The sequence below is a fragment of the Pituophis catenifer genome, unplaced genomic scaffold, assembly GCF_029215685.1.
Source record: "Pituophis catenifer annectens isolate HBS135680 unplaced genomic scaffold, rPitCat1.0.hap2 SCAF_1, whole genome shotgun sequence".
Classification (NCBI taxonomy): Eukaryota; Metazoa; Chordata; class Lepidosauria; order Squamata; family Colubridae; genus Pituophis; species Pituophis catenifer.
In genome coordinates this window covers 90867494-91011672 of record NW_027256881.1, presented here as the reverse complement: position 1 = coordinate 91011672, position 144179 = coordinate 90867494, and the positions used below count along the sequence as shown (strand labels likewise).

Sequence of the window (144179 nt, the reverse complement as noted above, 5' to 3'; positions counted from 1 at the left end):
TAATCCAAAATATTTTCCTTTCTCCTTTTTGAAGGATTGGTTTGAAATCAGAAGGCAGAAGTCTGAATGAAAGGATGGAAGGATTTGGGAATGTTCAGTCAGAAAGACCAACTGTATTTTACTGGGAAACAAACCAGGGTTTAACAATGAACATCTGTACCTGAATGGATCATAGTTTGGAGAATGTAGGAAAGAGAGGAGAGGTGACTTGCTTGCTGAAATTCGCCATGCCCTTCAGTTGCTGGATTCATGCAATTGATTTATACAATGCCTCGATATGACTATAAAACCTTGTTATTGTTCCTTCTGTGATCCAAGAGTATATTCTGTTAACCTACATTGCTTGAAACTTAGGGCCAAAGCAGGTGTACAGGGATGGGATGGGTTTTTAGATCCTTAATCCTGATATCCTGATCAATCAATTTATAAGCCTTAGGTAGATTCTCCATAAATCCTGATATTTCTCCATAACCTATGCTACATTTCCTACATTGACCAGTTCAGAATAAGATGAATCAGAACATTTTTTTTTATTTTAGATATATGCAAAGAGAGAGTATATGCTGTTTCCTGCAGTGTTAGATGTTATGTTCAAAACTCGAAATCTCCCCAAGAAAAGAACAGTAGTAAAAAGGCAGAATGGGAAGAGACAAGAGAAGAGAGAGAAACAAAGGCGTTGTTTGGATTTTACTGCAATAAAGCCCTTGATCAATAAATGGCAGCAACTGGGTTCTTGGTGTTCTTTCACATTAGCTGTTCTCCTGCTGATGTTTTTTTTACCTGACTAAGTAATATAATCAGTGCACAGGAGAGTGGAATTTGCTGATTGCTTATATATAGTAACCAGTCTTATCAGTCTTGGTTGGCAATGTAATTTTTCTCCTGATTATTTATCTGATACTATTTCCTGTTTACCTGAATGTTGGTTGGTAGGAAGGATGTGCTCTGGACTAGACTCTTGACCTTTGATTTCATATGGGTATGTAGATGAGATTTACCTCTACACAACTGTTGATGACTGATTGATCTGAATGCCATGTTTTTGAGAATTTTCTGATTTTTTAAACTTGGTTTAAAATGTCATTAGCTTTGAAATTGTGGTTGAATTTGTCTCTGTTCTGAGAATATAAATGATCAGAAATGATCATCATCATGTCTTCTTATTGCCATCAATGTTCATGGGTGCATTCTGCCAATCTTCTACCTGCTTCTACTATATATTGGCTGTAACCTAGCTCAGAGAATACCAATAACACAACAGTTCAGCTTTGAGGTGACCTGGGAGCAAGGTACATCTTTCTACAGGCCTGAAGTACTTACCCCAAGTAAGTAAAGACTGATTGAGAGGTTGCCAAGAAAGGATACATTTAGACAAGGAAAAAACAGGACTTCATTTTTATTTGAATCCAGAGAAAAAAACATCTGTTCCAAAGTAATACTGGTAGTTCTTACATACTCATGTTTAATCAAAAGGCATAATAATTCTTTATAAATAACCATATTTCTGGCAAAAAAACACCCCAATTCTTCATTTATACTGCACTGTTTCCTTAGTGGTATGGTGACAGAGCAAGAGAAACTGCTAGAAGCTGTACTCATTTTCATGTATAGGTTTCTATGGAGACAGTAAATTTTTTTGGTCATTCCAGCTTTTATTAGTGCCTTATTTTAGCTCAAAAATGGGACTAGTGGATTGTTTAATGTCACAGAGCCAAACCTATGCCACAAACTCACCATAGTTTATGCATTATGAAAGTTAGCTGTCCTAAATGTGCACAGTATATATATGAAGTAAACACCAATGAATTCAATGGAACAAGAGTGTATATGATTTTAGTCTGCTTGGTGTCAGGAAAATTTTTTGATGACAAGACAGAATGCAGGAATACTTGTCTCTTAAAACTATGATTTCCAGGGGAAGAGATAGTTGTTTAATAATTTAAGTTAGTAGTGTGAAAAGGTTCTGAATTCATAAACTTCCAGAATTTTGAAATTAGGATTTCTGTGGAAATTCCTGTTTTATGGTCACCCATCACCCCATCGCAATGGGTCTGATACGACTTCGCAACTAACAACAATCTTTCCTGCAGTCAAAAGCTTAGACTTTGATCAATCAACTGTGAAAGTGGTTTATAAGTGATGCTCAACACATATCAGAGAAATTTTAAAATGTTCCTTTGAGAAATGGGCAGTTATTTGCAGAAGAATGAATCAGTTTTTTTATTCCAGATTGACAGTGTCAGATTCATCTTTCTGCCACAATGTGAGTGCCAATGGATGAAAAAAAAATCACTTGGACACATTTTAAGCATTTATCTCTGGGAGAGAAAGATTTGGGAAAGAGGGAGAGTGCTATTTGTCCAGGTGCAATAGCTACAGGGAAGTACCTGGAAACTTTACAAACTGGTCTATTTAAGTTATAAATGGAACAGTTACTAGCTGAAATCTTCTCTAGCCACTGTCAGAACTAACAAAACTGTAGAATTAATGATTAAAAACAAATGTTAAATCATTGTAGGCTTCTCAGTTCCAATGTTCAATTTATTGTCAACATGTTATTATTTTTTGCTAGGAAAAGCAGCTATGTAATAGTTGATTTAAAGCAGGTGAGATTATGCCACAAGACATATTTCTTATCAATTTTTCTCTTTTTTACTAAGCTTTCTCTTTCCCCTTTGTCTACTAGGAAAGGCAAACACAAACATTCATGGGGAGCCAAAAAGATGTGATTGTTGTCAGAAGAAAAGTCAGTTTTTGAGAAAGAGAAAAGCATTTCAGTCACCCTTCCCCCACCTTTTACAAATCCTCCCTTCACACACACACACATGCAATAGGTGATAGAGAAAGATGATAAATGGATGATAGATAGATAGATAGATAGATAGATAGATAGATAGATAGATAGATAGATAGGTGTTCTAACTCTCAAACATACAGGCTCTTTTTAAAGGAAAATCTCAAAGGATTTTTTTTTAATAGGAACATTCATGAACAAGTAAATATCCTTTAAAATGGCATTTACAAAAACCCTGGGTTTATAGATTTTGGCAGCTATCATTTGTAAAAGATTTTTTTAGTGGAATCCTCAGTCAGTTGGAGCTCAAAAGATTTTGTGATCAGTGTGCTTTCCTGAAAGCAGTGTGTAGCTAGATCTTTTGTCACTTGGTACTCAGAAAATATATAAAGCAAATATTTAGTGTAAATCCTCAGGTATTAACTACATGAAATCCATTTGTAAAGCTAACTTTAGCCGTGCTGTACTTAACTGTATATAAACAAGCTTGCTTGAAATGAAATATTTGACAAAAAATAAGTTAGACTAGAGGAACAAAACCCAACAGTCTGTAAACAGTAAAATAATAATAATTTTTAAAAATTATCTGACTAAATGGGGAAGGGAGATAATTCATTTAAATCTAATTGCAGTTTCTGGAAATTCTCAATGTTACAATACTTGGAGGAAATTTGGAATGAAAAAGTAAAGAGCAGAGCTGGTCCTATCATTAGATAGTATGAAGCAGCCATCATAGACAACTCAGGATTAATGAATTGATAATGAATTGTTCATTATTCAATTTTCCATAATTGTAAGTACTAAAGAGAAAAAGGTTTCTGTCCAGAAAAAAATACTTTATATGGATGAAGATAATGAGTAAGGAGAAATATAGTAATTGAGAAAGGCCTCAATTACTGCAATACAGATCCAGTTTTCAATCTTCAGAGTCAGATACTAATATTTCAATGGGTGGAACAAAATTATGTTATTGGTTATGGCAATCATTTATCAATTTAAGTTACTTTACCCTGGTCGGGTACCCTTTAGACATGTTGGTTTGCAACATTTCCAATTTCTAGCTAGCGAGGCCAAGAATATTCATGGGGCTGCAGGGCAGAGGTCAGAATAATGCAAGTTGTGTCACCACAAAGCCCTGCTCCTTTTCTATTTGCATCACAACATTGTATACATACAACAAAAGAAATTAATTTGCAGTGCAACACTGCTTTTGTCATTTTGATGAAAGCAGTGTCACCTGAGGACCCAGCTACCACTAGACACCATACCCTTTTATAGTGATTGAAGTTCAAGAAGATAGAGCAGAGGAAACCCAAAGAATAATTGCAGTCATGGCCTATTTTTTTTTTCTATTTTAAAAAAATCCATGTTTTGATGAATCAGTTTGCCATGTACAGTCCTGTGAAAAGCAAAGCACTCAGATTAAGTCTTTATTTAAACTTCTTATTGCAAATACTGGAATCTGCAAAGTACAAATATGTTCTTATGCTAAGTTCAGAGCAGAATGTAATCATCTGCATGTATTCCTCCAGTAGTACATGACATTACATAGATTCTAAGTACTAGTCATTCTGTCCAGTGCTACAGAAGTAGATGTTTCTGTTTCCATTCTTCTGAATCCTTTCATCACTTGGATGGATATTCTGGAGGAACTTCAAGCTTCTGGAGAAGACTGGGGGCAGACATAGACTGCAGACAGGAGGGAAAATCCTTTCTGCCCAAATTGTCTATTTGTCTCAGTAATGGGACATTCCTCTGATATATATCCAAAGATGTACATTCACCAGTGGGACAAATCAGGCTTATACTAAAAATAATTAAAACTTATAGAAGAAAATTACAGGTAAATAAAATTTATGGAAAGTTATGCTTCTAGTGCCCATTAGTTTTAAAGCTATAGGCCACATACCTTATCCAAACAAAGACAAGGATGTCAAAGGTACAGAAGTTTAATTCAAAGCAAATTTTATAATTTGCTTGTTCTCTCTCACCAACCTCCAAATAAAGGAAATTATGAAGCCCAAACCAATACTATAGGAGCTATAGGAGCCATCTCTCTGTTATGACTTTGGCTGGCCTAACAGAGGCCTAGCTTTATTATGTTACAGAAGCTAGCTAAAGTTTCTTGGAAAGAGGACTTGATGAGATCAGAAGAGAATCTGCATACTTAAGGTCCTGCCCCTGATGTTATCTATATTGTTGAGGTTTTGCGGATCCTTGGATCCTCTTATTCTTGTTATAAGAGTAGAAACTAAACAAGGGCTTGGTTCTCACCAAGGATCTATATTCCTTATAAAAAGAAATGCATAGAATTATATGTGTTTATTTTATAAGAGGAGGAAAGAAAGTCATGAATTTATAGCTGAGTTCAGATCTTCCTTCCTCAAATAAATGATTCATAATTTATAATCCCTGGTACATTGATAGTATTTAATTGGAAAACAACCTTCATTTTTTTTTATTGGAAAAGTTTTACAAACAACAAATTTTTCCCCCATTTCCCCCCCATCCCTCCCCAACCCCCCCAAACCCTCCCTCCCCATGACTTCCCCAAGGTGAAATCCATCCATATTATATTATGTCATACTTTACCACCCCTCTATTCCCCTCCCTGTGCACTATAAATTTTTACATCACAATAAACTATTTCACCCCTTATAAACTATACATTTCTACACAACATTTAGCTAAAAACTATCTGGTACTTCCTGGTTTGGTATTTATTCTGCACATAATCTATCCAATTCTTCCACTCCCATACATAACTCTCTTGAGTCCGGTCTTTTAAGTATGCTGATATCTTCGCCATTTCTGCAAAACTGGCCATCTTCAAGGTCCATTCTTGAATTGTAGGCACATCAACCCTTTTCCAATATTGACCAATCAATAACCTGGCTGCTGTCACCATATACAATATCAGTTTTGTTTCACCCACTGAAAAACCCTTGACTATACCCAATAAGAACAAATGAGGAGAAAATTGAATTTTTTTCTTTAAAACATTTTGCATAACCCACCAAATTTTTATCCAAAAAGCCTTAACTTTCTTGCATGTCCACCATATATGATAATATGTAGCATCTAAACAATCGCATCTCCAACACTTCGGTTGAACATTAGGATACATACATGACAATTTCTTAGGATCTAAATGCCACCTATAAAACATTTTATAAAAATTTTCCCTTAAATTCTGCCACTGTGTAAACTTAACATTCTGAACCCATATTTTTCCCCATGTTTCCATCATAACTGGTTCTCCAAAATTTTGCGCCCATTTTATCATACAATCTTTAACCAATTCATCTTCTGAATCTCTCTCTAACAAAACATTATAAATCCTCTTAATATGCATTGGGCCTTTCTCTTTTATCTGTCTAACCAATTCTTCTTCATGCAGCATTAAACCAGTTTTTTGATCTTCTCTCCATCTCAATTGAAGTTGATTATACTGTAACCAAGTTAAATTAATCCCTTCTTCCAACAGTGTCTTCAGTGTCTTTAGTTGCCATCTGCCCCCATCATTAAAAAGTACTTCTTTATATGAAAACCCCCCGAGTGACTTTATATTTATATTCCGTATAATATGACCAAGATCCAACCACAACGGTATTTTATAATCCCATTTGAATCGGTGCTTCTTCCATACTCTCATCAAAGAGCTTCTAAGTATATGACTATTAAATACTTTATCAACCTTGTTTTCATAAAATAAATATGCGTGCCAACCAAATTCAAGATCGTGGCTTTCTATATTCAATATTCCAGTCTTTGTCCTTCCAAACCAATCACTTGCTTGTGTAAACACTGCAGCCTCATAATATAATCTCAGGTTTGGAAGTTTAAGACCGCCCCATTCACGAACATGAAAATAACCTTCATTGACTAAGTTTCAGGACTCTTGCAAAACAAGCAAAGAAATCCCAGACTCTAATTAATTAATTACATAAATTTGCAGTCCAGAATATTTTTTAAAAATCATAATATATATCTGAATTCACTTATTTTGCAGAATGCTGCTATTGCAGAGATAAAAAATTAATTTGGAAAGAAAGGCTTAGCAACAGATTTCGTTTACTCATGAGATTTAAGGGAACACTATGGTATTCCTCTGTTGACACTTCAATGAACTAAACAACACATATTATGCAAGCTGCACATAATGAGACCTTAAGAAAGTTGCCTTGAAAGAGCCTGATCCTGTCGTTTCACAGGCATTTGGATGTGCTGATTCTCTATTGACACATAAATTATACACTTTTTCTCATCAACATTATTCTGACACAACAGCTGAAATTTTAATCAGAAAAGGGCAGCCAAATCATAAACCTTGGGAGTTGATAGAAACGAGAATCTCTTGTTGGAACTCAGAATCATGACAACTTCACTGCTGATGCATTTTCCTGATTGACTACTTGAGGCTATCTTTACTGCAGTGGCACCTACTGTTTGTTTGTTTGATTGGTTGCCTGACTGATTGGTTGGTTGGTTGGTTGATTATTCATTCACTCCTTCCTTCCTTCCTTCCTTCCTTCCTTCCTTCCTTCCTTCCTTCATTCATTCATTCATTCAATTTATATATTTATTTTTTTTTAATTTGATTTATATGCCGCCCTTCTCCGGAGACTCAGGGCGGTTTACAATGCATTAAGCAATAGCCTTCATACTTTTGTATATTTATACAAAGTCAGCTTATTGCCCCCACAAACTGGGTCCTCATATTGATGCCCACCTCACTATCAAGCTGTGGTGGTGCAGTGGTTAGAATGAAGTACTACAGGCTATTTCTGCTGACTGCCAGCTGCCAGCAATTCAATTCTTACCTGCTCAAGGTTGACTCAGCCTTCCATCCTTCCGAGGTCAGTAAAATGAGGATCCAGATTGTTGGGGGCAATATGCTGACTCTGTCAACTGCTTAGAGTGGGCTGTAAAGCACTGTAAAGACTTTACAAGACTTACGCATATTCCGCCATGCCCTGAAAACATTTCTATTCCAACAAGCTGGTCTGGCCTAACTCTCCCTTTTTAATTGGCTTGTAAACTGGCTTTTAATTTGGGTTTTAAACCTCTTTAGATAAATTTGGATGTTTTTAATCTTTGAGCCTAAATTACTTAATCTGTTTCTTAATAGTTTTTAACTTCTATATGTATTTGTATTTATTATGGCTGTTCACCGCCCTGAGTCCTTCAGGAGTAGGGCGGTATACAAATATGAAAAATAAATAAATAAATAAATAAATAAATAAATAAATAAAAGTGGTATATAATCCTAAGTGCTATTGCTATCAAGCAACTCTAACACTGTTGTCCTGTGCAGTATAGGCAAAAGAAGAGTAGGAGACTCCTGCAGGCAAAGCTTCACATGATTCACTACCATGTGATCATCATCCGTCATGAGCAATATGGTCATTACTGGAAAAGAGCCTAATGCTGGGAAAAATTAAGGGCAAAAGAAGGGGACGACAGGTGGCTGGATGGAGTCACTGAATTTATTTATTGTTTATTATTTATTAATTCAATTTGTATGCCGCCCCTCTCCGAAGACTCAGGACGGCTCACAATGCATTTAAAATCATTATAAAAAACATTTAAAAATTAAAAACATTAAAAACATTAAAACTCATTCACACCATTCATGGCCGGATCTCGCCAGATCGCAAGAGCCAGGTCTTCACCGCTTTTCGGAAGGCCAATAGGGTGAGGATGGTCTGGACCTGAGGTGGTAACTGGTTCCAGAGAGCTGGGGCAGCCACAGAGAAGGCCCTCCCCCTTGGGCCCGCCAGCCGGCATTATTTAGCTGACGGGACCCGGAAGAGACCAACTCTGTGGGATCTTACCGGTCGTTGGGAGTTATGTGGTAAAAGGTGGTCTCAAAGATACCCTGGCACTGAAGCAGTAGGCGTGAACTTAAATGGACTCCAGAGGATGGTAGAGGACAGGCAGGCCTGGAGAAACGTTGTCCATGGGGTCGCGACACGACTTCGCAACTAACAACAACAACAACCTCCAGAATTTCCAAATGTCCATATATTGCCAAAGTCAGATAGGGCAATAATTGTCAACTCATATGAGTCTCCTCATATCCATTTCTCCTTCCTTGAAGCTTGCTTATAACAATCCCATTAATTGAAGAAAGTTGCCAGATATCCCCCAAGGAGTTAGCCCCAATTATTTTAGCAGCAAAAATAACTAATTCAGAAGTTCTCTCATTTTTGGAAGACCTAATAAGAAAAGCTCTACTTCGGCTTCTTTGCCTAGGAACTTCTTTCTTTTGTAGATCTGGAGAGCATTTCCATCTGTGATGGTACCCATGAAGTACAAATCTATTTTCCTATGCGATGTATATTTCAGTGCCATCTCCAACACCGGACCTTCTGTTTTGGAGACATCAGTTATAATAATGAAGAATAGAAGGCAGACCTGGTGGTAAATGTACTCTCAAAAGGCACCTTAAAGTGTCTTTCCATGTCAAAAACTGGCTCTCGGGTAGTTCATAATCTTTTAACTGAATGAGTAATTTAGGTCTATTTTCCAGGTAGGCTTGAACCATTCATTTCAATTTGTAACTAAAGTTGAGCATCTTAGGGCATTTCTGCATGGCAGCTTAAGTGCTTGGCTTCCATGCTGCTCCCAGATGTTATATAACCTCAGTCCAGACTGCGGTCACCACAAGACTGCCCACTATGCTTTTTGTCTTGATGGAAAGGCCAACCTTACTGACTGGCTTCCATGTGAGCCAATCTTCCAAGTTCCTATTTTTTGGTTTTAGGGATTGTTCCTTCTTTACCCTCTGCCTTTCTTCTAACTTCCCTATATGTTTACAAATTTCCTTCTTTCTTCCTTCTTATATCTTCTCCTTTGATACTAACATAAACCCTTCCCCCCATCCCATTTTGTAACTCTGATATTATAATAATATAAGCCAGGGGTGGGCTTCAAAAATTTTAGCAAGTGGTTCTCTGCCTGCTTGCTGGGTTGGCATGGCCGTGATGGGTGTGGCCTAGTTGGCCTCTTGCACCACAGTGGGGGGGGCATTTTTGCCCTCCCCAGGCTCCAGAGGCTTTTCTTGAGCCTCTGGGAGGGCAAAAATGGCCTCCCCAGGCTCTGGAGGCCCTCTGGAGGCCAAAAATGGGCTGTTTCCGGCCTTCCCAAACTTCCGGTAGGCCTGTTTTTGGCCCTCCCCAAGCCTCTGCGCACACCATGCAATTACCTGCATTCAAAATGGGCTGCGTGGGGACTCCTGGGAGGGGAGGGGCAGGGTGGGTGGAGCCAGCCAGGAGTAGGATTTGGGAGTTCTCCGAACTGCACAGAATCTTAGCTAGAGGTTCTCCCGAACCCCTGTTAACCCCCAGCAGCCCATCCCTGATCTAAGCAATACGGAAAAGGTTGGTCTTTTGTTCCTGAGGGCCTCTGCAGGTCAATGCAAACTTTGTAGCAATAGTTCAGCTTTATAGAAACAAAATACTAAGGTTTATACCTTGCAACTCAAAGAAGTTTTTAAAAAAACAGGGTGGGGAAAAAATGTTTTTGCAGTACTATGAGCAGTGGGTAGTACAGCAAGGACAACATGTTTCATCCAGCTTCTGCAGATATCAATAGTGTCCCCTGGGAGATCCAAGGACTAAACAGAGTTTGTGTTGAGGTAGTCTATTTACTATTTATAGGGCTCTCATCGAGTGGCTTGCAGGTATAAATATGCTATCTACTGTATCAGCATTTTTGAGTTATTCCTGATGTAGTGTAACCAATGCTCTGGAATCTGCTTTTAGTCCCAATTTGTTTGCCAATCTCTGTTTTTGTGTTAGTATTGCCACAAATAACAAAGCTTTTTCTCTGTTTTCTACTGTTTGCCACTCTGTGATTAAAAATAAATAGATAAATGTTTTCTCTAACAGTGAAGAAAACTGTCTTCTGTGATACTTCTTTGCAATGTAAAGCAACACTATTTGGGTATTTATTTAAGCAACAAGGAACATTCTTTAGATATAAGCCAACAGAGACAATTACTGGAAATCTTGGAGCCCACTGTGAGAAATTAGCACTGTATTTTATAGATAAATTTTTTTGCACCCATGCCAGCTTGGATAAAATGTTTATGAAGTCAAAGATTGATGCAGCCAGAATGACTGTCTAGTAATGTTACAGATTCTTTTCAGTTTTTGTAGCCCGAGGATATAGACAAGCTGCTTGTTCTATTCCAAATCAATGTAGTAGAAATATTTAATCTCCAGAATCTAAATAACTCATAAACTTTAGCATTCAATCCTCGGAATGAATAATTTTAAGCCTTTGGAGGGGGATTGGGAGAGAAAAAAAATAAGAATCCAGAAGGCAGACACCATTTATATTTATTTATTTAAATTTATTTATATTTCATGTTTCTGAACTGCCCATCTCCCTCAATATTAAATATGCCAATATTAAAGATTTCTGGTTTTTTTCCCCCCTTCTGGGCATGTGCACATGTAAATATTTGTGTGTATAATCTGTGTTATTCTTTCAGTGCATGTACATAATTCCAGTTGGATTTTATTTTTATTTTACCGAACTAGGGTTGCCAGGTCTGCTTCCAAAAAATAGTGGATAAGGGGGGTGGGGGTGGGGGTTAAGTAGTAAAAAAATAAAAAAAAATTACAATTAAATTATATATTTTCTTACAAACATTTTAACACGTATTAAAATAATCACTTCAAAACTTTACTTAAAATTCAAAACATCAAATATATTATAATAATATGTAAAATATTAAATTACATTTTACTTTGCTGTCATGTGTATTTTTTATTTGACTGCGCAGCTTTGATCAATTCTTTGTGTACAACAGGAATAATTCTTTAATTTCAGTACAATGTTGAGAAATATTTAAAAATATACAAAGTTCACTTCGAACTGATACAAGCAGTCGGTTACGTTCGTCAGTCCACAAATTTCCCATGATGCTGAAAATTCGTTCAACGTTTGTATTTGATACCGGAATTGATGCACAATACTGGAACAGTTTCAGTAAACTTGGAGCTGGCTCTTTCTTGAAAAAGTACGTCCACTTATCAAGGGATGAATCGCCCTGCAGATGTACATAAACTTCTTCTAAGGCAGAAATTTCATCGAAGAGAGTGTTGGGTGGAAGTTCTTCTCGCCATGGTGATAATAACCAGACGTTCGTCATTTCTTCTAAAGTTGGAGGATTATTGCGATCAATTAGATTGAAACAACTTAGCGTCTCATATACTGAATCGGTGAAGTTATACCACTTTTCTAGGTATGCAGTGGCTCTTTGATACACGTTGATAGCTTCTTTCTTGAACTTTTGCACGGCATTCTCAGGCAAATGTTTTTTACGTAAGGCAAATAAAATTTTCATTCCAAAAAACTGTTCATCGTATTTTTTTTGCAAAGAATCACGCAGCTTACACATGATAATGTGAAGATCACATGCAAGAATTTTCTTGCTTTCCAGCTTCAGTAGGGTGTCTTGCATTATTGACATGAAGAAGTGCGTGAAATATAAATACAATTCTGAAATTGTTGGTTCATCATCCTTTGCGAGTTCATTTTCCTGATCAGAAATAAGGTTCCAGATAACCTTATGGCACTCATCAGATCCAAGAAAAATAAAATACGATTTTAGAGGTATCCAGTTCAAAAGAAGTCTTTCGACTGCTTTAAACAAACTTAACCAACGTGTTGGAACATGGCGCAAAACTTCATGGAATTCTGACTCGCAAAACTCAAAAAATGATTTCAACTCTTCTCGTTTCTTCACAGAATTCGAAAATTCGGCAAAAACCTTCAGCACTACATTTTCGATATCAAAAGATAACTGCTTTAATGCCTTTTTTGCGCTGTTGTGTAAAATATGATTATTGCAATGAGCATTCGATCTTTGTCTCATTCTAACTTATGAAAAAAAAGACAAAACACGATTCTCCTATCCTTATTCTCTTAGACTGTACAGCTTTAGATTACATACCATTTCATAATAAAGCTTTTGAATAAAAAAAATGTCCACTATTTTGTGAAAAAAAATAGTGAACATAATGTGAAAAAAGTGGACTGTCCGCTCAAATAGCGGACACCTGGCAACCCTTTACTGAACTGATCTCAGGGGCCAAGGGAAGTATGTGTGGTGGATGGGAAGAAAGAGGATAAGATTGTAATAGCTTTGAAGTTTCTTTTCCATGAGTTGTCTTATCACGGGTCACATTGGTTTTATCATGTTCCCTCAGAGTGCATCAACGTTCAGAAAAACATGGCTGCCACGCTTTCTATGGTGCCTCCAACGTTGGGGGGTTTGTTATAGGAAGAATCAAAGATGTCTGCAAGATTTGGTCAGAAAAGTCAAAATAGCATCCATGCTGGTATGATCAAAATCTTAACATCTTAACTTTTGGACAAGCCAGATAAAAAATACTAAGTATAGCACTGGTGGGTTTCAAATTTTTTTACTACCAGTTCTGTGGGCATGGCTTGGTGGGTGTGGCAGGGGAAGAATACTGTAAAATCTCCATTCCCTCCCCAATCCAGGGGAAGGATACTGCAAAATCCCCATTTCTTCCTGATCAGCTGGGATTTGGGAGGGAAATAGATGGGGGCGGGGCCAGTCAGAGGTGGTATTTACCGGTTCTCTGAACTACTCAAAATTTCTGCTACCGCAGTGGTGAAATCTAAAATTTGTTACTACCGGTTCTGTGGGCATGGCTTGATGGGGGGTAATGTGACTGGGTGGGCGTGGCAAACTTTTTTTTTTTACTTTTAAAACCATTTTTTCTACAACCTCTTCAGCCAAAGAGGTTGTAAAAAAATTGCTTTTAAAAGCCTCTGACGATCCTAGCTGAGCCGCGCAATCGCCAGAGGCTTTTTTTTTTACTTTTAAAAGCATTTTTTCAGCCGAAGAGGTTGTAGAAAAAATGCTTTTAAAAATTAAAAAAAAGCCTCTGATGATTGCGTGGCTCAACTGTGCAAGTAGGGGGGCAGGGATTTTTGCTACCAGTTCTCCGAACCACCCGCCGCCATCACTACCGGATCAGGCGATCCGGTCTGAACCGGGAGCATTTCACCCCTGTGCTTACCGGTTCTCCAGAACTGGTCAGAACCTGCTGAATACCACCTCTGAAGTATAGAAGGAAGACCTGATGCAAATGGACACACAGCAGGTAGCAGCATTCAGCCACAGTTCTGTGAAAGCTTCTTTCAAGCACTCGGAGGCCCTGTTTACTCTTCATACTTCTACACATCACATTAAGGCAGCTAAAATTTGGCAGCAGCTTTGCTGGAATCCTTCCCATATTTTTTTCCTCTGTCATCTCATTGAGGACTTGGGGTATACTGTCATTAAAACTATCATTAAAAAGTGTGTGTCTGAGGGGCAAAAGCACAATGACAGTAAGGAACAACAAAAATCCCCTTAAGTGCTCATTAATGCTTACCATATGTACGGTACACCAAAGGTTCTTTGCTGCTTCACAGAACAAACAGCAACTAAAAGGAAGTTGCAGAGCTTCGTCTCATTTGGCTCATAGCCAACTGTTTTCAGGCTGCATCAACACAGTTTTCATTCACTTCAGTTGCCATCGGTAATTAAGTAAGCAAACCAGAGATTAAAACAAGCTTTAGTACTAGAAATTCTGAAATTGGAGCGAGAGGTAGGTGATGGCAGATGGGCAGGGTTCCCGTGCCCCCTCCTTGCTCCTTTCTTTCATGAGTGGGGAAGAGTGTTCCCCACAGATGTTGGCAAGCTGGAGTAGGTGGCTCAGTGGCTAAGAAACTGAGCTTGTCAATCAGAAAGGTCGGCAGTTCGGTGGTTCGAATCCCTAGTATAGGTCTCCTGCGTCAGCAGGGGTTTGGACTAGATGGCCTCCAAGGTCCCTTCCAACTTTGTTACTGTTAAATAAATAAGAGATAGCAGGAGACTATCCCTGTTATGCTTTGTGAGCATAACAAAGCTGTGAACTTCAGTATCTCATCCTCTACATGCAGTCTGTACACAGTTTGTTTGGTGATCGTTCGAAGTTACAGCAGCACTGAAAAAAGCGACTTAGGACCATTTTTCACACGTACGACTGTTGCAGCATTCCCATGGTCACATGTAAAAAAGATGCTTGGCAATTGACTCATATTTATGACCTGTTGTAGTTCGGGTCAAGTGATTCCCTTTTGTGACCTTCTGATAAGCAAAGTCAATGGGGAAGCCAGATTCACTTAACAACCGTGTTACTAACCTAACAACTACAGAGATTCACTTAACAACTGTGCAGTGGTGGGTTTCACAGTAATAATAATAACTTTATTGTCATTGTACGTGTATACACAGGATACCCAGACAACAAAATTCACTTAACACCCAAAGACCAGATCCAACACACATAACAATCCCCAAACACACTCCCACGCACCATAATTCCCCACCCCTAAACCATCCAAACATCCACACAACAGACCAAGTAATGCTGTCCAACAGCTCACTGATGGTGACTCACTGATGTTACTACCGGTTCACCGCACGTGCCTGCCTTCCACACATGCGCCCAGCCTTCCGTGCATGTGCTTTTCTCTCACTCGTGCCTTCTGTGCATGCGCCCGGCCTCAAAAACATGCCTAAATAGGATGGCATAGAGCCGGGGCAGACTCACATGAGATTTCCACTACCGGTTCGGGCAAACCAGTCTGAACCGGCTGAATACCACCTCTGCAACTATGGCAAGAAAGGTCATAGAGTGGAGCAAAACTCCACTCTATCTTAACAACTGTCTTGTTTAGCAAGAGAAATTTTGCTCAGTTGGGCCATAGATCAAGGACTATCTGTCTATGGCTATTGAAAACTGTAAACCTGTAATATGGGACCATCAAATGACGTACATGCCAACACGTCAAAGAGTTGTTTTCCCTAAAGTCTCACTTAAAGGTAGACTTGCATAAGTGCAGCCTCTCCAAATGTTCACCGACTAATCGAAAGGATCTTGTATGAATGGAAAAGGAAAGCCAAGAGAGACAGGAGGGATTGAATGAAACTTAAATTGTCAGTTTTTAATAGCAGCCATTCTTATGTTGCAGTTAAAGACAAATTGGAGGATAGATGATAATGAGAAATTACAGTACTTTTGGAAAGCAGGCCCCTCAATTCCCATACGGAAAATGTAGAATCCATATGAATCCATTGCTCCAGCTGGAAAGGGAATCATTTGACACAAAAGGAGAACAGCTTGCTTTCCCCCATCACTCCATAACATTTGGCAACAGCTGGTTGGAGTGTCAGGTCAAGGCCTTAATCACATTTTTTTCTGATCCTTGCAAAGGCAGATGGCAATGATTTTATCTGGGATCTCCTTCACGCAAAGTGTTTGATCCCCTGAAAGCTATAATCCTTGCAGGACGGCACTGCAGATGGTCTACATTTTTATCTATAGATACAGATTCTCTATATTTTTAAGCCATGATACTGCATGCAAGAAGGACTAAAAAGGTTAAGCATCATGATCAGAAATGCCCTTGGAGTAAATTGTGTGAAGAATATCCACTTCCTTAGCCAAATGCTCACAAGGCTAAATGGATGAGCTAACACAGGGGTCAGCAACCTTAAACACTCGAGCCACAAAGGTCCTAACCGGAAGCTCCCCATTTAATTCTGGAGCTGCCCAGAAGTCTGGTTCCTCCACCATAGAGTCTGCCCCTAGTGTGGTGTCCTTTTTCCTCTACCTATCCTAACCAAAAGCCCTATCAATTGTGGAGCCAACCAGAAAACCTGCCCCTTGCCATAGAGTGTCCTCCTATGGTGCGCTGTGCTTCCCCCCACCAACCAGAAGCTCCTCTCAAAATTGTGGCGCCGACCAGTGACAGGGAGCTGCAGCAGAGGAATGAAAGAGCCACATGCGGCTCCAGAGCCACAGGTTGCTGACCCTTGAACTAACACATTCTATGACGTGCAGTCCTAGATCTTTGCAGAAGGTGGCTCATGGTGCACTCACAGGCTGTTGCACTTAACTAATCACTCGATATGCAAGACGACTAAGAAACAGGGAATGCTGTATGGCAGTGATGGCTAACCTTTTTGCCGTCACGTGCCAAAAGCGGGGGGAACATGGGAGGTCGCGGGTGCGGGTGCCCACATTCATAATTCAATGCACCCCGCCCTCCCACACATGTGCACGTGACACCCCCCCACACACTTCTCCCTGCTTTTGGCACGTGATGGCACGGTTGGTATGTGATCTGTCCCCGTCCCCCCCCACACACACACAGCCAGTCGAGGGTTAAGGAAACACTTTGGAACACACCCAGTTCTTATCTCCGACTTGGCAGCGATAGACACACCGTCTGCCAAGTTACTTTATTTTCACAAACAGACAGATAAGATACGAACGTTCAAGAAAGTCCAAACAGAAATAATATTCCTCCCAGCAGTTCCGGACGAGGCTTTAGTGACTGTCCAAGGTTTTGCTTTGTTCGTCACAAAAGATCCTTGACCACCACTCTCTATTATATAGTCTCTGGGGTGTGGTCTCTGGGGTGTGGTCCAGTGACTCAGTTCTAATCCCTAGCACGCCTCCCAAGCTGCTGCAAACGTTTATCACGCCTTCGGAGGCATGCGTCCAGGAATGATGTGTCATTATCACTCTGATCCGAAGCAGCTGTTTCCTCTCCCTCAGCTGGCACTTGAAACAATGCCAGAGGGGAGGGGCCTGGAGAGGGAGGCCTGGCTGACTCCTCTTCCTCATGCTCGGAGCTTTCTTCCTCCGATGGGACAGGCTCAGAGGGCGGGGCCACAACAGTATGGTAGACCCATTTTCCCCCCTCCCTAGGTTCCAGAGGCTTTGTAGGAGCCTGGGGAGGGCAAAAACAGCCTTCCCCATCCCCCCGGAGGCCTTCCGGAGGCCAGAAACAGCCAGTTTCCTGACTTTCGGTGGGACCGGAAGGCCTGAAAATTAGTTGGCTGGTGCGCACATGCGCGCTGGAGCTGAGCTAGGGCAACACTCACGTGCCCACCAATATGGCTCCACGTGCCACCTGTGGCACCTGTGCCATAGGTTTGCCATCACGGCTGTATGGTAATGGATGTCATGATCTAGCAATCTTCAAAAACAATACTTTCTTGCCAGTGGTGAGTTGCTACCGGTTCACCCCGGATCGGGCAAACCGGTAGCGGTGGTGGCGGAAGGCTTTGTCCCACCCTCCTGGATGCTTCTGTGAATGTGCAGAAGCTTCTACACATGCGCAGAAATGTTGTGTGCGCATGCACCCACGAGCAAACCAGTAGCGACGGGTTTTGAAACCTGCCCCTGTTTCTTGCATAGGAAGAAGAAACCAGCACTTTCGAACTCCCAGTTTCTCTCAGTGAGGGAGGAAAAGGCTACCAGTTGAACCAATTTATCAGAATTTATCAGATTAAGCAGGTAGGAAAGGAATGCATGGGTTGAGTTTGAGCTCTTATGTATCTTGCTTAAGGATCCATTAACCTTTGGAACTCCAGTGAAGTAACAAGATCTTTCACAAACACCTGGCAAAGAAGTTAAGCTTCTTTAACTGTGGACAAATGAGGATTCTTTCATAAGTATTATGCAAACTATTCAAAAGATTTGTCATCTCAGGATCTTAAGCTTTTTCAAAATGATGAAAATGGCATCATCGTAACACCCTTTTTTACGTCCACTAGTCAATACATGTTCCTTTGGCTCATCATTTCAGAGATATTTCCTTACCTTAAAAAGAGAAATAGTATGACCCCCTATTAGGCCAAAATCAATGGAAGCAACAGAAACGTCTGGCTTCCTGCTAGTTTCCCCATTGAATTTCCTTGTGGGAAGCTGGACGGGAGTATCAGAAATCTCCATTCCCTTCCCAATCCATGGGGTCACAGGGGTGAGAAGCAGAGGTGGGTTGCCCCCGGTTTGCACCGGTTCTATAGAACCAGTAGTAAAATCTGCGGGAGGCTCCACCCACTGACCCCGACGTCATCAAAACACTTCTGACATTTGCCGCTGCGAACCGGTAGCAAATGTAAGTAGAACCCACCCCTGGTGAGAAGTGCCACACCGGTCTAGGATGGCACAAGGGGAAGTAGCATGGGTTGGGAAGTATGCCTGAAAGTGCCTGGGAATGCATAAGAGGCATCATGCAGGTCATAAGTGGTGTATGGCGTAGCAGCGCAGGATGGGAAGATGTCTGGGGTTGCTCAAGTTGTGTTGCATGGGTTGTGGGGGGGTGCAAGTGAGAGTGGTATGTGGGGGTGCACAAGAAATGTTGCACAGGTTGGGAAAGGTGAATGGGGGTGATGCAGGGTGGGTAAGACCAGTGGTGAAATCCAATTTTTTTTACTACTGGTTCTATGGGTGTGGCTTGGTGGGCATGGTGTGGCTTGGTGGGCGTGGCAGGGGAAGGATACTGCAAAATCTCCATTCCCACCCCACTCCAGGGGAAGGATACTGCAAAATCCCCATTCCCTCCCTACTCCTGGGGGAAGGATATTGCAAAATTTCCAATCCCACCCCACTCTGGGGCCAGCCAGAGGTGGTATTTGCCGGTTCTCTGAACTACTCAAAATTTCCGCTTCTGGTTCTCCGAACTACTCAAAATTTCTGCTACCAGTTCTCCAGAACCTGTCAGAACCTGCTGGATTTCACCCCTAGGTAAGACAAATGACTGTATTGGGGATGACAATTCGTAGGGTTCCTTCCTTCATCTTCCTCCCACTTGCTCCCTCCCTTCTTTTCTTCTTCCCTACTCTTCCCTTTCCAGTAAGTACCGTAGCTACAGCTGGAAGGGGGAGAGAGAGCAAGGGACTGTGTGAGACTGCCTGGGAAACTGCCACGGAACATTGAAAATAAAGATAGTGTGACCAAGCCAGCAGCAGCACAGTAGCAGCCAATAGCACTGAAGCAGCCACAACTTCCCCAAACTTAATTTCTTAGGGAATCATGGGTCCTGGATTTCGGACACGTTTTGTAAATTATAAGGTGACCAACTTTTTTACAATGAGAAGGAGGACATATGCTTGTGGGGCGTGTCATATTTCGGTAAGAAGTAAACAAAGCCAATTGTGTGCGGTGCACTCTTGCACACGACGCACTCTCTCAAAACAACTCTGTGCGGAGTGCATGCGTCTCATAATCGCACCGCGCCGCACTGTACCAAGGCTTGACAAATCATCATGTCAAATACAAATACTTCACATCACATGCAAAGGATCGGCTCGGCATCGATTGAATACTGTCAAATACGGAGATTTACAGATTAGTCTTCAAATATGGAAAAGGAGGACATGTAGGAGGACACTTTTCGAGAGAGGACAGAATTTACAAAAGAAGGACTATCTTCCCTAAAGGAGGACGATTGTTCACCTTATAAATTAGCCCACAAACACAGTTGAAAAATTGTTGCCATGTTATGCACCATTTTGCCCAGTTAAAGGTCATGATGAGACGTTCAGTAGCATGTAGATGAGATGTCATAACACATATACAAACGCTGTAGACAAGGCTCACAAGCTGCTTTGGAAGCTGCTTCTAGCCAACTCTTGCAGTGAAACAAAATGGCTGTGCAAGAAACCACAAGTGATCATGGATAGAAGTGACTAGAGTTTATTAGCAACAGGCCAAATGAATCGACCTGTTTACTGTTTTGTCTCTGCTACAGAGAGAAAAAATTCCCGCTAATTTCACCAAGAGATGAGTCAGCGCATTTTGCTTATTATTTATTGGCTTGTTAGCTTCAAAAGGGAAAAAAAACAGTTCTTTGTGCTTCTAAACAAAGAGCAGATATTGGGATTTCATACAATTGCAAGCCTCTAGCCATAATATTCAATTACTACGAAACTCATCTTGTGCCAAAGTGGAACTGCACCTTTGTCTAACAACCTTTTTTTTTTCCAGACTGAACAAATGTGTTTCTACCCATCTATCACCCATCAGAATGGCTGAAAAATGCTAGTATTTCTTTCAGGAAAAAAACTCTCACCCTTCCCAACATTCTTAATCTTTAGGAAATCTTTAGGAAATATTGGTGAGCCTCTGGCAGTGGTGAAATCCAATTTTTTTTTACTACCGGTTCTATGGGCGTGGCTTGGTGGGTGTGGCTTGGCTTGGTGGGTGTGGCTTGGTGGGCATGGCAGGGGAAGGATACTGCAAAATCTCCATTCCCACCCCACTCCAAGGGAAGGATACTGCAAAATCCCATTCCCTTCCCTATTCCTGGGAGAAGGATATTCCAAAATCTCCATTCCCACCCCTCTCTGGGCCTAGCCAGAGATGGTATTTGCCGGTTCTCCGAACTACTCAAAATTTCTGCTACCAGTCCTCCAATCTGCTCAAAATTTCCGCTACCGGTTCTCCAGAACCTGTCGGAACCTGCTAGATTTCACCCCTGGCCTCTGGCCTGTTTTCCGGTCTCTCACTTTGCCAACATGGACTGGGAAAATATCTCAAGAGGACTCTTTGAGCTCACTTTTTTAATGCAAGGAACTGATTGGAAGGAAGAGGACAAAGGTTCTGTAACCTTTAATGGAGCATCTTGAATTCTTCATTAGGAAGACGAAATAAGTTGGAGATATTGCTCAGGGGAGATCGCGACTTAATTAGCTCAGAAAGGGCAATGATGTGAGGCTTAATTTAGAACTGCTCTTTGTAAAGTGTGCTGAGACTGCACAGACCGTGACAATGGCTCTTTGCTTTGGAAAACACAAGTGATTTCTTCAAAGGTTTTCCCCTTTGGGAGGATCCCAAGGATTCTCTGGCTTCCACTTTCTTATCATAAGCAGCATTTCCAGGCACCCTAGAAATCATAAAAAAATGCACCAAGGGAAAGCCTCAGGAAGCAGCCCATGCATTCCTTCTAATGGTTTATTTCTATTATAGAGAGCCAAAGCATAATTTTGCCAGAAACCACACCTGTTATCGAGTTCTGATGACTCATAAGAAGCTTCTCAGTGGAATTATGCCCAGAGACTTTTATTGTAATTTTTGCACGTCTCTGAAGGAATCCTGACTTGAAAAACAAATCTTGCAGCTGACCCATGATGCACTATTATTTCCAGAAACAACATTTATCTACCCTATTGGAGACCAGCCTTGGATTAAGTCCAAGTTCAACTGATGCCTAGAACATGTCTTTTATGAATACTTTGGTGTGAGTGGAGCCAAAATATGCGATCTGGTTTGTAAAGTTGAGGCATCGGGGCTTTAAAGGAATAAAAATAACGCCTTGGCTGGTAAATGCCTAAGGAATAATTTTTATCTCTTCAAATAAAAAAAAAAAACATTCTCCCTCCAAAAATAGGGATTACCCCAGTGTTGGAGTGAAGTTCTTGATAGGCAGAGGGAAGTATGACTCATCATTGTGTTTTGATACATTTTAAAAATACAGCAAATGGCTCAGTTTATACTGTATTTTGTGCCAGAATAGTATATCTGGCATTGCATATTGTGTAAATGGCCAGGAATTGGTCTTTGGCTTCCCAATAGTGGTACATAAATATAATCACAAGATAATAAATCTTCATGGTAAGAGAATATCTTTTCCATTTTTGGCAAAAGGAAAGAAGTATCTTCCTCACATTTTGCTGACTCCATCAGGCCCCTTCTTTAGGGCTCACTTGTCCTGCCTCAGCCATGAGCTTCTTTGTAGGTTTGCCCACAAACTTAGAATATGCAGGCAGAGAGTAAAATAAGTTTAAATAAAGTGAAGGCAGATAATGCCAGCACAGAAGGCACAAGGCAAGATGCGTCAAAGTCCAAACTGGGTCAGAGTCCAAAAAAACAAGGCAAAGGCCCAAGACGGAATTAAAGAGCTAGATACAGGAATGTGTAAAGTACAGAGATTGCTTCCAGCATTGGGCTCTTCTCAAAAATGGCAAGTTCTATACAAAACCTTTAAGGCAGTGGTGAAATCCAATTTTTTTTACTACTGGTTCTGTGGGTGTGGCTTGGTGGGCGTGGCGGGGAAGGATACTGAAAAATCCCCATTCCCTCCCCACTCCTGGGGGAAGGATATTGCAAAATTTCCATTCCCACCCCACTCTGGGGCCAGCCAGAGGTGGTATTTGCCGGTTCTCCGCACTACTCAAAATTTCCGCTACTGATTCTTTGAACTGCTCAAAATTTCCACTACCAGTTCTCCAGAACCTGTCAGAACCTGCTGCATTTCACCCCTGCTTCAAGGGTTTACCTCCAGCACAACTAGTATGACTAGAACAGGGGTGTCAAACTCTATTTCATTGAGGGCCACATCAGGGTTGTGTTTGATCTTGGGGGGATGGGTGTATCCAGAGTGGGCATGGCCAGCTTGATGTCACTCATTCTCATTCATTCTCCAATCTGGGGCTTTATGTTGGGCATGATTCAGGGCATTCATTGGTTTCTCAGGTCTGCTTGGTCCTCCTCATTTTCAGCAGACTATGATCTGCTCTGTTATTTTCCTTTTAATGCCGTGGCCCATTTCATCTATCATCTCTTTTGACCTTTGACCTATCTACCATTAATGTCAGCAATTTAAAGAGCCCTGGACTAATATAGGGGCCGCTACAGAGGCAATCAGTTCAGTTCTCCTATGACTCATCTCAACATATGTTTGACTAACTTTTAAAGGATGACATTTAGCTCAACTTTTTTTATATTTTTGCTGAACTTCCTAACTTGGTTAAACTAATACGGATGGCTGGGTAAAATCCCTGTTTACTTCCTCAGGCTTTGTGCCTAATCTCAGCTACAGCTGCTAAACAAATAGTATTTCCCTTAAGGCATCCCTAACAAGCCCCAGAATTTTAAAATGTCAAAACCTGGCACAAACGAGGTATGCTCAGGAACAAAAAATAAATTAAGGAAGCCGGCGCAGTCTGTCAAGATGAAGACGACACCCTGAGCATCTGAAAACAGCAGAGAAAGCAAAACCGTAAAAGCTTCAATGGCGTTACTTTTCCATAAAGAAAGGCGGGGGATGGCAAAAGACTTCCTCCCTCCTGAAGAAAATGAGCAATAGGAAAGATCAGGATAGAGGTGGTCCTTGATTTACAACCATTCCTTTAGCAACCATTCAAAGATGCAAGGGCACTGAAAAAAAAAAGGGAACCCAGTCCTTGCACTTATGACCATCTCAACAGTCACATGATCCGAGTTTGGACACTTGGCAACTAACATGGATGTACGATGTTTGCAGCTCCCCAGGGCCACGTGATCACAATTTGCTACCTTCCCAACCGGTTTCCAACAAGCAAAGTCAACGAGGTCGGTGGGGGGTTTAGGTTTATTGGGATTTGCTTAATTACATGATTCACTTAACAACTTCAAGGATTCACTCAACAATTGTGGCAAAAAAGGTCATAAAGTTGGATTAAATTCTGGTTGTAAATTGAGGACTATTTGTACTTTCTAATTTGCCCTCTAAAACAGGGGTCGCTGACCCCTGGGCTGTGGCCCAGTATCAGGCTGCAGCTCGTTCAGAACTGGGCCACACAAGCAGTGGACAAGCACGGGCACAGCTCCACCTGCATGAGTGAGGGTGTGGGACAGGGGTGGGTTCTAAATTTTTTTACTACCGGTTTTGTGGGCGTGGCTTATTTTGTGGGCGTGGCTTGATGGTCATGTGACAATTCTTTAGGATTTAGCAGAGGTACTGGTCTACCAGGCTTTTAACTGCTTGCAGAGCTGTACCGGTCTACTCATTTGTTTTTGGAGCGTTCCGGTCTACCCATTTGTTTTTGGAGGCACAGGTCTACCCATCTGTATTTCGAGTGCACTGGTCTACCACTACACTGCCTTTTAACACTGATCAGCTGTAGGGTAGCTCTTTGAAGCCCTGCGGCAAGAGTTTAAACAGTTTTTTTCCTTCAAGCTGATCAGCTGGGATTCAGGAGGTAGCAATAGATTGGGGGTGGAGCCAAATAAAAGGTAAGAATAACACAGGGGGGGTGGGGGTGGGGGGGCATGGGGGGCAGAATGGTTCGGTGACATCATATCGTCACCACTACCGGCTCGGCGGAACTGGGCAGAACCGGGAGGAACCCACCACTGGTGTGGGAGCATATACGGATGCAAAGCTCCATTTGCGCAAGTGGTGTGCATGTGAGCTGGCCACTTGCGCAAATGTAGCTGCGTGTGCACTTGCCGCTGCTCACGCAGAACCATCCTCTCTCCTCGCCACCGCTGCCAATCCATAAAGATGGGAAGGTTGAAGACCTCTGCTCTAAAACACTGAAAGGTGATTTGCTAATACACTAATGGGCAAGGCCTGAAAATGAAAGAAGGGCTCTATGCTCTACACAGATACCTGCTCTGGATGCCTGTCTGTCCACAGAAGCTTATTAGTACCGAAACTATCCATAGTAGAAGGAGTGGGGGGTTTGGTGGGAGGTTTGGTTTGGGGTGGGGGAGAAGAGGAGATTAGAAATGCATGAATCTCTTGTTGTTAATCATTTAGAAAAACGCCTGAAGCTCTAGTCTAAAGGCATGGATACTAACCTCTATAGCAGCAGCAGTAGTAGCAACAGCAGGTTTGTTTTATTAGCAGCAACTTTTTATCACCAAGCAGTTTTCAGTTTGATTCCTTGTTGCATGACTAGTTGGCACTTGTGCTTCTGTCTAAATCCACTATGCCTGCCAGCACCCTTCTTAGAATGCCCCTCTTTGGAAGATGCTTACTAGCACAACCCCTTTAATTGCATTTTGATTGCATTTCCTGGACTATTTTTAAAAAAAAAAATATTTTTTTTTTAAATTTTTTAAAAAAATTACCAACTTGGTATTGTTCTGTGTGTAGCCTTTATCAATCGAAAACTGGACTACTTGCTTCCAATAATGTGACAAAAAAAGACGGGAAAGAAATTTGTTGATGCCCCTTGTTCAGGGGTGGGTTCTACTTACCTTTACTACCGGTTCCCAATGGGATTGTGTGTGCGCGTGCCTTGCTTCTGCACATGCGCAGAAGTTTCTGCGCATGCGCAGATCACCACTGACAGCATTCAGGGCGGTGGGCAGGGCCTCCCGCCAGTTTTACTACCGGTTCTTGCAAACCGGTCCAAACCCACCGTTGCCCTTGTTAAATTGGGAGAAATATCAAAACTCTTTCTGGAAAGAGTCAATTTGGTAACATTTAACACTGCAGGGTGGTGAGATAATGTGGGAAAAGCCCTAAAGAGGGATCCACACATAGTGGTAAGATGCAGCTGCAGGATGGGGGGAAGGAAGGAGGAAGAAAGGTTGGCCGCAGTTTGATCATGCATTGTGATGCTGAGTTGGAGAGCCCTGAGGAAAATCTCAGAAAAGATATTCTCAAACAAATATGATCTGGCAGCATTTCACTTGGTTCCAAATGAAAGAGGAAGAGAGAAAATTTTACAATGAGGATGTTTCTTTCATCTTTACTCCTTGCCCCATTTCTAGTCAAATACCATGCTTATGGACAATCATGGGAGTTGCCATCCAAGCACACCTGGTTGGGAAAATCTATTCCATAATTTCTCTTCTTTGCTTGTTCTGGTTTAGGTTTAAATGGCTTAAAATGTTTTAAAATACCAATCAAATACTAATTGCTATGGTGGTGAAGTAGTTAGAATGCAGTATTGCAAGCTAACTCACTGCTCACTGCTAGGAGTTTGATCCTGACTGGCTCAAAGTTAACTCAGCCTTCCATCCTTCCCAGATCAGTAAACTGAGGACCCAGGGACAATATGCTGACTCTGTAAACCACTTAGAGAGAGCTGTAAAACACTGTGAAGTGGTATATAAGTCTAAGTGCCATTGCTATTGCTAATTGCCATATTTTGATATAATTGATCATAGTATCTTTCTGGATCGTCTCAGAGGATTGGGAGTTGGTGACACAGTGCACCTCCCAGTCGCTTTTGGTGAGATGGGCAACTATATGAATTTGACTAATAATTAAATATATAGAATAAAGTAACATACGTTGTGATGATATTAAACTGAAATACAATTACAATTACAAAGCATAAAAATGAATAAAAGAGTCCTAATAAAAATATTTGGAGACTTATAAATGTAGCATGGAAGAAGTTCACTAGATGGAGGTGGATTTTCCACCTTCCTTTGAAGAATCCCCATCCTCTGTTACTATTAACTGCTTCTCAGCAGGATCCCTGATCCTGAGCACAGTAGCAATTTGGGAAGCTAGAATAGTGCCTGTGTCTATGTACTCATCTGACTCCAACTGACAATCACTTAAATGTGCACCAGCCATGTGCGATAGCAGCCAAAAAAGCGAATGTCAAGTTTCCGAAAGATGCCCTAATTAATTCATGAGCCATGATCCAAACTTCAAAGGAAATATAGTCATTTATTAGGAGCAACATTCCAGCAATACTGGGATGCAGTTAGGACTGATTCTACGTAGATTTACATTCCCCTATGACCCTGTCTCTCCCCTCCTCTCTGGCCATGTCATAAATCACATTCTCCAATTAACCACTTTGGCTGGCTGTGAAACCTAACGCCCTCCTTCTGATTGCGGTCAGAAAGAATGTATGGAATTCACTTCAGTTCTCCCTCCCTCCTGCTCATGGCAACTTGAAAGCTTTGCAAGTTGACAGCCAATGCATTCTAGATTGCATTAACAGAGGGACAGAATCAAGATCACATGAAGTATTAATACTGCTTTATAAAGCCTTAGTAATACCACACTTAGAATACTGCATTCAGGTTTGGTCATAAAAAAGATGTAGTGACTCTGGAACAAGTGCAGAAAAGAGCCACAAAGATGGTTAGTGGGCGGGTGATTAAAATACACAAAGAACAGTTGTAGACATTGAGTTTGTCTAGTCTAGTGAAAAGAAGGACTAGGGGTGACAGGATAGCAGTATTTCAATATTTGAGAAGCTGCCACAAAGAAGAGTGGGCCAACCTATTTTTCCAAAGCACCAGAAGGCAGGACAAGAAACAATGGATGGAAACTAATCAAGGAGACAAGCAACCTAGAACTAAGAAAAAACTTCCTAATAGTGAGAACAACTAACCAGTGAAACAGCTTGCCTTCAGAAGTTGTGGGTGCTCCATTACTGGTTTTTAAGAAGAGTCTGAACAGCCACTTGTCTGGAATGGTATAGGATCTCCTGCTTGATCAGGGGATTGGACTAGAAGACCTCCAAGGTCCCTTCCAACTCTGTTATTCTCTTAATTCCGTTACTTTCTGTTATTTATAATGGTTTGGTGCAAATAAGGTGCAAAAGCCTTCCCTTAGAATCTACTGTTTTACTCAGCTTAAACCTCCAATATGAGTGGGGTTCCAAAAGAAACCAAGACTGAGGTTTTATCATTTATTATTATAAATAATATTGAATTGAGGATGAAAAATAGGATGAGGCTCAAAATAGAGCCTTTCCTGTTGGGGAAAGATTACGAACAGGCAGACAACAGAATCTCATTGTGATGCAGAACTATAGTACTAAGGGGTTGAAATGTGATAAATTAAATTAGCATTTACAAGAAATGAATGGCATGCCATGATGAATGCCAAATGCCATTTATTATTTCATGTCACATTACACCTGCAATCGGTAAGTGACAGAAGGTATTTAATTCACCATGGCTAATAACTGAGTGAACTACAGCATTTATATCAAACTTGGCCCTAGCAAGAGTTTCAAGGGTTTAAGGGTTTTGACCTCAGTTTCAGTCAAGAAACAGACTCCAACATAGTTAAATCAAGCCCTCTTGGGTCACTGGGGGTCCACAAATATTACCCCAACCAGGTTCTGACAGGTTCTGGAGAACCAGTAGCGGAAATTTTGAGTAGTTTGGAAAACCAGCAAATACCACCTCTGGCTGGCCCCAGAGTGGGGTGGGAATGGAGATTTTGAGGTATCCTTCCCCTGCCATGCCCACCAAGCCATACCATGCCCACCAAGCCATGTCCACAGAACTGGTAGTAAAAAAAATTGAATTCCACCACTGATCCCAACCCTAACTATACTTTCCTTTTGTATTGCCCTTTGCAAGTTTAAAAGAAGGTAGTTGCTCTCAGCTGCTATGAGATTTGTTGCAGAGCACAAACTGTTGGATTATGTCAAATCCTCTCCCCATCCTAGAAATCAATATTGTTGGCAGAAGCAAATTAAACATGGGAAATCTCAGGTTCATTGCACAGAGCAACTCTGCGCACAAGAATGTAGAATGTCACTTCACTTATTATTTGGCTGAGTCACATACATATTCTACACTAAAGGGGTATTCTATTTTGATAATTATTCAGATTGCTTTCCTTACACCTTGTGTCACAGCTTCTTTATTTTGCTCAGAAGAATAATAAGTTGAATTCTAATATATATGCTTGTGATAGTTTCCAATTTATTTCTTTTCCAGTTTTGAGGCTGTCTGACTCCTTAATAGCTCTGGGCTGCTTACAAATAAAACAAATATTGTACATATAAAAAGGAAGCACATCCAATGAAAGCACAGTGCAACCAATCACAAAACCAAAGGCAGCTAAAGGGGATTCCATATTCATCCTATTCCAAAATTTCAGGCAACAACTATGTTTTTAATGTCTTAAAGGATAAGGATGCAACATATGTTTGAACATAATTTTTGAGCACTTCTATATAATTTAGAATATTGAATGACATTACAATCTCTAACAGACATTATATGTTGACAGCTACAAAATATTTCAACCAGAAATCTGTATGGCTCCAATTCTAATGTTGTGAAAATATTTGAAAACATTTGCTGCTTCTGTGCCTGGGAGCAGAATGGTTGTTGTTTTTTGGGAACAGGGAAAGAAGCACAAATACACAGAGCCTCTACATTTAATGAGAGAGGGGGCGGGAGGGAGGGAGGGAGGGAGGGAGGGAGAGATCTCGATCTCAGGAATGTTCTTAATGAGGCCATAAAAGTTAATCAGATAAATAGTAACTACCATTACTATGAAAAAATAAAGTGTCCCTCACTACCACAAAGTTCATTAAGACTGCTGTTAGACATAATAGTTACCCCATATGCTTTAATTGGATATCTGCTAATACAAATTTGTGTAATCCCAAATCTAGGCTTTAAAAAAAGTTTTCATTAGTTAGAATATGTATTTTTTTTTTTACAAACTTAACAACATCTGGTTGTAATTTTTCCCAGGTTGTTATACATTTGTCCCTCTTTTTTATTAATCTAAGCCGGTTTACACTCCAGCAAGTACTTTAAATGCCATACTGTACTTTCTTGGAGTCAAAATATTTCTCAAGGTCATTTTCCCAGGGTGAAAAAAAACTTAACACTGTGGTAAGCCTAACAAAGAGGAAAGACATAAAGAAGAAAAGATTTAACCATGTTCCAATGAAGCAATCCTTTACTGAAACTTGACCCTAATACAGATAGCTATCCTAATTCTTACTCTAGCTCTTAATCCCAGTGGTATCATAAACCTAAAGCAACCAATCACTATTCAACTGCTTAAGCTTTGAATCAAACATTGCATACTAATTGCCAGCTAACTGGAAAGATGGGAGAACTTTCCTGCAAGACCTATTCTTCTAAGGACTCCTGAAGAAGATTCTTAATAGACTGCCATCAGCCAGGCTGAACATCCCGACTCCCTGTAATCCCGTGTTTTATCAAACTTCTCCTAACCTGAGAAAGTCCAGACATCTTTAAGATTGGCATCTTAAAGTTGCCAAGTTTGAGATCTGAATTCTGAATTTCCCGCTAGCATGTTTCTGAAACTTATCAACTTTAGTGTGGACTTGACTGAAGAATTCCAAGATTCTAAAATTTGCAAAGTTTGAGAAATATCGCTCCAATTTATCCAGCTGGATAGTTTTTCTTATCAGACATCTCTTCCTTCAAGCCAGCTCTAGAAAAATGGAAAGAAAAATGTTTTGGATCTTCTTGTCCAGAAATAAAAATTTAACAACTCTTCTGCCAGCTCTGAAGTATCGGGGATATCTTTAAAGCCATGAAAAATTAAATGAGCTGGTTCTTTTTTTAAAGCCAATGGAGCCAAATCTCCAGTTATAAAAAGTTCATTAAGGAAATAGAAATATAGGAAAACCTAAGGGGAAAAAAACAAAAATCACACAATTCAGAGGTCCAAATAAAATCAATACATCCAGCCTAATTTAATTTAATACTGTCTGCTTGACTACAGTCTTGGGATCTAGCACCTAGTCAGAGTTCATTGCAGGGTGGATAGCTGGGAAAAGTTAATTTGGACCTACTGCTTAGTGTTAATAGGCTTTCTTTACTTCTTCTGTCTTGAGCCAGTATCTTCAGTTTGCATGTGAAAGTAGAACTTTGGGGGGAAACTAACAATGGCTCATCCAATGCTGACGACCTATCTTTAGTTAGCAAATAACAAATTATTTAGCAGTTGAATCCATTTTCTTATGAGTCTAGATGGAAAGATTATTCTGTTATATAAAGAGAAAACAATGTATGAATTTCATCCATTCAGGCTTCTCAGCATGGATCAGCTTATCAAATGCTTTAAGGGGCATTGTTGTAAATGTACTTGTATTGTCCAAACTACATAACAATACTTACTGTCGCATACATCTTCATTATATAAATATTTTAAAATCCTAAAATTGTTACATACTATATTATAGAAATGGGGATGCAGTGGCTCAGTGGCTAAGACGCTGAGCTTGTCGATGGAAAGGTCGGCAGTTCAGTGGTTTGAATCCCTAGTGCCGTGCAACGGGGTGAGCTCCTGTTACTTGTTCCAGGTTCTGCAGTTCGAAAGCATATAAAAATGCAAGTAGAAAAATAGGGACCACCTTTGGTGGGAAGGTAACGGCGTTCTGTGCACCTTTGGCATTTAGTCATGCCGGCCACATGACCATGGAGATGTCTTCAGGCAGCATTGGTTCTTCGGCTTTGAAATGGAGATGAGCACCATTTCAGTATATAAAGTGTTTCCCCTAAAGAATTTGCATGATGTAGGTTGAGAGAGACGTCAGCAAGAATAGCAGATGTAAGAGGTGAATGCAACGAAATCAGAATGCAGACAGACCAAACATGAGCAAATACAATTACATTTCTATAGGCATAACATCAACTCAATAAGTGGCTAAAGTGATGCACCACTTGTATACTGAAAGACACGAACACCATATAAAGTAAGAAAGGCAAGTTCAAAAAATACATTGTCACTAAAATACACCCATGAAGGAAACCAAGTAAAATTTCTTGCTAGGTGTTCTGTCCTCACTACATGTTAGTTTGTGTGCAGCTCGACATGCAGCTAAAGCCACTTGTCCTCCAATAAAACAGACGGTGTACATAGATCTGGATGCTTTATTGAAAGAACAGGATATGGTGAAACTGGGGAAAATAGAAATACATACAATGAAAACCAAATACAAGATAGGCAGTATTGAGTTACTGCTGAACATAACAATTAATAAATACAAGTCATCTAAATCTCACCAGTGATGCTGTTTGTGTGGGATATGGATTTGTCCTTGAATGACCATGTGCCAAGGATTAAGATGGATTCTTCTTTGTGCTTCTGCCTTCTTCCTCCAAATGCTGAAAGAAATGGAGTTTGGCTTCCCAGCATACACCCGTTTGAGAGTGCAGGCTGATGAGTAAATGGATTGGGTCAGCTTCAAACAATAGAATTGGTATTTGTCTCTCTGGCCACTACATGAGGCTAGAGAGCAACAACAGTATATAAAAGTTATATGCTGGGGCATTACACTAGATGTGCAATTTTGAGCAAGAAAGTAATTGTTTTTGACATGACACAGTAATACTGACTTCCATAGCCATCTAACAGAACAAAATAAAAAAATCATGAATAGGATATTTATTTTGTCATATATATTAAGCCAGTTCCTTAGTAAAATATGTCATTGACAAGATGTTTTTGATTTGTCACTTCTGTCAGCACAGCAACATTAATATTACAAATACATAGAGCATGTGGGATCCATAAAGTAAGCTTGTCACTCTATCAGCAATCAATTGCCTGTTCTCCCATTCTGATTTTTATTTGATCAAGTTCAGTCTTCCATTGTTTTCCTTGCTTACAGGCACCTTACAGTTTAGAAAGTTCAGCAGCAATCCTTAGGGAATTTGTTTTTATGCTTTATTTGGTTGTGAATCGCCAAATAAAGGAGCTTCAAGAGTAATTAGAACAATGCAGAGCATTTGTATTAATTACGTGGAAACTAAGTTTAAATCTGTTTAAATCTGTTCTGTATCTGTATATGTCAATATATTTTAATATTTTTATTTGATTCTCGTTGGAGAAAATGCAATGTAAATAAAAGAGTTTATTTAGCTCAGAATCAAAAGCACTGTAATTAGAGCAGAATAACATCAAGGAACAAGTTGATACATCATCATATCTGTTCCTGAAGATAGCAGAAGAGATGAACAAGAGACACCAAGCAGAGTTCAGTGCTCAATGAATTTGTTGGCATTTTATGTATGATTAAATTTAACTTTTAAGGGTGGGGGGAACAATCCTAAGACTTTTATCTTTCTGTTTACATCACTAGTTCTATTTAAACATCCAAAACATTATTTTGGATGGTAACCCCACTTTCTTTGGCAGTACCATGCTTCAGAATTTCTTAGAGGCAGTCAGTGATAGCACCTGATCCCGAAATATTATACCATATTTCAGAATGAGAGATAAGAAATAGCAACATTCACCCCTTAACTGTGCAGAAAGATAGCTCTCAACACATAGCAATGTAAGGCAAGTGCCAAAAACGCATCTTAAATAAAATAATACTCTCATATTAACTGTCTTGATTATAATAAACGATCAGGGCAGAAGATATCCAAAAAACGATTGACCTCAGAAAAGAAAACAAGAGCCTCTTCTTTCAGTCTAGTTTAGTTTAGTTAGATCACTCAAATTCCAACATGCTGTTTTAAACTTTGCACTGAGTAACTCTGTAACTAAGTGGCCTTCTTATTAGAAATCGCAGGATTGTATAAACAAAACAAAGTCCAGAAAGGGGAAATGTAATAAGGACTGAGCAAAGGCTCTTCGGCAGAAGCAAGGATTATCAGGAACGCAAACACATGAAGACGGTGGTTTGGTAGGCCTACGTTTAAAAAGCTGCTTGTGTTTGCTAGGCCATGGGATATACTCTAGGAGTGTTTCTGAGCAAGGTGCCTGGCTGGTTTCTTTTCACTGGAATCTTCCTGCCCGTAACTTTACTTCTGTTACTGCTCATTGCCTACCTCCGGATCAAGCTGAAAGAAGGTAAGTCAGTCACCATTGCGGGAGTCTGAAAGGTGAGCAAGAAGCAGTGGTGGGTTGCTCCTGGTTCTGTCAGGTTCTTGCGAACCAGTAGTAAAGTGGAGGGAGGCTCCACCCACCTGCCCGGATGTCATAATGGATGATATGCGCATGCACAGAAGCGCGCGCACGCTCCCATTGCAAACCGGTAGTAAAGGTAAGTAGAACCTACCCCTGGCAAGAAGGCAGCAATATCATAATATAGAAGGCTTTGCTATAAAGTTATATATCAATTACGACCGAATAGTTCAAATTGCCTGTTTGAAATGCTAAATATCCACTATCTTACTTGTAGTTATGCTGAATACATTCCAACATAGAGTAGCTGTTCTGATAAGGTATGCTGATACATACAATGCCTTCATACCTGACTGCTGGGACTCGTGGTTGGAATTGATGGAAGTTGAAAGAGTGTTTGGTGAAAAAAATAGTTTATCCATCTTCAGACATGGGGTGAAATGTACTTACCTTTCCTATCGGTTTGCTGATGTGCACGTGCCGCGCGCGCCGTCATCTGCGCATGCGCAGATGGTCAAAACCGGGACGTGATGATGTCCTGTTTTTTGGGGGGGCTCCCACTGCCAGTGCTATTGGTTCACCGAACTACCCGCCACTGGTGCTACCGGCTCCCACGAGCCGGATAGAGCCAGCAGCATTTCACCTCTGCCTCAAACTATCTTTTTCGAACCCTTCACCTCATGTCCACTTTGTGTTTCGAGATCTACAGAAAGAATTTGACTATCATAATGTGCAAAGTGTTTTTCTGAGATGTGAAAGTCATTATTTCTTTCATGTGTTTCTATTCTATGCTTCATCTTAGCCCCTAAAGCCAAAAAGTAATCTAATCACAACTGTTCCCATTGTTTAAGATGGGAACTATGATAGACATATTATAATTCTATTTATCATAGGCATTGTGGAACTTTTATCTAAGCTGCCTCCAATGCACTAATAAAAATGTTTTCTTTAATAAGTTAAATATTCAAGTTATATTTTATCGGAAGGGTTCTCTACTTAATTGTGTCAAATTGGCCTTCTTGGCACTCAACACCTGCAAAATATTTTTATTCTTTTCAGTGAACAAGCAATTGTCTCTGGCCAATAATCCGACAGATGCTGTCCTCCAGTACTATGCCAAATGCAGCAAATTGAGGAATTCAAAAAGAAAGCAAGATCATCAGTAAGAAGATGACAATTTCTTTAGAGAATGTCACTTTGGATGATAGGTTCAACTTCAGCTATTTACTGGAAAAATTCAACTGCAGCTTACTGTTATTTAAAACCCAGGAAAGATATTCCATTGATGTGGATAAGAAAAAGATAAAAAAGAAACCATTATTTAAAATGACTTTTAGTTATTTTGCTTCTTCTGATGCGGCCACAGCTTTTTGAACCTAATTCAGAAAATAGCTTCATGTTCTCTCAGGGGGAAAAATAAAACTTCTCACAAGATAGGAGCATTCGAGTTTTATTCTGTTTTTCCGTATTTTGAAATATTTGCAATTGTGGTAAGAAATAGAAATAAATGAAATGTTTTTATACAGCATAAACTGCTCTTATATTAAACGCTAAGAGATGACAATAAAAAAATAAATACATCAAACACTGCTGCTTTCTTCTGTCTGATGCTTTAGTCTTTATCTTGCTTAGGTCTAATGAATTGATTTTGGCTTTTGTTGCAAAGTATTGACTTTCCTGGTTACATGGACTTTGTGGTAGAGCTTTTTTTAATACAAATACAAATACTTGCTGTCATTGGGGGGTTGGGGAGGAAGCAAATATTTCTCCTCCAAATCAGTTCTTGCAGCTCAGGCAGTTGTGACTCAGTTGGATACTTCTGATAAAAAGGAAACTATACAAGTTGTTGATTTACAGAATTATTGAGTCTACATAAACTACAGAAAATTTATGAGAGTCAGTGTAATGTATTAGCCCGAATATTGGAGTAGTAAGAGGTATGGGTTTAAAATCTCACAAACTAAGCAGCCAAAGGGACTATTACATGATGAGAATGGCCAGTCACAAACTGTTAAAAGGGGAAATTCTTGATTACTTTACGTCAGGCATGTCAAACTGGCGGCCTGCAGGCCGGATGCATCACGCACAGGCCACACCCACTCCAGCTCCGCAAAGGCAAGAAATGTCACGATACACCATTTGACGTGAGCGAGTTTGACACCTGTGCTTTACATCTTTTCCATTTCTTTTTTTGATTTAATTGAAAGACTTATCCCCAAAAGGAAGTGGATCACAAAGCCCAGCAAGCACAAAAGCAATTCAGCTACCAACCTTAATTTAAATTATGAGAACCAACAAAATAATGGTCCATGGGTTTTAAATATTTTGCTAAATACATAACTAAGGGGACTCATTTTTCAAGCCAGAGCATCTGAAATTAAAAACAATGGATTTCAACAGCAGGAGCTTCCATAGGATCTACCACATTCATCAAAATGATGACAGTCATTTTATGCTGTCACCATACAAGTTGCTCCATTTTTCTCCATGCAAAGTGACAACATGACACAGTGTTCACACAGAAGCATTGGAACTTGCACTGTATCAGCATAGCATTATTTTCATCATTTGCATACTCTGCCTTGGATGCCAGCAAGTAATAGTTGAGGCATCAGCAAAGAAGAGTCGGAATAGAGTATGGATATGTAGAGAATCAGGGCCTATTTTTTGTCTTAGGGCACAGGTGTCAAACTCACAGCATCACGTTGCTGTCACGTGACATTTCACAACTTTTTTCCCCTTCGTGGAGCTGGGGTGGGCATGGCCTGTATGTGAGGCATCCGGCCTGTGGGCCGGCAGTTTGACACCCATCTTAGGGGGAATTCTTACCAATCCTAAGTGGGCTTGCTTTCTAATCAGGGAATGTGTGTTGCTAACCCAGTAAACTCAGTAACCTCACATAAGGTAGGCTCCAAGGCCTTTTTTGCAGCTCAAGACCACCTCCAAGAATTACCTTGAGATAAGAGAGTGGCCTACAAATTTTATAAATAAATACTGTATTTTTCGGAGTATAAGACACACCTTTCCCCCCCAAAAGGGGGTGAAAATTTAGGTGCGTCTTATACACTGCATGTAGCCCCGCCCACCCACTGGCCCCCACCCTTTGGCCTCTGCCTCGCAGCAGTTACCTCCTTGAGCAAACAGCAAGAAAAAACAGCTCCTTTCAGCTTCAGCACAGCCTAATTAGCACAAGTTGATTGGATCGGCCTCCCGACTCTCAGCTGATTTGCTCTCAGCTGTTTTGCGCAGGGCTCTGCTGCTTGCTGCAAAGAGGTAAATTGCTGGAGCAGATTTTTTTTCCCTTGTGCTAATCAAGCTATGCTGAAAATGAAAATGAAAGTAAAGCAGGCTGTTTGCTGCAACGAGGCAAAATTGCTCAGAGGCAGAGACAGAGGGAGATTTCTTTTTCTTCTTTTCCTCACCAAAAAAGGTAGGTGCGTCTTATACTCCGGTGCGTCTTATACTCTGAAAAATACGGTAAGTTACTACTAGTAACTATTGATGTATTTTCCTGTCATTTTGAGGATGTAGATACACGAAAATTCTGGTCTGAAAATAAACTTCATTTTAAAAAAGATATATATTTGTTATTATAGTTTCAGGTTTTTTTTAAAAAAAAACCCAATAATTACTGAAAAAGAACAGGAAAAATGCTTACCACCTTTGCATTATCATTCCACCAACTGCAGCTCTTAGATCCACAAAATTGTTAGATTTATCACAAAGCTGAACAAATGATGTATAGCCTTGAGTGTTTTGGAAGAAATCCTTTTCAATCTGGGTTATGGCCTGGTTTGGGACTGGCTAGCCTGATAGATGACTTATTGTTGGAGAGAAAGAAGGGAGAAAGAAAGGTAATTTTACTCTACTGATTTGCTTTGTATCTCAGCAGCTTTTGATAGTGTATACTACACTATTTCCTGGACCATCTGTGCGAGTTGGGAATTGTGAAAGAATTATGCTAGATGGATTCCAATCCTATTTGAAAGGAAATTTTCAGAGAAGAGCATTTTTTGACCATGTCTCTGCTCCCTGACTGCTGAGATGCCATAATGTTCTATTTTGCTCTCAGTGCAGTTTAATATCTACATGAAGTATAAGGGAACAGACATCAGCAACAGAATTCTGCAGTAGCATCCTATGCAGACTATCTGGCATACAGGTTAAACTCTGTTGAAGTAAGTGCACTGGCTAACAATTAGCTACCAAACCAGGTTTACCTTGGGCATGTAAACAGTCTCTTGAGAGATCACTTGAGAGATCATTTCCCCCAGTAGAGTCCTGCACAATCAGTAAGATTAACAAAAGGCAATCTGCTACATTTGCTGTGATTTAGAGCCTACAATCTTGTAGTCTCTTGTCCTCTTTGTAGTAGTACCATCTGTATAGATTACTTCCCTTGGTATCCGTGAGGTGCTTATTACTATTTAATAATTTTAATTCTAGTATTTGTACATTGCTTTAAAACTAGGGAGTATCCAGGTTAAAAATCATCCTAAAAACTCATTCTGAGTACTGTAAATGTAAGAATGCAGGACATAGGGTTCTAGAATTTAGCAAAGTGAATTCATGGTTCACTGCAGCCTGTTTTAAGCAACCAAAACACAGGTTATATCCCTGAGTGTGACTGCTTGGAAAACATTGGAATACAATTGAGAATATACTAGAAAACGCAAGATGGGGAAGTAGAATCCAGTCAGTCAGTGCAGTGTGGGGACCAGTTCATGAATTACTGATGTCAGATGTATATATTAGATTAAAAAATTAAAGGGAGAAGATATTTAAGAGAATTTAAAAGATTTTATTTTGTTTTATTAATAACAGGTTTGTTTTGAAGGTAGCTCATGTCAGAATTTGAAAATAAAGCCACTGGATATACTGGAACATTTGGTTATTCTTTGGAGGATTCTTTACAATGAGTAAGAAGCTACTGTTAATAACAGAGTTTGGAGAAACACATGGCTCAGAATAATGTAGGGCAGTGTTTCTCAACCTTGGAAGCTTGAAGATGGGTGGACTTCAACTCCCAGAATCCCCCAGCCAGCGCTGCTGGCTGGGGGATTCTGGGAATTGAAGTCTACCCATCTTCAAGCTACCAAGGTTGAGAAACACTGATGTAGGGAGTAAAGAGAAGGACCTATACTGTCCCTGAACTTGTTTAACTTACACTGATTATAAGAATAGTGGTGTGGGAGAGCGGGCTGCTCAAATTGCCAGCACCTGTGTTGCTTCTGGCCCTTCTCTTTAAGCCCTTTCCTGTGTGACTGCACAGCAGTTGCCTATAAAAGCTTTGCTGTGAAACAGCTGAGGGTGTGTGCTGAGAGGAGTGGCGGAAGGGGGAGAAATGTTTGTGTGTGGAAGTGAAGAAGCAGCTGCAGCCAGAAAGGGATGTTTCCAATAGCAATACTCACAATGAGTAGGAATAGCAGCAGTAATAGGAAGAGTGGGGAAGAGTGAGTAGTGACTATAGTAGTATGTGAATGCTTGTGTGTGTTGTCTAGGGACCTGTGCTGTTGTTGGCTGTCTTGTGGCTTGAGCACACCTAATTGTGTGTAGTTTTTTTTAAAAAAAAATCCTATGACAAAGTAGTGGCAGTGGTGGCATGTCCCAAAAGGCGTGGGATGCAGTGGTGAAATCCAAATTTTTTTACTACCAGTTCTGTGGGTGTGGCTTGGTGGGCATGGCAGGGGAAGGATACTGCAAAATCTCTATTCCCACTCCACTCCAGGGGAAGGATACTGCAAAATCTCCATTCCCACCCCATTCTGGGGCCAGCCAGAGGTGGTATTTGCGGGTTCTCCGAACTACTCAAAATTTCCGCTACCGGTTCTTCAGAACCTGTCAGAACCTGCTGGATTTCACGCCTGGTGGGATGGGATATCCAAACCTTAGCTGCAAAAGGAAGTGAGATTGGCCCTTGCAGAGTTCAGACTTTACAGGGAACAGCCAACAATCCTGGCTGCAGAAACTGGACCTCTCACTAGAACCTGCACCAAACAGGAATGGAAAAAGTAGAAGGGGCAGGTTCTTCCTTAAAAGAGATAATTATTTTGGTAGAGACAGATATCTACCCTAGCCAAAGAAAAGGTAGACCAGGCAGAAAAATGGCTAACCTCAGATATCATTGCAGGAATGTTGAGACAACAGCAAGTGAAAAGGCCCTTTTAAAAAGAAAGCTTTTGAAGGGAGACTGAAAATACAGGCTGGAATGGGAAGAGTGAAAGGGAGGCAAGGAGGGAAGAGTGTCCACTCACCAGGATGGGGGGGGGGAACATTCACCTCATCTCTAGGGTTTTCAGAACATACAAAAAAGAGAGATGGTCCCAAAGATATCAAAATCCCTAGGTTAACAGAAGAGGAAGATACAGAAAGCTTTGTCATGCTTGAAAGAGTTACTACCTCTTCTAAATGGACTGTGAATGAATGGGTGGCCAGATTAGCCCTATGTTTATCAGGAAATGCTCTCTTTTAACAGTCTTTCAACCAGGGGAGTAATGTATAGGATTGCTTCTTTAATATGATAATCCAAGTATTATATAACTCCTTACACCTATAGGCAGAGGATTAGGAACTACACAGATGACGAACAGGAAGAGATTCATGTATTGTGGGGAAGATGGGAAGACCTAGGTAGGAAATAGTTGAGGCCAGAAGAAAGAAGCAAAGAAAAATTGGGAGAAGTAATTTTAAAACAGTTTCTACATGTACTCCCTACCAAAATGAGATTTTGGGTGCAAGACCACCACCCAGAAACAGGTCAAAGGGCAGCAAAAAAATCAGAAGAGGTTTGGAAGACATAGCAGAAAGAACAAGAAAGCTTGTTTCAGAAAGTAGGAAGAATTAAGATCTGGAAAGGTTAAAGGAGAAAGGTCTAAAAAAGCCTTTAGCCCCTACTCAAATGAAAGGAAGGCCTTTGATAAAAGATTACTTTTAATGATGAGGTCTGTATATTTTTGTTTTTAAATTGGCTGTACACTGCCCCGAGTCCTTCAGGAGAAGGGCGGTATATAAATAAAATTAACATTAACAACATTAACATTAACCCAAGCTGTGTGTGAAGCCAATATTGAAATGGCCTAATTTTAACCAACCCTTTGTCCTACAAATAGACATATCTAACGGGTTTAGGCATAGTGCTCACCATAAATCATGAAGGGATGGACAATCCTGTAATTTATCTCTCAAAGAAGCTCCTCCCAAGAGAACAAAAATACAGCACCATTGAAAAAAGAAGCCTGTGCACTAAAATGGGCAATCAATACTCTACGTGTATATTTATGGGGTTGGGAAGTCATTGTAATACCCATCAACCACTTACTTGGCTGCAACAAATGGAAGATACCAATTCACAGCTAACCCAAATGGTGTCTCACATTACAACCTTGCCAGTTCAGTATCGTATATCAAGATATGGACAGCAAAATGTCATCGCTGATTTCCTACCATGGCATAGAAAAGACACAGAAATAAATGGCATTAGCCCCATTAAAAACACAGGGTTTTTTTTTATTATTATTAAAAGAGATGAGGTATGTGGTAGGGTGTTTAAACAGTTTCTGTGCTGCTTCTGTCTCTTTTCTTTAAGCCTCCTCCCCAGTGTCAGCACGACAGATGCCTATAAAAGCTATGCTGTGAAACAGCTGAGAATGTTGGGAAGAGGTGTTTGTTGGAAGTAAAGAGGCCAGAAAGAGATGTTTTCTCTAGCAGTATTTATGAGGAGTAGGAATAGCAGAAGAGCGAGTAGTATTGAGTAATAGTATGTGTGTTGTCTAGGGAGCTGTGCTGCTCTGAGTTGTTTGTTTCTTGAGCCGACCAAGCTAGGTTTAGTTTAAAAGAAACTGACAGGCAGAATTGAAACTTGGAATCAAATTTGGAGGTTAGACACTAATGAAATATGCAGAGTATGCTATTTTATTATCTGAAAATAAAAATGATTCAGAAGAGCTCATTGTGAAAGTAAAAATGGGAAATGAAAAATCTGGGCTAATATTAAATAACAAGACAACAATTGTCAACCAGCATGCTTAGTGAACCCACAATGAAGAAAACAGACACTTATGAGGTTTTTTTTGTGTTCAGCAACAAAAATGGGTATAAAGCATTAAAAATGAGGTTAGTCCTAGGGAAGAACGCAATTTACAAATTTAAACAAGGTAATGAAGGCTAAGGACATTGCCATGACAACAAAAATCAGAGTAATTAAAGCAATGGCTTTTCCAGTAGCTGTACAGTATATGGCTGTTGAGTAATAAGATACATGTCTTTAAATTATGGCTTTTAGAGTCTGTTAAGTCAATTGCTAACAGAGCAATGGATTGGGAGAAACATATTTTGGTAATGTGATATCAGCAGGTGATAATTAGAAAAAGATATTTTCCAAATATCCTTTGAGGGAAGCATAAAAAGGAAAGGGAAATAGATAAAATTTGAGTGGACCAAAGACATTATTGGAATGTCACTGAAAAAGATGTCGATCATCACATGGGACAGGACTGACGCAGTTGGCAATCACCAAGTTCTGACTCAAAAGTTTGTCACTCATAAACAAGCCGTGTTCTTTCATTACTTCATTATTTGAATTGTATTTCTTAGAATTGCTCCCACCTATAATCTGAATTAATGTAGCCCACTTGTTTCAATGAACTAATAAATTCTTCATAGTTCTTCTTTAGTCATCAGTTATTTTGTTTATAAAAATAACTTTCATGGAAACAAATGGTATAAATACTACGTAACACTAACTGTAAAACATCAATATTTTCAACAGGCACGCTGCATGTTTGAGATCTGAGAATGGAAATCAGAGGTAGAGTGTCGCCGACACACTAGTGACATTTCAGTCCAAATCTTTTGGTTTTTGGAAAAGCTGACAAGAGCCACAAAGGTGATAGAGTGGACCATAACTCCATTTCCCCACTTTTAAGTGATCCTCTGAGAGTCAGAAACATATTTTCTCTAAATATTAGAAAGGACAAAAGCAAAGCATTTGAGATATGTATTTAAGTATGTAAGAATATGTTCCTATGAAGTTTTTTTTTAATCCCAACACAACATCAACACTAAGTTATGTTGATAGGTTTACATTATTTTTAATGTCAAATATTAAAAGCAGAGAAACATTTAGAGAATAAAGAAACTTTATTTTATAACAGTATTATGCAAGCAAAATATCACTTAATACAACTTCAAGCTGCTATAAATTTAATATGGCATCTTAACTATACAGTTCATATGGTGAACAATGGAGAAAAATGGATATAGTCAACAGGTTTTCATAGAGACCTCCTCAGTAGCAGGCACCACTGATAATGGGCCTAAGGCCACACCCTTGGTTCCTTCTGGTCCTCAAAACCTGTTCCTATTATTAGGCAAGCTACTTAAACAATAACTGCTCAACAAATGTCAGTTATAACAGGAGTTAATGAGTTTTTATTAGAGCTGGGCAGCACTTAAGATTCAAAGACAAAAAGGCACTTCAAAGAGTCCAAGAGAGAGACCGTCTATGGTGCTGGACTGCAACTCTTTAAGTGAGATATGTCTATTCCTGGGATCGCACAGACAAACCTATGGAAAAATCTTGCTTTGTTTAAGGAGTTGCAGAGAGATATTCTGCATGCTGCTTTCAGCGTGTGCTCTGAAACACTTTCTGCATTTGAATCAGAAGCGCTGCCAGCCCTGGTTTTTTTAGGCAAAGCAACCTTTTTCTGCAGATGCATTTATATAATGGGAGTATCTGACATTTAGCATACTAAGAGGAAAGCGTTAAGTTTTAAGCTGCCTAAATTTGCTGGAAGGACAGAGCAAAGTCCTTCCAACTGTGGAATGTTGCAGACCCCTATAGGTCTCTCTCTCTGAAGGGCCTGGCTGAGGACAGTGAAGTGCAAACAAAAGGCTACTTGAACAGTGGTTGGTCAGTAGAAATTTTTTTTTTTTTATAACTAAAACATCACTTCTATATGATATCAGCACCAGTTCCCTCAAAAAATAGGAGATCATCAGAATAAACAATTTTTTTTATATAGGAATCTATATAAAATCATACAGATTTTACTTTCCCTGCCAAGCTATAAGAACATTTTGTATTTTTTAATAAAAAGAATATTTTTCTTGTATTGTTTGATATTTATCTGAAAAAGTAAAATTTTTCCAGTTAAGTCTTTGAGACATTTTTGAAAAGTCTATATCTAAATTAGTCAGGGTTCCTTTTCCCTGCATATTAAAATTGCTTAAGTAAACAGTGCTTTCTAAATATTTTTGCTTATTTTCATGCAAACAAGAAATCAGTTATACAAAAATAGCAGGGAATTGAACACAAAAAAATTTTTCTATACCTCATTTAAAAAAAAATCCAAGAATGTTAAAAATCGGTTATAAAAACAAAGACATACATTAAAAACTGTAAGGTTGGTAATTCGGTCTAGAGAAGTTTGGTCCCTGTGGTGAGGCTTGGTGAATTCAGTGAAAGACTGGCTGGGATATCAACTTGGAATTATTTAAGTTCTTCATAGTCTCAAAGCATTCTTCAGAAATCTAAAGAAGCAAGCAATTTAATACAATTATTGTTATAAATCTTAAACTATATTAAAACATTTTTTACTAAATTGCCTTTTTTCCTCTTTTGAAAACAGTTTTCCTTTCCAAGGCCTCATGCTATATTTTTCCAATAAATTTCGGACTCTAATTGGTCCAACCACCATTGAACTGGAGATGGACAGAACCTGCTACTTTATTCTATAATTATAAATAGCAGTATTATACTTAAGAGTGTAGAACCTAAAACCCATCTATTGTTAAAAGTCCTCTTTAGATAACTCCTACTTTTGGAAATATCTCCTGTTTGTTTTATTTATTTTTAAAATTATTTGCTGCCAATCTGGCCTCAAGTTACTAAAGCAACCACTAGTCAAATGGTAAATTTCTTCTCATCACCAATGTATCACAAAATAGAATATAGGATATGAAAATTAAAATCACTAGGTATAACATAATTTTTAAGGTAGGCATGCCCAGTTCTGCCTGACTTAAAGTCAGAGACAAAGTCAGGTATTACATGTTACTACCTCTTTCCACATCTGGGTAATTTTGGAAAAGCTGTGGTGGGAACAGAGAGACTTGATTTCTGCCAATCTAGACCACAAATTGCTTTGAAATCTGGGAATCTCTCAAGGTGCTGTCATACTAATCCACAATTCTAAGGACAGGAATATAATGGATACTTCCCTGACATCCAAATATAGTTGTGACTTCAAGGCAGGATCAAGAGCTTTTTACTACTTAATTTATAGTAAAATCATTAATCAAAATAGGATGCAAGAGGTAATGCTTTGCCTCTGTTATGCAGAAAATTGGTAATAATTTTTTTTAGTATTATCTACATTAAAATTCAAGGCTTGCAATTTAGAAAACACAGAGTTAGCATAAAGCTCCACGTTTCCATCAAGATCACTGGTAACGCTGGAATACAGTATACTGTTCTTATACTGTTCTAGCTTATGAATATTCAATTTGATATGTCAAAATTATTTGAAAATCCATATTATTAATTCACTTAAAGCATTTACATGCCATTTAAAAAAGGCATGTTGTTGACTCTAATAATGCAAAACTTTCTTACCACACATTGGATTTTTTTTTTTAAATGTTGAATACCATCTGAAGGTTAGTTCCAAAAGTTTACGAGCTATGTGATAAATAGTCATACACAGGAAAACCTGCCTAGTTATTATTAAAAAGGCCTGTGTGGCTTTCACATGAAGGATAATGCTTTCTAAGAGCTGTGTTATTTAGGACGATGGTAAAAACATGATTCTTTCATCAGAAGTTTGTTGATTATTCTAATGATCATTTTAAACTGATTATTTTTACATTTTTTTTGTTGCTGTGAATGCTGGAGTAAACACACAAAGTATTATGATATAAATAATGTGTCTATGATACACATATATATAGTTTAAGTAGGATTTAAATCTTCCTGGATAAAGAAAACAAAAAATACTATAAGTTGGAACAGAAGATTGCATGATATCTTCATGGACAAATATTTAATATACCACCAGGTGGCATCAAATATTTTGATAGTATTCTCAATAGACAGGGTTTTTTTGCCATTTCTCCATGTTTTAATACTGAAAACTGCCTCCATACCTTTTCCCTTTTTCTGTCCTGTATGCGTTTCCTGAACCATTCTTTCTTTCTTTTTTTTTTTTTTTAAAGAAGGAAAAATACAATCACTGCAAAATCAGAAGATCCATTTACCTACCATAAGGAGTATGCAAGTTGAGGTTTTCATATGGCTGGTATCAACAATCAGCACTTCTAAAGCGGTTGTGAAGAATTTTTCCTACAACTGTTATATCAAACAATTGCTGTATACATTATGGGCTGAAGATTCATACCTTAATGGCCTTCCTCTTCAAGTTCACTCTCCTTATGCACCACTACTCTTGTTACAGACATGTCAGGGTGCTGCTCTTTGGCTTCCTTAATGGCTTGTGCCAATGCCTGCAATGCCAGAAAAATGGACTAATTATATGGCAAATTAAAGTTAACAGAGTTTAATGTGTAATGGCTAGCAAAGCTTTAATGCTTATCTTCCTGGAACAATTTAAATTAAATATTAAACTAAGCATATCATTCCCGTAATAAAACAACCAACTGTAGAACAAAAAAAACTTTGAAAGTGTTATATTGAAAGCTATAAATACAGTACATTTATAAATTTGCTGAATGATATCAAATGTTTTAAAGTATTAAAAATTGTACTTTCCAATATGCCTTGTTCTAATGTTTACCCTATTTTCCCTACTTGAGCTGATCTACAATCTCAGACTAATGAAATACAGTTTAGCAAACAAATGGCAATTGGAAGAGTTAAATGTTTTTTTCTTGTTCATCATTTCTACTCTATAATTTTGTCCTTCTCTCTCCAATTTGTGCTAAAGTGGTAAACTGCAGAATTTGGAAAATGTGTTCCAGAACACTAGACAATAATTTGACTCTAAAATTTTACTTGTTGGTGTGGAAAAGGTCAGCAATCTCCACATAAACCCTAACCCTAAGCCAAAATTAATAACTACTTTCTATATATAGTTACCCTAAACTTCAGCTGAAAAAAATGCAAAAACAAACCCTAAGGAACAGCTCAAAGAAATATACGGACGGATATTTTTTTTCTCTGCCTGACATTTCTTTAGCAGTAAATTTTTCAGAATGTATGGAAACAAAAAGAATACAACTGTATAAATAATGATTCCTATTTAAAGGTCTATCCCAGAAACAATGACCGGCATACTATTGAAAAAAGCACCCATGTGTTTTACACACACACACACACACACACACACACACACACACGCGCGCGCACACGCACACACACACACACACACAAAATAAACATTTATGGATTAAATTCATACAAATCCATAGGTCCAACGGTAAAATTACTTTATGATGTCATAATTTTATAGACTCCTAAATAGAGATGATAATTTTAAATGTTATTAAAACAAACATGTCTGACTTTTTCAAATTCCCCAGCCATACTGAGCATGTGTTGGGAATGATATCCCTCAGATCTAAAGCTAAGCAGTTCTGCCATTTCATTTCAAGCTTCAAGAAGAGATTGAACTTGTCACATACATCCAAATGTCAGATTAAATTTATTTGGAGGCCTTGATACATTACCATTAAGAAGTTAAAATTAAATCCTGGTTACATTTATTTATGAAGAGTTTGATAAGGACATGCTATGAGTTTAATGAACATTCATGAATTTTTGTTTTTCTTTTATCTACAATAATCAATATTTTTGTAAATAAAGCATTTTGCAAGTTAAATATTTTAACTATTGTTCATGTTATCATAAGTTCCAATTCTTATACCTTATATGTATTCTTAAATCTTCCTTTCCTCCATATATAATTCCTTCATTATAAGCATTCATTTTGTCTCACCTGATCATGATCAAGATCTGCATCTCCCGTGATAACAATACGCTTTTCGATTCTGGTTTCTGACACACCACCTTTTACCATCTACAGGTTTCACCAGAAAAGGTTTATTTAATGCTATAAAGCTGTGAATTTACTTGACAAATATTGCAATGAAAAAGATATTTAACAGAAATCTATCTGTGCAAAATTAAAAGCGCTACAACACACACTTCAAATGCCGTTGGGAGTAAAGCTAATGCATTGTCACTTCTAGATTAATATTCCTGCTATCTAAAACTGTTTCTGCTACAAGTGCATTTTATTGATAACTGCAGTCATTCCTAACCTCTCTTCAGCACACCCTCCTCTGAATGCATCATATTAGGGAAAAAGATGGCTAGAGAACTGTTAATGGTATGCTAAAATGTCCAGGTGAAAAAGGGTTTGGAACCATTTTGATATTTTACCAGCCTATCATTTAAAAAGCAGAATTAAAAATGTGAATTAAAATAGTTCTTGTCTAGAAAATTTAATTGTGCCAAAATCGGGGCATCCAACACTTCTGTCTTCACTAGCCAAATAATAATAGGCTTCATAGATGAAGAGATAAAAATAGGTTTTTGCCGCCATCCCATCAACTTGTGGCTATTTGTTTGATCACTGGCTTCATTTGATTCATATTTTTATCAAAGACAGAGGAGGGAAGGGGAATTCTGTTAAAAGGTGAGCTTGAAACCCTTTCTGAGATGGAAACCCATAAAATAGGGACAGATTGGGCTCTTGAGCTATATATACCATTCATTCCCTATGCCAGATTAGAAAAAGCTTTTTTCTACCAGTTGCCTAGCTTTTATTAAGTTATTTGGAAATTAACATTTTCTAGAAAGTTCAGAAACAAATAGTGGGGGTTGGGGGGGAGGCAAAAAAAATTAATCTTCTCTACTTTAAGATAGTCAGCAAAGTTCCACCATTGCAGAGCTTTTGGAATACTCTTCTGTAAATTCTTGATTGGCTGCAACTTTTACAGTATTTTTATCAACTAATCTAAAGGAGCATGGCGGCTCACATAGGATGCTGGGTTGGAGGTTAGCAAGCCTGAGTTCAAGACCCGAATGCTGCTGTGGGGCAGATGAGCTCCTGTCCTTCCCTCCAACTCCTGCCAGGGACAGGAAAGCCTCCAACTGGGCATCCTCCAGGCAATGCTGATGTCATTGGCTAATTCTTTCAACCCCACAAGTGCCATGGTGCTTCTGATATGAGCGTGATACAATCAACTTGCTCTGTTGCTCATTAAATATTATTTCACTTTTTATTTCTGACACAGGTCCATACTTTTATTAAGTTAATATATTATTTTGTATGTTACTTAAATAATTTTATTGAGCAGTATCTATAGAAATATTTGCTAAAATACTAAAAAAAGGAAACACTTTAGCAAGAACTATGTTTCTTAGCATACAGTAACATACAAAACTATAAAGAACCTTACAAAGCTAGTATTCATGCATGAGAAGCCAACTACACAACCCATCTCTAACCAAGCCAATTACTATTGAAATAAATATTCTTTATGGAAGCATAAACGTATCACAGTGAGCAAAAATGCTTATATAAATGATTACTGGCTTCATGCATTCTCTTATAATAGCATATTAAAGCAACTTTGATGCTTTATTTACATGAACATGCAAATATGGCTTCCAACTCCAGTTAGGAAAAGAACAAGGACCATTACGAACTGAGATGCCCCCAAAGCAGGAGGAATCAAATAGAAGCAATTAAACTTGTTCATATAACCCAGAATTATAAAGCTCAGAGACTCAGAAAAAAAACTGAGTGACAAAAAACTTCAACACTCTAAATTATTTCTTTTCTCCTACCTTAGTAATATGTGTGGTTGTGGTAGTAGAGACAGATTCTGATGTGATTGTCTGCGCACTCAACAACATACCAGCATCACCACCATCATCAAACTACATAGGCAAGAAGAGCACATACTGATTAAAAATTAAATAAAAACACAAATTTATGATTTTTTTAAAAGCAGAATCAATCTGGTAAGAAATCAAATGCTGCCTGTCATCAACTAGATTGTATTCAAGCACAGTGTCTGCTTATATCCTGATTATGAAAGAAATGCCATTTCTTCTTTGTGACCTGAGTAGTAAACAGTATAATCTTCGGATAGAAAAATATCCAATTCCAATCCTTTTCAATTTGTGACGCCTAAGATATCAATGTGTAGTTGATTTATTTCATCTTTCATTATGTTGAGCTTTCCCATGTTTGTGCTTCTTCTATTTCATGATTGCTCAATAGTTCTCTTTGCAGAGAATTCAGGTATTATTTCCTGTTAGGCAAAATCAGTGATTAGCTATCCCGAAGACTTGAATCCATCAGTGTCATTGAACAACACAAATACTCTAAAATACCGTCAACAGATACTCCTGGCATACACTCTGGACATTTTTTGTGCATGTTTTCTCAGGAACATCCCACCACTACCACTACCACCACAATGAGGCAGCATACCAGGATCTAGAGGAGGAATGATTCTATAGAAGAGTTCAATTTATCAAGGAACAGAACAAATATGTCTTGTGCTGAGGATATACAAAGAGGGAAGCGCTTATAGAGAGTAATGTAATGTAAAAGATAGGCTGGTGACAGGGCTTACAGACAGGACAGTAATGTTGCAAATGTACTAGGCATCCCGATTTGTTTAGACAGGCTAATGTACAGTGTATGGAAGAAATCAGTAAATGTGATATAACTTATTCTGTCATCTATATCGGATCAAAAGCTATTATTTCTCTCAAACATTTGGGAAGTATATGGAAAGAAAGCCATGATTGTTGTGATCACGATTGTTGTGATTTCTATCTTCTTAAATTCTTATCTAGATAGGCAAGGCAGCATGATTGCTTTCATTAAATGTAGCTGTTTTAATTTAAATATCTGTACCTGAGGAGATTCATAGGTGATCGTTTTAGTCTCTGTCTGAACAATTGGGACTTCTTTGGTGGATATTTCAGTTCTTTGTGAAGCATCTGAAATCGTCACCATCTCAGTTTTAATAAGTGGAGGCTAGTGTTCAGAAAATACAGAAGGCTATATTCAAAAGTCATGAAACAGTGAAGTATACAGTATATAGATTACAATCAAACTTGACACGAGAAAATAATGGTTATTGTAAAGATATCTTCAATTTTTAAAAGTCAAATCTTAACACCAGGTGCACAATCCGGACAAACAATAGTATCAATAACCTACCTATAAAGCATTTGCAAACTATATTAGTAGATATTCCATTCTATATTAATGGATAATGTTATCTTATTAAGGAAAAAAGATGTCCAAGTTCTTTAAATATACAACTCCAAAAATACCTTAAACAAGAATGAAGAACAGAATAAATCAGGCATTGTTTGGCTTTTCAATATACCAGTAATGCCTGACCAGGGATGGTCAAGTAAAATCTACTAAAGATGACATTCAGTTATGAATCTATGCTGCTTAATCCCTGCACCTCCATATACTCAGATTTAGCCGATTGGCACTATTGTTTTTTTGACAAGAATGCTCACTACATCTATTATGTGTAATACGATACTTTAAGTTGTTTTACTCCCTATCATTCACTATAATTTGACTGTATATTTTGGACTCAGAAAACTTTGATTTATCACCTATTGTAATAAAGTCATTACGGATCTGCTAAATGATATAAAATAATGAGAAGTGTAAATGCAAACAGCAATAATCTGATAATTATCACATCAATGATGCTTTATGAAGCACAAATATCCATGTACGAGTGAAGTGACATTGTGCCAAGCTTTAAACAGTAACTTTTCACAAATGTTTAGAAAATTTTGTGTTTTAAGAGATAAATATAATATTAAACATGCTGGCTGTTTTTGCCATACACCTTATAAAGCTTCATATTTTGTCATGAAAGATCAATCAACTAAATGTTTGAAGACTCATAAAGCATGCAAACCGAAGAGGAACACGAGTAACTTAAAAAAAGAAAAAAAAAGATGATATAATCCCAAACAAATTCCTTCTGAGAGAAATGAAAAATTTGACTCGCCCAATCTGCAATATTATGAAATCTGAATAAGATAGAGAAGAAGAAAGGCAGAAATATTTGACCCTATGATGAAGACACCTCTGGGTCACTTCCTCTTCTACCATTTACCTCTGAGCAACAAATTAATTGTGGTGAAACATCAATGTCAATATGCAATGCTTCTCCATTTAGTTTGGGTAGATCTTCCTCCTTTTCTTCTTTCAGGTCTTCATCATCCAATCTTCTTAACTTTTCTGATGTGTTTATGGAAGCTTCATTTGTTTGGACCAGAGCTTCAGTCAACTGCTTGTGCTCAATTGCTGTTTGAATTGGACTGACTTCTTCTGAAAATTTAACACAAACTTCTGCTGTTGAGCTCTGTTCTTCCTCTTTGGTAGTTTCATTTTCTTCCAATTCTTCTTTTATAGTATCTTGTATAATCTGCTGGTGTGGCTGATACTCTCCTACTTCATCTTCACTTTCACTACTGCTGCTATTGGATGACAGTGATGAAGAGTCTTTTTTTGCTAGATGTTCCATCTTCTGACTTTCCCCACCACCACAGACAAATGGCATTTTCCCCCTGTTGGTATCATCTGTGACTATTGTCTCTGCTATCCCAACCTCTGCCTGTTTCTTCTCCACTATGTCCAGAGTCTCATGTGAACTCTGCACAAAACAAATGGGTGAGAAAAAACAAAAAGTAGAACACATGAATAAACAAAATAACGAACATAAAACTAAAGGATAGGTGGGTCAGGTCATATGAAGAGCAAAGATGACTTGCAATTGTTAAATGAAAAAAACACAATAACAAATAAAGAAAAGACAAAAGAAGATTTTGAAATGTAAAAGCTCAATGGACTATGGCAATTTATTAGAACCTTAATAGTCCTGCTGGTTCCAATGGAAGGTTCTTCTGTTTGGAAAGTAAATTTCTGTGAAACAAAAAAGCAATTGGAAGAGATATAAATACATTTTACACTCAACTGACACAAACATCTGCCTTTACATTTTACAACAGCAGAGAGGGGTTGACTATACATTCATACATTTATGGGGCAACTTCGTTAGATCACAAACAAGAACATTGAAAATATATATAAAAAAACTTGGGCTGTTGATTCTGCCAGGGCTTCATTATGGGTTATGTTAAACACCAATATAAAATCTCTCTCTCTCTCTCTCTCTCTCTCTCTCTCTCTCTCTCTCTCTCTCTCTCTCTCTCTCTCGCTCTCTCTCGCTCTCACACACACACACACACACACACACACACACACACACACACACACACACAAATAGTGGTATTAAAATACTATTTCTCTCATAAATAACAAAAGCCAAACCATCCAAGCTAATGCTAACCAGTACAGACTTCATTCAGTCAAATCAAAGAATTGTTCATAAATTTCATACATGTACACACAGTATTAGTTTCTAGTTAACTGATAGGGACTTCTGACTATGTTGCTACAACTACCAAAATATTCATATTTCAGTGAAAGTAACAAGACTTCCTAAATTAATATAATGTAGAAACTATAGAGCTAATGTAGCTCTAAAGAAATGTGAAATTTGTCCATAACAATACTGCATCAGGTGAAATTTATAATAGAAGCATAAAGCAATATGACTAGAGCATAATAATGATTTCCTGCTATACAGAAACTGACATTAATTGTTAACATTAACATCTTTTATGACCTATGCCACAGGTCATACGGTATAGACAAATTAGTTAATAGAGCTTAAAAGCTAAATGATATAGAGATATGAGCAAATAGAAAAATTGCATTTTTGTTCAATCTAGCACAGCATGTGTGACATAATAGGGAATTTTGGTTTTAACAAGTATAAAATTTGATATAGTTGACGTTTATGGTTTTTTTCAAGGCATTATATGTGTGTGTGTATATCTATGTATACACACAAATAGTGAAAAAGAATTTTTAAGATCTACCTCCAAGAAACAGATTTCTGGTAAAATATTTTACATTACTATTCTTTGCTCTACAAAACATATTGCATTTAATATTTCATTAGATTTTTTTAAAAAAATAATAATGTAAGTGCCTGTTGTCTAGTCATCTATTCTCAAGGCATTTGGGGAGGTAACTCTGAAATAGCATTGATGGAAAAAGCCCACCATGCAAATGTATTCAGCATATTTTGGTTCCCATTGAACATTTAGGCTTTTCAAAGTAATTTCAGCTTACATATCTTTTAAAATATGATAGGACATTGAATTTATTGGACATAAGCATTTATCTGACATGTTAAAAATTGCCCATCCACCCATCCACAACTCTATGTTTTGAATTGGGAAAAGGAAATGTGTAAGAGCACCTCAGGTAATAGCTGAGAGATGGATGAGGCAGAGTGTTTTTCAGAAGGTACATTATCTTTCCCAACAGCGCCCTCTGCTGTCCACGAGAAAGCTGAAGTGAAGGCAGATTTCATGCTAGTGGAAAACCCCTCTTTACTAAATAAAATGGATGCTATCTCCTCTTCTAGGCTCTAGACAAGTTAGAAAGTGGAAATCAACAAATTAACACTAGAAGACAGAAGTCAGCTGAAAGAAAGAAAAAGACAAAGAAACGGAAATAAAAGGGAAAGATCATGCAAGAAGAGAAATACATAGAATGGTATATTCAAATGTGTTTTCCTAAAGATAGAAATTATTTTACTTCTATACAAAAATATATTTTAAAGTTAATTCAATATTTGCCATTGCTTTTAATCCTCTTCTATTTTTAAAACTATAAATTTCAAACCAAAGCACCCTGACATGGCATGTCCATTAAAATTTGATCACATTTTCAATTCCCCCATCTACATATTAGTTGAATTTGTTTAATAAATTTACTCTCATTGTAATATTAATACTACAGTAGGTTCAACAATGAATGTGTGTAATAAACTTGCATAATCAATATGAACCAAATGATTTTATTCTGCTTACTTCTGCAGTTTTACTTAAAATTTTTACCGTTTTGCATATATGTACAACACCTCAATATGGAAGATGGACAGTAAGCTGGAGTTAGTTTGTAACACGAATACAGTTGAACTAATGCTAAGTTTTGATAGTCTCTTTAATTATTTTTGAATAAAAAGATTTGCATATATAAAAGAACAAGTTGGATCAAATAGGAGCATTTATCAAACAACTGTAGTCTGTTTCAAAGTACAGCAAAAAAAGTACCTTAAGATATTTGGATAGTCCTTGAAAGAAAGAATTACAGTTTCTGAAGGGGGGGGGGTAAAACCACAATTTTCTTTAAAAAAATATTTAAGTACTACAAAACATATAACTTCTTTTGTAAAGCTTTAACTTCATTTTCTTGTTAAGGCTGGAAAAGGTCTACATTTACATTTATTGATTAAACTTAGTATATTTGCCATACACCAAAATTTCTCAGTATGTCTAATAGTGATATGTTTAAAATTAAAGTATATCTTGATCAAGACTATATTACAGCATCTTAACATTGCTCTAACAGGTTATTGTAATATTTACTTTTCCTGAAAAGATCCTGTGCTTTCAAATAGGCAAAAGCAATATGAAATAATTACTGATGTTGCCTCACTTTAATATGCCCCATTTATTTGTGTTTGTGTGTGTGTGCGTGTGCGTGCATGCATGCATACAATTAGTGTCTCTCTCTCTCTCTCTCTCTCTCTCTCTCTCTCTCTCTCTCTCTCTCTCTCTCTCTCTCTCTCTCTCTCACACACACACACACACACACACACACACACACTTTATAGCAATAGCAATGATAAAATTCAGGAATAATATTGATCAAATGTGTTATTTATTTATTTATTTATTAAAATTTTATGCCGTCCATCTTCCCTATAAGGTAACTCTGGGAGGCCTACAAGTAAAAAATAATGAACATATTAAAACATTAAAACTACATAGATTAAGATTTTAAAAACGATACTGAAACCAGAACTAAGGATAGACAAGATGTAGCATAAGAAACTGAAATAGGAACATTGTCCAACTACATATAACATATAACATTCATGTGCATAGAGTAAAAGACAAGAAAAAGAAAAGAGTGAATTAGAAGCAGATCCTTCAGTTTGTAAACTTTATAGATTTTAGGTAAACTAAGTAAATCTGTTTAAATATGACACATTTTAATACTACAAATAAATTCTAGCCTATGTGAATGAAAATGTATATGAAGGCTAACACTAGTATAGTTATCTCATTAAATGGGTGCCATTAAATGAACTACTACAACATTAGAATTATATTCACTTTCTGCTCAGTAATTTGGTATGTACCCAGATGAAGAAATATAGAACATTATTATTAAGGAAATCCAGATTACTGGAGTTTATGTAATTTTTGCAAAATTATTCCATCACATATATTCTATCACATATGCTGTGCTAGGCAATAGTGGATGAAAATGCTGTTCAGAATACCAAAGATAGTTCATCAAGGACTTTGAGTTTGGGGAAAAAAACAAGTATTCTTCAAACTTAAAAGAACTGCCACTGTGCTGGGGATAGCTTGTTAAAGTTTAAATTGAATATCTACTTAGGAAATTGCTATCTGCAGCTAGAGGGGGGAAAAACAAGACATTGAACAATTAAGTACAGTAATAACAACAGATAACAAGGCCCCAGATGCTTAGAAGTATAGGAATAAAAGATTGTAGGCAGCCTCATTTACCATTCCTTTGTGCTCTTCTGTCAACCAGTAGACCCTTTAGTCCATTCCTATTCCACTGAAGGCATATTCCCATTGCTCTTAGTTTACATTCATTGTGGGAAATTTGTATTCTTTTTTCCAAATCAACATGGAAGAAGAGAGTCAAAGAGCTTTACAAAGGGTCAACCCACAAGTAGAGTACCTCTCAGAAACACAGGCATTGAAATGTATGCAATTTTTGTATTCAAAATCCACAGAAATGCCAGACAAGAATGTCCAGCAAAATACCAACACAACAGTGAAAAACAGTGTCGTCAACTAGCTAAAAAACTTATATGCTATCTTACATGAGAAGCTACATGCTACTTTTCCCAGAATATTCAAGATATGAATGACTAATCTCACTATGTATAGGATATCATTTACACTATACAAACATATTAAATTTATTTTATGAATTTATAACATTGCACTAATATTTTATAGAAAAATGAAAAAAAAAACTCTAAGTCTCCCAGTGCTTATATATTTTATAATGAAGTCCTGGTCAAATCAAGAGGATAACCCCAAAGTCAACAATTTCAGAACTTCAATGTTCACACAGTTTGAAACTGTATTAGAAAAGTGCTATAAAAATATTTGGTTCAAAATTCAAATTCCACTAATCTATACTCAAGTTGATACCAATCTCCAACAAGAATCTCTAAATGCCAACTTATTAAAAGAATATATGTATTTCAAAGTACCCTTCTAAGTTGGTATTCTTATTTTCTACTCAATTGTTAACTATGATCCCTAATTGAATAGCGAAGGTATTATACTAAAGTTCCATAGATACCCTTAATGCTATTATGTTTCAAGATCTTCTAATATTATAAATCCCTGATACTCTGACTACATTGCATTCTTCAGCAATTTTAAACGTATTAGTTTGTGAGATGGAGAGAAAATGCTGTAAATTATGCTTCTCCCGTAGTTTCCTTTTTCTGATAGATTGTGTCCTGCCATTTATTGTAAACAGTGAACCAACAAAGTTACTTAAAATATGATTAGAACTGCACTATTACTCTAATGAGTTATGAGCAATAACTTCAACTCTGGTTTCCTTACAATTTGTGAACAAAGCAAAACATGCACACAAAGTTAATAAGTATTAGCTGCAAATAAATCTCACATTAGCAATGAAGAGACGGTTCTTATTTTTCTTATTAATATGAAATAATACATATTGCTTATTATGGAATGCTGACAAGGGTCTTTAATGACATACCCCTTGTGCTTGTAGAGTTAGAGGTGTGATACGCCGTTTTTCCCATTCATTGGGGCGTGGCTCAGGAGTGGATTCCATAAAATTGCGCTTGAGTTCACTAATGCTAGCCTGATGCTTCAGTAATTCATCCTGAGTCTTATCCAGTTCCTACCAATGTGTAATGTAAAAAGAGCAGGGAATTCATACAACAAAGACAATTTTAAAAAAAACCATGAAAAGTGCCTAATGTATGAAAATATAACAGCAGTTTATCAGGTAAAAAATATTCATTATACTTTCTTTCAGGTAAATAAATACCTTGTTTTTATTTCCATTATAATGTTGAAAATCATGTAATACACATATTTCAAATAAAATAAAAATCTGGTGTTGCTGTACTACTAGCACATTTTAAAGTTTTTATGCATCATGATGTAATCTGCTGCAAAACTGTGGTGAAATGTAGCCTGGATTCCCAGGAGGGAGGGGCTGCATTCTAGAGAACCAAGATACAGTGAAGTTAAGATAGTTTGGTTGAGAGAAAGAGGGTCACGGCAGGTCTTCCTTAGAAGGTTTAATGAAGCAAGTAGTTGGTTGAGAAAATGTATGCCTATATGTGAGGAACAATACAAGAATCTCTTAAAAGTAACCCTGCATGTCTTTCTTGGGTTTTGGAACCTGACAAAAACACAGTAACTTGGGCAGGTGGCTGCCAGAGGCTTTGTGCTACCTACTAGAATGAAATAAATTCTACAACTATGAGGAACTGATGTTTACACAACAAATGAATTGCTGCAGTGAATCTGCATATTCTAAGCTTTCTTACAAGTGTTACCTTGTAATTATAATTGCCTTTGTTATAAATTATAGAATCAGACGATTCATTTTTACATCAGCAAAGCATGCATCACATACATCACTAAGAAAGGGACTGGGAATTAGAGTAGCTTGGCTTAGCTATCAGAGTAAGAGCCAGAATATGCTCTTGCTACAACAGGATCTTTCTCAATGAATTTGCATTTATGTGCAGGAATACAATCCACTATAAAAAAAAAAGTAAAATAATTCATTTGGAAATATTTGCTGGAGGAACCATAATCTTTCCTTGTCTGCCAATGAATTTACTAGGAGGAAGCAGAAAATTCCATTATTATTTTTTTTAATAGAACAAAATATAGCTTAATGAAAACAGATGACTTTGTCATCCACCTATTGAGCTTTCAGATGAGTTATTTCAAGTATAAACCTGACTTCTGCAGTTCCTTCTAAATGTTATGTCATTGTTAATGACACACGAAAGGGGAGGGACAAAAGCTACTCTGCAATTAATCTGCAAATTAATTTATAAAACAAATGAAATAGTAAGGAATTGGACTGATTAATTTAATTAAACTGGGAAATAACATTCTGTTCTTTTATATTATCCTTGTGGTGATAAAGCTAAGAGGATACATAGTAGGGAAGACTGAGAAAACTAATATACTATGTATGTTAAGGAAAAAAGAAAAACAGATTCAGGATTATGCTGCTGAAAGAGAACATTAAAACAGCAAGTAGAGAAAATATTTTCCCACAGTTTTGGGGAAACTGGACGCTTTGTGCTGCTATTTGTATAAACAAAAATCTTATTTCACACGATTCAAGCATAGCAATCTATGACAAGATAAACTATATAAATAGAAAAATTTTGGGGGACAATAGAAATTTTAATGGGAATCTAAAAAATGGAAAACAATTTGAATTTATCACAACTTGTCTCAATATAATATTTAAAAAAAATAATTTTAAGATTAGGCACTTTTCTTGGATTTGTTCAATGCAATGTTATGCAATAATCTCAACAATGTTTTGGTAAAATTACGCCAATATATATTAAATTATCAGAAGCTGCCAGAAAGCAACAGAACATGTTAGTAAGGTTACTGTAAATCTACAGGCCTATACATTATATATCTACCTATCTCTGAGATATCCTAAATTTAATATTGGAAATAGCCCCATCTGGATGATACATTTTTTTAATTTACAAATTATTTTGCCAAAAGAATCTACATCTACAATTTCATCTTCAAACCCTTGGCAATCGGTACCTCTTGGTATCACAAAAATTAATTGATAGTATTATAAAATTAAACTTACAATGCTTTAAAAAGTTTGGTATGTTGCCCACAAATAACTTAGAAAGAGAACTCAGAATTTCTGTTCTAACTTGAAAGCCACATTTTCTCTATTCTTATACTTCCAGTCAGGTGTAGGAAGTGTTGTAACATATTGAAAGTTCTGGGTGGTGCCTCTAGAAAGTCATAGACATTTCTAAAAAGACCTATTTCTTAACATCTAAACAGGGCCATGTTCCACTTGCCACTGCAGAGTATTTTTAACAGCTGAAAATGTAGCTCATTTTACAGAATTACCAAAATAGAACATGCATGTTCAAGTTGAACATCTCCATGCATTTCATGCATTGTGCCCAGAGCAGCCTGCAAGTGATTTCCCATCTCGTGCAGCCTAGCAGCCCATGAGAACAAAAATAACTCCTTTAATTATACAGACCTCCAACATTAAATTGCTATGTCTGACATAAATATTTTCCCCATTTACTCTCAAGGAATAAATCTGTAAAATTAAAGCACATACACACACATAAAAGAGAACAAGGGGGGGAAAAAAGCCCATAATCATCAAAAAGGCCAAAAAAGTACTTAAAAATTCAATAAACAGGGCTTTGAAATTAAATACAGAAGGGCACCATGCAAACATAAACTATAGAAGCTTCAAACACTAATAATGCAGTCAGCAACCTTCTTGTGAATTTCGTCCTCTTCCATTTCCGTCTATGTAGTGGAATCACCCAGAGATCAACAAAAAATGAGAATTAGAGGAAGCTAAGTGTATTAAACCACTAGTCATCTACCTACAGTAGATGTATTAAAACCACTAGTCATCTACTTACAGTAGCAATGGCTGAAATGGAAATTCTGTCATTCTACAGCCAGAACTCTGTATTAGTAGATTTTTCTCCATAACTTTAAAGGAGTTGTAAAAACAGGATAGTTTGAAAAAATAAGTTTTTGAGTTTTGAACTTTCTGAGTTTGAATAAGCTATTTTAATTATAATATAATTAGAATAAAGTCTTCTGTCTATGCTCAGTAAAATGGTCTTTCAGGATTTTCTTTGTTTTGCTAAAAATGTTTGATATCAACAGAGATCATTCAAAGAACACAGCATAGTCCAAATAAAATTGATAAATTAGATCTTGGTACATTATATAATATCAAACTCAGGTTAAGATTTGAACTTGCAGCTCTCCCACCCATCATACTTTTCAATGCATTATTTTATCTTCAATACTTATTTATCTATTATCTATTACTATTAATACCTATTTATCTAGATATGTGCAAAATGTTTCAAATTCAAACTACTTCAGCATGGTGTAGTTGTCCATTTTTTTTTAGCATGAAGCTCATTTGTTGCATTGAATTTTAAAAGTATTTTAAGTGCTGGGTATATTTCCAAAATGGTTGAAATAGATCATCTGCCTCTCATAATTGGGTTTTCAAGTCATTCTGAATGCGAAACATTTTGCCTACTTCTTGCATAAGCCAATAATGGAAATTACTATTTGCAACTGGTTGGCAGTCCTCAGGTGCAATTGATCTGCATTAGCAGTAAGACAAGACATTACTGGAGTAGATAAATAATGAGACTGAAAATACGCAAATACACAGCTCACTCATATTAATACCGACGGATGGTTTGTTGTTAAGCATTGAATCATTTCTCCCCTTGCCACAATCAAAAGAGGGCATCTGGAATTTCTTGCTAACCTATAGCATTTTGTATTCTAAAAATCTGGTAGTTAATCTTACTGATTTAGAGTCTGTTCGGGATAACACTGGACAGAAAATTTAAATCCAAGACTTTAAATAAAGACTTGTAGAGCAATTATAACCAGAAAAAAATTCAGAAGGTTTAACAATATTTAATTGCCTTCTGAGGAATTTATTGATTTTGTATGACCCATGTTGGAGAAGTTGGAGTGAGGCCAATGTAAACATCGGAGCAGAGATAGCACAGGTATGGCCCTTTCACTTATGAAATATTATTCAAATATAATGCCAAATGCAACTGATGACAAGTTATCTTCAGCAAGATTAGCATGTTTAACATTTGCCCATATCAAAGAGATATATATTTATGTGCTCTTCAGTAAAGTTAAATTCCCCTAAGCCCCTCAGAAATATTGTTTCACATTCTGATTAGCATTGAAATATAGTTCCAAAATAGGGCCTGCTTTAAATGTACCATATACAGAATTCAAGACTATTCTCTCAGTTCTTCTGGCCCAAGAGTTATATTTTATATGAGTGGCACACAAGATGCAATACAGGATGGATTCATGATTAATTTTTTGTTTCATTAATATTTAATTAAATATAAGTATATTTAATAAGTCTGCTTTTCAAAAGGTTTAATAAGTTCTAACAAGTTTGCTTTTCAATGGGTTTAATAAGTTCTAATAAGCTTCTAGAGTTTTGGAAAACTAGGAAGCCATGACTAAAGTTTCAAAAGTCAGATGCAGCTTTGCCATGACGTGACAAAAAGAAAATCAGAATTAGCTATTGAATTACTAACCCGTGACCCTTGTTGAACAATTCCCCAAATCAGTTTTAAAAATCGTTTGTGTACAACACAGTTTCACAGAACTTGCTTTGAAGTTGGTTTGTATCGGCAAACCCTAACTAAGATTGTGGTTTATTATGAGAGAAAATAAATGCTTCCAGCCTCCTCTTATATCTGTGCTGGAGGAAGGGATAGCACACAAACTTGTATAAAGCCTTGTTCTAATCATAATACACAACTGCTTATTGTTACATTTGAACAAAGCCTTTTGAGCATTTGTCAAAATGAGACACTAGTATCTAAAAGAAAGAGGCAGAAATATCTAACAGAAATAAGGAGGAAAGAACACATATTAAAATAAATCAGTTCAATTATTTTTCATATGACTAAGGAATGCTAAACAATTTACAGAATATTATGTCTAAAGACCAATTGCTTGTTTCAGAAGTTGTATGTTTCATTTTTGGGAATGCCTTGACCTAATCAATTTTGGAAGAGATATGCCATAAGAATAGCACCTAAGTGCATAGATTTGTATGGACTTGATTGCTACAAGCATGAAGCAAAGCTTCAATGTAAAAAGAGTTTATTTAATTCAGGGGTGTGCAATCTGAGGCCCTCTAGTAGCCTAAGATTGCAGTTCTGAAATCTGGTAGCCAGTGCAATTTTTTATTTATGAGATCCTAAATATACCAGGAAACATCTTAATGTAGCTTGTGTTCTAAAACTTCTCTAAGAATAGTGTCAAGTAAACCATACTATTTGTCTACTTTTTAATACTGCAGAATTTATACAGATGATTATGTATCAATAGATGGCACTAAACACACAGCCATCTTGGCCTCATTCTAGAAATACAGATTACCTCTGAATATGTATTAGCAAATTTATGTACAAAAGACAATTAGGCAACAAAGTTACACACCTTCTCTTCCTTTGCTTTGTCTATTAGAGTAGCGCCATTAAAAACATTCAGAGAAGTTGCTTTAGGCTCCAGGTTGCAAAGTAACAGAAGGATAGGAAGGGACAATGTGAGTGAATAAGGAACTGATTAGAAAGTAAGGAGAAATGACACAAATAATGCGAAAGAGAGACAGAAATGAGAGAGAAGTATCAGAAAGATACTGCTGAACACGAAGTGGGAGGAAGGAGATGTACATTTCTGTAAAACTAGGAGATCCAACACAGCTATCCTTATCAAACCATGCATGGAAACTAAAGAAAACCATTTTCTCAAACTAAATACTGTAGATACAGCATCTTCATTTTCAGTAATTTTATCAGCTTCTCTGTCTATTGCAAGAAGAAAAAAATGCCCCCCTCCCAAGGCTTACAAGCTAGTAGCTGGTAGATGATTTATCTTCATTTCTATTGCATTCTGGATTTTCAGCCACAAGACTGAGAGTTCCTGCTCTCCGTGCAGGTTTCCTAAGGTTACTATAATCTAAAATATCTAAAAGGATGTTTTAGAAGCATTTCATGAATATCAATTAAGTTCGAGGAACAGGATGAAAGGGAATGAATGAAAGGTGAAAGCTGATGCATAAATGCATAAAATACAGAGTGAAGGGGGAGAGGAGAAAAGTGAAATGGGAGGAGTATAGTGGTAGAGAAAGTCTAATCTTAGATGCAGACATGACCATAATATAAAAGTGTATTTGTAAGCAGAAGGAAAGCGTCGAGAAGGGGGAAGGGAGAAATTTGTTAGTGAGAATTTTTACTCAAAAATAGGATAAGCAGTACTGTTAGGATATGAATGTATAAACATTTATAAAACCCCATTTATTATCTAATTAAACAACATACAATCCAAACATTTGGATTATGTCATCTCAAACAGCTTTTTGTTGTCTGTAAAGAGCAGTGTAAATGGAAACAGACATTCAAAGCTTTAGCAGAAGGGGAGACGGCAGCACAAGGACACACAATGCTTCTAATTATAGATCTTGAAAAATTACCAGATTTTAAGTCACTCTTACAAAGCAGTTAAATATTTAGAATTGTGAATGTTTAATCATTAAACATTTACTATTCCAACAGTTACTCAATGGTTTTGAACCCTAAGAGGTAGATCATGATCTGATCTCCTGTTATGTCAGTCAGTATATGAGTCCACACCTTCTCCTACATAGGGTTCTAAGTTATAAAAACAGCTATAGAAGTTGAAGCTACAATAAAACTACTACAATTTAGATAGCATTCCAATTTAATGTTATTTCTACAAAATAAGACTGTTTTCAGCAATCATACCTTTCCATCTTCTAATTGTGACATTTTAGCAATGCCTCCATCCACATCTCTGCCTTCCTCGTCTTTAAACTTGTGCTGTCCAGCTGTTTCAAAGGTCCTCTCACCAGCAGCAACAGAAAAGTCCTTTAGCAGACTCTGGTCTACAATGCCTACTGGAGCTGCAAAAATATATTTTTTTAAAAAAATCCCCTATTAGTTTTCAGATGAATTCTGACTTGTTTCCTTTAAAAACAAACAAGCATTCCACCAGAATAAGTGGGTACATCAGGATTCAGACTCTCTGGTGGTCAAAAGCAACTGTAGGAGGTTATATTTTTTATAAACCTGGTTAGTTTTGCATGGTTAACTGGGAGTTAATGTCAAAGCTCACTCTGGGCTTTGTTCTTCATTTGGCCTGTGCCCCAACAAGGCAACTGTTGTTCTACAAATATGATTTAGACTTTGATATAGAACACAGTAAGACAGAATTACAATAAAATTACAATAATGTTTGACTATAAGCAAATGTTACAGAATATAAATATCACTAGATACATGTTATATAGGTAAAATATAAAAACAAACTATATTTATCATAATAAAGCATGTTACAGTTGCAGTATTTATAACATGTCCTACTATTTCTGCATATTTGTACATATGCATGCATAAGATGAAAACCGCTCTATAAATTAATATTAGGTAAGCTTTTGATTTACTGCTGAATGTTCTAGTCCAATGTCTAATGCTCCTCACACAAATGGCAGCTTATGAACTACTGCCTGTGGTATGTTTGGTCAATCCATACATAGAACAAAAATAAGTTAATCTGGGCCATATTCTCCAATTAATTTTGAATTATTATTATTATTTTTTGCTTTAATTTATATGCCGCCCTTCTCCGGAGACTCAGGGCGACTTACAATGCGTTAAGCAATAGCCTTCATACTTTTGTATATTTATACAAAGTCAGTTTATTGCCCCCACAATCTGGGTCCTCAATCCACCTTTTTGAATTTGGATGAGATACTTGGCTGTAAATAAACTATGGACAAATAGTTTGACATTTACAGTTCTGCAAAAGGAACTAGCAACAACTTCTATGGAGCAGTTCTTCAATACATTTTTAAATCCAATCCAATCTATTATATACTGAAAAAAGTAGCATTTCTACTGAAAAAGTAGCATTTCTATCTTAAAAAACAGATTTGGCAAGACCTTTGAAAAATGTACTTACTTCATGAAAGCTAAAGAACAAACAGGGTTATCACTATTCCAATGTATAAGATTTTTTTATAAGTAATAAATAAGAAAATCACTATAGTTTCTGTCCAGCTCTTACCACCATCAAGACTCCTGGAGATTCGTTTGCTTGAGGTCCGTTCAAAGTATGGGGCAGGTCTATCTATGAGATTGCTAGCCTGGCGTGTTTGTGCTTGGGTACGTCCACTGTAACGGAACTTGGAGCCCAGTGTCAGAAATTTGGCTTTTGGAGGCTGTTCTGGTGATACAAGCCTACAACCATAAAAAAGTGAACAAGGTCATTTCCAGACTGTAAAAGGATAGTCACTAAACACAATACTTCCTTTTTTCTTTAATAAATTATATCAACTGATTTCTAGGAATTATAAAAGTCTGTACATTTCTGAAAATATTCCCTTCTTTAATATTGTCTTTTGTCCATGTCATATTTTATTTTTTTTATGACAAGGATGACATTTTATTATAAAGTTCCTGCCAAAAATTGTAATTCATCTGCTGAGAGCAAGATTTCAAATGCTTTTAAGTCATGGAAGGAAAGGAAAGGAAAATAATGAAAGGAAAATACTGGAACCCCAGATCAAGACAAAGCTAGAGTGAAAAAACTGGCAGCATATGAGTGAATTTCTCCCCTTAGGTCTCTTATAGAATCTATCAGGCTTTTGTGGAAATCTAGAATTACATGAGACATAGTTTCAAAAACCTTGTGCTAGAGCAGTATTTTTCAAAATTGGCAATTTTAAGATATGTGGACTTCAGCTCCCAGAATTCTCCAGCCAGCATCCTAGAGGATTATGAAACCCAGACAAAAAATATTTTCCAATGGCAGTCTTCATATTTTAGAGCAGGGGTATCAAATTCAAGGCCAAAAATCCAGGTTCCAGTTCATGCGTAGCTTAGATCTGGCCCGTGGGGCTGCCCTGGAATTATAGCAAAGGACCGACTCTCAGTGCCTCTTCCAGCGAAAACAGAGCTGGGGAGGGCTATGTGCGGCCCTCCCGCGCTCCGTTTTCGCTGGCAGAGGGTTGTAGACCATTGCAGCCAAAAACGGAGCTCGTGAGGGCCATGGGCGGCACTCCCAAGCTCCATTTATCCTGGCAGATGGTTGCAGGAGGCCGTCGCAGCTGAAAATGGAGCTTGTGAGGGCTGCAGGTGGCACTTCCAACTCCCCTTTTGCTGGCAGAGGGTTGCAGGAGGCCGTTGTAGCTGAAACGGAGCTTGGAAGCCCATTTTCACTGCAGAGCGCTCTGGCCACCACAGGCGCCCCCAACACGAGTGAAATCAAGCTGGTCACCCCCTGCCTAGCCATGCCCATACTGGCCCCCCAAGGTCAAACACAAACCTAATGTGGCCCTCAATGAAATTGAGTTTGACACCCATTTTAGAGAATAGACTGAGTGTTCATACAGTTTCTTTTCTATCACATTCCCTATTTTTCTATATTCAATTTCTTGTTCCTAGCAAGAATCCTAGGACTTAAGTACAGTACAAGGCTATTTTAGTATTACAGAGAAAGTATGTTTTAGAAGGTCTGTATTTAAATGTATAAAAGGTAATCAAGTGAGAGAAGAAAATAAGAGGCAAACTCTAACCCTAACTATCATGAAGGAAGTTGACACTCTTGGATTAAGCCACTTAAATTAATGACAGTTGGAACTGCTGCATTCTTTTGCATGCCAGCTCCTCAGAAGCACACCATGCATATACATTATTTGTTGGAAAACGTAATATGAATTACTATTTATTTCAAAGACACCTGCATAAAATCTCTGAGTTTAAATGAAACTAATGCCAGTAACAAAACCATATTTTTTATTCCCCTCTCCTCAGAGACTGCTCTTATTTGGTGGTACAGTATTCAAGGAGCACATGAAGATGAAAGTTGTCTTAATCATAATTATTATAGTTTACATGCCACTTCATATTGGAAGACCGTGAGGCTTATAAAAAATAAGAATACAACTGTAATTAATCTAATGGCCACCATTTGCAGATAACATGATCTTAACAGTCTAAAAATGCATTTCTGGAGGATCATTTTGTTATGGCTCCCCATTAATGTAATAAGGATAGTTTCATTCAAATATCTTGGGAGTAAGTTATTCCCAAGAAGGAGGATCATTGCTGAATACACTTGAGCCTGGGCTCCCTGAAGATGGCACTCCTTCCATGGTAGAACTATGGTAGTTCACACTCCCATCTTGCACTAAACAACCATATTCAATTCAGAGAAGGCAGCCGCAGGGGTATCCCAGTCCTGAACCATTTCAGATTTAAAGATGACAACCAGCACCTTAACTGGCAGCAATAATAGTATTATATGGGTAAACCTTAGAACAGACATAATTACACTAGCTGAAACTTCAAGGATGATCTTTAGAGTTAATCCCATGAAAACGCATTGCAATAATCCTCTGCTGTGAAGTAACACAGGCATGAGTGACTGTGAGTAAAGCCTCTTGATTCAAGAAAGGCCACAACTGGCACACATTATAACTCTGAGATTGTGGGAATTCGGGTGGGGAACAAGCTTCAGCTCAACCCTAGCAAGACTGAGTGGCTTCTGGGCCCTTATGTTCTGGGGGCTTACCATTTTTGAAGCTGGATGTGTTGCACTACCCCAAGCAAACTGTGCACAATTTAAGAAATTTTCTGGACACATGATTCCTACTTAAAGAAGAGTTAGCAATCATGGCCCAGATACCTTTGCGCAGCTTCATGTTATACACCACTTGTACCTGGTTCCTGAACTGGGAGGTTCTACTCTCACATAGGCCCTCGTCAGCTCCCAAATGGATTACCTTAAGTGGGGCTGCCCTTGAAAAACATCCAGAAGCTTCAGTGCATATTAAGCCTATGCTCCATGAGCTGCATTGGGTGCCAGTCTGCTTCCAGCTTCAATTTAAGGTGCTGGTTATAAAGACCTAAATGGCATGGGGCTCGGTTATTTTTGAGACGACTTCTCCTCTGTTACATCTACCCATCTCATCATGGCAAGCAGAAAGGGCAGGTTATGGCTCACATCAATTAAGGAATATCATCTGACAGAACTCTGGAGGAGAAGGAATATCATCTGACAGAACTCTGGAGGAGAGCCTTTTCTGCCACAGTGCCTGTCTTTTGGAATATCCTCCCCTGGAGGTTAGACTGGCCCCAACCTTGTTTACCTTTTGAAATGCTATAAAAATATGGTTGTGTCAATGGGCTGGGATCTGGTTATAGTTTGGAGACTGCTAGCTGTTTATATTGATTGATCCATAACTTGTACTTGCCTGCTTTCTGGGTTTTCGGTTTCAATTTTGGTTTTTAATTAGGCTTTTTATTTGATTTTAAAGGCTGCTGTGTTTTTACTGCTTTCCTGAATTTTACTGATTGTGTTCTTTGGTTGTTTTTAACTGTGTGAACTGAGTCACAAATGTGAGATGGGTGGCTATACAAATTGAATAAATAAATCCTGTTTCGTTGTTACTGTTACTTTTTTACGTGAACCTCATTAATAGAGCTGGACAGTAATACAAACTCCAATAAATAAATAACAAACTAAATGAATAAATAACATATACTGTAGTATCCCATACACAGCCTATTTCATCCAGGCAATCCAAAGTTCTCAACAGTTTTATAAAATAGTTGGATTAAATGATGATTACTCAAGGAAGACATGTTATTACCATCACCTCTTTCAAGATGGAGGGCAGGTACCACTATCTACATCCAGTTCCTATCAGTTCCCTGACTGCTTTCACCAACTGGTAGAGCAAGGAACTAATCAACAGATTGCTATACTAACTATGCAGATGTCACTGCCTTATTTTCTTAGCTGTCATATGCTGAAAACAATCCAGATAATTCCAGAAATAAACTTGTTATCTCAGCTGGATTTGCCCAGCTGGTGTCTAACTCCAAGTTAATATGAGTGATTTTAGTCATTTTAGCAGTGTAAATGTGAATGATTTTAATTATTAATTAAAAGTAAAAGTAAACTGGACAAGCTAGCATTTTTAGGTAAGAAAAGGTAAGAAAAACAAATAGTAGGTAAAATTGAATTCCCAGTAGAAGGGAAAAGAAGCCTGAGATAAATCTAGTTCTTGAGTCCAATCATTTGTCTGCTGAAGCTTTCACTGGAAAGCAAAAAGTAGACGTGGTTTGCAGGTCAAAAAGCCAATGAACAGTAGCAGCACTTTCTGTCTGCAGGGAAAACTGGAATAATAAGGCAGTATTGTTTTCCCTCAAAATTCTTTCTATGGCAAATTCCCTCTAACAAAATATTCTATATTACCATAGCTAAGTTATTGCAGCCTACATTTTATCAACTGAAGCATAGAGGATCTACTATAATGAAGGCAAACAATACTGAAGAAATGTGGCTTAAAGATGGGAGAATATTAGGATTCAAAACAAAAATCTATTTTTTCCAGAACCCTTTCATTCTATTTATTGAGTCATTTATTGTCTATTTTTTACTATTGATGCCCTAGGTATCTATCAATATGTTACAGATTGCCTAGCATAAACATTTTGCAAACAACCATGATGGGGCCCACTGTATTATATTACAGATGACTAAAGAAATAATCAATTTATCATTTATTGTATCATAACAATATTTTAGGAGAAAAATCCAGCATATAGCTTGAGGAAAAAAGCTAGGGGCCTTTTGTTTTGTTATTTTTAATAGGTTCGCAAAACGAAGAATTTTACACTATTAATACCATGTCATGATAGACCAAGGGAATAATTTAGAACCAAATCAAACTACATATGGGACACACACAACTGAAAGGTACTTATAAGGAATGTGTATTTTGTCACAGGCTAAAAGAAAGCTCATTTATCAAAAGCTCTTTTCATATTTAAAACTTCCTCAAGAACATAAAAGCCATTGAAATCCCATAACCCACTAATTAAAAATGTAAATTTTACCTATAAAAAGTATGATGCTCCACACAAACCTTCCATAATCGTTTTGCAGCCCTATGATTTGGCAGCTTAAAGCCAATAGTACTCTCAAACTGTTCCAGCTGAAAAAAATGAATACAATCAGATTAATATAATTTTTGAATACTGTTTGCGCTAAATCTCTCTGACCGGTCGCAGTCTGTGTTGGCAGGAGGGCAGAAGTCGACTTCAAGACACCTTATTTGTAGGGTGCTGCAGGGGTCAGTCCTCTCACCTCTTCTGTTCAACATTTATGTGAAGCCGCTGGGTGAGCTCATCCGTGGTTTTGGGGTGCAGTGCCATATTTACGCTGATGATACTCAGCTGTACATCTCCACCCGACCACCCCAATGATGCCCTTGCAGTGATGTCCCGGTGCCTCAAAGCCGTGCGGATCTGGATGGGGAGAAACAGGCTCCGACTCAACCCTTCCAAGACCGAGTGGCTGTGGCTGCCGGCATCCCGATATAGCCACTGACTATTGGGGGCGAGTCATTGGCCCCCACGGAAAGGGCTTGCAACTTAGGTGTCCTCCTGGACACGCGGCTGACTTTAGAAGAGCATATGACAGCCGTGTTAGCATTTGATTTCATTTACTCTTAAACTTAATGTAATCATTTTCAGTCACTTGGTGCTGTTAAGGTGTTACAATTAAGGTGCTGGCCTAGAAACCAAGAGAGTTCTAGGCCTGGTAACTTTGGGCCAGTCCAATCCACTCTTAGTCCAATCCACTTCACACAGTTGTTGTTGTTGTTGTGGGGAAAAGAGGCAGGAGTATTGGATATGTTCACTGCCTTGAGTTAAATATAAAAATCATCATCATCACCATCATTATCACCATAATCTGTTAAAATGCAATTTAATTAACAACTCTAAACCAGAGGCTCAAATGCCTCATTCAAAGGCTACAATTCAAACATAATGTAAACAGATAGTCCTCGAGTTACGAATGTAATGGAGCCTTCCGATTCCATTTGTAACCCGAGGATTTATGGGAGTGAATCTCGTACCCTGAACAAGATCACTCCTTCCTTTTGCCCATGCATTCGCTAATTGAATGTGAGGCTCATTAAGTACACATGAGGTATTTCAGGGTGGGGAAGGCCATAGGTGGCCTACTGATGGAACAGGCCACCTGCCTAAGATCACCCAAGACCTCTCTGACCCACTGAAATACCTCATGCTCCCCACAATTGCTTCCCCTCCCCAACCTGCCGCACCAGTCACTTACCTTGTGAAGATCTAGCAAGTAGTCTCCTTGTAAGTTGCCAACCAAAATGGAGTTTCTGAGGGCCAGATCTCCCCCCTGGAGGCTCCATTTCGGCCTGCAATGGGCCAGGGGAAGCCTGCGGAGGGCTGAACGGAGCGTTGGAGGACTGGATCTGCCCCTCAGAAGCTCCATTTAGGCTAGCAATGTGCAGGACAAATGCTGCACAGCCTCTGCGATTGTTCGAAAGAGTGAACAACTACCGTGGTGCTGTAAGATTCGTAGTTTCACAAATGCTAGGGGGCACTTATCGCGTAAATTCAAATGTTCACTAAGGGAACGTTCGTAACCTGGGGATTATCTGTACAGATTAATAAACGCTTTCTTGGAAGTTTTTTCCATAACATTTATGGAAAAGCTATTTCTAAACAAGACAAAATTACTGCAAAGTAGGAACTGGTTTGACATAATTAAGAATGAAAATGATAGTGTCTCTATTTCCTACTATAGTTAATGTTCAGGAAAAAACATGCATTCATTTTTGTATAATTAAGCTTTGCACTGATTTAATGAGATGCATACAGTACACATCTGGGTAAGTGTCAAAAAGCAAGTCTACAATTGATTAGATTCCATGCTAATTAATTTGTAGGAAAATTTTTTTGAATGGCATTTGGAATCTTTTTAATTGCTTATGAATTATTAGTGAGCACCAGTGGTGAAATTCAACCAGCTCTATCCAGATAGTGCGATCCGGTAGCGCCACGAGGTTCCACCCACCCATCATCACGTCCTGTTTTTGACCCTTTGTGCATGTGCAGAAGGCTCTGGCAATGTGTGGAGGAGGCGCGCACGCTCACATTTGCGAACCGGTAGCGAAAGTAAGTGAATACCACCCTTGGTAAGCACCAAATGCTTTAAAAACATATCTTACTGTTGATTACTTATGGATCCGAACTGTGTATGATTCTGAAATATGAAGCAACAAGAAAACAAAATAATCTAGAAATATCAAAGTGTTGGAGATTATGCTTTTAGACATATTCAATATGGAGAACATCTCAGGAACGCCATGCGCCAGCTGAAAGAAGCCTTTGCGTAGCTATGGCTGCTTTGCATTATGGCTCTTCAACAGATCTAGTATGATTTAAAAAAAAAAAAAACACTTTACCAGGCAGACACATATCACACTATGAACTATTGAACTACCTGACATGTGTTCATACAATTTCTGATATGTAAATCATGATATCCATGTACTTACTTCAGTTGGTCTGATTTTAATATAGAAATTACTGCGTTTATAAGAAATCTTCAAAATTTTGGGCCATGCAAAACGATTTATCCGAAGTCTGTCTTTGTAAATGAGTAGCCCATTGGCACAAACCCCCAACATGATGTCCACACCTTCAGAATCCTATCAAATTAAGAATGAAAGCAATTTCAATCTGATTACAGTAGGAATACACACAGGCAGGCAGACAATGAAGCAGCAGGAGTAGAGAAGATTATCTTAAAAGACATGGAAATTTAGCTGAGCAACAATACTGAATCTAAGAAAAATACTTCAGAAGTGGACAGATAGGCAGTTGATAATGAAGGAAATATTGTAAAATTATGTCATTGCCTTGTTATGTAAAGTTGGATATACTAACTGAATATCAAAATAGTACACAGAAGATAGAAATCCATCATATGAATGGAAACAAAACACTTTAATAAGCTTTAATTATCAATAATCCACAATATATTGTTTAATCCATCCAATTGTGTAGTATGCAAGATTGTACTTAATATTTCAAGTCATTAACTATCCAAATATTTGGCTAGTAGTCTTCTTATTAGTAGAGGAGACCTATCCTGCGTTAAAACGAAAGCATGGGAGAACCCAAGTTTTTATAATAAATATTTTACAATAAAGTATTTTATAGATGCAATTTTGAGGGGAAAAGCAAACATATACACACTCCTATATGCTAAAAGTTGTGTACAATACTTTCTCTGTGGAATTTTCATTCATCCCGCCTACTTTTCCAGATCATTTTGGAACGTTCACTACTTTCGCATTTCCTCCATTGTACTAACTGTAGCAATATGCTTATAACAATAAGGAAAAGTTCCTAGTTGTGAAATTGCCAGCACGATAGTCTTTTGAATGGTCCTTTAAATGTACTGGGTGAATAGCAACTTGGCAGCTTCACAAATATTCCTTTACAGCACGGGCGAAATCTACCTACCTTCCCTACCGGTTCGGAAGTGTGCATGTCACAAGCAATAACAGGTTACTTCCTGGTTAAAACCAGGAAGTAACTACGTCCGGGTGGGTGGGCAGAGGCTCGCACTGCCACAGCTACTGGTTCTCCGAACCACCTGCCATCACCACTACTGGTTCGCCCGAACTGGTGTGAAACAGTAGCATTTCACCCCTGCTTTAGAGCAAGTGCCCAGATTTTTCTTTTCTTTTCTTTTTTTAAAATGGCAATGGGCTAATAAAAGTTCTGGATACATAAACTGGCAATTTGTTTTCTTTGCTGGATAAGAAGAGGATGAAATAGACATTTTTCAATGACTTGCTGGAGAAGGCTCTAATTCAGTAGAACTTTCGCCAGAAAATCGGCTAGAAAAAAAACAAAAACACTGACTAAAGTATTGGCATCCCCTACCTGATCTCAAAATTCCAAAACCTGTAATAGTAAATGTACTATTTACATAGCTGATTTACAGAATCTGGGACTAGAAATGGTGTTATCTGCAAATAGTATCACTTCTCTCTTCCCTATTACAGAAGCAGCAGCATTGGGGAAAGGTAATTTCTCCCCAATAGTATGATCATGGAAGAAGCAGCAATTCTGCATTTGCTTGTATATGTTGGCAGAGAGATTGTATAAGGGAGAATGTGACAAGAGAATGGTGTTCAGAAGATTAGCTCTTGATTAAAACAAGCCGAAACGAGCATAAAATGACATATATGCAATGAAAATGTTAAAAATATGTACTATGGGTTTCAAATTATTCTCCAAATATCCCTGTTTTTCAAGCAGAAGAAATAGAATATATCAAGGATTGCATCTCTGATACAGGATGGATTTAGGCTGATTCACACATCTGCCAGGAATTCTACTTCCCGTATTCTAATCACATATCTACTTCCCGTATTCTAATCAAATCTCCCTTCAGATTGATTTAGCGCCAGCAACACCACTTTCTTTCTTTCCTCACAAACAACAATATCATGCATATTGAACAATAGGTATTTTTAAGTACATGAATCTATTACATTTTCTAAATAAAATTTTATTTTCTATAGAAATGTTGACTAATACCTTAGCATGATGTAAATCCACTCCATACATGGATAGCCGCTTGGCATTTTCTATGAATTGGGAATCTGCCTGTGCTGGAGTCAAACCCCTGCAAATATTTAGAAAAGAAATATTAAAAATCAATATTAAGTTATGTTGTGTTCTTATTAGTATATAAAAACATAACCCTTGCTACTCAGACCATAGTCTATTTAAGCCAGTATTTTGTTTCTAGATATGGCCAGTTTTTGCAAGGGGTAGCACTGCTTTGAATCCCATCCATTTTAAACATCTCAAACATTGTATTATTCATGCTGAAGGAGAGTCCATTTTCAAATATAATCATTTCCAGTCTTTGCATTTGTGAAAACTACCAAAACATACTGGAGTAGAAACACACTTGGAACAGGCATGCCAAAAAAAAGTATTACATCAATATCTGATAGTTGGTTACCAACATTTTGATAATTTTAAACGCTCAAACAATAAAGGGAAATGCCCCGCTGTTTTTCGAGCATCTACTTTTTAAGCAAGAAAAAAAGAACCAAACTTGCTCTTGAGGGATTCAAACTGCATTATCTCTCAAGATGAAGAATAGCCAGGGCTACTGCTTTTATGAAAATCCTAATGAAATAATAAAGATGTTTGCCTCAAACAGTACTCCCTGAATTATTGAACATCTTTTTTATACTATTGAGCTTCTTTGTAATCCTGATGTAATCAAGAGGGGCGGGGGAGAAATCCCTAGTTTCTAGTCATCTTTGTTTTAAAATTTCCAAATAGTACTCAAAAATAATTTCATAACCATATGGAAGCTGAAAAATATCTTGCATTTTTAAATTCCTGTGTTCCTATGAACTTTTTTCCATGTTTTATTGTTGTGCTTACTTGTATCCTGCAAATTAAAACTTTGTTACCACTGGTTCGTAACTGCAGATTTGCCCTCTGGGAAATATTATGGGATCTTTCTCCCAAAACGTTATTCTCACGCTAATTTTCTTCTCTCCCTTTGTTTTTACTTCTTCAGTGAATGACTGAAGTTTATTATTTTCATTATTTTTTCCTTTCTCTTCTTATTTATTTGTATACTATTAATAACAATCTCTTGATTAATTTACCTATTTATGAGGGAGTGGCAGGGTTATATTACATAATGCCTGACTACAGCCTAGGGTTATATCTTTTGTTTTTAATTGCATGAGCATTATCTGCCACAAGCAAACAAAAATGCATACAAATGAATTACTTGGAACATGACGCACCTGTGTGTCTTGTGTAATTCTACTACTTTATCCTCCAACTCTTTTGTCTGGTTAGGTGCAAACTGGAATTCCTGTATGTAACCACTATCATGCTCCTCAGGATCAAAGTCACCTAGTTCAGCTTGTAAAGTATATGAACCAAGCAGAGCATGGGTCACAAAAGAGCATGGTAGACGTCCAGAAGCAATATCCTGACGAAGCTGCAAACAAAGGAAGTACCTAGGAAAAAGAACATTGATAATTGTCTGACAAATTTTATTTATTTGTTTGTTTCTTTTTATTCTATTCCCTTTATTACTATATATGTAAATCAAGTTAGCGAACATTCATAATACTGCTTCCTTTTATTTTCCCCACAAAAGGCTTAATATTTTTCTCTATTTTTAACACTTTAAAAATCTACATCAAAAGCAATCTGCAAACACAGAAATTATTTATTATAAAAAGGTTATATTTTAATAACTGTAAAAAAAAAACCCAAATACAACCTATTTCTCATATAAAGCTGGAAATTACCGGTATACTATCAGTGAAGTCTTCTGACTACTAGTTTTTAAGTAGTATACTTTTTAAAACTACACACACACACACACACACACACACACACACACTTTTAACCATAACCATAGAAATGTGAGAGTTACAATAGTATTTCCTCCCTGACTTGCCCGGGTTATGATCTATGTTTTGAATATCTACAGTGGATTCAATATTGTTGCCTTTCTGGTTTAACTTATTCTTCTTTTTTCAACAAAAAAAATTGCCATTAGACAATTAGTTTTTCTTAAATGACATTTATCTGCAGTAATTATTTGTATATACATTTCTATACTAGATTTATGAAAAATACTACAAATCAAACACAGAGGAAAGCAATAGCAGCTAATAGCTTTTTTTGAATTTGACCATTTTCTTTAGGCTTATGAAATGTAATATTTTACAGATTTTCCAAGAGACCCTAAATAATGTAGGATTTCCATTCAATAATGCTTAATAGCATACCTGGTGATTTCTTCTGTTAATTGTGAAGGGTCAGGTGGGTAAAACTTCACATTAAAGGTGAACTGCCATGGCAAATCTACATTTAACACATTCCCCAGAGAATACATGGGAGAAAAAATGAAAACATTCAAAGTAAACATTATTTTTATCCACAAATAGGAAAAAATGTAGACACTAAGGATGGGAGAGAAACTCTTTTGTAATACTAACATATTAGTAAAATTACTAATATGTCAGATTTTAAATTGTTTTGCCCATACCATTTGAGATTAATGCATCTCCCTGTGTCTGAGGTCTGTATCGAATCCTTGTATTTCTCTCAAACTATTTTGCATGAAAGTATTCTTCCCCCCACCCCCCTCCAAAGTCTTAAAGCCTGTCCTGGAAATACCACTGGAAGGTATTGAAATAAAAAGTTAAGCCATGTGGGATCTTCATCTTTACTGCTGCAATTCATCTAAAACACTGAAATATTTTGAAGCCCAATTTCTATTTTCTTAATTTCTTGCATGCTGGTACTGTATATTGTTTTTTTTTTATTAATAGATTTATATCAATAGATATATAGCTATATGGGTATTACTGATATTTATATAATTGGAATAATTAAAAGTATGGAAAGTATGGAAACTTTTGAATTTTTGGGAGTGTATAAAAAAGCATCAGATGTGATTTATGAAAATTAACTTATTGTCCTGGCACTCTGCAAATTCCTTTAACTCCTTCTTAGTATAGCTGGCTGAGTAAGAAGTGTTTGAGAGAGTCAAAATCATATAATCTGAAAACAGATTTAAAAGCTATGTTTTACCTCCCATTTTCATCCCCCAAATCTGATTACTGGATCTAAATGCTGTTGCCAGCACTTCTATGGCTAGGTTGGATAACAAAGGGGCTAAAAAGCAACACTGTTGGTACCTCTTAAATTTGTAATGGGATCTGAATCATAACTATTAAGTCTTATCTGAACTTTAGTTGGTCCATAAATATATATTTATATTTAATTAATACAAATTTATATTTAATTAATATTTGTTTTAAAAATTGTATTTCTAGAGAATCAAAACTTTTAATATATCTAAATAACAAATAGCTAGGGAAGATTAATTTTACTATACTGCATAATGTTTAATAATTTATTGATGGGATAGATTATTTCAACTTGAAATAAAGACAAATTGATCCATAAGAATAATTTTACCTATAATCAGTTGATTAGCTAACAGTTTAGTGTACAGTTTACAATCCATGTTAAGAAATGAAATGGACCTATATGGTGCCAAACCCTAGAAATTTTTGCCCAATTTAAGGATCAAAATTATATTAGACTGCTTCCAAAGCTCTAGTAAAGGATCCCCTTGGTGCAAAGTATTGCATAAAAATAAAAATTCAAGTATTAAAATCTCTTTATAAAATCTTATGACAATCCATCAGGGCCAGGAGAAATAGAAAAAGGAGATTCCATAAATTGGATGTCTTCTGCAGCCAATTCTGAAAATGTTAGCCTATTTCAAGATTGATTTTTCTTGATGATTATTTGAGGAATTGTTAAAAAAAAGTTAGAATTGTTCACTTATACCTTTGGTTTTACCAAGGGCATATGGGAGGACATTGTAGTTGAAGGTCATCTCTAAAACAGAATATTATCAGAGAGGAAAACCATTGCTAATGATTAAATGAAGCCAATTTCATTCACTTCTCCCTCCACCTCTCCATATTTTTATGCCTATTTTTTATTTTTATTTTTCTAAATTGTATATATTTCATTATTTTTCAGTAATATTTGTTCTAATAATGCAAATACTTTAAAAATATTTGATTGATCTGTCTAAGGTTCCTGTATTGATAATGATCTGTACAGATGCAGAACAACAATGTTTTGCAACAATGAATTGTTAAAACTCCGAAGCTGCTATACAAGCAAATCATTAAAACAGACTGTACAGGTGGCACCCATTTGCAGCGCTTCTGTTCCAGATGAACAACAGTGGATAATGAGGCTGTGAAACAAGTACTATAAACATGCACAAAAGCCTTTTCATCAGTTTCCACATGCATAAATATACAAAAAGGAGGCAAAAAGCATGGACAACAAGGGACACTGTACATATTGTTTATTTGTCTGTATAACACCTTGTGAGCAGCCTCACAACTCTTACAAAATGCTCACAAAAAAAAAAAAAAAACAACCCTAAAATATACCATGAAAGAAATGTATTTAGCCAAAGGTAAGGTAACAGGCAACTTGATCAGTATGTTCCAAACACAAGAGTTACAAAGGAGGATAAAAATTTCTTGCATTCTTTATATGAAAATCAAAATAGGATTAACAGACATTGTACTACTAATACCAGATTAGATTATGCAGTTTTACCAAATGATTTTAGGAGTATTGTGCCAGACTGATAAAGTATTTGCATCTGTTCACTTTCAAAAGCCTGGTTCTTCTAAGAACCTTTCTAACAGATGACTTGGAAAGTTCACCAGAACCTAAAACAATATATACTGATAAAGATTTATTCTAACTCTTCTTATTCTAGAAAGACCTAGATCATTTAACACTGCGCACACTGAAGAAGATTTCTATGGTAACAATCTTAATTTTAACATCCTTATAAATACAGTAAACACAGTATTGTAAACTTCTGAAATTTTAATTATATTATTTATTTTTTATTTTATTTTTTATTTATTTTTTTTATTTTATTTTTTTTGCTTTAATTTATATGCTGCCCTTCTCCGGAGACTCAGGGCGGCTTACAATGCGTTAAGCTTTATTATAAACATTTTATTTAAAATGCAACATTACATAAGAAGGTTTGACAAAATTAAGTGTACAAACTCAGCCTTAAAGAATAGAAGGGAGACATCTGTTCTTCGTATTTAGGCAATAAAAACAAAGAAAAAGAAAAACTCAGGATTTCAGCCCCATTTTTACACCCCACCAAAGGAGTTAGCTCCCTTCCATTCATAGAGGGGAGCTGAAATCCTTTAGCAGGCAGCTGTTTCAGCCATCCTCCAGAAACAAGAGGAAGCTGAAATCCGAATCCAGTGGCTGGAAGATAACTAGTTCAGCTCCATTTCTGAACCCTACCGAAAAAGTTCAGCTCCCAGCAATGAGAAGAATTTTTTTGGGAATCCAGCAAGAAAGATCGCAAGTGGCGATCTTGGGCCCGGAGGGTGGCGTCCCTCTGGTTGAAATGTGCCCACCAGGCTTCAGAGCATTCCATCAGCCGAGGGCCCAGGGGAGGGGCGGGGGGGGTGGCGGTTATTATTAACGAGGATCTGGATCCGAGGGAGACCACTGTGCCTCAGATAGCCGGATGTGAGTCCCTCCTTGTGAGGTGGGGCCGTGGGGTTCAGATGGGCTTGTTGCTTACGTACCTGGCTCCCTGCCGCGTGGCAACAGCCCTTCCTGAGCTACTCGACGTGATAGCCACGGTGGCAGTAGATACACCCAGGCTTTTAGTCATGGGTGATTTCAACTTGCCATCTGTCGGTGAAACGTCTGAGGTGGCTCGGGAGTTCATGGCTTCCATGACGGCCATGGACCTGACCCAGTTAGTTCATGGCCCTACTCACAGGGGAGGTCACACTCTGGATCTGATTTTTGTCTCTGGCCAGTGGTTGAGTGGTCTTGTTATAGGGGATATAGACATGGAACCCTTGTCATGGACTGACCACTCACTCCTTCGCCTAGATCTTCGAACCGCGACCCCTCGCCGCAGGGAGGCGGACCCAATTAGATGGATCCGCCCCAGGCGCCTGATGGATCCTGATAGGTTCCAGACGGAGCTTGGGCCATTTCCTGAGGATCTAGCACATGACTCGGCCGAGGACCTGGTAGCCGCCTGGGATCGGGCGGCTGGTGGGGCCTTGGACCGAGTTGTGCCTTTGCGGCCTCTGACCCGATGCCGATCCCGGGTGGCTCCTTGGTTTACTGAGGAGCTGAGGGAAATGAAGCGCCGGAAAAGACGCCTGGAGAGCGGTTGGAGGGCCAGTCTCGCTGAATCTGATCGAACACTGGTAAGGTCGCATATTAAGGCCTACCTAGTGGCGATAAAGACGGCAAAGTCTAACTACTTTTCCGCCTCTATTGCGTCATCAGGGAATCGTCCGGCCGCCCTGTTTAGGGTGACCCGCGCCCTGCTCCATCTGGGAGTGCGGGAGGATCCCTTAGAAGGCAGGGCGGAGGATTTCGGACAATACCTGTATGACAAAATCGCTCAGATCCGGGGGGATTTGGACTCTGACTGGGTAGATCAGGGCAGGGTGACGAGGAACAGTCTTGAGAATGTTATCTGGGAGGAGTTTGATGCTGTGACTCCCGATGATGTGGACAGGATTTTGGGGAGACTTAGTGCGGCCACATGTTTACTGGACCCGTGTCCCTCCTGGTTGGTACTGGCTTCCCGGGAGGTTACACGAGGCTGGCTCCAGGGCGTTATTAATGCTTCCTTGAGTGAGGGTCACCTCCCCGCTGCCCTGAAAGAGGCGGTGGTGAGGCCTCTCCTCAAGAAGCCGTCCCTGGATCCAGCAATATTGGCTAACTATCGTCCTGTCTCCAACCTTCGCTTCATTGCGAAGGTTGTTGAGAGTGTGGTCGCGCAACAGTTTCCACAATTCCTGGAGGAAACATCTTATCTGGATCCGTTCCAGTCAGGTTTCAGGTCTGGGCACAGCACGGAAACGGCATTGGTCGCGTTGGTCGATGATCTCTGGAGGGCTCGGGACAGGGGTTATTCCTCTGTTCTGGTCCTATTAGATCTCTCAGCGGCTTTTGATACCATCGACCATGGTATCATGCTGCACCGGCTGGAAGAGTTGGGGGTGGGAGGCACCGTGTTACGGTGGTTCTCCTCCTTTCTCTCCGACCGGTCGCAGTTTGTGTTGGCAGGGGGGCAGAGGTCGACCTCGAGGCCTCTCATTTGTGGAGTGCCGCAGGGATCGGTCCTCTCGCCCCTTCTGTTCAACATTTATGTGAAGCCACTGGGCGAGATCATCCGTGGCTTTGGGGTGAGATACCACCAGTACGCTGATGACACCCAGCTGTACATCTCCACCCCAGGCCACCCCAACGATGCCCTTGAAGTGATGTCCCAGTGCCTGGAGGCTGTGCGGATCTGGATGGGGAGGAACAGGCTCAGGCTCAACCCTTCCAAGACTGAGTGGCTGTGGCTCCCGGCATCCCGATATAGTCAGTTGACTCCATCACTGACTATTGGGGGCGAGTCTTTGGCCCCCACTGAAAGGGCTCGCAATCTGGGAGTCCTCCTGGATAGGCAGCTGTCTTTGGAGGAACATCTGACGGCTGTTACCAGGGGGACCTTTTATCAGGTTCGCCTGATTCGCCAGTTGCGGCCCTTTCTTGATCGGGATTCCCTGTGCACAGTCACTCACGCCCTCGTCACCTCTCGCCTTGACTACTGTAACGCTCTCTACATGGGGCTCCCCTTGAAGAGCACCCGGAGGCTCCAGCTGGTCCAGAATGCAGCAGCGCGGGTAGTGATGGGAGCAACATGGCGCTCCCATGTAACACCACTCCTGCGCGAGCTGCACTGGCTCCCGGTGGTCTTCCGGGTGCGCTTCAAGGTGTTGGTTATCACCTTTAAAGCGCTCCATGGCATAGGGCCTAGCTATCTCCGAGACCGCCTGCTGCTACCGATGACCTCCCATCGACCCGTGCGCTCCCACAGAGAGGGCCTCCTCAGGGTGCCATCAGCCAAACAATGTAGGCTGGTGGCCCCCAGGGGGAGGGCTTTCTCTGTGGGGGCTCCCACCCTCTGGAATCAGTTGCCCACGGAGATAAGAAGAATCCAGGACCTCAATGCCTTCCGTCGTTCCCTGAAAACCTATCTTTTTCAGCAAGCCGGGTTGGCTTAAGAAGAAATTTTTAAAATTTTTAAATCCTTTTAATTAGTCTGCGATTTTAATTTTTTGGGCCAAATTTTATATATATTTTTAAATGTTTTAATATTTGTATTCTATGTTTTTTATCTTGGCTGTACACCGCCCTGAGTCCTCAGGGAGAAGGGCGGTATATAAATTCGAAATTAAATTAAATTAAATTAAACATGATCGTGCAGACTTAGCAACCAGTTGTGAGAACAGGTTGCCAAGCATCCAGATCACAATCACATGGGGGTTATTGATGCAACATTATGTGACAACCAGAAATACTTTACAGGCTGCAAATCACCCTTCCTGAGGTCATTGTAATTCCAGATTATTGTTAAATGAACAGACATATATCAAGAACTATCTATAGTATGACAATAAGAGATATGACCAGAGCACTTACTGCGAATTTGCTTCTTGATTTCCTTTGAAGTATCAAGCCAATTCTAAAAAAAGAAATGACATATAATGAGAAATGTAATATTTAATGTGTGTTTTATAGTGTAACTATTATTGATTTATTCAAAATCAGTATATAATATTCCGAGAATTTTTCATCTATCAATTTCTAAACTGCCTCAACCACTGAAGAAAGTTTGGGCTTACAATGTAAGCCTTATATGTTAAGATTTAAACAGCTACAGAAGTAATGAAATACAAAAACTGATAGTAATAGACGTCCCCACATCCTGGAAAATTCAGCAATTGAAAACTATTGTTAACAATAAACAATAAACTGCCAGTGAGTAAATCAATGAACCCTTCTTATCTCTATTAGAAGAGTCATACTTCCACGGTTTTAAACATCTCAACAGCACCGGGGTCATACGAAGCTCAGGGGAAATGATATTTCACAAGATAATACAGCTACATAGAAGACATGGAGTAGCCCCACAGTGAGAGGGGTGGCAAATAAATTTAACAAAATAAATAAATATTGCCTAGGTCTCACAAAATCACAATGCTTTATAATTGGGATATGAAATGTGCCAACTCTTACAGATTTTATTGAACAGGAAGAGATGACAAGAGAAAGACTGCCCTGCAGATAACCAAGTCCTAGGCGAATCAGTGCTCAATAAGAGACAATATGTTGAACTGCACCCAGAAAACGGCTAGTGTCTTCTGTAGCTTGTAGAGTAGAAATGTTACATGGACAAAAAAGGAACATCCATAACTACTTGTGTAGCCACATTCCAGTTATGGTATCTGAGTAGTCTCCAGGGGAAGCACCATATAGAACATTTCACAGGATTCGAGGATGAAGTGATTACGGTATGAGTGACTGTGAGAATGGCCTGCCAAGGATACAATTGTCACACAAGATAAGTTTGTTCAAAGGCCTTCCTGACCATTACTGTCATTTGCTCTCTGAGCTAGGATCTGAGAATCCAGGAGGCCTCCGAGAAAGATCACAATTTAAATTGAATTACATCTTTTTTTTTAATTTTCCTTTATGTTAATTTTTTCATTCATTAAAAAAAATGTCCAATTTCCATATACTTCAATACTTATCAATGGTAGGCTCTGAGTATTCAAAATAGTTATCTTTCATTTTGCAAAAGTAAAAGATTTCTATTTGCTATACAATTATAAAATGTTCCTGAAACTAATAAGATAATAGTCAGACAACTGACTATATTGTTCAAATTCTCTCTGTGTAATTTTTGGGAGACACACAGTTTTTTGAAATAAGTCATAGACTGATGAGGCTATTTTAAGTTTTAAACTTATATGCAGGCAGAGGTATCTATAGGATCTAATACTTCCATCATTTTGACTTATTTAAGATGTTCATGTTTATGAAAGCAGTGTTGTGCTGATGCTTTTTTATTATCCCCTCCTTTCCAGTGTGATTTAGATATGAATAAGGAATAATTTTTATCTTGGATAAGTTGCTGAGCAAGAAAGATGACTTTTCCTCTTTCCCTCAGGATAGGATATGCACATCAAAGATAGAAACAAGGAGATAAATTTGCAAACCAGATGGAACACTCAGAGACTGATGTTCTCTGTGCCTATATTAACTGACAATGTAGAATTATTATCTATATATACAAGCAAACTATTTGCTTTTTTACTGAAGACTATGAAATGAAAATGAGATATCTCTCATATTTTCCTGTCAGTGGCTTTCTCTCTAGCTGAGGATTGCTAGTGAGCTGGCTGTTTGTTCACAAACTCTTTCTCCTTCATAAATCACTGTCTTTTCTGAGCAAGTGAAAGGGCATAAAATGTTTTTAAAAAAGAAAGAAACACAAAGACCTCAAGTGTCTACAACATTTTTTCAAAGATATTAGATTTTATGGTCATAAAAGATAATTTAATTGCTTCTTCAAATATGCAGATAATATGAGAGAATTTCCTTTTAGATTAGATTGCCCTCTACTGTTTTCCTCCTTATAAATTATTTTTCTACAGATACAGTTTTTCCTGTGCTAGTTCATGAAAATAACAGTGCCAGACTTAGCCATGTAAGTGTTTTGATGTTCAGTCTGTCTGTAAATATAGAATGCCAATTAAAATTAAAATAAAAATATATTTAATCCTTTACAAAGCAGAAAATCTAGCTTTCACAATTAATTATTCATGTATAAGATACTTTTTTTCTATGAAAACATTTGATACACAGGTTTTTCTTGCAAATAAATTAAAAATACCTTCTTATTGCCTTCTGAATACTAGTAAAATGCTCATACCGTCTACTTCCTAAGACTGTACAAGCTTAAAGGAATCCAGCCAACATGACAACATGTTATCCCAGGTACTAGGATAGACTCTAGATAGTCACAGGAAAAGTTCAACCTCTTGCAAATTTGAGCCACTTTGTTGACAAAGTACTGTGAAAAACTGTCAAAGCTGCCAAGTGGAAGATAACACTCTCCCAAACTGGGAGATGCCACCCTAAACAAGCCAATCGGGAAACAGCTCATCAACCGCTTCAGTTACTATCACAATGTAGGTCTAAACCTGAACTTGTACTCAGTCAGATTTACTGTCACTTTGTCTCTTGGAGCTCCTTAATAAACCAAGGAGACAGTCAGAATTAATAAGAAAGAGAGGCTACTTAGAAGCAAACTCATTAAAGCTTCCTGTACCCAGTCGTTCATTATAAAAGCAACAGAACTGGCTGCCAAATTGTTGAGATATTCCCTAAGTGTCTTTGGAAATCTCTCTAGATCCACTTGAGACCGTCTATTGTATTAGATTTGTTTGCCCATTGGAGGGCATAGTTAACAGTCAATTTTATTTGAACCAGGAAATCACCTGACTACAGCCAAAGGGTCAAGGTAAATAATATAATTTTTATCCAGATTGTTAATTATCTGATCTTAGATGAACACAAGATCATTTGTATATGCTTTGTATAACACAAGTATATGACCATTTATATACATTGGAGTATTATATTTACATAAGATCTAGTATACAACCATTTACATATATTGGGATGAAGATTACAAGTGGTCACTATTGCATTTACAAATTCCTGAGCCTTCCTGGAAGCCTAGAATAATAGGAGAGCAACACTGGCCCTAAGACTTGATCTATAAACTCAGCAAGAGATCCTACCAAGCAATCTTTGTCTTCTAAGGAAACAAAGAGATAATAAAGTTCTTATATCATTTCTGCAGTCAAAAACTGATGAGAAATGGAATCACATCTTTTGACATATATAGCAATGACAGGGGCAGACTCCTAAACAGAGCATAGTCTAAGCATAAGACTCATCTGTATGATATAAACTACAGGGCTAGAACTGTACAGATCTGATCCTTGCCTCCTTATCTATTGTACAAATCACCACTTAACCAAACTGAACTCCAATACTTCAGGAAAACATGAAGGATATTTCTTATGTCTCATCTTCTGTTAAATGTAATGTATTTCTGTGTAATGAACAACTGGTTCTTTTCTGCAGCCAAAGTTAAAACATGTTCATCTACCAGACCTTATATGCAAGTTCACCCCCATAAGACAAGATTATCAGTGAGTGTTGCATTCTAATTAATTGTTCAAACAATGATGATGTTATTTATTGCAAATGTATTTTTAAAAGAAAAGTGAAAATTGAAGTTCAAATGCTTTAAATCAACATTCTCTCCTTCAGCTGATCATATCCATACAGCATCTAGTCTAGGGATCCCCAACCCCCGGGCCATGGATCAGTATCGGTCTGTGGCTTGTTAGGAACCGGGCTGCACGGATGGAGCTGAGCGGCAAGCAAGTGAGCGAAACTTGATCTGTATTTAGAGCCGCATCACCACCTTAGCTCCACCTCAGATCATCAGGTATTAGATTCTCATAGAACCACAAACCCTACTGTAAACTGCACATGCAAGTGTTTCAGGTTGTGTGCTCCTCCTCCACCCCACTTGATGGAAAAATTGCTCAGTTCAAAATATGACAGCAAGAGATAGCATTATAGTCACCCCCTTTTCTGCTCAGAAATCTGGGCTCCGGACTATAAAAGACTTAAAGTTCAGTAATAAATTTCCATATATTACAAAAGTTCTGTGTCTTTTAGATGTCATTCTTACACATTTAATACATACCTTCTGATCTGTATGGTCTTGGAATAACAAGCCAAAATAGTCCCTTTCCAGTAGGTTAAGATGCTCACATACTTTGTCAAACAACACCTGCCCTTTTGCTTTTTTCTAGGAAAAAATAGGATAAATCAATGAAACATTTATATGCTAAATATGTTTTATTTTAAAACACATCAATACCAAAGAAAACTACTATGTATTTGTTATCAATGGTTTCAATTTGCTGTTTCAGAAAATAAATAAAAAGTGAATAGATGCTTCATACCCAGCACATAGGAAAGCACTAATTAAAACCAATGGAGGGGAGATATTTATTTGGATAACTGAAATTTAAGTAGGACAAATGAAAAATCAGCAGTAATTCTTAAAATCCTGAAATACTGGGGTATATTTAGGAATCATCAATGTCTCTTAAAACCTTTTTTTAAAAAGGAATCAAATATTTGTTTGTCATCTGAGTCTTTGCTGTATCAAATACAGATAGTCCTCAACTTATGACTATCACTTACCAACTGTTCGAAGTTACAACGGGACAACAAAAAGTACTTACAATCCAGATTTCTGAGTACTGCACACCTCCATGGTCATGAGACAGCATTTCAGGGACTTTTGCTACATACTCAGCCTTGAATTATCTGATATCTTGGTAAATAGCACAAGCCTCATTATTTTTGCTCTTTGCTTTAAACATTAGACTTATGAAAGTCTAATGGTTTTGATTTAAATATTTAAAACAACTGTTAGCCATCAATGTACTGTTGTCTAATGTTAGATTTGTAATGAAGAAATATAACACTTAAGTGATTTATAGAATCTTATTTCAGTTCATTCGTTTTCTTTTTCTTTTTGCGTTAAATATAACCTTCAGATGCACTTACAACCACATAGCCTCAATAAAACTTGAATCAATTAGAAGATAATAAAAGTTAATAGAATGATTCAGAGTGGCTAAATGAAACATGAAAGAACCAACATTTTTCAAGTCACTTTAACAAAGATACTCCCCCAACTACATAAAAATAAAAAGAATAAATAAAATGTTAACATTTTAAAGAATATAGGATATAAGATACTGATAAAATAAATTATCAGAAATAACTGCTTTGATTGATATGAATTTTGATATTTCCATGTGACACAGAATGTCAGAGAAAACTATTACTATTTTAAATAATTTGGGGCAGCAAAAATACACAACAAGCAGATAGATAACATGTCAAAAGGTTTGTTGAAAGGTTTGTTCTTTTTTCTGCATCAAATATTGTATATAATTTTATTAATAGTAAATTAATAATCAGTACTATTAAATAGTAACATTTATTAATTATTAATATTAATGAGATGCAGCACGATATAAATATAAACATCCAAAGGAGAAAATTTGGGGCATTCAAAGTACTGTAGTTTGATTTGAATTAATAAATGAGAACAGACAACTTGCCTTTCTGGCTTTTCAAGATTTGTTGAAACATTGAAATAGTGTCTGCTACTGGCAGAATTCAAGAGGTGCAGTATGGTGCCTTTCTTTTTCAAGCAAGTCCTACATCCCTATTTGGCTATTTATGGCATTTAAAAAGCCATAATGTGACATTTCTGAGACCTGGCAACTGAAAGGCATTTTTGCAATTGCTTATCACGCAGATTTTAGTAGACGCCACTGCAATTCCAGAGAAGTCCCTTCGAGTGCCTATGTGTAGGCTCTTGCAACACTAAAGTTATTGTGCCTGACAGTCAGAGACAGAAAGCTCTAAACTGAACGAATTATCTATGCTGTTGAGCTATGTGCTACACAGTAGTTGTGAGAAACACTGTACAAATACAAAGGACAAGGGAAAAAAGGTATGCAATAAAACTACCAAGCTCAATAAAAGCATTGTTTGTTGTCCAAAAGAAATCAAAGCACATTCATACCGAACTGAACTGCTCAATTTATATTCAGCATTTACAATTTTAACTGGATCATTCAGTTTTATCTCATCAGCTGAAACACAAGGAATAATGCAAATAAACCCCCCTGCACCGCAAAACTATTTCTAATAATATACTCAGGTACAATGTGTGTGTGTGGTTTTTTTAACTTGTATTTACTGCTCAAGAGATTTTACCTGTCACCTTAAGCAGGACTTTAAAATGTAATAACAAATAAATCCAAGAAATTAAATAACCTAGTCCAAATTGGGTTAAATATGTAGAAAGTTCCAGTTTAGACTTGTATTGAAAAAAGGTCATCTATGTGCCAAACATATTAAATTGAAATAAGTTTTCTTTCTTATGTAAAAAAAACTTGAAAAAGGATTAGAAAGGAGTGAAATATTTTTGGCTATAAAGTTAGCTATCACACAATCACATAAGTCATGTACTGTTGTTGTTGTTGTTATTATTATGATACTTCCTACTGAATTTACAGCTGCTAAATCTTCAGTGTCCAGAAGATAATCATAGAGTACATAACCAGTTAAATCTTGTATTCTTATTTTGTGATCCTGGTGCTACATTTTTGCCTTCCAAATACTATTTAAGATTCTAGTAAGTAAAACCCTGGATATTTTCCATTTCACTATAAATACAATTTTGCCAAATGACTCTCAGCAATTATAAAATCCAATTTGCCACCCAATTTTACTTAATATGATTACTCAAACTTAGGTTTCAAAAACATCATTTTACTTGGCAGGTTACCATTCAAAAACTCTCCTATATAAGCAAAAATTCTATAAAGTACATGCATTGTATGACCATTATAATCTTGGGTAGTATTTAGTTAACAGTATTTTGTTGAAAGTACATTAAAAAATGTTACTTTTGTTGAAGATTTTGTTAGAACAATCCAAAGAAAATGTACTCATGCTGAGAAAATATTGATCTTAAATCTATCATCTAAAAACTGATTTATAGCAAAATATTTAAATAAATAAATTCTCTTTAATCGGACCAATGAGCCATCATGGACTAGTATCATGGACTAGCAAAATGACAATGTTTAGCAGAAAAGTAGCATAAACTGAATTCTAACTGCTGGAAGCTTCTCAGTCGTATTTTGTATTAAAAGATCAATGTGAAAAACTCTGTCAGAAGGGATGTTTTACATATAGCTTTAGTCTATCTCAAGTTTAAAATGAAAATAAAGCAAGTATGTTATTTCATTTTACATTATTATAGCTATGTTTCTAAATTTAACACTATATATTCATCATTGCCAAATCTTTTTTACAGAAAGCTCAGTTTGAGACAAGAAAAATACTTGGAATAATTTAAATAGAGTTTATAAGTTTTAAACTATAAATAAAAAAAATTATTTTAGCATTTTGCTGGAACACAATAAGATTGACTGAACAACCTTCATGTTTAAAAACATACTTGATAGAGCTTATTATGGCCAGGAAATCACTGGCAAATTGTAAGACATATGGTACTTGAGCATTTAATTTTTTATAAGATAGCAAGTGCAGTCTTGCACTTCAATCAAGCAAACTACAAAATCCTTGAAACAGTTATGTCATGCCCAATATACTTCAGTTGTTCAGACGTGCATAAAATATAGCCATGCAGTCATATTTAAATGTCCTTGTCATAACATTTTAATTAGAACAGAATGCCCTGTGTAGAATGCTCTAATGAAAATTGTATTTGCTTTGGAAAGAGTTTTTACAATACGTTGGTTGCCTAGATCTCATTATGGCATTTTTTAGACTTGATAAATAGTTATATGATTGGGTGCCTAAAATGAACTATAATAAAGCTTGTACATAATCTCAAACATATATTTAGATATTTTAATTTAATGAATAAAAGATGCAGTTACTGGATTTAGTATTTTCTACTTATTAACAAATACCATACCCTGTGTTCTACTAAATTGCAAATAACCAAAAATATAGAGCAATGAAAATATTAAACGTTAACCTCTTTCATAAGACTGAAAGTAATTCCTCTTTCATAAGACTGAAAGTTATTCATCTATAAGAAGGAAGCAGGAGAGAAAGCCGGAAATAGTCTGAAACATATTTGTGAAGGTGCAGCATTCTTGTATTTATATATCGATATAATAAATATATAGATATATAGATATGTCATATATATGACTTGGCTGCAACTCTTCTTTTTAACATTCAAATATTTCATAGCAGTCAGAGATAAAATAAGTTCCTTAATTTGGACAAATATACCTACAACATATCCATAAAGGAAAAGTGATAGAGATAAACACAATAGGTTACATAGATTTGTCAGACAAGTCATAAATGTCAAGTGTCAATGTTAACATTTTACAAGAAGGTTATTCTAGTGTTGAAATGTGGCCTAATTCAACCATTTGAGCTGCATCTGCTGCCTTATTAATTTTGGTTAATAAACTTTGGTTAAAGTTTGGTTTTAAACTTTAAAAAGAAACATCTTATGTCTTGCGTAGCAAGACAAATATAGATTTTTTTTCATTTTTATAAAGAACATTTTGATCGCAACATCTGTGGTTGATCTGCCATTTTTTAAAGAATATTGTAACATTTTCACTTCTTTTTCCTTGGTTTAAAGTGACATATATATTGGTTTCTTCAAATAAATCAGCACATTTTCCATAGTTTGTCCTTGTCCTTTATGTATAGTGAGAGCAAAGCATGACTGTATTGATAAATACAATTATTGGAATCATGACAATGTTATTACTTGATGACATATTTTGTGAGATGGGCGGCATATTTATTATTTAATTTATTTAAAAATATGACACCAAGATGACAATTGAACATCTTCAATAGCTGTGCATTATCAGGTACCACCCATTGAAAAGTTATAGTTCAACTCTATCCTGCTTCAGATCCTTCATATTCTCCCATTTCTGAAGACCATCTCCTGCAGCGAGGATACAAATTTTATGCTCATTGAATGGCTTTGGGTATCTCCTACTGCATGTACCCTTTTTCTAAACAGAGTTTCTACTGCAATATGTCCTTCAATACCAATTTATGCAGCTCTGTATCTTCATTTGAGTCTGGTATTTTGGCTTGCACAAATGTTATCATAATCTTGGGGTCTTGGCTTGGATGCTTCATCAGGCCAGTGTAGAGTACAAATGAGACAGATCTTGTTTTTCGTATTCCAAACTTAGCATGTCCTAAGGATCCATAAAGCAAATTTAAATAAATGTAATTTGCTGGTTGGGATCTGGCATTAAATGCCTGATTGAATTATGGATTTGCCCTTGAAAAGACCCAGAAGGATTCCATTCATTCCACATTGTAAGGATTTTTTATGGCACCAAACAATGTCATTTGGAAAAGGCAGTTGTACTGTCTGATGTCCTTCCAGACTTTGCTATATAAACTGAGGAGTTCATTAGGTAGAGGTTACAAATTGCCCCATCCTGACCTTTTCTTTCATATAGCAAAAATGGGTTTCTCCAGTAAACAAGAACATATGACAAGAGCATACTCTGGCCATGGCATCAATATCAGCGGAAATAATACAATGTGCAAGTTGTGCATTTTGCCTTGTTCTTTTTCTGTTGAGATTTTTGTTGTTGGTAGTTGTCCTGAATGGAGAGATCCAGTAATGGCCTCTTGAGAAGGGAATATACTATCAACTATTCCAAGGCTGGAGGAATTACACCCTACCTCAAAAACGATAATAACACTGCATGAAATTATCCGCTGGTCATCTCCCAAGCCACCCTGATAACTCAGGAGAGCCCAGAATTTAACAATCATGTGGTTGAACTAGCAGATTAAAGAACCTTATCCATGTGCTCAGTGTTACAAAACTGAATTCAGTCCAGATGACTTTACAAATTTGTGCTATGGGCAACTCAACTTGTGGCTTGGACTGCCAAGTCAAATTCCAAATCCAAGTGACTACCAAAAAGCATTAATACTCCTCACTGTGGTCCCGTAGATGGTTCTGTGGCAGAAAAAAATGCTGATTTAACATGTACAACAATTTTAGTATTAGAAGTTGAAGAGTTCTACATGGGCATGTGAATGTTCCCAACACAAAGAATATGGCTTGACTGATGATTAGTGAAGCAGGTTTTATAAGTATAGCAGAAAAGAGATTTCTTTACAATTTAGGGACAGGAAAGTCATATTAGTAGGTGAATTTTTTAAAAAAGCAAATTTTTTTAAAAAGCAAATGTTCTGTATCTATGTACCAGGGAAGGAAAGGCAGAAGGAACTAAATACAGATTAACAATCTTTTAGACAAAAAAATTTCTAAAATGATGGACACAGATCTAAAGTAATCCTTCTATCCAGACCCAACTGCCTCATTATGATCAGTAGATCATGAAGTGTTAAAGAGCCGGTGCCATTGGATTTGGACCTCCCACAAATACATCCTGGCACTACTGATTCATGAGTCAATTCAGTATCCAATTCTTTCCCAAAGCCCTGCAGAACAGCCAAAGGAAGAAAGAGGTAAAATTTTCATAAAGGGTATCATAATAGGAAGCCCACCCTTGGGATCCCTGATGACATTACCGGGATGGGGGGGAGGTACACAACGCATGGCAAATAATCCCTTCTTGATATTAATAGATGAGCAAATTTCCCTCCTTCTCTGCACACAGCTTTCCTTTCAGAATCTAAACTAATCCTACTCTCGGCTCTTATCAGCAAAATTAGTACAAATTTTGTTTTTTGTTTTTTTTAGTTAGCAAAACAGTGTGGTAGAAAACAGATATGTCACATAATGTACAATTGGAAGCACTTAAAGTTTCTAAACAGGGTGGATTTGATTTAAATCAAGGCAATTTAAATCATGACTTAAATCACTAGTAAAATGGCTTGATTTCAAACAACTCGCTTTAAATTATAATTTTTAAAAAGCAACTGTCATCTCTGTCCCACAGGGCTCCTCCTCTGACCCGCTGTTGACTCACTGACAGTCCCAATATTGTAGAATATACAGGCTCACGCTACATAACTGAGTTCCATTTCATGCTGAATGAAGTAAATTATTAATGTATCTTAAATAGAAAACTATCTTTAGATAGATTTTTACTCCAAAAGAATTTTATTAAAATAAAAAAATCTGATTTAAATTTTTAAAAAATCCAATTTTTTGATTCTTTAAAAAAAATCAATTTTTATCCACCTTATTTCTAAATATATTGATGTGTTCATCAACGATTAAAATGAATAATACAAAAAGTAACTTTGCCCACTTTGTTCAACTGTACATAGAATGTCAGATAAATTCCACAGCGTAGTATTCCTGCTGATTACTAGATCCTCAGTAATTTTCTGATTATTTAGGGATCAAGGAAAGGCTGCCTTGATATCAGTTAAATCCAGTGAGCAAGCATTGTCTTCCTGACGGAAGATGGCCCAAACTACACCTATTGCAAGTTGAAACAACCCACAGTAAATCGTTTGCAATGCTTAGAATCTTATAGAACTGACATTAATCTCTATGAATAATTTAAAAAATTCTGTCCTCTTCTATAACAATTGTTCACATACCCAATGCCATCAGGAATTGTGATCCCTGCATAAGTTTCTGCAATTCTAACATGCAAGGAAAAGCAAAATGTATTTAATAAGGGCTGTGAAACAGTCATTGGTAAGGCTTTCTTGTGAATTTCAGATGGCTGGTAAAAATGTTCCTCTATAGGAAATAAAAAAACTATTACTGCTGACATGAGATTCATTATAAACCTTTATTCTGATTTTAGTAAATTAATAAATTCAGGTACATACCTATGTCTCAAAAACCTGTTTTATAAATTACATACGAGCATCTTCTACAAAAATGCATGTCAAACTCAAATGAAAGAACTGATTATTAATCAGTTGTACAATATAATAAACATTTGAATTTCAAAGATAATTGCTATTCTTCTCCAAAAGTATATAGTTTAACATTCAAAACAGATTCAGTGCCAAAGAAATTGAAGGTAGCTGGTATAATACCAGGTTTCAAAGAGACCTAGCAAGATCTGGAAAGGAAATTATAGTCCTGCCACTTTAACATCTGCTTTATGCCACTTGACAGAAGTGGTAATCAAAGAAAAAATAAATAGGTTCATAGAATAAGTTTAGTTGAAGAAAAATCAGCATAAACAAATCCTAATTCACCAACCTTTCAGAGTTTTCTAAGAAAACAATAGGACCTGGATGGAGGTGACCCTGCTGTTACGGTATACTTGGATTTTCAAATGTGTTTAACAAAGTTCTTCATCATAAGATAAGAAGAAATGCTTTTTATGGATTGCTAATTGGATAAAAATACAAAACAGCGACTAAATGGGTAACTTTTTAATAGAAGGACATAAGAATATTCTTGGAGCCAGTGATTTTTAAGATTTTGGCTTATGAATAAATGACAAATGGGATATTTATCATGGGTTAAATGCTACTGACTTCTGGATAATATTAAGCAGTCTGGCATCATAAGAACCAAATGACTATGAAGAAAGTCCTAAAGATTCTTTTCTTGATTTGGTAAATGTTTACCAAATGACAAGTACAGTTTAAGTAAACAAAGTGATGCACACTAGGGCAAAAACCCTAAATTCATACATGAGGACTGAACTGTTTGTAAGTAATCAGAAAAAATGCTTTTGGGGATATAGTGGATGGCTAAATTAATATTGTTGACAACTATTACAAAAAAAAAATTCCATGCTATGGATCATTAGAAAAAAAAACCCACAGAAAATTAAAATTCTAACACTGAAATGATTTTATATAAATCTATTTTGCATTGGGATGCTGTATATTATTAACATATAACACATTACATGTTTTAGTCCTCATTTCTATAAAAGTATTGCACTTACTTCCTCTTAGAGAAAAAAATAAATAAAGCTCACCAGCTTACCTCAAGGTCACAACTGTATTCTGTGCCATCCAAAAGCACTACTTTAGCCTGTACTATCCTGATCTTCTTAGGAGTTTTTTGAAGCATTCTTTCTATTTTGATTTCACTGGTTTGCACCTCTTTTGTCTCTCTTTTCCGATCTTCTGTGTTTTCAGTAGCTTCAGAAACAATTTCTTTGTCTTCTTTATCAGACTGTGCAAGGAAATGTATATTACCATACAATAATATTATAGTTACAGAATTTAAATTTAATCAAACACACACACACACACACACACACACACACACACACACACACACACTTCAAATTACAATAGCAGATAATCATTAAGATATACATATATCTGTTTTCTCTATCATTTTGCTCAGAGAAAATACAAATTGTCTACAGAAAAAACTTGCAAGAGGCATCAAGCATGCGTCACTAACGATAAAACAATTTTTTTTCATATTTCAGGCAAGTAAAAAAAAAATAGACAGAATCAGGACAGATATTCTGAGATGCTATTGCATTAAAGGAGAGGAGAGTGGCCACAAAAAACCTAAAGATATGATAAAATGGTGCCTCGACTTCTTTTTAAAGTTCAGTTAGGTCTCAATATTCTGAAATACAAATGTGTCTCACTAGTGCACATACAGTCCAGATTGAGAGTTCTGAAACAGCTTCCATTGAAAATGGGGCTGCTGTGGCTTGAGACAAGCATGTGACTTTCCATGTTCATATACTGGCTAAAATCAATTTTTTATCCGTCAGCCTCGCTCTTTCTTTAACAATGATTTACAATCAACTTAGAAAAAAACCTCATAACAAAGAAACCATATGACAGTATGTTTTAATCTATGCTGTATGAGATCTACGGAGTCCTTAAATAACTCAGACATGGAACTGCAATTCAACCTAGCAACTATCCCTTTAGACTACCAATCTTAGAGAACAAATCTCTAGGACACTTAGTTAACCTGTTATGTTGAGACTTTGGCTTACCCGACTATAAGAAAAAGAATTATTTCTTTTGTTGGAGGGCAAACAGAAGCAAAGGTATTACAAGTGGAAACACACACTTAAGTTTGTTCATCTGAAAATAATATCTAGTTACAAGTCTAGTTTAATTTTGTCTTTCCTCATCATTTCTACATCTTTGCCAGAATCCGAATCATTGAATACTCTATGCAAACAAGTAAATACATTTCCTTCTTTAAGAATAAAAAAAACTTATCTATACAGCTAGCCTATTCTGCTTCAAGCAGCAACTACCTGTAGGCTTCCCAGCAGTCACAAATGTGTTATGAATGCAAAAGACTTTACAATAAAGGGAGCCACAAATGTTGCTACCTATCATACATATTGCATCATTTAAGCAAGTTACTTAACATCTGTTTTCATATGTTTGAAAAATAAATTATATAAATTAGGAAGACCTGAACCGGGCAAAATTGGCTGTGGAGGGAGGGGGAGGACCTGAGCAAAAAGAATTACAAGGAGAAAAAGCAAGGATGATGCAACCTGAATATGTTTTTCATTGTTGTAACTGGCTTGCAGATTAAAGGTTGTGGAAAACTGAATCATATTAATACAATACTATGAGAAAGAATCCCTAGTGCCGTGTAATAGGGTGAGCTCCCATTACTTGTCCCTGCTTCTGCCAACCTAGCAGTTCGAAAGCACATACAAAATGCAAGTAGAAAAATAGGGACCACCTTTGGTGGGAAGGTAATAGTGTTCCATGCGCCTTTGGCGTTTAGTCATGCCGGCCACATGACCATGGAGACGTCTTCGGACAGCACTGGCTCTTTGGCTTTGAAATGGAGATGAGCACTGCCCCCTAGAGTTGGGAACGACTAACACATATGTGCAAGGGGAACCTTTACCTTTTTATGAGAAAGAAACTGATTGAAAAATGAAACGATCTTCATCTGGTTTGAAATTAAAAAATGTACCCAAAGTTACAGTGTTTGAAAACAAAACAAAACTGAAAAGCATTTTACTTACCTACCCAAATCCTGGAGAAAATTTACCTACATTGTCTCTAAGAATGACACCAACTGGTCATTGAAAGAAGCAGTCATTAAGCAATATGTCACATGACCACTTCACTCAGTGGCCAAAAATTTCATCATATTCAGTTGAAGTTATTAAGCAATTTTGTGGGTTTTTAAGCAGAAAAAGTCTCAGATAAGAAGCATGGATTGCCTCTCATTTCTGGGGAATGGTTGAAAAAGGCCCATCCCGAAATCCAAGGAGGATTTTGGCACAGAACATCTGCAGTATGCGACATTTACAGCCAGCTGCTAGAAACAAGAGGGAGTCCTTTTGTCTTGGGGCTGGCTGAGAAAGATCTATCCTGAAATCCAAGCAGGATTTTGGCATGCCTCGTGCTGCAAACACTCTGTGCCAAAATCCTTGGATTTCAGGACAGACCTTTTTCAGACAGCTTTCAGAAACCAATGGAGACCTGTTATCAACCTACATAACAACCCACAACTTTGCACAATATTACTTGTCTTACTGTTTCTTATTTAAAAGTAAAGCTTTCCCCTGTACCGTCATGCCTCATGCTAGGGGGCAGTGCTCATCTCTATTTCCTAGTCAAGGCAGCCAGCATTGTCTGAAGACATTGCCAGGGTCATGTGGCCAGCATGACTATATGCCGAAGGTGCATGCAACACAGTGCTCGGGTCTTGAACCGGGGCTGTCAGCTTTCCAGCTAACAAGCTCAGTATCTTTAACTGCTGAGCCCTTACAATCCCTTAGTTTCTTATTTAATCATCAGCAAACAAGAAAAATCTGTATTCTAGTTTATAAAGATTAGGTAAATTTCAAGGCCTTTTAAAATAGTACAATAGCTAGATTTTGCTGAATCTGAAGTAACAAAATTATAATATTTGGTTAGGTAGAAATGAACAGTATGATTCACTGCCAAATCAAAATACACCTCAGAATGAATGGTATTAACTCATATTAACAAAAGAAAATGTAACATAACAGTAGCCACAACAATGCTGAGGCCACTAAAGTGTGATTCCTAAAGTTTGTTTTGTTTTTCTTTCTAGGATGTACCTGTGACTCAACATGTTTTTCTTCTTTATCACTACCCACTTCAGCTTCTTGAAGATTCTCAGAAATGTCCTCTAATTTTCCTTTAGATTGAGCTTCTTCTTCTGAAAGATGACCTTCTCCTTCCTCCACTGCTGTCTCTTCTTCTGATGCTAGATGCTCTCTTTTCTTAGTTTCATCTTTGGGTTCTGATATGCTGTATGATTTTTGTTTCTTAAGCCAGGGAGGGATAAAACGAGAAATGCCCTTTCCTCCTGAGCTTTTAGGGCTCTTTTGGGTAGCTGCAGTTGGAAGGACAGGAGAACCTTCTTCTATTTGTTTCTGATCTTCTTGACTTTCTGGTGCATCCCCAGCATTTTCACTTCCTGTGTTAGTCCTCAGATTCTCTGATTCTTTTACTTCACTATCTGAACCACCTTCAGTCGTCATTATCACTGGTTGCCCTACAAAGATACAATATAATTTTTTTGTTTAGAACATTTTTTAAACATATGAATTTTTGGTAATTCCAATCAATTGATATAGGCCTCTAGATAAAGTACAATATCAAAAGCTCAATTTTGGGTTACTGAATCGTTTTGGTAAAAATGCAAAAAATATGCTGCAAAGTACTAGCATGATGTATAGGTAATGAAAGTTGATAATAATGCAGAAAGTAGCTAACATGTACACATGTATTATATATTTCACATTTTAAAAGATTAATATCAAATATGTGTCATCAGATGCACCAGTTTTTTAATCCCTACAAATATAATTAGAAGCTGTTTATATGCATTTCCTCAAATACTGTTTAAGTAACATATTTCATTCTTCCACCTGGAACATCATCCTTACTAGGAAAAATGTTAACTGAACTCAGTGGGACTCATTTCCAAGTAGACATGTGTAGAATTATACTAGCAGTGAAGTCTAAAAGGCATTTACTGTGGGTCATTTTCACTTTCAATTTTATTGCAGTTAATACTGGAAATTACAAAATGACACAAAATATTAAAATATTGGAAATATTAAAGGGGATCCTTAAAGAATGGAACCATAAATTAGTAATCACAATATCAACTTTGTCAGTAATGGGGTCTACTTCTATGGACAGACCACATTTAAAGGATGTTAATGAAGGAATGACAGACGTGGAATAAAATAAGATGCATTTACCATTTCTTAGAAATTCACTACATTTTAGTAAAAATGTTGATGTATCACTATACCATTTTTTGCAACTCTGAACTACAGAGTATATCATTTCAAAGTGAATAGAATAGAATAGAATAGAATAGAATAGAATAGAATAGAATAGAATAGAATAGAATAGAATAGAATAGAATAGAATAGAACAGAACAGAACAAACAGAGTTGGAGGTCTTCTAGTCCAACCCTCTGCTTAGGCAGGAAACCCTATACCATTTCTGACAAATGGTTAACCAATCTCTTCTTAAAAACTTCCAGTGTTGGAGCATTTACAACTTCTGGAGACAAGTTGTTCCACTGATTAATTGTTCTAACTGTCAGGAAATTTCTCCTTAGTTCTAGGCTGCTTCTCTCCTTGATTAGTTTCCACCCATTACTTCTTGTCCTGCCCTCAGGTGCTTTGGAGAATAGCTTGATTCCCTCTTCTTTGTGGCAACCCCTGAGATATTGGAACACTGCTATCATGTCAACCCTAGTCGTTCTTTTCATCAAACTAGACATACCCAATTCCAGCATCCGTTCTTTATATGTTTTGCCTATAATTACAAAATGACACAAAAAACACAAAAAGGTATGGTTTTGAACTACACTATTTGATTTATTCCAGGATAAACAATTTGACCACTCATTACTCATATTAAAACTGTGTATATAAACTTGGACTATTAGTCAAAAACACACTTTTATTTTGCAACAGACTGGAATCAATTCATGCTTTCCTATTACTGAAAATTCTATTTCAAAGGTTTTTGACATATTGATTTATTTAATTTCTACAGCAGACGTTATATACAGTTTTGGGGAAATCAAACCAATATATTCAATCAGTGGTTTGCAAGTCTTAGATACTACAAATGATGCAATTGTAAGATGAAAATCCAGTCTCTATTATGAGTAAGAGTAGTCCTATCCAAGCCCCAACTTTGCTGGAGAATTCAACCTTAACAGAAAATAGAAAATGTTTTCTATTCCTTTCATTCTATCATAAATATGTATGAAATAACCTTGCTTCCATTTATCTAATCTCAAAAGAAAACATGAAACAAAACAAACAAAAACAATTAATCATGGCTTGTCTAGTTACCAGACAAATCTGCTGCTGTTTGGATCTATTACTGATCTATTACTATTATTGGATCAGTTACTGAAATGTACACAAATTTGTTCTCAGAATTCAAAGCAAATAATTATGTAAATATTCTTAACCTATAGCATGTGCAAACTCAAAAGAACTAGTTTCTAATCTTTCTAGAAGCAACAGTTCTGCCTGTTAAGGAATGCTGGCTGGCAGAGACTAGGAGACATATCTTCTCTGACATAGCCCTTGGCCTCTGGAACATTCTCTCTTGAGAACTGACAATGACCCCAAACTGCTGGACTTCTGGAAGCCGGTTGTAAGTTGTTGCAATCATAAAATCAAAGTATTCAAGTGATCATTGTGGTCATTAAGTGAATCATGTGGTTGTTAAGCAAACAGCACAGCTGTTAAGCAAACCCATTCTATAAATGGGTTTTTTGCTGGAAACTGACAAAAAATGGACCAAAAATCCTCATAAATTGTGGCTATAAAGGTGAGCCATTTGCTAAGTCCTCAAAATGTAGTTATATGATTGTGGGGGTAAACGTTTTACAATGGCCGGAACTGCAGAGAGATTATACATTATGCCAGGCCTTCAAGGTAATCCAGTAATTGCATATAGATAATCCTTGATCTACGACTATTCATTCAGCGGCTGTTTAAATTGCAACAGTGCTGAATGAAGGGATTTACAACTGATCTCTGAAGTTGCAACCACTGCAATACATGATCAAAATTTGGGCCCTTGGCAACCCGTCCACATTAATGACCACAGTGGGGCTTCAATTCTTTTAGCCATCTTGCACAGCAGCACTCCTTGGTAGGGTTGGGCTGAAGTAGAGTCAGCTAACTGCCACTGACTGTACTTCATCCCCATACTGCCACTGAGAAATACCGTTTCAAGCCCCATATCACAGCCAGCCAGCACAGGAGCACAGCACAAAACCCCATTTTCCCCTGTCATCCAGTGCTCTACAGCCCTGCCACACCCTGTACCTAGAGATCAGGGTAGCACAAAAATGGTATAGGACGGAGTAAATCTATACAATTGTCCATGATTGTTGTTCCGCCCCTTGGTATGATGAATTTCTTTCTGTTTTGAATGCCCAAGGGTTCAGGTTTCATTCTTGTCTTCTTCAAGCACTACTGGGAAAGAATCCAGTTTGAAACTATGGGAAGCAACTCTATCTATATACACCAATACTGATATAAAGTGAGTGGGTATGATCTAACTGGGTATAAAACAGCACTCTAAAACAGCAGCCTCCAACTTTTTGGGCACCAGGGACTGGTTCAGTGGAGAGAGGTTTTTCTGTGGACCGGAGGGCACGTGGTTTTGAGTGCTACCTGCTTCCCACGGATGGGGTTTCACTTGTTTGTGTGGCCCAGTTTTTGGCATGCTGCAACGTGGTGCCGAGGCAATTGAGGATTGGGGACCCCTGCTCTAAAAAGAACGTTGTCTTACCTGAACGTTCATTTTCAGCTTCACTGCGAATGCAATCCACATATGGGTTGTTTTCCCCATCGCTTATCTCTGACTGGGTAATTTTTCTTGAATATCTCCCTCCGTGCTGTGGCCACGCCCTGTTGTCCCATGATGCATCAGTCTTTAAACGAAGGCGCGACCACCTAGGTGAGGATCAGAGTCAGGTAAGTAAATACAATGGAACCACAAAAAGAAAAACCGGAACCAGTAGAATGGAGAAAGAAACAAATGCAACAATAGGGTGGGGGTGGATTGCATTCGCAGTGAAGCTGAAAATGAACGTTCAGGTAAGACAACGTTCTTTTTCCAGCTCACTGCTCATGCAATCCACATATGGGATATACCAAAGTTCAGATCCCAAGGGCGGGAGACGAATCGCTCCCAGTGACCTGGCCTGCGAGAACACTCTGCAGAACACGTCGTCCAAATGAAGCCTCGGCTGAGGCGTAAACATCGATCTTATAGTGTCTAATAAACGGCGTAGCAGAGGACCACGTGGCAGCTCGGCAGATATCCGATACCGATGCCTGCGTAGCCCAAGCAGCCGATGTTGCAGCGCTACGCGTAGAGTGAGGCAGGACACGAGGAGGGACAGGACAGCCTCGTTGTTCGTAAGCCGTGGCGATGCACTTTTTAATCCATCTGCCCACTGTAGACGGAGATATCTTTTGACCTAATGATGAAGGATGAAAAGAAACCAAAAGTGCCTCAGACTTCCGGAACGATTCAGTTCTACGAATGTATCGACGTAAAGCTCTACGGACGTCGAGGGTATGCCAGTCCTTCTCTCGTAGGTGCCTGGGCGAGGGACAGAAATCCGGAAGCACGAGCTCCTGGGCACGATGGAAATAGGAGTTTATTTTAGGCAAGAACGTAGGATCCAGGCGCAAGATCACGGTATTGGGTTGAAAGATGCAGAGATCTTTTCTAATTGACAACGCGGTAAGTTCGGAAACCCGTCTTGCAGAGGTGATCGCCAAAAGGAAGGCCACCTTGTAGGATAAATACTTGAGAGGAACAGAACCCAAGGGTTCAAAGGGAGGAGACATAAGGGCCTGAAGAACAAGCGGGAGATCCCAGGACGGGTAACGATGGACAGGTGGTGGACGGAGATTAACTGCCCCGTGAAGAAAACCTTTAATCGAGGGGTGCAGAGACAGAGAAGAGTAAGAAGGACATCTGATGACCGTGGATAAGGCAGCAGTTTGACGTCGGAGGGTAGACGGTGACAAACCCTTGTCGAGACCTGCTTGTAAAAAGCACAAAACATCCACAATTTGAGCCGAGGTAGGATCAATTAATTTGACAGCGCACCAAGAACAGAAGGATTTCCAGGAAGACTCATATATCCGAGAAGTCGAAGGTCTTCGAGAGGCCTGGATCGTATCTATGACAGAGTCCGGTATACAGTCTTTTTGTAGAATGACCCGCTCAAACGCCAGACGGCCAATTTGAGCCATCCTGGGTCTGGATGAGCGATGGCCCCTTGACGAAGCGACAGACGTTCTTGCGGAATCATCCACGGTGGGTGGAGTGACAATGCTACCAGATCCGCATACCACGGGCGGCGTGGCCAATCTGGGGCCACCAAGAGGAGTTCTGCTTGTTCCTCCAGCAGCTTGTGTATCACCTGAGGAATCAGGGGAATTGGAGGAAAGGCGTATAATAGACCCTGTGGCCAGTGGCATCTGAGTGCGTTGTGATCCTCCGCCGCCTGACACGGGTAGCGAGTCACAAACCGTGGAAGTTGAGCATTTGACGGGCTGGCAAAAAGGTCCACCTCGGGTACGCCGAAGATGAAACAAACCGTGCGAAAAAGCCTGGGGTGAAGTTGCCATTCGGACTGGTCTATGGTCCGTCTGCTGAGCCAGTCGGCCCTGGTGTTTTTCACGCCGGAAATGTGATCGGCCTTCAACGATAGGACATGCGTCTCCGCCCAACGCAGAAGGCGTTCGGACTCCAACATCAGGGGTCTTGATCGAGTGCCCCCTTCTTTGTTTATATGGGCCTTCGCTGCGATATTGTCCGTTAGGACAAGGACGTGATGGCCCGACAAGTGAGGTTGAAAATGACACAGAGCTAGACGAATGGCCCTTAATTCCAAAAGATTGATGTTGAGTCGTCTCTCTGCCACAGACCAGCGGCCCTGTACAATCTGGTCGTGAAGATGAGCCCCCCAGCCTAGGAGGCTGGCATCCGAGGTCAAGGTCAGGCGGTCCCGAACCAGGAAGTGCGAGCCCTTGTGAATCCCTGGTCCTAACCACCAACGAAGGGAGAGACGAAGTTGAGGTGGAAGGGGCACCTTGCGTAGAGAGTCGCTTTGGCCTGATCGTTGGTAAGGGAGGAGAAACCATTGTAACGGCCTCGTGTGACGACAGGCCCATGGCACAATTGAGAAGCTCGAGACCATTTTCCCCAGCAACTGAGAGAGATGAAGGAGAGGAATGGACTGTTGCGATAGGACTAGATGGATTAAGTCGCAGATGCTCTGAATTCTGTCCGGGGAAAGAAAGACTTGCCCCTGTACAGTGTCTATAATCGCACCGAGGTGCAGCAGAGTGGTGGAAGGGTGAAGGTGGCTTTTCGGGAAGTTTATTGAAAAGCCGTGGATCTGAAAGGCCTCGACGACATTGCGAAGATCTCGAGACGCTTGACTTCTGGACGATGACAGGACCAGGATGTCGTCGAGATAACATAAGACCCTGACAGGAATCTTCCTGAGGGAGGCCGCCACCACCGCCACCAACTTTGTAAAGGTCCTTGGGGCTGATGATAAGCCAAAGGGCATGGCGCAGAACTGATAGTGGTCCTCCCCAATCTGGAAACGCAGAAATCTTCGGTGTGCCGGACGGACCGGAACATGCAGATATGCCTCCCTGAGGTCGACTGACTGGAGGAAATCCCCTCGACGAATTCCAAGGATGGACCTCAGAGAGTGCATTTTGAATCTGCGGTAAGAAACTGACAGATTCAATTGTTTTAGGTTGAGGATGGCCCTCCAACCCCCAGAATGCTTTGGCACCAGAAAGAGGGTTGAATAGAAGCCCTCGCCCCGTTGCTCTGGGGGAACTGGCTCTATTGCCTTGATATGTAACAGGTGGCAAACTTCCTTCCGTAGTTGGCAGTCCAACTCCATTTGGAGAGGAGGGCAGCAGATGTGGCGAGATGGAGGGCGACCCAGGAACTCTATGGCCAAACCTTCGGACACCGTACGAAGAATCCACGCATCCGTGGTTGACTGTTCCCACTGATGACGAAAAAGATGGAGTCTGCCACCAATGGGATCCAACAGGGTATAGTCACTTCCCTCTGCGGAATTGACGGAAGCCGGAACCACGGAAGGGACGCTTGGCTGTGGTGGTGTTGCGGGACCTATCTCGAAAGCGCTGGTGGTCGGACGAACGGTCAGGACCTTGAAAGTAGGAACGTTGGGAGTAGGGAGCTCCTGATCCCGACGAGGCTCGAAAGGACTGCCGCTGATAATAGGGTGTGTAGCGGCGCTCAGGGCGGCGATAGGATGAAGTAGGCATGACTTTACGTTTGTCCTTGTCTTCGACCAGGACGGGGTCGAGGGCGGCACCAAAGAGAGACGGAGCCTTATATGGAGCCGCTGCCAGTTTCCATTTGGCTTTGGAGTCAGCTCTCCAGTTCTTAAGCCAAAACAGGCGCCTTGAGGTTATAGATGAGGCCAAAGCTCTCGAAGTAAATTTAACCGAATTCAACGATGCATCCGCCGAATACTCGGTGGCAGCAACAATTTTGTTCAAATCTTGATGGAGGCGCGTATCCTCCGGCGGTAATTTGTCCTGGAGTTGCCTCAGCCAAAGTAGCGTCGCCCGATTGAAAAAAGAAGTGGCGGGTAGCAGTTTTAATCGCCCAGGCCAGAGCTTGATGCTCCTTGCGAAAGGAGAGCTCCGACTTTCTGTCCTCTGATTTAAGAACGTCCAAGGAGTCAGTGGAGACTAGGGAGGACGAAGACAGATTAGCAATCGGAGGATCCACCACCTGCAAGGGTGCGGGCTGTCACTGTGGGAATCCCGAGATGAAACTCTCACTGCCCCGATTATGTAGGAGATGCAGGTGCCGCCCGAAGGACAGATACCTGATTCGCTCACCGCCCGTGGAGATTACTGCAGCCGATCCCAGCAAGGCGCCAAATCTGAATTGAAGCCAGCGACTGAGGCGCTCAGAAAAGGAGCGAACTTGTGGAGAATACGTCAGAGCCTGCAGGGCGAACCATGCGGTGAGCTCCGGAGCCGCCTCTACGAGCCCAGCAAGCCAAAAAAATTGACAAGGAATGGTGTGGGGGGTGCGGCGGCAGCTGACAGCCCCTCGCGCACACCGGAGGCTAGAAGATAAGGAGGGGAATCGCCCGAAGGACGGAATCCCCAGCTGCGGGCAGACGATGTCAGAAAAGCCCCGGCGAAGGGTGAGGGGGAGGCTCCCGCTCTAACCCCCGTCTCGCAGCAGAAATAAAGGGCTCAGCCGAAAAAATTAATCTAAGCAAAAATAAAGAAAGAACCTAACGCAGGTGCTAAAAAAACGCTGAAATTATCACCACGAAGGGAGAAATACACCAGTCTGGAAGCGACTGAGTAAAAAGACTGATGCATCATGGGACAACAGGGCGTGGCCACAGCACGGAGGGAGATATTCAAGAAAAATTACCCAGTCAGAGATAAGCGATGGGGAAAACAACCCATATGTGGATTGCATGAGCAGTGAGCTGGAAAACATATCATGACCCTAATTAAACATGTGATCCTTTTCCTAATAAATGATGTAAAGTTATTCAACAAATTAAAAAGATACAGCTGCAAAAATCTAACATTTTGAGACTGTTTTATTGAATTTCTCTATGCAACATAGTCAAATGAAGAAAGCAAATTATCACATCCTACACAGAAATCGTCTAACTCTGGAAAAATTCTTGTGGACAATAATAATGAAGGAATTATTGTATCATCAAATGATTCAAGTAAAAAACATATTTCCAAGATAAAATATCTGAAAGAGGCAATAATGTGGAATGGAACATTACAAAAAAAAGTTAATGTACTTTATTTTTCTGAAGAAAAAACAGTACTTTACAGTACTTTACTTAACAGTAATGAATTATGTTAATTTTAAAGACTATGAGACAAGTTGTCACTTTTACATTTTAGTGCTTTCCGTGTGATTCATACATAGAAATCTAGTATCTACTGTATACAACTAATCAAACAGTAAATCTTCTAATGCAGATTATTAATGTCTAGTTGGCATAGGGAAAAAATCTTACTCCATACTAATTCCTAAAAAAATATACAAAATCATTATTTTCAGAGTAAAGGGAAATTCTATGTCCAAAGCAAGTGCAGACCAAGAAAAATATGTATATTAGCCGAAGTTGTATATGCTATGCATACAAATAAACATATGCGATGTAACTCTGTTACAACTGAGCAAATCCCAACATGTCCCTGATTACCTCTGAATGTAAGTCAACAAACAGAAATAGCAACTGAGAGAAAAACCAAAAACATCAGTGAACTGAATGAACTTAAGGTCAAAAAGAAGTGGGAAATGACTCATCAAACCCATTTGCTCTGGTATTTTCCTCATGCCAGATTCCACAGCTATTTTCATGAGGCAACATTAAGTTTCTTTGTACTTTAGATTTGTCATGACAGACAAATGAAGTTTCTCAGTAAATAAGGAGAATGAGTACACAATTCTTTTGCCTTTAGCAAACCTTTGCTGATGGCCTAGAAAACTTTTATTTGCTACAGTTGGATAATTTGAGGTGTTAATTACAAATCTAACAGAATGCTTTATGAATTTGAGTGTTTCCTGGAGAAAGGGATAAATTGGAAAGCAAATAGAATTTCAGTATGGCAAAGGCAGAGGGCCAAAATATGATTTAGATGAAACCTATCAAAATTCTTGAGTACTTAAGAATTGCTAATATATTTTTGTAATGACAGATAACCTGGACACAGATTTTCAATCATTTAAAATAAGTCATAAACCAGAATTGTAACAAAATAAGAGCATATAAAGATTAAAATGAGATTCTTGTTTAATTTCCCAAGCACTGCCATTTAATCTACATTACAGGAAGTCCTTGACTTACAACAGTTCATTTAGTGACCGTTTGAAGTTACAACATCATTGAAAAAAGTGACTTATGACCTTTTATCGCACTTACCACCGTTGCTGAATCCCTATAGTCATGTGATCAAAATTCAGATGCTCGGCAACTGGCTCATATTTTTGACAGTTGCAGTGTCCAGGGGTCATGCGATCCCCTTTGATAAGCAAAGGCAGATTCAGTTAACAACCATGTTACTAACTTAACAACTGCAGTGATTCATTTTACAACTGCAGCAAAAAAAGTTGTAAAATGAGGCAAATGTCTCTTAACAAATGTCTCACTTAGCAATATAAATTTTGGGCTTAATTATGGTTGTAAGTCGAGGACTACCTGTACTCATTTAGATTGAGATCCTTGGTCTTGCTTCTTTTCATATAACTAAATTGACTTAAACTAATTCATAACTTAGTACAGTATTGCAATCCTATGTAAATTTTGTATCTCCTGAATTGTACTATACACAAGCCGCCCTGAGTCTTCGGAGAGGGGCGGCATACAAATTGAATTAATAAATAAATAATAAGAGATGTTTTACATATTGTTTTTAAATTAGAAATGCAGCTTTATGAAACCCCATACTGTTGCTTAAATATTACTAGAACAACATATATAGACTTTTACATATATATTCTCTTGTCACCAACCAATATAAGATAGAGCCATAAGCAGATAAGTCTTTCTGGTACCCTGTTTCCCTGAAAATAAGACCCAACCGGAAAATAAGTCCTAGCATGATTTTTCAGGATGCTCGTAATATAAGCCCTACCCCCAAAATAAGCCCCAGTTAAGATTGTCATTCAGATGGGTACATTTAGTACCGCATTTCCCCCAAAATAAGACCTAAACAGAAAATAAGCCCAAAAGCATCTTTTGGAGCAAAAATCAATATAAGATCAGGTCTTATTTTTGGGGAAACAGGGTATTAGTGATTAGTCCATAAACATTAAGCAACTCTCATTCAGTGAATGATTATTATAGAGATCAAATCTAATCAGACAGTGATATTAAAAATTCTTTTGTGCTTTGTTTTTTATTCTATGCTAGTTTAGTGAATTGTGCTAAGTGGGAAGAATACTGCCCCCTCTACAGTATTCTCCTATAGAAACAGAAGCATACCATACATATTTTTAATCCTATTTGAAAGACAATTGCATTATGTCTGGCCAATTCATTGAAATGGTTTCAGGAATTTTACAAAAGTAAGGTATCAGTTCACCGACTGTCACATAGAACAAAACACATGTTTTGTATTTATAAGATAAATGCATTTAAAGCAATTTCTCAAACACAACAGAAGAAAATAATAGAAAAACATTTTTAAAAATATATCTTATAACAAGTACTAAAACAAAACAAAGATGCATCTGATCATTACGTCCATTTTATCCTAGCCTAGACAATGATGTGTTAAACCTGTTGTCATAAGCTTCTTTACCAGCTAGTCATTCTGAATAAAAACATCACTGTAAAGAATTAGTGGAATCGGCATGTTGGACAGAGTACAAAGGAGAGAGGACAAATGAAAAAGTGTTTAAATGTACTTTCATATCATGTAGGATATTTCATTAAAAGGAAAAGATATTAAATATAAGATGTAGTTTAAACTTGCTACCTATAAACTGTCAAGTAAGATACTTTAACTTGAATCAGAGAATAAAATCTAGATGGTCAACATAAAGGCTAATATTGAGGGCTAGGAAAACTAACAATTTCATCAGTCATCTAAAAGACAGTAAACAGGCTGATTAAAATCTCAAACATATTATCAAAATATGGATCTATGGATATTATCTATGGATAATATAGATAATATCCATAGATCCAAAATATTATCTATGGATCTTAATGGATTTGAGATTTTGTTACACAAAACATTTGGTAAGCATAATTTCTACTAAATTAGATCCTTTCCATGCCCAAAAGAAAAAGTTAATGACCATGTATAGTATATTATTCATAAATCTACACACCATCCCACAGGAATGAGAAACGTTTAGTTCTATAAATGGTATGATCCTGTAAATGGTATTTAGCCAAATCCTAATTGTCTGAGGCACAATCAGCATTTAAAGCAGAGCTGTGGAGTCGGGAGATAAATGTTCCGACTCCGACTCCGACTCCGACTCCTCAGTTTTTTGTACTTCCGACTCCGACTCCGACTCCGACTCCCCGACTCCGACTCCTCTGTATTAATATGCGAATGTATTTTATACATTCCTTGAAGGAAAGAAAGGCAACATACATGTCATTACCACAGGACTACTGGCTGGGAAGCCAACAGTCTACTGTATTGAACAGTTTAAGCAAAAGACAAACACAATGAAAACAACAAAGTTTTATTAATTTTTTTTTATTAATTTAATTAATCAAGTTGCTGGATAGTAGCAGCAGGCATAAACATCAGGAACAGGAACTTTACCAGTTCAAAAATACAAACCACATTATTTGGTTGTTTTAGAACAAAAACAAAGCTTATCTATATGAACCAAAAACAAAATCTGTAAAACCTAGAAATGGTTTATATTAATCTTGAAATGTAGTTATAGGCTTAGCAAATGCAAATCAATTCAATGTAGAGTTCTAAGGAAGAGAATTGCCTCTGCCAGATCCTCTTTCATAGAGGCTCTTAAGTCAGACTTTATTATTTTTAGGGCTGAAAATAATCTTTCGACACTGACTTGGGTGGGTGGCATTGCAGTAACTATTCTGGCCACATCACTAACGATCTCTGGATAAACAAGGATGGCTTCTTCAACAGTAAGTTTTGATGAGCGATCATACTTTTCAACTTCTTTTAGTGCTTTATAAAACTCCTGTTGGAATTTTTTTATTTGGACATTTACTGGTTCTGTAACGCTTATGCGACGTCGCTTTCCTTTAGCAACTTCCATTTTGTCTAAGAAGGAATCAAAGTCTAATTCTTCGTTTGAAGAAGATGATTCTGAGTTACCACTATTGCTTAAAAGAACTCCATCCTCCTGTGGAGGTATTTCAGGTCGTAATCCCTTCATGCGAACTGCTACATCATAGAGGGCCTTTTTCCCAGTAGCAATCTGTTTACTGTTCAATAAAAGTCGGCTCATTGGGTCGACATAAATAGCCGCTAACAAGATTTCATTTTCCAGCAAAAGACTCTCTCTTTTCATCATTGAAGATGCAATGCCCTCAGCTATTAACCCTCCATTTTTGTTCAGGCGATATAACAGGCTCTTCCATTCCAAGAGGAATTTACCCGGGGTTAGATCATCACATTGCAACCTCTTGGTGACAGTGAAGGGGTGAGAAAGAAGGTTCTCCAGCTCTTTTGTTTGTGTCCACTGGCTTGCAGTTAATGCAAGATTTTCATTGTCCATTTCTTCTATGAAGTCTTTAAGTTCAAGCAAACGCTTCACCATTAAATAAGTGCTTCCCCAGCGAGTTGTTTGATCCAAAATGGCTCCTTTTCCTGCACGTCTTTTCAAAATTGCATCTGTTTTTGGGGCCCTGGCTGCAACAGTTACTTGCCGTAATTTGCCAATTAATGTAGCTGCATGGCGATCTTTTAATCCATCTCTTATGGCAAGTTGCAGTGTATGAACAGCACATCGCATATGATGAATAGTAGCAAGCTTCAATGCTTCTTCAACAAAGTTGTCTAAAAAAATGTCAGCATTCTCTTCAGTTTCTAAACTTTCTCTAATACTTGCAGAGCTGTCTTCCTCTAAGTCTAATATCTGTTTGATACCTTCTTCATCTGCCTTCATCTTCTCAATTGTGCTCAACATGTTAGAAGCGTTATCTGTCACAACACATAAAATCTGTTCCTTTTTAATTTCAAAATCTTCTAGAACACCCTCCACTAACTTCTGAAGGTAATCACTGGTGTGATGTGCCTGAGTGTCCTTTACTCCGAGGGTCCGTGTTATTGTTTTGTTATTTTCATCCACAAATCTAACATTAATAGCGAAATAATTGACTCTGTGACGTGTGCATGCATCCATTTTAAGGAAGACAAAACGTCCTTTCATAACTTTCTGTAGTTCTTCCTTTTTACATTTGGCCTCCTCAATTATAAGTTTCCTTATACTTTCTCTTTCCAGAGAAACACCAAGTTTTTTTGCCATTTCTCCATTTAGGCCTAAAAAGGCTGTCTGTGAAAAGAAGGATAGTGGTACACTATTCTTTACTACCATTTCAATAATGTGGTGTTTGAATTTTTCTGGTGTCATCCTTATGGTAACTTTGTCAGATATAAAGAATTTTCTTATTTGTGATTGTTCTCCAGTAGATTTCTGAACGTTTTTTGTCACAGAAGTAGATGCAATGTTTTCATTGCTATCTTTCTCATTCACGGCTTCTAACACTTTGGGATGAAAACGCTGTAAGTGTCTTTTCAAATTTGATGCTCTTGTAGGTGCATTTTTATCAGGCCCACTGAAACTGCTAATTTTTGCATCACATTGTTTTTCACCATCATCATCTTTTCTAATACATTGGCACACGTAATGTTTTCCATCACTTGATAATGCAAAGTGCTCATAAACAGTAGACTTTGTTGTGTTTGTTGTTAGCAGTCTTTTTGCCATTGTTTAGGATGCCTCTTTCCCTAAAATATAAAATATGTTATACTAACTGGCATATAATTAGATTTTTAATATCAACATACACAGTCTTGTAAGTTGTACGTACATGGCTTTATACAAACAAATAAGCTATATATCCCAGCACTAAACCTAGACATGATTTGTCCTATACAATATAAACACTTACAGTTGAATCCAAGAAGCTGTTCCACCAAGTTCTTCTAAGCCAGTGGTTCTCAACCTTCCTAATGCCGCGACCCTTTAATACAGTTCCTCATGTTGTGGTGACCCCCAACCAGGGGTGGGTTCTAAATTTTTTTACTACCGGTTCTGTGGGCGTGGCTTATTTTGTGGGCATGGCTTGGAGGTTATGTGACTGGGTGGGTGTGGCTAGCTGGTCATGTGACCGGGTGGCCATGGCTATGTGTATAGAGGGCTGAAAAAAGTCATTTCTGACAGGTCCTCGCACTTTTGACTGGTCCTCACACTTATGACCATCCTCACATTTATGCCCGTGCAGCATTTTTAACAACCATGTCACTCATTTCACAACTGCTTCTCTTCACCATGGTGACAAGATAGGGCAAAAACGTAAAATGTGAGGACAGTCGTAAGTTCGAGGACTGGTCAAAAGGGAGAGGACCAGTCAGAAATAACTTTTTCAGCCCTCTGAGTAGTCCATATACATAAAAGGATACAGCAATAGAGAGGGATGAAGGAAGGGAAGGGAAATTAGAGTAGGAGTGAGGGTAAGAGAGGGAGGAAGAGAGGAGGAGAAGGAGAAAGGAAGAGGAAGTAGGGAGGAGAAGAAGAGGGTGAGGAAGAGAAAGTAAGAAGGAAAGAAAAGAGAGAGGTGGTAGGTTTGAGGAGAAAGATTGCTGTACAATAAAAAAGATGAAAGGGAAGAAAGCCAACCCCAAACAAATATAAAGATATTAAGATAAAGAATGAATTGTTAAACTTTAAAGAATAAAAGAGAACAAATATGAATAAATAACAATAATTAGAAACACACATACAAACATACAATGTATTTTCTTTGAACAGAGTATTTGGCCGGTTCATAAATTTAAACAGTGTTTAGTCATGTTTAAAGTTTAAGCTAACAATCAGAGTTACAAGTTTTTATAGCCTTAGCTGAATGACAGCAGTTTTTCCAATGGTTTACAGCTTCAGTCTTGAACTATTGACCCTCCATTCCCTTCACTTATGCAAGTGTCTCTAGTCCTGCAAAAAACATATTTACTTAATCCCTTATCAGTGAGAGGCTAGGTTACCCATGGGCGCTGCGTTCCCTGTAACAGCAGAACACAACACTATGGAAAGTATAAGTATTGCCACTCCTAATTGTGCGTTGCGTGCCTTATAGTGAAGCACATGAAAAGCATGCTTCTTCACGGTCACTTAACGTGTTCATTTTGCGGTTACGTGAGGCACTGCATGCATTGGTCTTTATTCTTACAGTAGAGAAGTCATTAATTATAACTTTTTGTGAATTGGGACATTTAAACTTGCTTTTTTTAAAATTCCAATCTAAATTTAGTAGGAGTCGGAGTCGGTGCATTGTTTGCCGACTCCGACTCCGACTCCAGGTACCCAAAATTTCCTCCGACTCCGACTCCTCGACTCCGACTCCGACTCCGACTCCACAGCACTGATTTAAAGCAGTGTTTCTCAACCTCAGCAATTTGAAGATGTGTGGATTTCAATCCACAGAATTCTCAAGTCCACACATCTTCAAGTTGCCGATGTTGAGAAACATTGGGTTAGAGATTCTAAGAGTTGAAACTGCAACATTTGGTGGGCCACAGATTTCCCACCACTGCAGTAAATATTAATTCCTAGAATACCAAAAACTAAAAATGTGGTGCCGCTCTATGGTGTTGCTCTATCTTTCTGCATGTTTTAAATGTACAACATCTCCCTTCTCCAGAAGCCAAAGCTCCTGCATCTTCTGAAGCACAACTTTTGAAGGATTTTAATGTCCCTCAAATATAGTTCAAATTTGCAGTATTTCCTAATCTGTTTCCTTCTCTTGCTCTACTACAACTCCCATGACAGCTAGCCAGCATGGCTGTTGGCCAGCACAGCTGCAAGGCAAAAAGGCTGAAAGAATGTAAGGTCAAACTCAAGCTCAGAGGAGACTGTGGTGGTGAATTAAGTTTCTGACCAAAAGGGTCAAGAACAATCTGTTATGTTTAACATGAGATAGGACTAGAAAGGTACTTCATAGTTTGATTTATGGTGACTCTTACATATTGTGTACAACCTACACATGTACTTTATATTCAGGTACAAAAGAAGAAGAGTAAAGAAAGGACACTATGTTTTTTCAAAGTGAGAAATGCAAATTTCATAACACTACTGTGTTAAAACTGAAATCGTATGGGGGATATGTAAAAATACCACCTCTCAGAAAAAGAACCCTTATTAAGATGACTATTTTTATGGACTACCTTTCCTTAACAGTTGTTAAATAGACCCCAATGGCTGGGTTATGCATAGAACAAAGAAACATACAATGGTTTACAATTCGCAATAACTGGAGTCATACTATACATTAAGCCAAAACCAAGCAAAACCCATTATTGCTTAATTTGAAGCATGAACCACAGCCGCAGGTCTTTTCTAAAGATAAGCAGCAACAATCCAAACCTCCAAAAATACACCCCTCTTAAACCACTTAAATGCCTACAAATACTCATGTTATTCTCTTCATTTCAACAAAGCTACAGGTATATGAATCTTGCTTCCTTACATTTGCCTCTAGCTCATATTTGTTATCGCTGCTGTTTTATTTATTTTTTTACTACAGGTAGTCCTCAACTTACCACAATTGAGCCATAAAGTTAGCTTGCCAAGTGAGAAATTTGTTAAGTGAGTTTTATTCCATTTTATGACTTTTCTTGCCACATTTGTTAAGTGAATCACTGCAGTGCTTAAATTAGTAACACGGTTGTTAAGTGAATCTGGTTTCCCCATTGACTTTGCTTGTCAGAAGGTTGCAAAAGATGATCACATAACCCTGGGATATTGCAACATTCATAAATGTGAGTCAATTGTCAAGTATCCAAATGTAAATCATATGAACATGGGACGCTGCATCAGTCATAAGTTTGAAAAATGATCGTCACTTTTTTCAGTGCCGTTGTAACTTCAAACGGTCACTAAGCAAATTGTTGTAAGTCAAGGACTATGTATGGTTCATCAGTTAATTACTAGTCCCATGCCAAAAGTCATACCACTTTAGTAATATTACCACGCCAAAATTTCAGACAATTTTGGTCCCAGTATATTAACCCTACCTCTGAAAAGAGAATGGTTTTCATTTGAAGTCAACTCTCTGTGGAGTAGCCTTCTCTTAGAATAAGGTTGGAGGTTTATATTAATTTTTTATAATTTATTCTTTTAATAAAGATATTTTTAAAATATTTTTATGATTGTTTTATGTATCTGTGATTTTATTCAGTTGTTGAATACCCTTATATAGTCACTATTATGTAGTTGCTACTAGTGAGATGGGTGGCTATATAAATATGATAAATGAATAAATAAAGGTTTGCCCCATTTCTTTTAACATTCTACATTAGAAGCTACTCAAGATGGAGTTTTTCTGAAGAGGATATGGTAGGTAGTTTGTTGTATCCATTTTTATTTTGGAGGATTGTGATTATGTATATTTTAAAACATTTCCCATGTATAGTATAAACTTTAATACTTCCACAGTAACAACTACTCTGAATTAGTTGTTTCTATTTTTATTTTATATTTTTACTATGAAAGTATTAAAGTTTATGGGGGATGTTTTATTGTGTATCATAAACGGCTATGACAAATGCTATTTTATTGAAAAATAATTTCTATGCTAATTTCTAGAGACAAAAAATTGAATTAAAGAACAAACTATGAAATAACATGGTTAAACTATGTTTTGTCCAAAAACAGCAAAGATCAACACATGGTTTTTAATTCTAATGCAACGCATTTGGAGAGTCATAATTAAAATTGCAATTCCCCTTTTCAGGCAAAATTACTGTTGAAAGTCAAACAGAATCTTTCTAATCACATTCTGAAGGCTTACTAGAAAATAGAAACAATGCAATCTATGATGCAAACCAAACAACAGTATATGAAAAATGTCTTAAGAAGCCTTACAAGGTTATTTACATTTATACCCTGCCTTAAATAGGCATATATTAAATCGGCATAAGTAAATAAATCTATTTTCTTTTGCAATTATTAAAACAAATTATTTTATCATTAATTTTTTAATCCTTCCCGACTGTCAAGTGTTTTTTTTTTGATATCCCAGCCATACCCAGCCATTTTCAAAGTGCAAAAACTCAATCTCATCTCATGAATATGAAAAATTCATTACAATCCTTGACTTGCAGTCATAATGGAGCCTGCCCATTAAGTCATAAAGCAGGTTACTCACATGACCAATCCTATTTTATTATCTTTTTTGTGGTGGTTATTAAGCAAATCTGTGGTCATGAAACAAACCCACTGTTTGCTATGGGGCATTTTTGCCAAAACCAAAAGCCAGTTTACAACAAATGTGGTCATGTGACCACACGACATTGCAAAAGGCTGTAAATCGGGGCCAATTGCCCATTGTCCAAAATGTGATTACTTGACTATGGGGAGGGGCTCCGGCCAGAGTTGGACTGCTGCCGATTCGGACCAGTTCGGGCGAACCGGTAATTGAAACCCATGGGTGAGCCTGTCCAGGCGCTATTCCATCCTATATCGCCGTGTTTTTAAGCTATGACCATGCGCGGAAGGCCGCACGCATGTGCGCACACGCACGCTCACATTTTCTGTGCTGGGTGAACTGGTTGTTACAATTGGCAGCAGCCCACCATTGGCAGTTGGAAGACTGGAACCAGGTCATAGGTACCTTTTGGAAGGGATGTCGTAACTTTGAACAGTGACTAAGTGACAGATTGTAAGTCAATGAATATCTGCATAAATTTGCTAGGCCTCTGCTACTCCTGAACAAATAACTTTCTTTCCAAGGTTGCTGCAGTTATGATCTCTATATTTTATATCCCTCATTACAAAGGGGGAAATTTCAAAATTTACATTTAGATGCACTTCTATATTTGGCTATATTGCTGCCCAATGTCTCCTCCCACCCCTCAAATCATTATGCACATTAAGAGGGGCTTTTTTTCCAAATATTATTGTCATTCCTCTAATAAACAGATATGGCCCATATAAAGAAATAAACACTCCAAATGCTGCAGACAATTTGAATACTGAATATTTAATTAAATGCTATACAGAAGAACACATACAATACAATACAGATTAATGGAAAAATACAGGTTTTCAAAAAATGGAATGCAGGCTGATACATTTCATATATATTTTGATCTATTTGTTTGTTATCTAAAATAGTGGTGGTGGATATGCTTAAAGATTAAAAACTGCTGCTATTTAGTATTTACAGAAATAGATAAAATCATTAGTTAGAAAATCAAAATTACCAGAATTACTTTGTTGAAAATCTGGAAGACAATAAGAAAAAAATCTAAAGACTTGTGGTTTATATGCTGATTACAACAAGAACATTTATATAACACAGAAAAGGATGCAGGGAATTTTATCCTTAGATTAATGGTGTAAGCTGCTTTACTATACTGCAATGGCAGAAAAATCAATCCATCTGTTACATTTTCAAATAATCTAAAGGATGTTTTTGAGATATGGGAAGATATTTTTTATCAGACAAAAAACTATGACAAAAATTGCCTGTTTGTTATACTTATATGGAAACATATCTACCGTGTTTCCCCGAAAATAAGACTGTGTCTTATATTTTTTTAAACCCTAAAATCAGCATTTGGGCTTATTGCCATGCACTCCAAAGCCCAGTTGGGCTTATTATCAGAGGATGTCTGTTTTGGGGGGAAAACAGGGTATTATTTCTAAAAGTTTCTGAAGTTGATATTTATAATTACATAATATTGCTACGGTACCAACCTCTCTGCTGTGTGGCTGTCTCTTCATTTGAGTTCCTCAACTGCAGGGGAACTCTGCAGGATTGGCAATTCTCCAGGCTTATAGTCCTGGAAGATTTCAACTTGTCTTCCCCAACAGTAGAGCCTGAAGTGGCTTAGGAGTTCATGCCCACCATGACAGCTATAGGCCTATCCCAGATCATCCAGTGTCTCACATGGATCAATGGTCAAATACCTGATCTGGTCCTCTTCTTGCAGCAGTGGCAATATGATCTGGAATTGGGGGAGCTCCCTCTAGATCCTTTATCATGGTCACATCATGTCCTGATAACCATAAAATTCAGCCCCTGGCAACTGATAGACTTTAAAGAGTTCCCAAGAAAGCTAGGGTTGTTCTTGATGGTCTACTGCATAGTCTGACTGAAGCCTTAGTCATCACTTGTAATGAGAAGGCAGTTGTGGTTTTTGATCAGATTGTGCTCATGCAACCTCTTCCTTCCTAGGAATCTGTCACTCTCTGTGGTTTGTGGAAGAGCTGAGAGAGATGAAATGGGAGAATAGATACCTAGACTATCGCTGGAGGTCAATGAAGGATGAATTTGAACAAACACCAGTGACAGCCATTCTTAAGGTGTTGCTAGGGGCTGTAAGTGTGGCAAAGCATCATTACTTTTCCATCTACTTTTCCATTACTGTATTTGAGGATTGCTGCCTGGCAGTCTTGTTCCAGGTGACTTGAGCCCTTCTAGGTAAGGGGTACCTAGAGATTCATCTGCAAGCCCATACAGAGGAATTTTCAGTGCATCTGTTGGACAAAATTGCTCAAATTCATTCCCAGTTAGATGGCAGCCTTTGTGCAGGACTGAAGGAGGTGCCTGGGGATAGTCTCGTTCTCTTTTCTGAGAACATTTTGAATCTGCTCGACATGAAGAAGAGAAGAGGGCCCTTATGACAGCAAGCTCAGTCATCTGCTCAATAGATCCCTGCTCAAGGAGGGTTCGCTCCCTCCACAAGAAGTTATCACTGGCTTCCACTATACCAAGTGATATCCAACCTTCTTTTTAAGGCTTCCACTATACCAAGTGGTGTCCACCTTTTTGTGGAGATGGCGGTTGTGCAGCAACTTCAACAGATCCTTGATGAAGTGGATTATATGGACCTCTTCCAGTCACGTTTCAGGCCCAGACATGGGACAGAAATGGCAATGATTACATTTTTGGATGATTTTTGGCAGGAGAAGAATGAGGGTAGTGCATCCATCCTGGCTCTATTTGATCTCTTGGCGGATTTCAACATCATTGACCAGGATAACCTTCTGGATTGGTACCAGGGATTGGGAATGGATACAACTGTACTGTTCTGGTTCTCTTCCTTCCTACAGGGCTAACACCAATTGGTCTTTCCTTAGTCCTTCATTTGTGGAATGCCACAGAGATCAGTGCTGTTTCCATTCCTGTTAAATATCTACATGAAAACACAGGAGGACAATATCATCCTTTCCAGTGGGTAAGATATCTGATATTTTCTTCTGATGTTTTCAATGGATTGATAGTATTTTTAAAAGAAATATATAAAATCAAGTTTAAACTAAGTATAGTACTTGCTGTTCCAATACTAAACCAATTGAGGAATGCTGGTCAGATTTTCTTATTAATCTTCCAAAGCAACATTTCTTGAGAATGTGCTTGAAAATTACTTTAACTAAAAGTGCAGTATTGTACAAAGTAAATATTGTGAGTACAGAAACTCACTTTTTTTTTTTTAACCAAAAGACCTCCCAAGATCACATTGCACCAAGCAGTTTACATGAAGGCTATTTTAAATCTTGACTATAGCACAGGAATGAAATTTCTCAGAGAATGTCTCAGGGTTGCTGAAAAATGGGAACTCTTCTGAATTTAGCTTCCAATAATATTTAGAGCCTTTCTAAAACCTTGCAAGACAGGCAGGAACTTCCATCTCTGATCAGCTGCTATTCAGAGATAAGAATTTTAGGAAAAGGAAATAATTATCTATCTGTTGCCCATATTTCCTATAGATTATGAGAAATTTATGAAGATTCTCTGGATTCAATCATTCATCCAATAATGAATCTGTCTAATAGTTTTATCATTGAACCCATATTTTATTATTTTATTAATGGATTATATCTAGGCTTCACTGGATGGTTTACTGAATTCAAATACAATATGTAACTTATTAGGTAATTATGATCATGTCTGAAACCTCTTTTTAGGAAAGGTTGTTATAAAGGTAGCGAACAACAGATTCAGTTGTGGAGGAAATGTATCTAGTCAATTTTTAGTCAGGATTCAGGCCTAGATGTGGTGCTCAAATCACACTGATCACTCTTGTCGATGATGTGTAGTAGGTATGGGATAATGACACTAATATTCTCCTAAACCTATTGAATGCCTATGGCTATTGGTTTCACCGTTTATGGCATCGTCCTAAACAGATTTTTGGAAATGAAGTATTGATTTCCAATGTTTCCATTTCTTCATAACAGGGAAGTCTCAGTCAATGGTAATTTGGGTGAAGAGATCATGCTCTGGCCTAAAGGATACTCGGATTGAGATGTCACAGTTCTTTAAACCCTCACTCTTCCTATTCAACTTGGAAGTAGCTTTGAAGATAACTTTTCTCTTTGAAGCAACTCCCTGGGATTGGGGGGGGGGGATGGAAGATAGCCAGGTACCAACACTACATTCATGATATTTACTTATACATCTCAATTCCAGGCTGAATAGGAGATCCAATAAAAGCTCTAATCGGATGCCTGAGGGTTATGATCTGGGTGAGGAAGAACAGGATCAGGTTTAATTCTAGAAAACAGAGTGACTGTGGGCGTAGAAAACATTCCAGTTCGAGAGATAATAAATCCTTGCTTCTGGATCACATTTCCTCATGAGGTGATGGTTTGTAATCTGAGAGTTTTCTAACTCACAGTTCAGGCTCAAAGAGCAAGTAGCAGGTGTGGCTAAGAAGGCTTTTGCACAGCTACATCTGGTGCATCAATAACGACCATTCTTGGATTTCAGGCCCTGGTTTTCAGTTATGCCTTAATTAACTCACATTTAGCAAGTTGTTGTACGTATGGTTGGCTTTTAAGAGTATCCAGAAACTTCAAATGGTCAAGAATTCAGCTACTGGTGTTATGGTAGGAGCTTCTACATCTTTACATCACAAACTATTTCTGGATACAATTGAAGGTGATGGTTGTCACCCTCTACAAGCCCAATAAAATTTAAAAAGGTAGGTTCCCTCCAAGTCACTTCTCTTAAAGACTAGTAAGGGGCCATGTATTCTCCCTGCAGCTCTCGTTCATTGGAGCAATGTACCTCTCAAGATCAAATCCCATGCTATTGGGTTTTAGGGCAGTTATCAAGAGAGTTCTAGAAGTGGAACTTTGAGTAATGTGCCTCCATTATGGATTTTGGCATGATGCTGGATTGTTCCTCTGTGTCTATGTTACTATAAATGCAATTATCATAGCAAATCATTTTGATTTTAACATTCTTATTATAAGAGGATTAACCAAACAGATTTCTTCAGAATTGAAGCAGCATATAAACCTAGGAAATAAATATGTCTACATCAGTCCCCCAAATCAATTAAATCATCAATTCTGTCAAATGGGACATAGCCTGCAATAGTCCAGCATTATTTATTTGTGACCAGCCCATATTTATTTATTTATTGGTTCGATTTATATGCTGCCCTTCTCTGGAGACTCAGGGTGGTTTACAATCCGTTAAGCAATAGCCTTCATACTTTTGTATATACCTGCTTAGAAGGGCTTTCGCCCCCCCCCCCAAAGTGGTGTTCTTTTTTAATACAAAGTCATCTTATTGCCCCCACAATCCGGGTCCTCATTTTACCTACCTCGAAAGGATGGAAGGCTGAGTCAACCTTGATATTGGCTGTTGTTCATTTCTGCATTACTATCTAAGTGTTTATTAACATGCTCCTTAATCTGCTCAAAAACCTTGCACAGCACAGAAATCAAACTGACAGGTCTGCAATTTTCTGTCCCTTCTGCTTTTTGCACATGTAAAGATTTGTTCTCCTCCAGTCTTTTGGAATTTTGTCAGTTCTCCATGAGTTCTTAACCAGTATAAATAGCAATAGCATTTAGACTTATATACTGCTTCACAATGCTTTATAGCCCTCTCTAAGTGGTTTACAGAATCAGCATCACAGAGGTTTGTGCTAACCTCTGCTAATTCTTTCAAAATCTTAGGATACATTTCATCTGGCTTGGGAGACTTGAATTCATTTGAATTAGCTAAGTATTTTTTAATCTTTCTTTGACCATCTTAAGTTGCAATCCCCCCCCCCTTCACTAGAGACATAATAATGGCCACCTAGGAGTTTGTTTTCCCCTAAGGAAAGATAACTATAAAATATAAGACAAGACATTCTGCCTTGTCACCTGTTACCAATTCATGCTTTCTTCTATCAATAGAACAAACAGCCTATTTACCTTTCTTTTGGTTTCTTTCATAATTAAAAACTTGAGAAGACTTTCTTGTTGTTTGGGTTATCTCATAAAAGCTTCAGTTCAGTTCTGCATTTTAGTTGTTCTGATTCTTATCATTTCTAGAAACTGCCTTGTATCTTCCTTTTGTAATATATCTCTCCTTCCATTTCCTATAGATGCCTCTTTTCCTTTTCAGCATTTCAGAAACTCTGGTGAATATCAACATGGTGTCCTTAGATGGCTTATATTTTCCTTCTAGAAAGAATTATTTGCAATTGTGCAATATCTCAATGAAAAATATCTAAATTTTCAGGTTTTCCCAAACTTGTCAAACATTTTTCACATTAAGGAATTCAAGCAATGGTATGTATTCTTATCTTCTTTCAAGTTCATCTAAACTACTACTATACTGAAATCCATCATATCAATTTGCTATTATTCCTGAGCTTGAAATTGTGAAAGATAACATGATTACTTTTTTCCAAAGTTCCAGCCAACTTTACTCCAACCAATTCTTCCCTCTTGGTAAGCAGACTCCTTCTTTAGCTAAAAATAATTAAAAATTGCAAAAATGAAACATGTATTCAGTGGTCACAGCTATATTGGTTTTAGGTGAATACAGGTTATACAGGTAGTCCTCGACTTAACAACCATTTGTTTAGTGATTATTTGAAGTTACAATGGCACTGGAAAAAGTGGCCAATGACCGTTTTTCATACTTATCACTGTTGCAGCATCCCCATAGCAACATTTTCAAAATGTGTACCCTTGGCAACGGTGTTTATGATGGTTGCGGTGTCCCTAGGTCATGTGATCACCTTGTGCGACCTTCTGAAAAGCAAAGTCAATGGAGAAGCCAGATTCACTTAACAACAATGTTATTAACTTAAGAACTGCAGTGATTCATTTAACAACTCTAGGAAGAAAGGTCATACAATCGGCAAAATTCACTTAATGTCTTGCTTAGTAATAGAATCTTTGGGCTCAATTGTGGTCATAAGCTGAAGACTACCTGTAATGTACATTCTGTGGCAGTATGTTAAGGATTTTAGTTGAGTTGTAACTGTCAAGAGTATTTCAGGAGTTAAATCAAAAGTTTTCTCAAAAACTGAAAGTATTAGCTTGAAAAACTAACTAAATCCTGGAGCAAAATCTATAAAGTAGACAACAATAGTCAGAACCTTTGAAAAAATTTAACAGGCCTATATTTTATTTTATATAGAGTAAAGCAACGTTTCTGCTTGAAAATGATGACACCTAAAATGTAAACTAAAATGCTTTCAAATTCCTCATTTATAACTTACTCATGAGTATATATATTGGTATATGCTGGTTACATTTAACATTATTTAAGTAAATAGCCATTAATACAACTTGACACTCTTGATTCTCCCTTATCCTCATACCACAAACTTTTTCTGAGGGTTATTCTGTCTAGTTGATCAGAATATTTAAAGATACAAAATAACAGAATAACAGAGCTGGAAGAGTCCTTGGAGGACTTCTAGTCTTCTAGTCCAACCACCTGCTCAAGCAGGAAATCCTATAACATTTTAGACAAATGGTTGTCCAATCTCTTCTTAAAAACCTCCAATGTTGGACAACCCTCAACTTCTGGAGGCAAGTTATTCCATTGATTAATTGTTCCAACTGTCAGGAAATCTCTTCTTAGAAATTTCTATGTTGGTTCCGTTTTTGATTAATTTCCATCCATTACTTCTTGTTCTGCCTTCAGGTGCTTTGGAGAATAGATTGATCCCTCTTCTTTGTAGCAGCCCCTTAGATACTGGTATTGGAACACTCCTATCATGTCATTCCTAATCCCTTCTTTTCATTAAACTAGAGATACCTAATTCCTGCAACGATTCTTTATATGTTTTAACCTCCAGTCCCCTAATCATCCCCTAATCATTTTTGTTGTTCTCTGCACTTCTTCTAGAGTTTCAAAATCCTTTTTTATATCATGGCAACCAAAACTGGATGCAATATTCAACTTCTCAGGGTATTATAAAGTGGTATTAACACTTCACACGATCTTGATTCTATTCCTCTGTTAATGCAGGCTAGAACTCTGATGGCTTTTTGGCAGCTGCAGCACACTGCTGGCTCAAATTTAAGTGAAATGTCTACTAGGACTTCAAGATTAAAATCAAAATGAAACTATCAGATGAAATACTAGATCAAAAATTAATTTAAGATGCTATTAATTTTAACTATTAGACTGTTCACATTTTCATATAAAGTTATTCCAGAAATGAATATTTCATTTTAAAGTTTAAGCCTTAATATGTTTCAGGTTATGCTTCCTTTTCTTAATATCAATAACTGTTGGACTGCATCTTCAATTTTATTCTCAATTGTGTTAAAACTGGTAAGTACATATGTTAAATATTACACTTCCACTTCTTCAAGAACAATTTACTTGATATAAACAAAAAAGAAAAAATGTTATCAATGTTAGAATGTTGATTTCCTTAAATTTGAGGCAATATTACTGTGAATTTAATATCTGGCCATTTTCAAAAGTGTTCATTTAATTTATAACACTATCACACTACAAATGTAAAGATACAGTATAAATCAAATCAAATTTCTCCAAGAAAGTTTTGCAATCTAATGAATATTATGTTTTCTTAAGCACTGGTAAAAAATCTAAGCATACTTTCTCAACATGGTCATCTACATCCATGTTTCTGCTGGATCTAAACAAAATAAATTCCTAAAATTTTGGTAAGATGTAAATGCCATGATAAATTACTTTCAGTAAAGCCTGTTCAATCATGTGCTTAGTTATTTTTTCTTTGATTGAAATACAACTTCATGGATCTTTTTAAAGATTGGTCACTCATTACCAATAGCAATAAAGCTATTCAGAGACATAATAGCAATAACACTTATATACCATTCCATAAGTTCTTTACATCACTGTCTGATCTAACATTGTTTACATTCCTTACTCAGTATTATCATTGTCATTCAGATTGCTTACTAAACATACACATTTTCATTAAAAATGAATGTATTGCAAACTACTACTGATAAATATGTAAAGGAAAACTTGTAAATCTGTACTTGAATTTTTCTTTTTGCATTGCAAATTTTTCCACTTAGGGATTATTTTCCATTAAAATTTGAATAAAATTGCAAAATAAATAAATGGGACAAGCAGATTCCGTTATTCATATTGCTATAGAACTGGTAACCATGCAACCTTAGCATTTGTACACACTAACTGCCAACATTTAGTACTTCTAATCATCCAACACAATTCTTTGATAAACAACAATAGTTGTCACCCCAAAAGGAACCATTAGTTTTTTTTCATGTCTACAGAACTAACCCAGCATCACCTCAGGAGGAACCTGCCCTGGATTCCTTTTGAATTACATGCAATTATGAGTTATTTACTGAAAAAAATGTGCATGCAACAGTGATGAATATACAAAGATTTTGGATTTAAATATATAAAAAGAATGACTGGTTATTAGATACTTAACCTACACATACAATATAAAACTACAATAGTTCTTGACTTTCATTTAGTGACCATTCAAAGTTACAGTGGCACTGAAAAAAGGACAATTTTTCACACTTAACAACCACTGTATCATCTCCATGATCATATGATCAAAATTTGGATGCTTGACAACTGGTTCATATTTTTGATGGTTGCAATATCCCAGGGTCATGATCTTTTGTGATCTTCTGACAAGCAAAGTCAACGGAGATGCCAGATTCACTTAACAACCATGTTACTCATTAACAACTGCAGTGATGCACTTAACAATTGTGACAAGAAAGGTCCCAAACATCACTAGCAAATATTTCCCTTAGCAACATAAATGTTGGGCTCAATTGTGGTCATAAATTTAGGACTACCTATATTTCAAATTCAATGAAAGATAGTAAACTTTTGTGAAGTTAGTTACCATGTTGTTTTTGAATGGGCCAACTTGACATACAATAAATTTTTGCTACACCACAACATAGTTTTCTTTGAGAAAGCATGTTGTTATAGTCCAGCCACTGTGATCTGTATACCATGTAAACCATGATGACTTGCTCAACTAATTGTGGTTAAAACTTTGCTCATCATTATGCATTTTAATACACAAGAATGCAGTTCTTTTATGCTATACAGCTTTGACAAAACACTAGATTTCAAGATTCATTTTATTTCATACCAGCAATAAAACACTTTGATTTTATGACAAAACAAATACAAATATTTTGTACCAGTTGAGAAAAACTGAACAGCTGCTTTCAATAGAATCCAACAGCTAGTCATGGGTTCTGATTCTCTGAATATGTTAAAGCAACTAGACATCCATCTGTCAGTTATTTTAATTTAGACTCCTGCATTGAGTAGGGAAGTAGTATACTTGATGGTTCAGCAAGGAGTTTCCAAATTGCAAAAAACTCTATTTTAGTGAAATTGAGGATATCACCTAGCTAAAATTATCATTCCATGAATGAAGACTCCTACACCAAGAAGAATAACAAAGTGCTTTTAGCTAGCTCCCCCTTCCTTCCTGATTTTTTAAATGCAAACACAAGCTGTAATCCATAACCAGTTTATTTAAATACACAGCAGCTTACATCTATGCGTTCCACGAATGTGCAGTCATCAGTTTCAACATTTGCTGAATAAAGAAAAAGAATCACAATATGTTAGTAGCATATCTCAAGTGTTTTTTAAAAAACTACTTACGCAAGACAAAGGAAACAAACCATCAACAGGAAACAAAAGAACAGCTTTCTGATCATACAGCACTATGCTGACAAGTATGATGCTGCCATTTGGAATACATATGAAAAGGCAAAGGTTAGATTGCAGGCCTACTACTAGGTTTCCTGAAAATCAGATTCAATCTACTTCAAATTATATTTTTAAAAAATCCCTAACATTGCTTTGCGTATATATAAAGATAACTGGTGACAGATTTCTCCATTATCTTTCCTTAGAAGATACTTCAAGCAATGCAACATGTGGATTTCCAGTTACATAGCAAGACATCTCTTCCACTTTCACCCATCCATAGCCTAAATCTTCTCTAGGTGAACTCTCTAGATATCAAGAACAATTATACCCAATGTGGAATGTTATTCTAGCAGAAGACTACCATGGAAACAGAAGAGTACCCTGAAATAGGATAACTCAGCAGTAGACTTCAAATTAGAATACCAAGGTTTACATTTCCTTATCAATTCCAAAATAACACATGATGATGTTAAACCACTTACTTTTGTAGCACAGAACCTATTAGGAGTTAGGCACCTAAGTCCCGAATTTGAAGCAAAGGAGATGTACTTAAAACTATTTGAAGAGACTATGATAAGTGGCCAATGAATGAGTTGATGCAATATCCATGAGCAAGAATATTAATATTTAAAGCCACATTTTTGTTTTAACACTATTTTAAAATAACTTGATTCATGGGAAGAGATGGATTGGATGAATTTTTGTTATATTTAATATCAATAATTTATTTAAGCAAAGTGAAAAGTAATTCAAGATAACCCATATAAATAGGTAGTTGTCCACTTGCTGAAGAAAGTACTGTGTGGCAAAAACATTTGGTCCATGCATTATCATTTATTCCCAAGGTAGCAAAAATAGCAAATAGCTAATAAAAAATAGCAGGTAATCAGATGTCATAGAAGAAGCATGCAATTTATAGTATTTAGATCAAATGTCTTGTCCTGAGTTCAACTTTAGAGCAACTTGGTCCAATCTTACCAGAAGCAGTTCAATATTTCAACTTCAATGTTTTATACCTATATCTTTAATGTGAAATCTGCTTCTCTGTGGCCTCACATATGGAAAGGGCTGTATTTGCCAAGACTATAAACAAATTGAAACATGTCTAAGTTTTGAGAAATTTTAGAATCATTGTATATAAATAATCCAAATGAATAATAAATTGATTTTGTAATTGGTATTATATTTAATATATTCTAAGATATACTGTTATATAAAACTATTCTGTAAATTGTATTTATACAGCACATCACATAATTAATAGCAACAGGTTCAACAGGATTATTTCCTAAATTATAAACCAGTACAAATTATAGAAGATATACAATACTGCCTCACTATTAACAATATCCTCTTATAACAAAGGCCACAAGCTAAACTTAGTTGAACCTACTTCAAGCAAGCAATGAGCTTGAATACTGTATACTACCTTTTCTTAGAAAAACAGTTTTTACATTAACTTTGAAGAAGTTTAATCAGTAGGCAGAACTAGATCGCACTATATTCTAGTAGAATAAACTTCCCAGTTTCTAAATTTAAAATATTCTGTGGGACCTAGAACTATAAGCACAGCTTTGTTGAAGCCTTTTTGATATATAGGTAGTCCTTGACTTACAACAACTGAGTCCAAAATTTCTGTTGCTAAATGAGACAGCTGTTAAGTGAATTTTGCCCCATTTTAAGACCTTTCTTACCACAGTTGTTAAGTGAAACACTGCAGTTGTTAAGCAAAGATAGTAGATTTCTAGAATTTTTTTCTTTTTTCTTTCAAATGTCAGGAAAATATAGTAGGAAAATTAAAGTATAACAATACAATATGACCAGATAGGTTGCAGCAACTAGGTAATTCTGGATGACATTGAAAGACCACCAAATTAGGTTGGGAAGACTAATCAGCATCCTGGGAAAAGCCAATAACAAAACACTTTCGTATAACTGCCAAGAAAATGACATAGATTTGTCCATGCAGTTACCCAGGATCAAGTTCAACTTGAATATTTACTTTTTAATATAGTAAACTAAAGCAGAATAAAAATTTAAATGAATTAAATTCATTTTTAAAAGATGGGAGGGGAAACAAGAAAAACATGGAAACTATTCATGCAACATTCATATAGAGAAGTACTTATGAAAAGGTAGATCTTCATTAACGATCTTAAAGACCGTATAAATGCCTCACTAATATCAGAAGACTGCATTCCATGTGCTAAAAGTAAAAAGGCCCATCCAAAGTTTTGCCAGATGGAACTCTGTGGTTCTCAGCACATGAATGTTAGCCGTTTTCTTCTCAAACTAGAAGAATCAAAGACATTTCTCCTAAAGCATAAAAGAACCAAACTTCTCTTGGGTTTTAAAAGAAACATGCCATTTCAGTAAAGTTGAATAAAAAGAACAAAAATGCTTATTTCAGAATTACGCCTACACGTAATTCTACACGTACGCTTTATAAGGGAGGCATCCTTTTTTGCTCATTACACTTTTCATTGTCTTTGTATATAAACAGGGAAAGCAGGACAATTAAAGCAAACAGTCTCAAAAGGAGTGGCATGTTATTCCTCCTCTTCAAACAATGGAAGGTAATGTGTTTACTTTTCCTAACCTGGCAAGCAATCATACATCTCAAATCAGGTAATTACTCCAAATATTTCTGATCGTCCAATCGTAACCAATCCCTCCCCCCCATCTGTAGACCTGGAAGAATGTTTTAGTGGTTCTGTTGAAGATACTGGTAGAGGAACGGAAGAACAAAGTCAAGGACCAATCATCAAGGAGAAAATCTATGTCGTCAGGAAGAGTTGACACTGACTTGATGGCACATACGGTAATCAATATGTTGCAGATATTGAAGGAAATTCAGTACTATAAAATTTAGAAAAAATTCCTAGAAATACTCTTTTATGAGAGAGATTTTAAAAACCTCTATAAATTAGCGGTATTTTTGCTGTTTACATGTGCAACAGCTCATGTTACATCTGGACATTATTAACTTTTCAGAAATTTGGAAATATTATTATAAAACCTGCATTAACTGAAATATACTTCTCAATTTTTCTCTGTTCTATTATCTAGTTACGTCTTTGTACTGTATGTTTGCTAAATTTCAACCAATTCCTAGGAGAGGGGACAAAATTGCTCATAATTATTGCTGCACAGGTTGCTTATGTTCAAAAGTTATTACCATGATTGTTTAATAATCAAATCATTTCACCCCAAAACAATTTTGAAATCATTTTACTTAAGACTGTAGTTTTATTTCCAGTATGTTCTAAGCTTACTCCAAAAACTACTGATCAACAACTTGAACTAAATTTCAAACCAGTAACTATACTGAGATAATATGTTCATTAAAATAACTGAAAGTTTACAAAGCAATTCTATGATCAAAGTTTCAAAAACTTTTAATTAGACAAGATGAACAAAAATTAAAAAAAAAGGGTGTGGCAAAGAAATATAGATCGTATTCAAGTCACATCTGTACCATTCTTACATAACATATCCGTAGATATGTACATTGGGCCTTTTCCAGGACAGAAAATTGGTTAAATTACAGAAAAATGTTCTCAAAGCATGCTGAAAAAAGCAAAGAAGGAAAACATAAAGACAAAATCCTTTGTATCATATTTTTGTACCTGTTAGAGTATGTCACAATAGAAAGATATTAGTTCAGTTTATCCTTTGAGATTCAAAACTGAAGCCAATCTAGACAGAGCTCTGTTGAAATAAAAGAAAGTTATTATCTATATTTCCACCATCCTTAATAGTTCCCTAGCCACTTTCTCTCATTTTCATCAACAAGTTATCCAGAAACAATGCTTCCCCATAACATTACAAAATAAACAAGTTACAGTTTTCCTATTCCATCCATTCCATTTTCTCATACCATACAATATCCTAGCCTGGAATATCCTGCAGGAATGAAAAACAATTAGCTAGGTAAGATTAAAAGATGGGACATAATATTCATAGGTCTTCACTCTTCAAAGTATGAAGCTAACATCTTCATCAGGTTAAGCCCGACTCTTGGTGACTTCAATCTTCTCCATCTTACCTACCCTATATTCTCCATCTCACCTACCCTAAACCAGAATTATCACTTTAACCTTTAATGCAGAGATTGTGCATACAATTCTGAGTGATCATTTCTCTTATGTACATGTCCTCCTACTGATTCAGATTTATGTTAGCATAATCTAATACCAAATGTGTCCTCCTAATAAATTAAATTTAGGATTTTACAAGTGCCACTACTTTGGAGAGAAGGACAAGGTTTTTTTTTTTTCTTTTGTCCTATCAAATGTTCAATAGAAAAATCCTGAATAAAGCTTGTTGTATAATGCCACCCTCTCAATATTTAGATTAACAGGACAAAAAGAAAAATCTTACAATCTTCATTTAAAAATATCATTATAAGAGTGCTATTGTGGGGTTTAGATTTTTAAAGAGAATCACTGATGCATAATTATGAGGATGGTAGATATAGAATTGGAGAGGCCCAATTTAAAGCACACCTTCACCCAAAGCATTCTGGATATATTTTCTCAGTCCAATTTACCTCATAGAGTTTCTGTTGTGAAAAAAAACAGGAGGAGAGAGAGCACTACCTACTGTACACTGTCTTCGGCTGCTGCAGACTAGATAGGATATAAGCCTCACAAATATTGTAATATTTTCCAAAACTGTTAGAATCATCATCATCATTTTTCAATAACTTAAATATGATTCATACCCTAGCTGCATTCATAAAATACTCCTGCCTTCCCTCTTAAACAATTTTTTTAATGGTGATCTTGCCCTGTGGTTTTTTCCCCCCAAAAGGAACCACAGCAGCTGTCTCCAATGTGTAAAAACAGAATTGACAGATCTCCCCCTTTCCCACTTTTAGCGGCTTCCCTAATAAATTATGATCCCGAGATTTTGTGGGCGAACTTCCAAAAAAGTGTAGCCGCTGTTCATTCTCACACTCGCCCCAGGGCGCACTTTGGGTGTTGAGCACACACGCACACACACAGACACACGGCAAGGTGTAAAAAAGGAGGGAGATTTCAACCAGCGCCAGCTCCAGGATGCAGCTTAACTAAAGGAAGTTTCCAATGGCGCAGGAGATTGATTCTTTCTTTCTTTCTTTCTTTCTCTTTCTTTCTTCTTCTTCTTTCTTTCTTTCTTTCTTTCTTTCTTTCTCTTCCTCTATCTTTTTCTTTCTCTTTCTCTCTCTCTTTTTTCTTCCCCCTCTTTCTCTCTCCCTCCCTTTTTCTTTCTCTCGCCCTCTTTCTTTCTTTCTCTCTCTTCGTCCCTTTTTCTTTCTTTCTATCTCTCCCTCCCTCTCCTTTCTTTCTCTCTCTCTTCCTCCCTCTTTTTCTTTCTCTCTCCCTCCCTTTCTTTCTTTCTCTCGCCCTCTTTCTTTTTCTCTCTCTCTTCGTCCCTCTTTTTCTTTCTCTCTCTCTCTCCCTCCCTCCCTTTCTTTCTCTTTCTCTCTCTCTTCCTCCCTCCCTTTCTTTCTCTCTCTCTTTCTTTCTTTCTGTTTTTGCAACTGGCACTGAAGGCGCCGCTCCCAACCTCTGCGCGAAAGAAACGTCTCCGGGCCGTCGGCGCATCTCTACATCTCACTCCACCGACCGCTACGCAACTCGTCAAGAACTCGGCTCGAAAGTTTCGGGCTCGTCGTCCGTCCGTCCGCCCCCTCTCGCTAGACCGCGTCCCCTTCTTCCATCCCACGAAAAAAAGAGAAACGGATTTCCCCGAGGCCGAGCGGACAAGCGCCTTCCTAGCGGAACTGCTGCAGCCCCCGCTCTTCTTCCTCTCCCTCAGCCCGACAGGCGGACTTTCGCGGAGGCGGAGGCGCCACCGATTCGAACTACATCACCGATCTGGCCCAGAGGACGAGGCGGCGACCGGCGGGTGGGGGGAGGCGGAGAGCAGAGCAAGAAGCAGCGCTGGCCACATGCCCCACCGAGCCGATCTAAGTCTGGGGCTGAAGATGAACAGGAGCCGCACCTCCCGGCAGAGGCAGTAACCGCTGCCCAGGGAGCAGAACCGACAGACCTCCACTCACCTCCGGCGCCCGAAGAAGGAAGGGGAAGCCCAGCGCCTTCTGCGCTCCGCCTCTCCCGCTCGCTCGGTGCCCCGCTGCCTGCCTCACACGCCTCCCCCGCTCCGAGCCCCCAAGGGGGAGGAAAAGGCGCCTGACGCCGAGCCCCGCGCTCAGCCCGCCAACAGGCACAACTCGCTCCCGGCTACGCGCGCTGAGCGCTCCCTACCTGCCTTCCTCCGGCTCGTCCCCGCGCACCGTCTCCCTCAGTCTGACTCAAAATTGAAATTCCCTGGCCGGGGCCGTCAGCCCCACCCCAGTCCTAAACTGCCTCCGCCTGGAACCACGCCCCCTTGGCGCCTCTAAGCCAATCAAAGGCCTGGGACAGCTCTCGACTCCACCTATGTCCTCTTGGGGGGGGTTTTCCCTGGCCCGTCAATCACAAGCATGGCCAGTTGCCTGCCTCCCTCCTGCTTTTTCTAGCCACGCCCAGCAATCGCCAGACTTGAAGTTTGAAGAACCGCGCCTTCGGGCCCGCGGGGCGCGCGCTTCTCTTCGCGTTAATGTTTTCTGCTCTGGGGACGAGAAATGCAAAGGGAGGAGGGGGGGAGATAAGCTGCCCTAAGTGAATTGGCAATTTAAAATGTTTCAGTGGTTCCTTTTTTCCCTGCCAAATCGTTTGTTGCAATTTTAGGCGGGAGACAAATCCGGGATGCAGCGCGATAACTGAGTTTTCTTTGGTCGGGAGCTTTTTAATGTCGCTTATGTCATCCATCGCGTCCCATATGCATTGCCCTCGGGATGATTAAAAACGCAGCCGTGTGAGATACTTGCACCAAATGGGGACCAAGCAGAAATATTTGTTAGCTCGCTTAATATTTTTTAGTTTTATTAGTTCCAGAGCGCCATCCCAATTGCTAGGATTCGAAATGATTCCCAGAATTCAATTAATTTTAATATAATAATGACCCACATTTTATAAGCTGCCCTTTCTGGGCTCTGGTATCTTGAAATCCAGGCAATAAATAAGATATCCTTTACTGACACTTTTTTTCACTGTGAACACACTGGTACACATCAAAAAATAATCAAAAGTGTTTTTCTGAATAAAAGGAAAGTTTGGACTTGCTATATTTCTAAGATAAAGGAGATGAGGCAGTGGGTCTTATTAAAAGGGCTTGTCAGTTTGAACTACACCAATCTCTGATGGGTGCAGGAGGACACAGGATTCTCCATGGGACTTTTTTGATGGACAAGGCAATTCTGGATATAACCTGGTGCCATGGTTTAGAAATAGCCACAACCAGCACATTTGAATTGTATGTAGAGTATTGGTAATATGTAGATCTAAGAATAAATATAATTCTACAATAGCAAATTTCCCTAGCTCCAAATTTTGGATCAGTTGTAGTTTCCATTTTGAATTCAACGATAGCCCTTTGTAGAATAGGGTGAAATAGTCCAGTTCTGTGGGGATCAGAGCATGTCCCTTGAACATCTTGGTCCAAAACAGGCCATAAGTGACACATCAATTGGAGCTGAGCAAAGGTACCATGGCTTGCACCAATCAGTCACCGATGCTCAAGTCACAGACAAGCATTGGGGGGGAAGGGGGAGAATGCAACCCTATCATACTGCTGGAGTCATAATTCTTTCTTGGTAGGAATTATATGAACTCATTTCTCCTCACACAGGTTCCTTTCACTTCTGGACACCAATTTGGACTTCCATAGCATCCACAGATTGTCTAGGATGGCAATAAACAAGTTGACTAATTAACAGTTAACAGATAAACAGATCTGTTAACTGATATACCTCACCTCTGATTGACAAGTTAGTATCAAATAGATGTTAAGTAACAAAGGACCTAGAGCCAGGTCTGAATCACCCCACTCTGGAATGGCTGAAGCTCAACTTCCCAACTTCTACAACAATTTCATCCCGTGCCCTGCTCCCTTCGTATTCCAAAAATCTACCAAATGTGGACAGAGGTGCCTGCCAAATTGTTGGGAAAATCCCCAAGTTCATCTGGATTGATCTTATTCATTCATTCATTCATTCATTCATTCATTCATTCAACTTTAAAATTATTTATATCATATGTATTAAAAAAAAATAATTCACTGTTCACTGTTCCCCCATAGCATTTACATCTATGCTCTTTTGCAAAATCTTTGAATACTGGCCCAATAGTCAACAATTATTTTCTGCTTAGTATAAATCTGTAAGTATATAGATACACATGGATAGCTATTTGCTTTTCACATAACTAAAGGATTAAAATAATAAATCATGTATCAATCACCCAAAATGATGAAATAAATTGATGTGAAGTTGGGAGAATAAAACAAATTCAATTACATAGTTTAACTTTACCACCTAAAATTATGAACTCCCCTTTTGATATTACAAAACTCTTAAGTCCTAGCACCATGGTCATGGATGTGGGATAATGATTCATGCAGTCCAACATCTGGCAGGTTAAGCTTGCCTGTGGCCTTAAAGAAATCAACACAATCCATTTATATTGTTTGTTTGTTTGTTTGTTTGTTTGTTTGTTTGTTTGTTTGTTTTATTAAATTTGTATACCGCCCTTCTCCGGAAGGACTCAGGGCGGTGAACAGCCAAAATTAAAATACATACAGTAGAAAAATTAAAATAAATTAAAACAGAATTAAATCAGTTTGGCTTCCCTAAATTTTTTAAAACCCTTTACCCATAAAATAGCCCATTAAAATTTTAAGCCAGCCTGGATTGCTGGAATAAGAAGGTCTTCAATGCTCGATGGAAAGTACGGAGATCCGGGATCAGTCGTATTCCTGGGAGTAGCTCATTCCAGAGGGCGGGTGCCCCCACAGAGAATGCTCTCCCCCTGGGGGTCGTCAATCGACATTGCTTGACCGACGGCACCCTGAGGAGACCCTCTCTGTGTGAGCGGATTGGCCGGTGGGATGTTATCGGTGGCAGAAGGTAGTCTCGTAAGTATCCGGGCCCTAAGCCATGGAGCGCTTTAAAGATGAAAACCAATACCTTGAAGCGCACCCGGAAGACCACCGGGAGCCAGTGCAGCTTGCGCAGGAGAGGTGTTACATGGGAGCACCATGTCGCCCCCATAATTACCCACGCGGCTGCATTCTGGACCAGCTGGAGCCTCCGGGTGCTCCTCAAGGGGAGCCCCATGTAGAGAGCATTGCAGTAGTCCAGGCGAGAGGTGACGAGGGCATGAGTGACCATGCATAAGGAGTCCCGATCCAGAAAGGGACGCAACTGGCGTATCAGGCGAACCTGATAAAAAGTCCCCTTGCCCACGGCCGTCATATGCTCTTCTAAAGACAGCCGTGCATCCAGGAGGACGCCCAAGTTACGAGCCCTCTCCGTGGGGGCCACTGACTCGCCCCCAATAGCCAGCGATGGCTCCAGCTGGCTATATCGGGATGCCAGCAGCCACAGCCACTCAGTCTTGGAGGGGTTGAGTCAGAGCCTGTTTCTCCCCATCCAGACCCGCACGGCCTCCAGGCACCGGGACATCACTTCAAAGGCATCGCACCCCAAATCCACAGATGATCTCACCCAGCGGCTTCACATAAATGTTGAACAGGAGAGGTGAGAGGACCGACCCTTGCGGCACCCCACAAACAAGGTGCTTCAAGGTCAACCTCTGCTCCCCAGCCAACACGGACTGCGACCGATCGGAGAGATAGGAGGAGAACCACCGTAAAACGGTGCCTCCCACTCCCAACCCCTCCAGCCGGTGCAGCATGATACCATGGTCGATGGTATCAAAAGCCGCTGAGAGATCTAATAAGACCAGAACAGAGGAACATCCCCTGTCCCGAGACCTCCAGAGATCATCAACCAACGCGACCAATGCTGTTTCCGTGCTGTACCAAGGCCTGAAGCTGGACTGAAACGGATCCAGATAGACAGTTTCATCCAGGTACTGTGGGAGCTGTCGCGCAACCACACTCTCAACAACCTTCGCCACAAAGCGAAGGTTGGAGACAGGACGGTAATTTGCCAAAACAGCCAGATCCAGAGAAGGCTTCTTGAGGAGAGGCCTCACCACTGCCTCTTTCAAGGTGGGAGGTAAGAAACCCTCACTCAGAGAAGCGTTTATAATCCTCTGGAGCCAGCCTCATGTAACTTCCCAGGTAGCCAGCACCAGCCAGGAGGGACACGGGTCCAATAAACATGTGGTTACGTTCAACCTCCCCAGCATCCTGTCCACGTCCTCGGGAGTCACAGGATCAAACTCCTCCCAGATAATATTCTCAAGACCCGCCTCGGACACCTCACCTGAACCCACCCAGTCAGAGTCCAGACTGTCCTGAGCGATTTTATCATGTAGATAATGTGCAAAATCCTCAGCACGCCCTTGCAAGGGGTCTTCCCACGCTCCCAGATGGAGAAGGGAGCGGGTCACCCTAAACAGGGCAGCTGGGCGATTATCTGCTGACGCAATAAGAGCGGAAAAGTAATTACGCTTTGCCGCTTTTATCGCCACTAAGTAGTCTTGATATAAGACCTCACTAGTGCTTGGTCAGATCCTGAATGACTAGCCCTCCAACTACTCTCTAGGCATCTTTTCCAGCGCTTCATCTCCCTCAGCTCCTCAGAGAACCAAGGAGCTGGGCCGATTCGGCCCCAGGTCAGAGACCGCAAAGGCACGACCCGATCTAAAGCACCAACGGCTGCCCTATCCCAGGCGGCCACCAGGTCTTCCATCGAGTCATGAGCCAGAGTCTCAGGGAATGGCCCAAGCTCCATTTGGAACCCATCAGGATCCATCAGGCGCCTGGGGCGGAACCACCTAGTTGGTTCCGCCTCCCTGCGGTGGGGTGTAGTGGTCAGGAAGTCAAGTCTAAGGAAAGAATGGTCTGACCATGACAAGGGTTTGATGACTATGCCCCCTGTATCTAGACCATTCAGCCACTGACTAGAGACAAAAATCAAGTCCAGAGTGTGTCCTCCTGTGTGAGTAGGGCCATGAATTAACTGGGTCAGGTCCATGGCTGTCATGGAAGCCACCTCCGACGTTTCACCGATGGACGGCAGGTTGAAATCCCCCATGACCAAAAGCCTGGGGGTATCAACCGCCACCCCGGCTATGACGTTGAGGAGCTCGGGCAGGGCTGCTGCCATGCAGCAGGGAGCCAGGTACGCAATCAGCAAGCCCACCTGCATCCCATGGCCCCACTTCACAAGGAGAGACTCACATCCAGCTATCTGAGGTACAGTGGCCTCTCTAGGATCGAGGCCTTCCTTTACAATAACCGCCATTCCCCCACCCCTACCCTGGGCCCTCGGCTGATGAAATGTGCAGAAACCCGGTGGGCACATCTCAACAAGGGGGACCCCCCCTCCTGGCCCAACCAGGTCTCTGTAATACCTGCCAGGTCCGCTCCCCCCTCCTGAATCAGCTCACAGATGAGGGGGTCTTTGTTAACCATGGACCTGGCATTGTACAACATCAACCTAAGACCGGGGCTCTGAGACTCTGGACAACCCAGGGAACAAGGTGAGCATTGGGGGCTGGAGCACGTCACTGCTCGAAGACAGCGGGCACTTGCCCCCACAACACGATGTGGCCCCCTGCTCCCACCATATCTGCCCCTCCCACCGACAGTCCTGATGGAATAGCCCTCCTCCATACCAACACTAATTCCCTCCACTCCCCGCTCCACACCTCCCCTAACACGACCCTGTGCTGGGCCTGCCCCCCCCAACAAATCACCCTCCCTCTCCTTCGCCAAACAACCCTCCCCCCCAAAAAAACCCTTAAAAGATTAACTAGTAACAGTTTTAAAAAAAACCTCAGCCCCCTCTTCGCCGCATGCCATTAAAATGGGGATGTGTCACACATCAGTTAAGAATTAAGTCAGTTTCATTTTACTTGATGGGCCTTCCAAAATGTCATTTCTCATACCAATTTTCAAACTGAATAGCACGATACCTCCTATGGTGCTAAGCATAGTAATTCTTAGTTAACCAAACCATTGCTATGTTTGAACCATAGAAGAGCAAAGCAATTACTTCTCAACAGCGTAGTTCTTGGCAAGATTTGCACTTGCAGTTGAGTCAACACAGCTTATGTGTTTTCTCCACATTTCTGTTTTCTCTAGGGTTTAGAAAATCTCAGAAAGAATGGGAAGAATGTTCTCCAACACTGACCCAGAAGCAGCAGCAACTTTTGCCTTTAAACATTGTGAAGCTCTGAAGATGCATAGGAGACATGCAAGCCAGTTCCTCTTTCACTCTGATGCTATAATGGCTTTTAATGATTTTAATGACACTAGCCTCAGCAGGTTTAATTAACACCGTGTTATAAACAACTGGAGCTATGAGCCCCTTCTCTCAATTAAGCCTCCCAAGCATATTGTCACTAGCAAGATGTTTTCCTGGACAAAACAAAACCAAATAGAGAAGGAAGCATTTTGCAGGTCTCTTCTTCCCCATTTTTCCTTAACCAGTTGTCTTAATAGTTGGAGAAACTTGGTATCTAACATTCCTTCCATTACATGCACAGATTTTGACTCCGTTCTGATACTTCTCATGTTTTTAAAGCCATTTGTCTTGGCTGAAAATGTGACCCACTGACACAGGCTTGTATAAAGAGAAAAGAAAAACCTCGGCAGAAAGTAAACAGTCTAGCTGTCAGCAATGTTGGTTTAAACAACAATGCTGTCTCCTTGCTCCGTCATGCTTTTCACTTATGCTTTGACAAAGAGGAATTTATGAGCTTTAAGCAACCTTTTAAGGGGCATTGCTTCCTTACAGCCCACAGTGCCAAAAATTAAACTGTAGGTCCATAAAAATTTTAAACAGTTAATTCATTCTGGGAGTGTCTATTTCCAAATGGGGTTAATGGTCAGAATCTTGAACTAGAAATTTTTAGCTATTGTTTGCTGCTGCTTTCTATTTTTTCTCCATTTTTTATTTTGGTAATGATGCAACAACAGTTTGGATTTTAATAACTGCATTTTTGTGTTTCCATAGAATAAAAAGGCCATGGGAGGAAATGAGGAAAAGTTAACCGTGGTACAAATTCATAAAGTTCTCAAAATAATCTATTTAGAGAAAAGAGGAACTTAAAACAACTACACCTCTGAGAATCTTTTTCTGGAAGCAAACATTGGTTTCCAACACACTCTGCTGCAGTTTGGTGGAATGGCAGCTAAAATATGACTTTAACAAGTATTTATGTTGTCCGTTATTTTGATTTCTGTCATGGGTTCCAAATTCAAGGGAATTATATACTGTATATTACATAAATTAACAGAGGAATTTAGAAGGAACAAGCAAGCATAATTTTATCAGGAATACATAAGAGAACATCAACATTTTCCCTCAAGTCTGCCAATCATCCCATTGTCTTTTCCCTGAATGATTAACTGGTTAGGACTTCGGTAAAATTTCTTCCCTGTTCCTGCAAAGTAGAGGATTCCAATTCCATATTAATGGGCACCTATCTAGCCTTACCGATACTGAATTAGTAATACCTCAGTGGAGATGTGAAAGTCATTAGCAGGAAGGTGCTAACAACATCCAAGGATGTACTAATTCTGTTCTACTGCCATTTGTAATGATCATAATGGCTAGCCTCTTCTTCCAGCTAACAGGTTGGGCCTTCAACAGCATTATATTTCTGGATGGCATCAAATCTAACTAAGCAGAAGTGTACAGTATTTTTGAGGTAGAACCCCCATAGGGTAATGCTTCCCACCTCCGGGTCATTTTAATTTTCTTTCTGCTTGCATTAATGCCATTACCTACTGTCTAATCAATGTCTGCACATTAGCTTGGTTTGGAAGCTGCATATTTAAATAGCTTCATTAAATCATCTGTGAGCGTTTAACATTTATTACTCGAATGAAAAGTGGCTGATAATATCTACAGCAAGTCTCCTTAATTGAAAAAAGATAAAAATCTATTGTATCCTAAGCCATGAAGAGAAACATGGGGCCCACACTCTTAAAATATTGTTTAAAATTGTTTTACTTTGAAGAACAAGCAAGAATGGCACTTGCAAGTGTAAATTGAAGGAGGTGACAGGTCATAAGCTCCCCCAGGTCCAGCCCCCCACCAAGCCAACCACTGACATTAGCTCCTGTAAGTAGGGAAGCAGGGACCAACAAAGGAAAACACCACCTGAGACTCAGATGCCTGTAACTCCTGCTCCTGCCCCCTCCCAAGCTAGATGTAATAGTATGTGGGAATAACCTTGGGAGACAGGAGGAGGAGTTGCAGACTGGACAACTGGCATATAAAAGCTCACAAGAGAGGAAGTGGGGAAAGCATTTCAGAAGGGACCCTCTCTCATTTTCTGGAGAGATAGGAAAGGGGGGGGGGATATTTTCAGTCTTGCAAGATTCTGTTAATGTAATGATATAATAAAGGCAGAGTTAGTACTTGTGGT

General features: G+C 38.2%; 1 protein-coding gene across 4 annotated transcripts; it reads right to left on the bottom strand.

Annotated features, from left to right (window-relative positions):
* Window positions 1–43136: 43136 nt before the first annotated feature.
* On the bottom strand, window positions 43137–136020 carry EPB41L2 (erythrocyte membrane protein band 4.1 like 2). Of its 4 annotated transcripts, XM_070932716.1 has the most exons (21): window positions 135993–136020; window positions 100075–100514; window positions 97017–97208; window positions 88206–88310; window positions 84053–84095; window positions 77755–77830; window positions 76753–76971; window positions 75512–75599; window positions 73453–73605; window positions 70967–71064; window positions 66126–66298; window positions 64805–64962; window positions 60481–60543; window positions 57949–58095; window positions 52891–52944; window positions 52136–52675; window positions 50896–51018; window positions 49812–49904; window positions 47953–48033; window positions 46396–46501; window positions 43137–44530 (listed from the first exon to the last, which is right to left on the bottom strand). In XM_070932716.1, exons 2-20 carry the CDS (start codon window positions 100498–100500, stop codon window positions 46397–46399), a joined length of 2937 nt encoding a protein of 978 aa, XP_070788817.1. In that variant the 5' UTR covers window positions 100501–100514; window positions 135993–136020; the 3' UTR covers window positions 43137–44530; window position 46396. The 4 variants fall into 4 exon arrangements, with proteins under 4 accessions (XP_070788817.1, XP_070788818.1, XP_070788819.1 ...); XM_070932717.1 differs by lacking the exon at window positions 52891–52944; XM_070932718.1 differs by lacking the exons at window positions 57949–58095; window positions 60481–60543.
* Window positions 136021–144179: the final 8159 nt, after the last annotated feature.

Coding starts and splice junctions, on each gene's coding strand:
- EPB41L2 (XM_070932716.1), bottom strand. CDS start 100,500: ATGACGACTGAAGGTGGTTCAGATAGTGAAGTAAAAGAATCAGAGAAT. Junction 75,600..76,752: donor GAATTACACAAGACACACAG/GTGCGTCATGTT, acceptor AAATATTTGCAG/GGGTTTGACTCCAGCACAGG. Junction 48,034..49,811: donor CAACCACACATATTACTAAG/GTAGGAGAAAAG, acceptor TGAAACCTGTAG/ATGGTAAAAGGTGGTGTGTC.